Below are 144,179 nucleotides of genomic sequence, written 5' to 3' on the forward strand. Positions count from 1 at the left end.
TTCACATCCCTAAGCAGCGTCGTTATACCGACCTTAACCCGCCCCGCGGCTGACAGGAGAGCTCTCTCCTGTCGGCTTAGAGCGTCTGCACCAGAAGCGCTACAGTGCCGCCGCCGATGCAAGTTTGTAGCATAGCCCCGCCTGGAGATGGGAGCTCGTGCGGGCTCCCTGTGATCTACTGAGGATGGGGTTCCCCTGCTCCCCCTTTCCCACCCCCCCCCAAGGGTTGCTTGGGAAATCCAGGCAGGGGGTTAAGAGTTGCAACTCAGGGACAGATGCCAGACTGACAGCGCTGGAAATCGGAGGCCAGCGATAATCCAGGGGATGGGTACGGCATGGGCAGCAGCAGGTTAACCCTCGCCTGCCCTTCCACCCAGATGCTGCCCCTCTGGGGGAGGGACGCTACTCAGCTGGAAGAGCGTGAATGAGCCAGTCTCATCAGCTGAGTAAGTCCCCCTGGGGGGAGCGAGGAGGGTGAAGGGGCCTGAAAGATCAGAGAACGGAGAGAGACGCAACTCAGATCGAGCAGCAGCAAAAGCAGTTGGACCCAGTACCCTGGAGTGCCTGCCCTGAACCCTGCAGTAACAGAATCCTACGCTGTAGGTTTTGCCGAGCAGCACTGGAGAACACTGGAGTTGTTCGGTTCCTGTCCAGATCCCACCATCCGAACCCCGGCCAAACACCCAGCATGATTGGGGGCGGGGGGCGGGGGGGTGTTAACCAGACTCAGGGCCGGGTGGGGGCTCTGGGGTCGAGCCCGATTTTGAGGAGGTAGCACTTAGGAGGAGCCAGGGCTATCTGGGCACCCACCACCCCGAGCTGCATGAGTGGGAGCGAGCCCTTTCGACGGACAGGGTTGCCCAGTTCCCTTTTCTGCAGCCACAGAAGGACGGGCAGCTCCCAGCGTCAGGAGGGACAGCAAGGCCCAAAGTCTGTTGAAGCCATTCCTAAAAACCCAGGTCCCGCCCTTGGTCCGCTGGCCCAGCGGACAGATCCGGTTCTGCCTGGGGCGCGCTCCCATCTCCAGCGTGGCAGCAGGGACGCGAGGCTGTCCAGTCTTCGGGGCGTTTTGCCTTCAGGGGGATGCCACGGTGAGTCACCCTAGCAGGTCCCCTCGCCTGTCAGTCGCCCAGTCGCTCTCGAAGCCGGTCCAGCTCCTCCGTGAGCTCAGCGAGCGTGGAGGCAAAGAGGCCGCGCTGATGGGGAGAGTCAGAGACAGAGATTCAGGGCGGCTCAGGGCTGGCTGAGTCCACACCGGGAGCACAGGCCCTGGAGCTGGTGACCAGGCGAGCAAGAGACAGCACCCCAGCTAGACTCGGCTATGGCACAAGGGCTTGGGGGGACCCGACTGGCTCCCCTCACCCAAGTCAGCCCCGGCTGGAACAACCCGGGCACGTAACACGGCTCTGTTCATGCCCCTCCATCCTGTCGCAGGCTGGGTGCCCGGTGCAGACCCACCAATCCCCGTCTATCCTGACCTGCAGCAGACGCTATCCCAGGCCTGCGGTCCCCCCCCCTATACGCCCAGCTCGGCCGATGCCCCTCCAGCTGTTCCAGCCCTGGGCCTTTCCCAGACAGACTAAAAAAGTATTTTACACAAATCACCGGAGCAGCCAGGCCTGGCATGAGCCCACTGGCCAGCTGCCGGGGATTTTGAGTCTTCCGGCTCAGGCGGATTGAGATCATTAATGAGATCTAAGCCATGGCAGTGGCCAAACCAGAGCCACGTTCCTCTGCCCCCCCAGAGAACCGTGCTACGTTCTTCCTCCAACTCCTGTGCCCAGGAAACGTTTCGATGCCCTCAGGCAGGCTGTGCTGGGAGAGGAAGCACCTCAGTAGTTAGCTAACGGCCAGCGCACGGCAGTGCCTCTGGAGGCTCAGCCGGGGAAGTCTGTTTCTAATCACAATCTTTTTAAGGAAACCGAAAGTGACAGGGCATCATCGACCACTTATTTATGGGTCCCTCTGGAAAGAGGTTTCTCATGCGGGGCTCTTTGATATTTGTGTAGCTATGCCCCCCCTCAGTTGGGTCAGCTGCAGCCTCCCTGGATCTAAAAGCCTGGGCCCAGCTCTGTTCTGCAGGGACCCTCTCGATTATCTGTTCGTACAGCGCCTAGCACAACAGGGCTCTGCTCTCCAGGCGCCATCGTAACAAGAATTAATACAGGAATCAGGACTCCAGGGTTCTCTTGCAACCGACTCATTGTGCCACCTGCACTTTGCCTCAGTTTACCCCTCTGCACAAGGGGGTATTAATACTGAGCTACCTACAGGGGATACACAGAGTATCTTCATTACCATCCTCGGCCCGTCCCCACACCCAGATTCGACAGAGAGGTAATTTGCTACTAATCTGCAGTTTTTAATCGGACACCCATCACCGTGGTATCTGACCCCATGGAACCACTAATGGATTTATCCTCACAACCCCCTGCGAAGCAGGGCAGGATTATCTCCATTTTACACAGGCGAACTGAGGCACAGACAAACTAGATGACTTGCCCAAGGTGACCTAGAGAGTCAGTGGCAGAGCCAGGAACAGACCCCAGATCTCCTGAGTCCCCGGCCAGTGCTCTATCTGCTAGGCTACGCTGCTCCACCCAATAGCAATAGGAGGCACAAGGAGTCTGCGGTGGAGCAGGGAAGTGGCTCCTAGGTCCCAGCTCAGAGCCTTAACCCACAGCCACCCTGTCTGCTAATGTCCCCGCCGTGCTGGCGTTACCTGAACTTCCTGGCTCCCCCGCAGGTAACACCTTCTCCAGAGCCGGATCAGGGGGCCCGCAGAGGCAGGAAGTAGCAGCCCCTCAGGCTGCAGGGGGCAGCCGCTGGGTTTGCTCCTCAAGGACCGGTCCTGTTCGCTGAGGCTCTCTGAGGACTGAGCCCGCCACCAGCCCTTTTTGGAAAGCGAGCCGTTCTTCCAGGGGAAGAGGTGGGTCTGCGGTGAGAGGGCCCCCTTGGCAAACAGGTACATGGCCCCGTTCCCAGACAAGGCAGCTTCCAGCTGGAGAGAGAGATGGGGGCGGGGGGGAAATCCAGGACAGTAAAACCCAGCAGCAAAACGGGGTGGGAAAACGTGCTTCACCCACAGCAGGATACTTTACTGAACCTGCCTAGGAGAGAGAGTGGACTGGGGGCTGGAGGGGAGGACTGGGCTTCAGGACTCCTGGGTTCTATTGCCAGCTCCACTAATGACACAGAAAAAAGTAAACTGAGGCTCAGAAAGGCCTCGCAGCCATCAAGAAAACCCAGCTGTCCTGACTCCTACAGCCCCATGGCATGACCGCCAGGCAACACTCCCTGCCCCCAATCGCTCCTAGTGTCCCATCCAGTGTTTGCAGCCCAGCGCACTCACCTTGTTGCCCCCTAGTGGGGCAGATTTGCCATTCGGAACAGTAGGGCTGCCGCTGCCCCTGGCGTAGGCAGGATTTCTGAACTGCGCCCTCTGCTGGGTGGTGTAGCGCAGCGCCCAGTCCCAGATGGTGGGCAAATAGGGGCCCCCTCTCTCCTTCGCCAGGCGGCCACCCTTCTGCAGGATCTCCAGGGGAGGGAGTTCCCGCCAGCCATTGACGGGCGCGTAGATCTGGTTGGAGGCACGGTGCTGGGGGATGAACAGGGAGCATGAGAGGTGTCTCCGCAAGGAACAGCGAATGCACATCCGTATCCCTTTGCTCCCCCCCAGCCCCACAAGAGGCTGCACTCCATATCCCACTGAGGCTGGGCCAGGAGCGGGCCTTTTGAGGGGAATGTTATGCATTGAGGATCTCAAAGCGCTTCACAGAGGTGGAAGAGAAGCATGAGCCCCGCCCTGTTCTATGGGTGGGGAAACTGAGGCACAAAGAAGCACGTTGATTCACCTGAGGTCAGGCACTGAGCCAGGAATAGAAGAACCCAGGAGTCTTGTCTCCTAGCCTCCTGCTCTAAGCATTAGGCTGTGCTCCCTCCCAGAGCTGGGAATAGAACCCAGGAGTCCTGTCCTCCAGCTGCCTGTTCTAGGCCATACCTCACTCTCCCAGCTGGGAATAGAACCCAGGAGTCCTCACTCCCAGGCCGTGCATTAACCACGGCACCGGATTTCCCCCTTCTCCGCCCATGGTAGGATAGTGCTTGGGGCAGTGACTGCTGGACTCACCTGATTCCTGCGATCTCTCTCCCACTGGCAGTTAAACAGGAAGGTGCTGAAGAAGGGTATGTAGCTGCTGTCGTGGAGGGCCACCAGGTAGGTCTCTGTGAACTCAAAGGATGCTGGGAACTGCTGAAGCAGCTGCCACACGCAATCCAGGAAAAGCAGAAACACCGGAGACTATAAGAGACAGAAAGAAAAAAGAAAAAGTACCTCCCTGGGGAAACAGCAAAAATGCAGCCAACTCTGGGGCGGGACAGAGCAGCTCTCGAAACAACCTGCAGCAACACTGCACAGCGATCGCTCTCCCACCACTGAAAAGCAGCTGCCTCTGGGGTGGAAAGTAACAGCTGCTGACCAGCCGTGCAGCAATGCTGCAGAGATTTACCCAGAAAGGAAATACCGTCAAACTGCTCGCGGCAACACTGCGATTGACCGGGGCAGCTTGAACAACCTGCCCTGGGGATCCGAGTTCAGGCACGGCCCCCACATGGGAGCAAACGATCTGTGTTCCATCCCTGGCTCCTTAGCATCTGGGCGTCTCGCCATCTCCAGTGCATTTATCCCCACGGCTCCCCGGGAAGTGGCGCAAGGGCATTATCCCATTGGATGGATGAGGAACTGTGGTCGAGAGGGAGCCAACAGCAGAGCGGGGAATTGGACCAAGGAATCCAGCGCATCCAGGCTAGCAGGGAAGCACCAGGCCATGTTTCCTCACCAGCTCGTTTCTCCCCTGCCCACTTTGCAGCATCTCAGCCGACTTCTGCCCGGCCACAGGCCAGAGAACGTCACCCAGCGACTCCTCCACCGAGCCCATTCGCTTGTGACTGAGCTGGAGCGTGTCTTTTGGCAAGAGCCCAAACAATCCCCATTCAAAGGCTCCAAACAGCCGCTCCAATGGCTAATTGCCCCCACCGGAATCCCGCGCGGGCCGGTACCGGTGTCATTCGCAGACTGCCCAGCAGAGGTCCCCACCACAACAGTGGAACCTGAGCCAAGAAAACCAAGTCTCCCACTGGACAAAGCCTAGAGGCGTCGCTTGGGTTTGGTTCGGACTCCGGAGCTACCTCCGATCCCGACCCTGCCATCCCCGCACTTTCCCAGCTGCTGCCTCCACAGCCACTTGCTCCCACCCAGCCCCCTGGTCCCAGCCCCACCATAACAAATTCCGACAGGACTGGCGGCAGAGGGAAATCCAGAGCCCAGGGCAGATGCTGGGAATGCTTGGATCAGAGCTGCTTTCTGAGTCGGGCCCAAGGGGGAGGAGGGAAGGCAACCGTCAGTCCAGGGAACCCTCTCCGTTTTGCACGGCCGTCGAGCCACGCTCCCGGCCAGCTGTGCTCGGAGCAGAGCCCACGTGCTGGGAGATTATTCGACACCTCGGTGCCACCTGGACCAGGCTGGTAGAACTCCCATCGCTCTCGAGCACCCCCCGTCTGGCCAACGCAGCCAGGCATCAAGCCGGAGCCGCGCGTGCTCTGAGACTCACCTCCTCGCGGTCGTTGTCCCGGAGGAGGTTGAGGCGCTGGAGGAAGGGGTGCCCTGCCACCACCCACTCCTTCTGCAGCAGGCTCTGGAACCCAGACTGGGTGCGGGCGTGGGGATCCGACAGGACCTGGACGAGGGAGGCCAGCAGGCAGTTCAGATCCCGGTCGTCTGACTCTGCGAGGGGGGGGAAGGGTACAGACAGTGAGGGACCTCGGCTGGGGTCAAGAGGAGCGTCATGGCTCCACTGTCCAGAGACCTCTCTGCTGCAGCTGCCAACGCGGAGGCTGATCGCCAGTAGCTCTTGTGATGTCCCACAAGGATCTGGATTGGGACCCACCCAATGACCCTCTATCTGTCCCCGATTCCCAGAGCCAGTCAGCCCGTCCATTGGCCAGCATGGAGGCTGTAATCCAGGCACCCCTTGGTGCCAACAGGCAGAGGGCACAGGGTTGCATAAGGTTTCCCAGGGATCAGATATATGCACAATAGTTCACCCAAGGGTGACATGTGAGGTCTCTACCAAGAACCAGTAGCCCACTGGTCTTCACAGTAATTGCGACCTGGATGGATGGATAATATTTAGGGCGTTAGGGATCTGAAAATTACGTTCTTAAAGTCTTGGACTTAGGCAGGTCACCAGGAGGTAACAGAAACCTATCTCCCTGCCTGGCAGTTTGGCTACTGTGTATTGTATGCCTCACATTGGAGACCTATTTGCATATTGAGGAAATAAGAAACTGTGAAATCTACAAGAGGAAACAAACAGTGGGGGGAGGGGAGGTGTCTGACAAAGGGTGGGGCTGACATATCCTGGGGATGCAAAAAACAGCACTGGGGCCTTCACCTAGGAGCCAAGCTGGACCCTGGCTGTAAAGGGGTGAGCATTGCTCTAGGAGACAGGAGAGGACTTTGTTCATTCGGGGGCGCTCTAGAATGCCTGCTGTGAGGTGTAACCACTTGTTTCCCCACATTGCCATTTGCTACTCCTTGCAGTTCTGGGCTCGGCCATGTAAAGCTAGCCTCGGTTTCACCAGAAGCAGAGAAGTTGGGGTGCGCTGCTTCTTTGGGAGCAGCGAGTCGGTGAATGCTGCCAGTGGCCAGTGCACCGGGGCAGGACCCTCCACGGAGACCCTCGGTGGGCCAATCGCTAGCCAACAGAGCGACAGCCCGGCCCACACGACCTAGGACTAGAGGGGAGTGCTTGCATGGCCCGTGGCTGGTGGGGGCAGGGAGACAAGCCTGCCTCACGCAAAGGACAGGTAGTAGCGAGGTGCTTCCTGGGAGTACCCAGGGCTGGGAGGCATCACAGAGCCTGAACCCAGGAGCTCACCCCACACCTGGCCCAGCCTCAGGGCATCCAGCCTGTGCCTGGGCCAGAGGAGGGAACGACTTACTCTACCTTGCAGGATGATGGAGCGGGACCTCTCCACCAGCAGGGCAGCCACTTCGCTCGCTTTCCTCACACAAGCTCTGTAAGGAGAGGGGGTCATTACTGACAAAGACCCCGCAGCCAATGGGAAGCAAAGGACCCCCTTGGCCCCCAGCACCATCTGAAACTCATCCAGCCAGGCATGGTCCTGCCAGCCACTCCCCCCAGGGAGCTCCACCCCCATGGCTGGGGACAGCTCCCAACAGAGGGATGGTAGCTACGCAGCCCCAGCCACCTGCCAGATGTTCTGTAGGGCCTGTGTGGCTGGATTTAAGGTGTCAGCGTATAGGGGGGCAGCTCTCACCTGACGTGCTCCAGCCAGCGTGTCCCCTCCAGGGCAGAGAGCCACTTCTCATCGGCCACAGAGGAGTCTGAAAGGAAGCCACTCCGAATTACTACCTTGGCTGCGGAGGGGTTTATCCAGCCTCCATCCGCATCACGCCGGGTTATCGTTACTGGGTTTTAATCCTCACCACCCCCTTGGCAGGGAGCGAACGATCATCCCCGGTCAGACAGGGGAAATGAGGCACAGAGGAGGTAAAGTGACTTGACCCAGATCAGACAGAGTCTGTGGCAGAGATGGGAACAGAACCCAGGTCTCCTCAGTTCCTTTGGGCTGCCCTTTCTGTGGCAGGTCAAGAATTGTCCCAGAGAGAGGACAAGGAAGCAGACATGGAAGGAAGAGACCCTCCAGTCCTATCTGCCTCTCGTGCTCTGGCTTTAGCCAGGCCTGTTTTAGGGAGCCCTGGCTTCCTTGCGTCAAACAGCCAGCTGCTTCCAAGAGGGGAGAGACAGCCTGGGGGTTACAGTATCGGCCTAGGCAAATCATGTAATTCCCTGGGCCTCCCTTTCCCCCTATAAAGCAGGGATAATACCTCCCCACCTGCCGGGGGATTGGGAGGATATAACCCATAGCATCGAGACACTAGGACAACGGTGGGGCTAGACAAGCACCTCGAGCAAGAGAGGGGAAACTGGAAATCCAGCACAGGTGCATCAGATACAAACTAGTGATAATGGTCCCATGATTCCCAAGTGGGATCCAATCCAAAGTAACCCAGGTTCTCTCAGCTGAAGAGCTGGTTAGTTACTGCCTGGGATTCCCCAGGCATCGGCTCAGGCGAACGACTCCTATTGAGAGGGGATCTCAGCTCCGGGGCCAAGGCCGGGTCTCACCAGGAAGGCAGAGGGCCCGAAGCTTGAGGTAAGAGAACTGGATCTCTGCAGGGCTGGGCAGGTCGGCGGCGGTCTCCACTATCACGCACTGGGCGTGGCCGGCGAGCATCAGCACTTCCACAGACCTGCGGAGAAACGCAGCCGCACCGGGGAGGTGGAATCACCTCTTTGGTCGGGGTTATGGAGCCCTGCAGCACAGCGCCCCCTAATGCCGCACTGGGGCTTTGGGGTCAGCACCAGCTATGAGGGGACAGCACCCCCTATTACATCACCCACCCGGCTCCCTGCAGCACAGTGCCCCTTAGTGCTGCACTGGGGCCAGCACTGACTGTAAGGGGAGAGCGCCCCCTATTGAGGGCCCCCCCAGAGCAGCTGGGTTTTCCTTGGGAGTCTTCCACCCCAGCTCCCCTGAGCTCCCAGACTGGGGCAGCGCAGCCCCATTCCCATGTCCTCGAGGCTCGTACCTCACGTCTTCCTTCTCGGGGTCTGAATCGGCGTGAAAGCCGGCAGCTCTCAGCAGGTCGCTGCCTCCCGGGTGATGCCAGCACAGCCTCTGGGGAGGCAAAGGGAAACGGAACGAAATGAAACTCCACCGGCTGCAGGCTCTCCACTGCGCACGCCAGGGCCCCGCGCCCTGGGGCTTTGTCTCCCGCCTTCCTCCTCTCCCCCCAGCTCCAGGGACCTGCCTCCCCCTAACTGGCTCTGTGATACACCCCCACCAAACAACCTGGTGGAGACCCTCCCTCAGCCTTCCCTCCCTGGCTGGTTCCGGAGTGGCGTAGTCACCCATTGATAGCTGGCCAGCTTCATAGGGCACCAGCCGCAGGGAACACAGCCTGGTGTGTGTGTGTGTGTGGGGGGGGGGGTGTCTCACACCTTATTCCACCCTGCTGGCCAAATGCACCCCTGCCTCAGTAAGAACCCCACCCTCCCACGGCACCCCCCAGTGGTTGCCCCATCCCCAGAACCTGGTGAGGTCGTTCAGAACCGCCCTCCCCACCCCAAGGCGGCAGCTCACAGCCTGCTCCCGGGGCAGGAGACACTCACCGGGATGCGCCTCGCGTTGAAGTGGCCGAAGGCCCTCTTGAGCTCGTTGTCCAGGAGCCTGCTGGGGACCCAGAGGTACTTGGGGAGGCTGCGGGAGGAAGCGGAGTTGGAGGGGAACCGGCTCAGAGCATGTGCGGAGGGCTGCCGGCCCATCTCCCCAGCCCAGGCAGCACTCCTGCCTGGCCCCGAGCCTGTTCAGGTGCTGCACACAAACCTTACAACCAAAGCGGGATGGGGGACCCTCGAGGCCTCTCCCACTCCATTACTCCGGCACCTGCCTCCTTCGCAGAACTCCCCCTTTGAGCACTCTCAGACCTTGACAGGAATCACCTGCCCCTTCCTCACCAGGTCTGATATTCAGACAGGACTGGATGGCCCCTGGCCCTTAAAGGAGGCAGATCTCCCTGTTACAAGGCCATTCCCAAATCCCGGATTGTAGGCAGGGTGCCTGCCACCCCCACAACTCCCAAGACTTGCCCGGATCCATCCCAATTAACACACACAGACAGAGAAGAGAACTCCGGGTCTGCTGGTCCACAGCCAACGTCCCTCCCACGTGTGCTAGAAGAGAGCTCCCACCAGCTCTCCCCAGAGAGGCCTTCCACCTCCAGCTCTCGGGAATTTGACAGGCTAAGGATTTTCCCCCAGAAAGCGTCGGTTTGTTGAAACCCGGAGCTTTCCGCGGGAAAGGTGGTTAGTTTTGGCTCATTTTGTGAATCAAAATCATCTGGGGGAAAAGCTCCAAAAGCTGTCAAAATGTTTCGTTTTGATATTTGCAAGACGAGGAATTCCAGTTTTCCGGTTCAAAGCCCCGTTTGGTTTAGAAACTTGAGCGAATGAGAGTAAAACAAAAATGTCAAAGGGTCGAAATCGGAAGGAAACTAAAAAAGTTTTTCCAGTTCAAGGAAACGTTTGAGATTTTGACTTCTTGCCCCCGACCACCCTTGCCTTCGGGACCGAAACACTGTTCGAAATCGTGAACATTTTCACTGCGCTTCTCTGGCCACTCGAGGAAGCTACATGCCCATGGAGGGGACGCTCAATCCAGTAGGGGGCCATCGATACGGACCTGGGACTGTAGCCGAGGGCTGAGCACCAAAACCGCTGTAGAAAGGGGGTCCGAGGGCATTTCCGTAGCTTAGGGAGTCCCAATTACTGGAGTGCACCCGGAGAGGCTGTGACCACGGGCACCGGAACAGGGCGGGGCAGGGCCCTCCCACTTTTTACCAGCCGTAAGGGCGAGTGACGGGGGAGGGGTGGAGAAGAGCGAGCATGGGGCAGGGCCTTGAGGGAAGGGGCAGGGCCTTGGGGAGGAATTGGCAGCGTGAGGGCAGGGGAATGGGCAGGACAGCATGGGGAGGTGGGGCCACAGTTCAGGGACCTGTGGGGCCCCACACACACACTTCTAGGGTGCTTCCGCTGCCCCGGCTGTAACACGCTCCCATGCCATGGGCCGGGGTTAGAGCTGTCCACGAGGATCTAACTCGCCCCCCAACCCCGGTCCATGCTTTACCTGGTGGCCATGTCGAAGCGCTCGTTGACGGGGCTGACCCTCCAGCCAGCAGCCCCGAGCCGCCTCAGCTCCTTCTCCCAGTCGCAGGGCCTCTCGAAGAGCAGCGTCGGGGGGGACAACAACTCCTCCGTGCTCAGCCAGGCGTTCTCTGAAGCCGCACAGGAGGGATGGCTGTTAGGGACGAGCAGGGTAGCGCCTCGTGGGTCCAGCCACCCCAGGGATGGGCCCCTCAAGCTGCCAGGGCCTGGGGGATAGAGCTGCACGCCAAGCGGAGATGCCACTTACCCAGGTTCCTTATAGCGCCACTGTCGTACCACGTCCCCGCGCTGGCGCTGCTGCTCTCCTGAGCCTGCACGATGGCCAGCGTCACCTGGAAAACAGCAGCAATGTTTGGCAGGGGATCTTCACGGCGTCTGGGGCTGTGGGCAGGGTTTGGGTGCCAATGGGAGGGCAGAGGGTATGCTGCCAGGCTGGGGATCCAGGAAGGCCCCCAGCAGGGCAGCGCTTGCAGCATTGACCCACGGAGATTTGTAGCCGAGGACAAATCACCAGCGCAAGTCACTGCAGCTGCAGGCCCATCGCTGAGCCAGGCAGCCGAACAGAAGGGGCGTGACGGGACCCCGGCCAACCCCGCTGGAGCGGAAACCCCGCCCCAAGCTTTGAATCGGAACGTTGCCGCTCGGGGCTTCTCTCCGGGGCAGGGCGTGACAGGCTGGGTTTTCAAAGGCGCCGAGCTGACAACCCCCAGTGAAGTCAATGGGAGCTGCTGGCGGGTCCCAGCTAAGGCAGAGACGAGAGCTGGGGACAATGGGTGTATCAGGGTATCAGAGGATCGCTAGACGGGGTCGGGGAGGGAAGGGTGGGGTTTGCCTTGCCCAGGGTTCTGCGGCTCTGACCCCCTGTGGGAGGTAGATTCCTGAGGAAAGGGACCTCGGGAAAGAGGGAAGAAACCGAAGCATCTTGCTCCAGGTCACACAGGCTGCATCTGTCCTGCAGCTGAGCGGTGCCACTCCCGGCCCGGGGAGACCGACTCGTAAGCGTGCTGAAAACAGTAGTGTGGACGCTGTGGCCCGAGCTAGTCGCTGGAGTCCAAGCCCGCCCAGCCCCCGGCTCTGAGCCGCCCTCCGGCCGCAACGCCCTCGCTGCTGTCTTCAGCACAGGAGCTCAAGCGGGGCTAGCAGGAGTCTGCCTACCTGTGCTGAGCAGTGTGGACATCCCTGCCCGGAGTCAGCCTCCCCCCAAACAACTTCATCCCACTCCCCTCCTGGCGCTAGGAACTGAACCCAGAATTCCTGCTCCTAGTCCCATGTTAATCCACCAGATCCCACACCCAGGGGTCAAACAACCCCCTGAGGGTCCCATCCTCCCACTCAGGCGACACACAGAGCAACAACCCCCGCTGTGCCCAGCCCCTGAGTCCCAAGCGGGTCCAGCTCAGAGCCAGTCCACTGGAGGTGCCCATCCGTATCCAAGGGTCCCGAAGCCCTGAGCCGCTGGGCCCTGGGAATCACCGGCCGGGGAGGGTGCCCCTGTCTGCAATGGCAGCTGCTCACCTGACAGGCCCGGGGTTCCAAGCCGCTGTCGCGGAAGCGGAAACGCAGCACCCGGAAGTCCCGGCAGTAGAGGACCAGCTCCTCCGGGATGAACTTGAGGGTAGAGTTGGCTGTCAGCACCTTGGCCTTGGTGAAGCTGTTCACTGCCGGGGAAAACCAGGTGGAGGAAGGGGGCTTAGACCCAGGAGGCCAGGCAACAATCAGAGTCTTGGGGCAGCTGGGAAGACTCAGCCTCCAGTGTGGGGGCGACTGGGGCAGGATCGGCCCCCAGGCCAACTGCATGGAGATCACTCCTGGTGCGGGGTGGAGCTGGCAACGGCCGATCAGGATTGCCCGGGTGATGGGGAAGCCCAGGGGGAGAGCACACGGCTCACTCCAAGAGTGGCCCTGCAAACTACAGCAAGGGCAAGTCTTCCTGTGCCACCCCCCGCCAAGGCACCACGGCCCCATCCCTGCCCGCAGGTAAGGGGACAGATGGGTGGCCACAGGCCAGCCTTGGCCTCTCTGCCACTGGGACGACCCACGAGGGGCTCACAGCACCAGCCAGGGGGGTGGATGCTGGGACGGAGGCAGTGAGCCACACGGGCTGAGAGCCGCCAAACTCGTCACAGCGGCGGAGGGGATACGGCTTGATTAGGTGGACCCCTCCTGCCCCCCCTTTACCTGCCACCAGCCTCCCGATGCAGGGCAGGGCCACGTCGTGCTCACTGTGCAGGCAAGTGGAACAGCGAGGGGCCTACGGCGGGAAAGGAGCAGCGCTTAGAGATCAGGCCCATTCCCCCACCCCCGGCACGGGGAAGGAACATCCCCACTCGCCGAACCTGCCTCCTGGCTAGCACAGGGGACCCACCCCGGCACCACGGCCAAGGGGCTACGGCGGGCCAGGAGGATGGTGTCTGCCAGAGAGTGTCAGGGCTGCAATTTAAGTGGCCGCCGGCACCGTCCCGGCCCCCGCCAGCCCCCCCTCTCCCCCCCGTTGCCCGGCTGCCGACAGCACCATCCCAGCTCCCGCCAGGCCCCCCCCCCCCCCCCCCGTTGCCCGGCTGCCGACAGCACCATCCCAGCTCCCGCCAGGCCCCCTCACCCCCGTTGCCCGGCCAACGACGACACCATCCTGGCTCCCACCAGACCCCCCCCCCCACCCCCATTGCCCGGCCGACGACGACACCGTCCCGGCTCCCACCAGGCCTCCTCCAACTCACCCCCACCGTGTCACCCGGGGCCGGCTCTGGCACAAAGGCGACTCTCAGGTTGGTGCAATACAGTGTGCCCAGGATGGATCCTTCGCCATCCCTGGAGCGGACAATCTTCCTCACGCGAGCTGCCTCTTCCAGGACATGTTCCCCTGCAGGGTGGGGGGCAAGAGGAAGGGGTCAGGGCGAGCTGGGAGAACGCCGTGGTTTGGAACGACCAGTGAAACCGGCTCCTCGGGGCGCTGGAAAGGAGGGGGCCAGAGGCAGGAGCCCAGGGCTGGCTGGGGAGTGATGCTGAGCCGTGCGAGAGACTGGGCTAGGGGCGTGCAATGCCACAGGGGTGAAAAGCACACCGAGGGGCCAGATCCTTCCCTGGCGTAAACTGATGGAGCTCTGTGGGCTGCAGCGGGACCAGGTGGATTTACCCCAGAGGAGAGTCTGGACCTTTCAGGACGTGACATCCAGCCCGGCTGTAACCAGACCAGGTGGGCTTTGCGCCCACAGCTACAAGCCGGCGTAACTTTCGGTGTCTAGGTCCGAAGGCCTGATCCTCAGGGGGCTGCAGTTGGAGCGGCCGGGGCTCAGCGCTGCTGCAAAGCAGGCCCCAGATCAGGCAGCAAATCGTACCCGCAAGCGACGACAAGCAGAGCTGCGGGGAAGGGGCTTGCCCCACAGAACGCCTCCACAGGGAAAAATGGAGGCCGTGCTCAGAACAGCTGGCCCTCGGCTAGGGGGTTTCACAACGGGGGTGGGGAGGGGCTGTTTTCTCTTGACCAAGGATCCTTGCATGTGGGGAAGGTGGGCACACAGAGCCCCCGGCATGGGGCAGGGAGGGGAAGGCGGGGGCCACACAGAGCCCCTGGCCAGAGGTTGCAGTGAAGCCCTGAAATAGCGGGGGATGGGATGGTCCACACCAGGAGTGTGGCAGGGGGGGGGAATGAAAAGCCAAACAATGGATCCGCTCCCACTCGAGTTCCCCCAGCCCAGGCCTGGGGAACATGGGCCCTGCCGCTCACGCTGGGCATGAAAGGGAAGTGCCCGGGTAACAGGTGCCTTTGCTGAATTCGTGACTAGCAAAGAACAGCTACAAAGCATCTGCTCCGGCCACTGCCTGCAGCTCGTCATCCTAGCCAGAAAATGCGTTCAGACAGCTGCTGCTCGGAGCCCCGATTTAACCCTTCATGCCTCTAACACAGAGCACGAGCAAAAGGCTCTTAAGGAAGAAGGGGATCCGGATTGGGCCCAGCTTAGTGATTTTTATAAAAGTACTACTAAAGCGCCATAGTATCCAAGCACTCATCCTTCAATGTACTAGCCCTCATGCACACCCCCGGGGAGGCAGGGCAGTGCTGTTCTCCTGATTGTCCAGGTGGGAAACTGAGGCCACGGGGAGGCCAAGGGCCTTGCCCAAGGTCATCTGTGGCACAGCAGTGATTTGAACTCAGTTCTCAGTTAGTGTCCAAGCCTGTGGACCATCCTTCTTCTCTACTCTCCAATCATTGTACTCCAGGTGTCCTGCCTCCCTCCCAGAGCCAGGGAGGGAACCCAGGAGTCCTGGCACCCCACCCCCCTGGGGGAGCCTGGGCTGACAGCAGATCCAGCAGCTGTTGGACCCTGCGGCCCAGTCGCAGCAACAGCTGTGAAGGGGCTGCGGCCAGGGAAGGAAGGGCTCCTCCACCTGCTAGTCACAGGTGAGCAGTGTGTGACTAGAGTCTGTGGGGACTCTAGGTCTGGTCTAGGTTCACTCGGTCCTGCCACAGCGCAGGGGGCTTGTCGGGGGCCCTTCCAGCCCAACAGTTCTGTGATTCTGTGACATCCAGGGACAGATTCTGAGCCTTCGGGGGTGGGGGAGGGGGGTGGGAGAGACAGACACCTCATCACAGTCCCCCCCAGCCTTGCCCAGCTGTGCCCGCCTCTGTGCAGCTAAGGAACAGGGAAGAGACACCACTGCTGCCGGTCCTTTCCAGCGCTCGGCAGCAGCACGGTCTAGTGGCTAGAGCACCATGCGACGTCTCAGGACACCTGGGTTCTATACCCAGCTCTGCTGCGTGACCTGGGGCAAGTCACTGCCCTGCTCTGTGCCTCAGTGTCCCCACCTATCAAATGGGGATTGTGATACTGAGCGACTGAAATCCGCAGCTAGAAAGCGCTAAATTGGAACTAGGGATTATTCTTTAGAACCAGAGCGAAAGCTCCAAGGAAACCCAACCGGGGGTTCAAAACACAAGCCACCCACTCCCGCGTAGCCAGCGGGGATACCTGGGATACACGGGAAAGCCTGGCCGTTTCTGTTTCTCTTGCTGTTCATGTCAGAGGACTTTGGACCTCTCAGCTGTAAAGAAAGAACAGGTTGCTGTTAACTGGATGTAACCCTTTCCTTCCTGTGGGCTAATTCACAGACATTGGAGACCCAGACGCCACCTTTCAGGGTCTCTGGGGCAGGGGCTGTCTCTTTAGCCTATGTCCATATAATGGGGCCCTAACTAGAGCGCTGCAAAGCAAATAATGTTTAACCCAATCCGCTCGTCAATTATTTCCTCCCGTCTGCAGTCCTGACTTCTGACCCCATCCCCTCCAACAGCACAAGCCTCAGCCAGTCGCAAGGTTCTCAGAGTGGCCGGCCTCTGGGGTATATTTCTTAAAGCCCTAACTCCCTGGAGTCCGGAGCATCTCAGCTTTTATTTTTGAATGAAAGGAAGTTTCCTGGCCTGGTGGTTGCAGGGGGGAAAAAAAAAAAAAAAAAAAAGGCGACAAAACACAACCTCTAAAGGGTTTGAAACCAGGAGGCAAAAAACAAGGAACCAAACATTTGTTTAAAATCTCCTGATTTTTAAGCCAATCTCATGATTATTTTGGGACAGGGCTTGTGATTTTTATTTGTTTGAATGCTTGGGGTTAGCCACACTGGGATCTACAAGCAGTGGCTCTTACGTGGAAACTCCGCCCCCTTCCATTTACAATCATACGGCAGGACGGTGATGGCATGCATGAGAGATAGCGTGGTCTAGTGGATATTGCAGTGGACTGAGGCCCAGGAGAGCTGGGGGGGGATATTTCCCACTTGGCCACTAGTCTGCTGGGTGACCTTGGGCAAGTCACTTCCCCTCCCTGTGCCCCAGTTCATGAGTGGCTGTTCAGTGGTGGTGGTTGTTTAAATGGGCCCCAGGCAATAATATTTTTAAAATCTGATGCTTTTGGGTGGGGGGGTGGCCTGAGCACAGGACTAGGACCCAGGATTCCTGGGTTCTAGTCCCATCTCCAACCGTGACTCCCTTCTGGGGCCTTGGGTACATCACGTCACCTTTCTAGTTCAGTTTACCAATGGGGAAACTGAGGCACAATGAGATTAAAATGATTTTGCCCAACGTCACACAACAGAGCTGGGAATAGATCCACACACCCTATTAAACCACACTCCTCTCCCAGAGCTGGGAATAGAACCCAGGAGTCCTGGCACCATCGCTGACCATTTTTAAATCAGGGTGGGGTGTTTTTCTAAAAGATCTGGCCGAGGAATTATTCTGGGCAAGTTCTCTGGCCGGTGTTACGGGAGGCTGGACTAGATGGTCACAGTGGTCTGTCCCTTCTGAAAGCTATGATTTCTTCAGCTAGCCACATTGCTATGCTGGTTTGGCTATCCCCGAGCAAGCCAAAGTCTCCTGACCACTCGTGCCAACTGAGGGCAGCGGGCTAATGCCAGCCGAGGGCGCAGGGTAAGATCTGAGTGCCACGCTACCAGGGAACAGCTACATAGAGGAAAGATTAGCCGGAACATAACTGCCTGAAACCTAAACCACAACTGAAGGTTATCTGGCATTTTTGTTAAGCAGAGAGAGAGCAAATGAAGTGGAACTACTGCAGTATACCTTCCTCTACCCGATCAGATAGCGAGCCGGAAACCTCCTTGCAGCTGTAAACAACCTTCAGGGCCCAAAACAGCGCAAGTCAAAGTCACTGCAAATGTATAATCCAGAAACGTTTACCACTCTCAGCCCCAGGGATCTTAGAGCTGGTGAAAGGGACAAGATGACAGCCCCTAGGACCTTGGCAATCTCTGAGGAAGTTTGGTGGGCACCCAGACGCACTCCCACCCAACTCAGCCCTGTTCTGGAGAGATCCCCTATAGGGCAGAGAGGGGAGTTTAGTCTTCACTGCCCATTGGTAGCTTGCAAGGCCAGATCATCTAGTCTGACCTCACTTCTGAGGCTGCCAGAAAGAGAGGACAGTCAGTGCCGACTGGCATTTTCACGCCTGGCCACCTGGCTGCTAAGAACCAGCCTGAGGCAAACAGATCTGCTGCAACCCCTCCGTTAATGCCTGCAGCTCAACACACAGAACAGGCACACGCACCTTGTTCCCAGAACCTCTTCGCAGAAATCAAATTTTTTAAATAATTTTTCACAGGTGTGCGAAATTATGTGGCTCAGACAATGTGGGGAGGGGGGGGAGGGTCAGGCAGTAATTGTTTAATGACATCAGGGGCTAAGACCCCAAAAAGTTAAAAGCTTTATCGCCACTAAAAAAAAAAAACAAATTGTCAACAGCACATCTCAGAATATGCAAGGTAAACAGCCTTAAAATCATGCTAATAAATTCTCAAGCAACGTTGTTCTTACTTTGCTTAGCTGTCCATTTCGATTATCAGCGATGGAAAGATTTTTTCGTTGGGTGGCACGTGCGCACGGGGAAATTGGCGCTCATCAACATTTACTAGCAAAAATCTAATCCAGGCAAACCTACCTCCAGGCTCCCTTTCCTAGGATATGCTGCAACACAAAGCAGTCTGGATATTCCTGTATTGCGCCCCAGCCAGGCGAATGGAGGACTCGGATCCCTTCTCTCCTGCCCCCCCCCCTTTTTTTTTTTTAAATCTGACTTTTTAACAACATTCTTTCAGTATCCTTGGACCAGATCCCACCTTCCCCCTTGGCTGTTGGCTACCAACCTCCACCCCTGAAGTGGCTGCATTTCTCCAATGCTGCAGCCTGCATGTTATTATTTACATTACAATAGTAACGTAATAACAGCGTAAAGGTGTTTTATACCAGCATAGCTTATTCAGCTACATTACAGAGACACCTTTATAGAATAACTGCATCCTTACTAGGGGTTGTACTGCGTTAATTATACACATTGCAAACAGCTTTGGTTAAAGTTAAGAATTAGATACGTTCATGGAGGCTATGTCCATTAATAGCTATTAGCCAAGCTGGTGAGGGACGCAACCCCACGCTCTGGGTGTCCCTAAACCTCTGACTACCACAAGCTGGGACTGGATGACAGGGGATGGATCACTCACTAATTGCCCTGTTCTGTTCATTCCCTCTGAAGCACCTGGCACCAGCCACTGTCAGAAGACAGGATACTGGGCTAGATGGACCTTTCGCCTGACCCAGCATGGCAGGTATTGCGTAAAGTGCTACAAAAACTGTGTAAGAGCAGCCCTGAGTAACTGGTTTGTGACGCCACTGAGCATATGGGAGGCCCAGTGCCCTGTCAGCCCCCAGCTATGCCATGACAGCAGGGTGAGACATCCCCCAAGCACGGACCAAAATGTTAGGGGTCAGCAAGCTATTCATTCCATGCGAGGTTCTCCCTGGGGTGGGGAGAACAGCTGGCAGCAAATAGCTAAATTTCCCAACCATGAGGGCTAATGGAAGAGAGTCCAAAGAGGAGTGGCACTGAGCAACAGATGGGAGGAAGCAGGGTTAGGAAGTTTAGCTCCTAGGGTTGAATTTCCTGCGGTGCCACAGACTTGGGCAAGTCACTTGGCCTCTCCGTGCCTCTGTTTCCCCCTTGGGATAACCGTCCTGCCTTACAGGGGGCTGTGAGGGTAAATCCATGATGTGCTCAGTCAGATACGATGGGGATCGAACCTAGATCTTCAGCGAGATAGGGAACCGCCTCGTCCTAACTGATAGGTACCAGGACAGAGCGCATACTCCCTAGCTGTTTCCATGAGTAGCTCTCAAAACCCTCTCAAAGTCAGTCAGTATAATCACCGCCATTTTACCACTGAGGCACAGAACAGGGAAACTGAGGCACAGAACAGGGAAGTGCCTAGCCCAAGTTCACCCAGCAGAGCCAGGAACAAAACCCAGGCCTCCTGAGTCCCACTGCAGAGCACTGAAAAGGTCTAACCAAGACTTGGGTCCCCCGCCCACCCTTTATAAAGTGGTTTTCTCCCCCCTTGAAATCATAGCAATGATCTTCCCTCCTTATTGTCTCATTATTTCCCCCTGCTCCCCCATGCGTCTGTCTCCACCTGTCACCTCTTTGGGGCAGGGCAGGGGCTGAGTGTTGGGTTTGTCCAGCGCCTAGCACAGAAGGGGCTCCTGGGCCAAGGCTCCATGCAACACAAACAACAAATGAGGCTTGTTTGAGTCTTGAAAGACTCGCTGGCTCTCCTGCCAGGGCGCGCTTGGCTCCTCCGAAGCATATTTCTGCTCGGCGGTGGAAAACAATCGTCTCATTATGCAAGGAATGCACAGAGCCCCGCAGCCAAGGCAAACTTTCCCTGCCAGCTGACCCGTTCCAGCCCCAGGGAAGCCCTGCGCAAACTCGGGACGTGTTGGAGGTTTGGGGGGAGCAAGAAGAAAGGGGGGGTCACCCCGTTCGCAAGAGCAAGAACAAAGCCCCTTGGATAAAAGGCTCCAGTCGCCTGGTTACCAGCCCAGTGGACAGCGCAAAAACTGGTCCCAGAAGGGGGGGGGGGGGGCGGCCCTGCCCAGGCGCTGAAGCCGAGGACAGAATGTACCGCGCAAACAGCCCTGCTAAAAATGACCGAGTTTGGGGCAACCACACGCGGCGCTTGGCGTCGGAAAGACCCGAGCCCGGCCAGCCAGGCGCGTGGGGAGCGGGGCTGCTGGCTGGGAAACCCGGAGCTGGGCTGGCGTGCGCCAGGAGCACGAAACACCCCCCCGCAACCCCGGGGGCTGGACGGAACCGAAAGGAGCCGCGCCCCCTGCAGCCCCCCCCCTGCAATTTTAACACCAAGGCTACAAAACAAAGGAGGGGGGCAATGCTATCCCCCCCAAAAAATAACCACTTTGCTTCCAACAGCCAGGACCCCGGCTGGAGACACCCTCAGGACCCAGGCAGGGTGGGAGACTCCGCACATAAACTTTTTTTTTCCATCCACCCCCCCCCCCCGGCCACCCTAGGTGCTGGAATTGGGGGTGCACCAGCACCCCCTTTGATTGAAGGGTTTTTCCTTCCATCCTGGAGGGTTTCCAGTTTGGTTCAGTGGCTCTCAGCGCACCCACCCACCCACACCATGCACATGGTTGCAGCCCCCCCATGCAACCCTTCTACCCCCCCCCCCCCAGCATTTCAAACACCCCCCCCCCCCCTTCCCACTTACCGCAGGGCCCGGCGCGTGCTGCTGGATTTTAAAGGAGTTTTTGGAGCCCGATAACATGGTCACGTCTCTTGTTGCCCCATAAAAACAAACCCAGCGGGGAGAAGACGGGGGGAATGAACCCCCCAGAAGGGAAGGGAAGGGAAGGGGGGGAGCAAGGGGCCAGTCCCGGTCCCTGGCGGAGACGGCAGCGCGCTCAGTCCATGGCGAGGAAGGTGCCCGGCTGGGGCCGCGCCCGGGTTCCCGGGGCTCCGCCGCTGCTCAGCCCCGCGGCAGGGGAGGCGCCCCAGTGCGCGCTGGCGGGGGACCCTGCATGGCGAGCCGGCATGGAAGAGACTCGCCTCCCAGCCGCGGCAGGAGGCAGCCCCAGGTGGGAGGATGCAGCGGGGGCGGGGCTCGTGGTCCCTTCTAAGGTGCTGGGGGCGGGGGGGAGCCGGTTCCTTCCCGGGGGGGCGGCTCCGCTCAGCTGCGGGTCTCCCCCCCCTCGCCCGGGGAAACTGACCCGCTGGGTCCTGGGAAGAGGCTGAAAGCTGCCGCAGTCTTAAAGGAGCCCGGGCCCTTTTCTGGGCGCTGCCCCGCCAGCCCCACACACGCCCCCTCTCCGCCGCCAGCCAGTTTTTAATTTAATCCCGTTGCCACGGCTGGCCGCGGAACGGGCAAAGCGGCGAGGCAGGGGGCTGGGAACCAGGACTCCTGGGTTCTATTCCCAGCTCTGGCGAGGGACGATGGTCTAGTGGTGAGAGCTGGGGAGGCTGGCCGGGGGGGCGGTCAGGAGTCCTCAATCTATCCCCAGCTCCGGAGAGGGAGTGTGATTTTAGCAGTTAAATATGAGAGCTGGAAATCAGGGCTCCTGGAAGGGAGTGGGGGCTACTGGTTAGAGCAAGGGACTTGGGGGTCAGGACTCCTGGGTTCTATTTGCACCTTGACTGCCGCCTCGCTCCGTGAGCTTGGGCAAGTCACTTAACCTCCCCGTACTGCCAGGCCAAGCACTTTAAAAAATGTATCAGGCCTCAAACAATGGTGAGACTGCCTTAAAAATGATGTTTTTTTTTTAATTTCAATTATTTTCATTTGTCTTCTGGGCTCGGAGCATTCGGGGTCACACTCAGGTCACAGTTTCAAGCTTTTCTGTATGACCACAACAGCTAGAAAGCTGAGGTGCTTATTTAATCACATGATTCCGGGAGCTGGGGCTTTAATGAAAACACCAAATACAGTGAGCATTGGCAACTGTATGTTTTTCAGCCTCCGCAGCAGTGAATGTTTATCAAGCGCTCTAAGATCTGCAGCTGACGAGTACTTAAGGAGAGCAAAGTGCAGTTATCTGGAGGGTGTTGCCTATACCAAATGCCTCCTGCATCACTCAGAGCTCCCTACACTGGTTTCCTCATCTCCCGCCCCTTGGACCTTTGTTCCCACACTGTAGCCCACCTTTGAACCTCGGCAGCTGTTGGGGTGAGGTTGGGAGCAGGCGGGGGGAAAGGCCACACCAAGAGGGGGATAGGAAGTGAAGAGGAAGGCGCTGGCTTTGGGGGCTCTGCAGATCAGCACCCCTGAAATATTGTAGGGCCCAGCTAGCTGGAGGCTGTAGTAGAACGTGACTAGACCAAACCCTTTGCCGGTGAGTGCCTGCTGCTAGAGGGGTGCTGCTTCTGGTGGGTTAATGCTGGTTCTCGACCCACAAATGGCTCATAGAGAGGAAGGATGGTCCCGTGGTTAGGACCCTGCCCAAGAGACCTGAGACGAATTCCCTGGAGACTCCCTGGGGCAAGCCCCTTCTCGGTGTCTCCCCCATCGCATCGTTATCTGCCCCAGGATGCAAATCGATTTGCGACTGCAAGGTGCTGAGACGCTGCAGTGCCCGGGGCTGGAGAAGTACTCAGGGCTTGTCTTCACTGGGGTATTAGCTCACAGTATAACGCCCGTGTTGCCCCTAACCTGCCTCCCGTCCACACACACACACACAAATCTCTAGCTTGGGGCTCTAAGCTAGGGCTGCAGCGAGCTGGCGTGGCGCTCGCTGGTGCAGTGAAGACGAACCCTCTGAGGCTTCATGGAGTGCTCCCAAGCCTTCCGGCTCCAGCGCTTCCCCTTTGGGGGAGCTGAGTTATGAACTCACAGGGGAGCAGGTTCCCGGAGGAGCAGGTTGGAACCAAGCTCACCAGCTGAGCCATCAACGACGCGCCCGGCTCAGCAGGACCCAGAACCCAGCATCTGCCCTCTAAACCAGGCAGGAAAGGTCACAGAAACCAGAAGCCAGGCTGCGTTGGGCCCCGGTAATGCATGGAACCCGCTCTCTTGGCGGTCAGGGATGGCAGCTGGGCCCTGGCTATGGGACCACCAGGGTTGAGCCCACACCATAGTCTTCTAAGGCTAGATTCATCCCTGTGGCAGTGCAGAGCCGGGAGGGGGAGGTGGCAGCTGGCCTCTGCCCTATCCTGAGGCTGGTTTGCCCCATGCCCCCTAGCAGCCTCAAAGCCGCCAGCGCAAAGGACCACCCCAGCCACACACCCTCCGCCCCTTCTCCACCCCCTATGCGAGCGCCTGGTGGGGGGCGGATAGAGGTGGCAAAGCCGCCACTGCACCCTAGGGGGGTTCTTCCGGCTGTTGTGCAAATAGTCACAGTGTGGTCAGTGCCCTTAATCTGGGCTGGGCTGGCAGTGCCGACGTCTGGGGGGAGGGCAGCAGACGGCTGCAGAGGGAGATGGAAGGGAAGGTGCCAGACTGGAGAGTGGAACAGAACGAGCGTTGCTTTTGCAACAGTCCCACCTTTAAAACATCTTCGCTGCACGTCATGGGGCTCAGTGGCAGAACTGCCGGGTGAAACCAGCTCCTGGGTTATGCAGCAGAGGGGGGGAAGGAGGTGCCAGACTAGATGATCCAAATGGCTTTATAACCCAGAGCCCCCCCCATCTCAATCAGCTCCCACTGGCTCAGCAGAGAAGCCAAGGGGAAAACGGGCTGCGAGGACTGAGCTCCCCTCCCATCTCTCCGTGGCCGGGCACAGCGACGGGGGCAGCAGGGGCACCTGTTCAAGTCCAGTAGCCGCTGGACGTCGGTGCCAGGAGAGAGTTGTGCCGTGGGCCCCACTGTGTGTTGTGGACGGGTGTTCACATCCGTGTGGCGCTGAGTTGTGCCATAAAGCCAGAGCAAGCGCCAGAGGGGGCCCAAGCCCGGGGCCAGTAGCCCCGCAGTCGGCTGTCTCCCACAGCGGCCAGTACCACAGGAAGGGACACTGCAGCCACGGGATGATCTGCCCTCAGGGGAAATTCCCTCCTGACCTCCACTAGCTGGAGGTTGGTTTACCCCTGAAGCTTGACAGAACTAGCCTGGGGGTCAGTCCAGCTAAAGGCACATGGGGGGATAGCATGTATGTGTAACTTACGCTGCAGCTACACTGCCACTAGGCTGTCACGCTGGTATCTTTCACAGCACCAAGTTAGGTAATGTGGTCTAGCGGATAGAGGACTGTCCTGGGACTCAGGCCTGGGTTCTACTCCTGGCTCGCTGGGTGATCTTGGGCAAGTCACTGCTCCTTTCGGTGCCTCAGTTTCCGCATCTGTTAAATGGGGATAATGACACTTCGCCCCTGTTGTAAAGTGCTGTGAACTCTAGGTCTGACAAATGCTAGGGGAGAGCTAGGGATTCGTGTTATTAAATCCCCCCATCTCCTTTTGAAAGCCAGCGTGGCTTTACAGGGAAGCAGTGCCACGCATGGGTAACCCCAGGAAGCAGCAGTTTGCTATTAGAACTGTAGCACCATGCGGCGCCGGCTGAGATGATGACCTCACCCGCTGGGCGCTGCCCAGCCACAGAGCGTGAAACAGTCCCTTCCCCCAAACACCTGACAGTCTAAAGAGACAGACCAGCCACTGGAAACAAGCGCCGGGAACTGAGACGCAGAGATATTCACGACTTGATCCAATGACCATAGAGATCAAGGCAACGGGAATCAAAACAGGTCCTAAGTCATTGGCCCAGGCCGCAAGTGGCGGAGCTAGGACTAGAACCCAGGGATCCTGAGGCCCAGCCTTCCTCTGCCAGGGCTCTTCAAACCTCCTGCAGCCTGAATATGCTGAAGTCCCACCTGGCCAGGTGGAGTTTTTCACTCCGCCTAGAGGTCAAGGGTTAGAGAGAGTGGACGGATGTATCTACAGCTGGGAGAGGGAGATGCTGATTGGGAGGCTGAGTCTGGCTCGAACCCAGGTTCTCAGCCCGGGCTGACATAGCTGGGCTGATGCAAACAGGGTGAGGAGCGGTGGCGTAAACTGCACCTATGCCCGGATGCAATGGGAGTCTGGTGACGGACGTGCGCTCTCTGCCATGGCCCTGCTGGGGGATCTTGGACAAGGCAGGTCCTCTCTCTGTGCCTTTGCGTCTCCTCCTACTCCGTTGTCTGTCTGGTCTATTTAGACCGGACGTTCTGTCTATCCGTCTGTGACCGCGCCGTGCCTGGCCCAACAAAGTCCTGATCTCAGCTCGGGTGTGTAGGTGCTACCGTAATACACAACATCAGGCGTAACGTCACTAGTATTATTATTATCCATACTGCAGTATCACCTAGGTGCTCCAGGCGAGGATCAGGACCCATGGGCAATAGGCGCTGTACCAGCATAGAACAGAAAGCCAGGCCCTACCCCGAGGGGTTTACACTCTACAATTGAAACTCAGCCCCCGTCTCAACTCCAGTCTGTTGCCTGACAGTTTGTCGCTGGTGCTGTGGTTCATGGGCTGCAGGGGACTAGCCTATAGCCCCCTGCCCAGCAGAGCGCATCGCTCCCTCGTTTCAGAAACGCTACGCCGTAGCTGGGCACACGCCCCTGAGAACCCCGGGCTGCACGGGCAGCTGCTCAGTGCCACAAAGGAGCAGAGAGTCACAGCAGGGGCTTAAATCCTTGCGAAAGAAAACCACGGTGCAAGCTCCTCGGGGCCCACGTGCACAGCCGGCTCCAGGCCCCACCGAAGGAAGCAGGTGCTTGGGGCGGCCAATGGAAAGGGGCGGCACGTCCGGGTCTTCGGCGGCGGGTCCCTCAGGCCCTCTCTTCCTCTTTGAGCTGCCACCGAAGTGCCGCCGAAGAGGAAGACAGGGAGTGAAGGACCCGCCGCCGAATTGCTTTATCTTTTTTTTTTTTTCCCTCGCTTCGCTGCTTGGGGCTGCAAAAAAGCTGGAGCCCACGTGTTCCTGGGATGGGAGGGAGACACTGGGCTCACCCATGGCCTGGCGCTTTGGGCTTATTTTAAACAATGTTTGCAGGAGTGGGGCCATTTTCATCATGAGTTTTCCTGCAGGTCAGTGGCAGAGCAGGGATAGAACCCAGGACTCCCCAACCCCTGGGCCACACGGCCACCCCAACTCTAAATCCAGCTCTACAGTACAGCTCTCACGCCTAAGCACTTCCCCCTGGCTAGCAGCTGCCCCCACCACTGCAGGAGCGGGTCCTGTGGGGAGCCGGGCCTGCCCATGCAACCAGCAGAACCACTGGTTGACCCTACAGGAGCAGCGGATGCTTGACTGGCCGCTCCCTCCGGGCGGGGCTTGCGTAAGATCAGCCAAGCAGGAAGCAAGACAGCAGAAGAGGCATGCGAGCCGAAATGCAGGCTGGCCGCTCGCGGGAGCACAGGCGCTGTATCAGATAATGCCCTTATGGTTTTCGTTCATGCTCATGCAATATAGATCAGCCGGCTCCAGGGTGCCGTTCCAGGGGAAATAGAGCATGCCGTGAAATTAGATTGGAAACCGAAAGGCAGGCTCCCTGCCTCACGGGCATCTCCCCGTCTCAGTCCTGAACCCAAAGGCCCGTCATGGTACCACAGAGCCACCGGGCAGAAGGAGACGCCCCCTCCCAGCTGAGACATAAAGCCATAGGGCCTGACATCCCATAATAATTAACATCCCCTGGTACAAATAGCGAGAGTGAGGATGCAAGCCCCCGTGTCCTGGCCAAATGTCAAATCAGCTAATCTCATATGTTCCTGCCCTTCCTTGTCTGTTCCATCCCGCTCCCCTATCCTGCTAGTCTGGTCTCGGGGGCAGGAGCTGTCTCCTACTCTGTGATCGTGCAGCACCTAGCACAAGGGGGCCGTGTTTTTGACTGCTCCCTCGGCGCTACCGTAATGAACAGGGCTAATAATGGATAGCCCAGTGTCGGGGAGCTCTCGGCCTGGGCCCATGGCGACTGCATTCCAGGGCTGGGTGAGACGGGAACTTGCATTCGAGCTTGTTAAGCTGGTAACTCTGGCAGCTGCTTCTCTGGAAAAGTGCAATAAAACCGGGTCCCGACTGCCCCGGGGCAATTCACTAGGTACTCAGGGCCCACCTTTTGCCCTTGCTCTGCCCCCAGCTCCACTCCTGCTGGCTACAGCCCCACAGCAACTCCGTGGATAAAGTAACATGCCCAGAACAGCAGCGGGAGAGATCTTGGAGCAATAGCTCAGGTGTGAACAGTCCTCTTTCATCTCAGTGCGGTGGTTCCAATGTTCACATTAGCTATTTCGTTCTCTAATCCAGTACACGTGGAGGTCATTTCCACTGTCTCCTTGTGCTCACTTCAGGAGCGATTGGCCTGAAAACTAGAAGGCCACGCACCAGATTTGCTGACGGAGGAGACAGCAACATTGGCATTGTGACGCTGCAAAGCCCTGGGAACAGATAAACCCAGCTCATTTGCACAGGCTCTAGGGTGTGAATAAGCATGTAGCTCCGCTGGGGGGTTTGGTTCTGGGGCCACAGAGCAGCTGTGGTTCAAAGCCCCAGTGTAGACGCACTGCCCTGGGCTCCCCCGGCTATTCCGTTATCCCATTTCTGGCGGGCTTTACCCCAGTAGGGCTCATGCCCTTTCTGTCACACTGCACATGCACCATCCACTTCCACCAGGAGCATTTAGCTGGTTACCGCACAAAGCGAAACTTCCAAGGCTATTGTAAGTCCGTACGGACCCGTGGACAGCAGTGGACTATGCCAATTCACCCCTCCCTGAGGGCTTGGTCCACGGTGTCTGTAAACAGAGATGTTCTGGAACTTAGTTCATTAGCCAAGGGGGAGAGAGAGCACAATGGTAAAGATTTTGATCTTGTTTTGCATTAAGACTCATGCATCGAGTACGGCATGGCTAGCAGGGAACGGAGCAGACGCCATCATAGGTTATTGAGCTCACTACAGAGCTGAGTGAAATTCTCTGGCCTGGATGATCGCATGGTTCCTGCCGGCCTTAACTGAGATGAAACTCTGTGAGACGAGCATTTGTACCCAGTTAGAGGGTTCAAGTGACTTGCCCACGTCCACAGAGCAAGGCAGTGGCACAGTCAAGATTAGAACCCATAGCTCCCGGCACCTACCCCTGCAGCTCATGCCCCAAACCTGCCCCCTATCTGATGAGACCCCCGTTGAATGTAGCACGATGTTGCTGTTACAGTTCCGGCCATCTGTGCCTATACGGATTTCACTTTTCTTCCTAAAGAGCCTCCTGCGTGCTAGATCAGCCCTTGTCTTGACGGATGAAAAGGAGCTGTTCACCAAGGTGAAAATTACTGATAGCTTAAGTACAAGTAGTCATGACTTGATCACACTTATAATGTGCAAACAGAATAAAGTCCAGAGCAGTAATATATATACTTGGTGCTTTAAAAGGGCCAATTTCACAACGCTGAAAATAATTATGAGCCAGATCTGCTGGGAGGAAAAATTTAATCAGAAAACGGTTACTGATCAGTGGGAATTGTTTAAGACGACTTTAGTAGATTCCCAAAAAGCCACAATTGAGGACAATGGCCATATTGGTTAAAAAACTGATTTAGAGGGGAAGTGAAGGCAGCTATAAAAATAATATATAACAAAAGGAAGAAAGGGGAAGTTGATAGTACTGACTATAAATCAGAAGCTAGGAAGTGTAGAAGATTGATAAGGGAAACAAAGAGATACAAGGAGAAATCTTTGGCCAGCAGAGTTAAGGACAACAAGCAGTAGTTTCTAAAGTATAGTAGGAACAAAAAGAATTCTGACAATGGTATCGGTCTATTACTCGATGGAAATGATAGGATTATCAGTAATAATGCAGGAAAGGCAAATATTTCTGTTCTGTATTAGGGGGGAAAGACGTAGTCTCATCACATGATGTTGCTAACACTTGCAGGAGGATGTCAAACAGCAGCTACTGAAGTTAGCATGAAGAGGGGTTTAGCCAACTCTGCCAGGCTCTCAACCTGAGCTCGCAGGGCTTTCAAAGTTACTGCCTAGCCTGTCCATCAGTTTATTATTTCCCTACTAGATGCACTCTCCCGCTTTGCTCCATCTTGTATATTTAAAAAATAAATGCAAAGCTTAAAAGGAAACTAAAGAAAATTTCCAGCCACAAAAATGTCCCTCAGGGTGAGGTCAGAGCGGGGCAGAGTAAAGGGTAAAATAAGTTTCAGACTCGAGTTTATTTAGCTCTGCCTTTTGGAAAGGAAAATACCCACATTGTTTTCCCAGCTTACACAAATATTGTTTGCTCCAATTCTAGACAGGCAAGCTGCTGTGAAGAAGCCGGGCAGTCACTAGCGATATGTAACATCTGCTGCAAATCAGCATTCGACCGTAAATTCTAACGGCACAGAGGCGTTTGTTCCCATAGAGAAAGAAACTCCTCCAGCCCTGGGCCTGCGTTCCCTTGAAAGACAAACTTAGCTCCAAACAAAAACCCCACGAGGAACTTCTGTTCTTTTATGTTCCTCTGTTGTTGCACTGCTGGCCCCAGCAGGGACCATTTTAGACGCTGGCCAATTATGGTCTGAAACAGATTATTACGGCCGAGAGCTAAGAGGAGATGACGCTTCAGAGGCCACGCAGTGTGCGTGGAGGGGGGGCAAGCTGGTTAATGGGGAGAGTGGGAGTCACATGATGTAGGACAAAGGCAAAGGCCTAGGACACAAAGGAAGGGGTTCATTCAGCCACCTGGCTGCATGCGTTCCAGGCCACTGGAGCTCTGTTCATGGAGGGTCAACGGAGCAGCCCCCAAGCAGCCTGTGGGTTAAAAACAGTTCCTGATGTCCTAACGCAGAAGTAGCAGGCACTCTTGTTTATTATGGTAGCACTTCGAGGCTCCAAGAGAGATCAGGGCCCCACCGCGCTAGGCGCTGCATGTTCACCGACTAAGAGACCATCCTTCAGGGCAGAGTTCCTAACCTACACCGGCAGCACAGCTGTGCTGTCTACAGTGCTGCCAGCTGTGAGCGAGAGGAAAGAACTTCTAAGCCTGGGCTAGGAGCCTTATTTTAGCTCTGTTGCTGCAACGCAGTTGCAATGTCACGTGCCCCAGAGGCCAGCCCAGGGATGGTGTAGCGTTCTAGACAGGCTGCAGCAGGTTATAGCAACAGAGTAAGCACAGAGCTATAAATAGCAGAGGGCGTGGTCAGCAGGTGAGTTTCTCCAGTGAACAAGGTACCCAAGGCAGGCACTGCGGTGCTATAAAAATCACAGTGAGACGCCAGTTCTAATTATATTTTGCTTGTCTGTAATGTGGCACAGCTGGGGCTCTCCAAGCGCTTGGCAAAGGAATGAAGTAGTATTATACTGAAAAGAGAGATGGGGAAACTGAGGCACCGGGCACAGCAAGACACCATGACTCACCTGAGGTCACACAATGAGGCAGTGGCCGAGCTGACTTCCAGATCCCTGCTCTACCCAGCGGATCACATTCTCCCCGCCCCCCCAGCAGGGAACAGAACCCAGGAGTCCCGACTCCCAGGCTTCCAGCTCAGATTCCTAGAATTCAAGGGTCTCAATCTGACGTGCAACTTTAATGCGAGGTAAAGGAGAGGTAAATGCTTTCCCACTGAGCCGCAATCAGAGAAGGACCTTTGACTTGCTGGGGAGGAGTGTCCAGGGTGAACCGATGCTACAGATCCAGCAATGGCAGGGCAGGGCAGTTATCCCCATCCTTGAACAGTAAGTTAGGCCCAGCCCTTAAAGCCAGGTTAGACTGTTTGGATTCTAAGTGGAAATAGCTCCCTCTGCTCCCGCCCCAGGAGCTGGCTGTGTGTCTCCAAGACACGGCTGGTGCTAGAGCCAACACACACACACACACACACACAACCACCTGCACCCCCATTTCGATGCGGCAGTGCACATTGGAGAGGGAGCTGGAGTCCAGTCGGCCTTGCACATCCTCCACAGCCATCCACTCAGGCTACACTGCAGCCCCAGAAACTAGAAACATCCCCTGGTGAGCCCGTTGCCTGTGGGCAACACAGAAGCTCGGGGCCTTTTGCTAGAGTCACTCACTTCTGGAAGGCGGCATGGCCGAGGCACTGTTACCTGCACACATTCGGACACCCCACCTTTTCCCAGTCCGTAGGGCTCCAGGCGAAAAGCACCTGCCCTTACCCAATCCGTGGGGCTCAGGGTGCAACTAACCTGGTCAATGTAAGTACCCACCCCTTTTCCCAATCCATAGGGCTCTGGGTGTATACTTCTTCTTCAGGTGTGCAGGACCTTTTACCAGTGAAAGAGCCATACACAGTAATATCCTACATCACCTCCATTTATTAACAATCACCCAAACCAGACTGCACACGCTACACAGACAGGGCTCACCGCTCCCAATAAGACAGATGAACTTTTCTTCATGGCCAGTCAGGATCAGGTCCATCTGGGGGACTTCAGTCTCTGCACGGCGTCATTGGCAGAGTGTTGAGGTCTGGCCGCTCTGATCTTTGGGGCTGTGTCCTGGAGTTGGTTCCCAAAGAACTTCCTTTTGGACCCCAGTTTATAGAGTGAATTTAAGTCTTTTTTTAGCTGTACCTTAACCAATCCTAACATAGCGTAACAAAATTCTCTAACCAGTCCTATCCCACCACCTTAATTAATTTACGCCTAGCAACATTAATTATGTAACAGACAGAAACAATTAAAAGAACCAGAGACCATACAGATAAACAATAGGGAAGTGGGGACCAGAATGACAAAACAACAAAGAAATGAGGATTTCACAACTATTGAGAAGTGGTTTCTTGCCAGACAGATGCTATCAGACTAAGTTTTCTTTAACCATCTCAAGATCTGTTTCTTTATCTGGTGATAGTGGTGCCATTAGGACAGGATCTCCTTCTTAACAGCCTGATATTACAGTGTTTTAATGTAATTTAGATGGAATATGAGGATGGGACTTCCTGCTTCTCAGCGAATGGCTGCTGCTCGGCTGCTCTTTTAATCTGGCTGCAGACGAAGGCCTTAGGCCAGGGGTCCCCAACGCGGCGCCCGCGGGCGCCATGGCGCCCGGGTGTCTAAGTGCGCCTGCGTACTGGCCAGCGGACGAGCATCTGCCGAAATGCCGCCAACAAGCAGCGTCATCCAGAGGCGTCGCCGCCGAAATGCCGCCGAAATTTGGCGGCGACGCCTCTGGATGACGCCGCTTGTCGGCGGCATTTTGGCAGATGCTCGTCCGCCGCCACGGTCCTCCATGGCTCATCGTCTGGCACCCGCCAGACAAAAAAGGTTGGGGACAACTGCCTTAGGCTTTAGGCCTTACAATATGGCTGCAAAGGCCTTATCCTTACAGCACCAGCTTGGCATTCAGGAGACCTGCTACTGAGCTTTGGGTGACCTTGGGCAAGTCCGTTTCCCCTTCTACCCGTTGTCTATATAGGTGGTAAGTTTCTGGGGACTGGGCCCGTCTCTCGGTAGGTTGATGCAGCTGTCCCTGCTCTTGGTGCTACTGCAGTCTAAACAGCTGAGCAGGATTCCGCTGATGGGACCTGGAGCATGTTTGCAAGAGTCTTCCACTGTTTGAGATTCGACATGGGAGCAGGGACTGCAACTGGAACAGGGGGACCACAAGCTCGGCCACTGGCTGCCAGAGGGTCTGTGGCAAGGCACCTCATGCTCTGGGCCTCCAAGACCCATCTATGAAATTGGTTTAATAGTGCTGCTCCACCCAGGGAGGTGACAAGGACAAAATTCATTAGTGACACCGAGCTACTGAGGGCCGGTCTGCACTTAAATGCGAGATCGGCCCAGCTACGCTGCACGGGGGTGTGAAAAATCCACGCCCGAGCACCGTCGCTTTGCTGACCTATATTTTACACATAGATGCAGGTAGGTGGGTGGCAGAATGCTTCCATCAACCTCACTACTGTCACACGAGGAGGTGGCATTCCCACAACGATGGGGAAACCCCTTCCGCCGCTGTAATCTGCATCTACACGACGGGGTTATGGCGTAGGGCCATAGCTATTGTGGGTAGAGCCCCTGTAGTGTAGACCTGGCCAGAGATACTACAACGATGAAGGCCAGGTAGAGACAGATTTTTAGGCCCACGAGGGACCATTAGATCATCTAGTCTGGCCTCCTGCATAGCACGGGCCAGAGAAACCCTCTGTTATCTCTATATTGAACCCAATGTCTTGTATTAGGCTCAAGCATCTTCCAGAGAGGGAGTCAGTCTGGATCTGAAGCCATCAAGAGCTTGAGAATCCCCCATCTGCCCTTGACAGTTTGTTCCACTGGTTAATTGCCCTCACTGGTCAAAATGAGTGACTGGGTTCTCGTTTGAATTTGTCTGGCTTTAACTTCCACCCAGTGGTGCGTGTTCTGCTTTTCTCTGCTAGATTCAAGAGCCTTTTAGTTCCTGGTATATTCTAACCCTACTGGAACAGTGCAGAGAAGGGCAACTAGGATGACCCAAGGGATGGAAAACCTACGTTATGAGAGGAGACTCAAAGAACGTGGCTTGTTTAGCCTGACCAAAAGAAGGCTGAGGGGAGATGGGATTGCTCTCTATAAATACATCAGAGGGATAAATACCAGGGAGGGAGGGGAGTTATTTAATATAACATAATAATATGGATAGAAACCAGCCATCAACAAGTTTAGGCTTGAACTTAGATGAAGGTTTCTAACCATCAGAGGAGTGAGGCTCTGGAACAGCCTCCCAAGGGGAGCAGTGCGGAAAAAAAACAACTAGACTGAGACTGAGTTTGATAAGTTTATGGAGGGGATGGTATGAGGAGACTGCCTACGACAGTACGTAGCCGATCTGCGACTGCTAGCAGCAACTATCTCCAATGGCTGGTGATGGGACACTAGATGGGGAGGGCTCTGAGTTACTACAGAGAATTCTTTGCCAGGTGTCTGGCTGGTGGGTCTTGCCCACATGCTCAGGGTCTAACTGATCGCCAGATTTGGAGTCAGGAAGGAATTTTCCCCCAAGTCAGATTGGCAGAGACCCTGTTTTTGTTTGTTTGTTTTTTTGCCTTCCGCTGCAGCGGGGGGCACGGGTCACTTGCAAGTTTTAAGTAGCATAAATGGTGGATTCTCTAGAACTTGAAGTCTTTAAACGATGATTTGAGGACTTCAGTGACTCAGCCAGAGGCCAGGGGTCTATAACAGGAGTAGGTGGGTGAGGTTCTGTGGCCTGCAACGTGCAGGAGGTCAGATTAAATGATCACAATGGTCCCCTTAAAATCTATGAGTTTTATACTCTAATCAAGTCACCTCTTGATCTTCTTGATGATAGACAGCTGTGATACTCAGGCCTCAGGGGTTCAGGAGCCAAATTAGTGACCAACGGTAGCCAACAGAGCCACAGGATCGTGAATTCATTGTTTCATTTACTATCGTACTATCCATTCATATTGAAACAGTATGAGGAGAACTATTTAGAGAGAGAGAGAGAGAGAGAGAGAGAGAGAGAGAGAGTGTGTGTATATTATATATGTAAAATTCTCATTGCAAAATGACTGACCATGTATTATTGTATCAACTTCAACTGGTTAACACAGTCAATGCAGCCGGATTGGTTAATAATTAAACCACACCATGTTTTAATATCACGTGCTGTAACGAGTCGCATTAAAGAGCCACTCCCGGCTATTGAGCCTGGGTCGGAGTATCTCACTGATCCCCACAGTCATGGTGAGAAGAGCCACAGTTGGAACACACAGGGTAAATATTACTACCCGAAGCACAAGGATAGTTAACAGCCCCACTATCCCCACGCCCCCGCTTACAGCACTGCTCTAATCGATGGCAAGGCACATTCTATGCAAACATGGGAACAGCTTGTACCATTTAAACTGTGGGTCCATGTTGTATGTAGGAGGAGTGCTGGCAACTTGAGCCGTTCGACACGTATTAGCTTCCTCGACCTCCCCAAAGCAACATTGGAGCCTTCCGCTAACAACCCAGGGAGATCCACCCGCAGGCGTCACGCCCGGCAAATTTCCTTAGCCTGGCTTCATTTTATTGGCTGATCGGACATCTCAAGCACCCAGAAACAAGCACTGGGGACGTGGAAAGCGGCCCAGAGGAGATGGGCAAACAAGAGGGCTCAGAGCACACAGGACCCTGGAATTTTCGTTTGTGGCGGTTCTGCTCAGGGGAAGAAATGGAAGCTAGGGGGCTAAGAGAGTTGCTACCTGCACTCTGGAAGTTAAAGACCTAGGGGAATTTATTACTGTAGTGCCTAGAGGCTCCAATTGAGACTGGTGCTAGGGGCTGTACAGACAACATGATCGACAGTTCCTGCAATGAAGAACTTACAGTTTAAACAGACAAGGGAAAAGGTGGGAAGGAAACTGAGGCACGGCGCTAAGAAGTAACTTGCCCACGGTCACCAGCAGGCCGGTGGCAGAGCGGGGACTAGAACCCCCGTCCCCTGAGCTAGGTCTCTTAAACTAAGAGCCGCCATCATCTCAAAGCAGCTGGTGCTCATCAGCCATTTCGGTTTTGGAATCCAGCAGAAGTTTCTTTTCCCGTTAAGCGAAGCCAGCTCAGGCGTTCTCCAGGCAGTTATGAAAACTAAAGCCTGGACTACACTTAACAACTTAGCTCAATGTCATAAAAATTCCATCCCTCCGGGCCACGGCTCGGCCCACAACACCCAGTGTAAATACAGCTAGGCTAATGGGAGAACGCTTCCAGCAACCAAGCTACTGGCACCTGGGGGTGGGGAGTATCTAAAGGAACAAAAAAACCCATCCCTCGTTGTAGGATGTGTCTACGCTATGGTGGTGGGGGGGGTATAGGGCCATAGCCGCACCCTAGTGTAGACAAGCCCTACGCCACTGCATGCATAGCTATAAAGAGATTACTTCAAGTGAGAGGTGAGTGGAACGCGGGCCCCGATCCCTCTCCGCCTCAGCTTCAGAAACGGCTTCCTTTTCCGAATCAAAAAGGTGCGTGTCAGCCTAGGAAGCCGCCTCGGAGAGAGATTGGCCGGGGAAATCCCAAGCCTGGCTTCAATGAAAGGGGTCATTATGCAAGACACCATCTGTTGGAAATTGCAGGAAGCTTCGGTACAGCCAGTTCTCAGGCACGGCTCCCACCCAGCGCTCACAGCAAAGCCGGCTGCCAATAGCCAGGGTGGAAAAAAGCTGACTGCAGGCAAAGTCGTCTCAGCTGATGGGGAACGGCTCCCGGGGGTGTGTGTGTGGGGGGGGGGGGGGGGAGACTCCGTCCCCTCCAACTGCTGGAAGGCGTTGGGGAATCACAGCCGCCTCTCGCTCCGAATGAAGATAGAATAAAAGGAGGAATCCATTCAGCTGGAAACGGAGAGGGTTAGAAAGGTTCTGTGGCGCGCCCCGTGGAGCTGAATGTTAAAAGCAGGGCCTATTATGGACAGCGGATAAAAGGAGCCGGGGCTTTCAAAGGAGAACGGTTTGGACGGCTGTTTTCGACGCAACCCACTGTGCGATGAAGAGAACTCGAAAGGGATTAACCATGTGAAGACTAAAATACTTCGCAACACACTCGTCCCACAGCCTGGGAACGTAACCCTCGAGGCCCCAGTCCCGTCCCCGGGTCTACCCATTTCCATCCCGGAGTCAGGACTAGAACCCAGGAGCCACCCCGCTCGAACCATTAGTCCACGCACTCCCCTCCACGATTCAATAGAACCCCAGCTTCCTGATGCCCTGTGCCCTGCTCTAACCACTACACAATACACTCTCCTCCTCCAGACAGAAAGAGAACCCAGGAGTCCTGACAGCCTGTATGCTGCTCTAACCACTAGCCTGCATTCCCAGGAAAGCATTCCCAGTTTGCCAAAAAAAGGGGGGCGTGAGGCACATGCAAGTTGCAGCCCTCAGACACTAGGCCGCCTGAGCACAGAGGGAATGGTAGGAATGCAGCAGGTATTTCTCTGCACCTCCTGCTTGCTGGAGGGACAGTCTAGACTGCACTGTACCAGCATCCGACAGCAGATCAGGCATCAGTCACCACCAAATGAGCCTTTGAGACCATCACCAGATTGCAATCGCAGATCACAACCGTGAAGGCCCGGCGCTGAAATGCAGCAAGGCCTGGGGAGTCAAGGTGAAACTACAACGGCTAGCAGAGAGGCTGACCCCTTCGGCTGCAGCTCTCTCAGGAGGATGAAGGGAAACGGGTTGCTCCGGCCATGCTCCCCTTCACCAGCTGCCTGCAGGCGCACGGAGCGAGAGCTAAATTCTGGTTTAGTCAAGGACCCTTCCCTCGGGATCTCTGATTGCTAGGTTCGGAGCTCCTGGTGGTTCTCTCTCCCAGTCCTGCAAAAGGGACCATAGGCTGCTGGTACCTGCAGGGGCAGGAAGGCTATTTGGTTCTATGTTCGTGATGGAGGAAATCTCTCCCTTTCCACTCCAGGAACATCGGGGGCTCTTTCCTTTCCAAAACACCTTTAAAAGCTTTCCCCCCCCTGCACAAAGCCTTTGGGAAATCCCATTGATTTACAGGATTAATGCCACTGAATTGTTTTAACCTTGCAAGTGGCCTCATTGACACATGTTCTACTGCAGGATGCTGGCAGATCACGAGGGGCATCGGGTCCGAACCAGGAATTGAAGTACTGACAGAGAGGAAGGATGACAAGACACTGGACTAGCTCTCAAATAATCTGGTTCAGTGTTGGCTCTGCCACACGTTCTTCCCACGACCTTGGTCACATCACATCAAGCCTCAATGCCTCAGTTACCCATCTATAATATGGGTATAACCGCTCCGTTCTCTGCCCCCTTCGGCTTGTCTGTTTAAATTGGGAACGCTTCAGTGCAGGGACTGCCTCGCACTAGGGGTTTGTCTTCACTACAGAGCTGGGGTTACTCTTAACCCCACTCCTGTCCACACACCAAACCCTCTCACCCAACTTTGATTGTGCTTTCAACCCAGGCCAACTGGCACAGGTGAGTCCCCCAATGTCTTCCCAGTCCCCTCCCCTCCAATGGGCGCAGGAAGACAGAAATTCTCCCACAATTCACTGGGAGAGACTCAGCTAAGAACCAAGGGTTGTGTCCCAGAAGCCCTAGCGACACACACGGGGAAAGCGCAGTGCTAGTGAGGACAGGGTAACTCAGCCAGGGCGGTGCAGCGCGGCTGCTCACACACAGGCTAGCTTGGCGGTGAAGATGTACCCTGAACGTCTAGACAACATCCAGCACCATGGGGAGGGCCAGGTGCTACCGGAATAGCATTAGAACTAGTGTTTTAATTACCCTAGTTTATTCTGTTCCCTTCCCCTTTTAAGTCAATCAATCACGTGCAGGTTTTAAAAAGTTAAGATTCTTTCACTTAACCCTCTCCCCCACACAGCTGTTCGTTCCAACTGTGAAATCTGCCTTATTAACTTGTTTTGGGTCCTGCCTATGGGATTCCCTGTTCAAAATGCAAGCTTTACTTCCGAAATGCCACCTAATACTCTAATATATTTGGACACAAGCCTCCACCGGCTCTGGCCAGTCAGTGCAGCTTTTCACCGCTACGGGTTTTCAACAAGAATCGGAAGCCCACCCCCCCTGGGATTGGCCAGTGAACGTGCTGTGAAAGTTCACCCGAAGACCCTGCTAAACTTTATCATTCAAACTTCGTGATCGGTAAAAATTCCACAGCTAAGAGTCAAGCGAGCGTGAACTCAGCCCTGAATTGGAACTCAAGTTTGATGGACCGGCTGTAGATTTAAGTCTAGGCTAACAGATACCATAAGGGATGCAGAGTTAAGAGAGATTTTCCCCTGTAAAAATCAGAAGTGTGTGTGTGGGGGGGGGGGGGGGGTAGAAAGCAGGGGGAATTGCTGGAGATGTATGTTCTTTCACACAGGGAGGCGCATTTAGGATCATTAACTCAACAAAATGTTTTTTCCTGTAATCAAAGATGGGTAACGGAGTTTAGAGCTGAAGCAGCCACAACAGCTTTGCAGAAACTGGCCGCATTGGACCACAGATTGGTAACACAAATGTCTTTATTCACCCATCACTACCATGTCTGCCAGCACAGGCCTGAGGCCGATTGAAGCAGAAAGGCCTGGTAGACAGTTTTTGTCCCAGGATAACTATGTGGGTTAGGTGGTGATTAATTTTACCGATACAGTTATAACGGTACAACTTCAAGCGCGGATGCAATATAAGCGCCTTATAACCAGATAAGCTACACTGGTATAAACCCCTTTATCCTGATCTAACAGCATTCAAATGAAGGTGGCCGCACTGCTTTAACTGTACCAGTGTAGTTCACTGGGATGCTATGTGTGTTTAGACAAGACCTTACTGCTGGTAGATTGCGAACAGGCCACCCCCCAGCAAGGCAGCTGTAGGTTTAGGTGGGAGGTGGGATGGTTTAGTGCACAGAGTAGCAGTCTGAGAGCCAGCTCCCTTGAGTCCCAGATGCTGCTCTGGTCACTAGTCCATACCACCTCCCCTGAGATTTGCAGAGGGACATTTTGTAAGTGCACTAACATGCCTGATGCTAAGTTACTGCAACTTTTCAGCTGGCCAAGCCAGGCCCACAGCCCCGGTGATCCATCAGAACTTACAAACTCACTGCGTGTATCACAGCGTGAGGAAGCCGATCCATAGCATTCAAAGCGCAGGCGTCAATCTCAACTGGAGTCGCCAAATGGCAGCCAAGTCAGACAGAGAAGGGAAATTTTATCGGGTCGTCTCTGGCTTTGGTAGAGGAGCCGTGGCAAGATGGCACTAAGACCAAATGCAAGCAAGGACAATGAAGGAACAGCTGCTGGCGGGTGGAAGGTTTAAGATAGTTGCTCCCTTCTCCTAGCTTGCTTTTGGGGTGAAGGTTTTTCCACCAGTATCGACGGCACATATTCCTTTTATTAAGGCTTGTGCTCCCAGATGTTTGGTATGCGTTTCGACTCTCTTTCAAGCATTCAAGCAGCAGGAGATCATTAAAGCCAGGGCAGGGGACTGAAGCAAAGACCCATTAAAAAAAAAAAAAAAAGAGGAAAATTGACAGTCCAATAACTTACGCCAACTACGAACTCTCCAGTCAATTCCAGCCATTCCATTTTTTGTTAAGGGAGAACTTGGATGCTGTCTGAACTTAGCTAAGAATCTGGCACCTCGTGAAAGAGGAATTTCCTCCAGGGTTATAAAACAAAAGCATTCTTTTCGAGCGTACACGAGCTGGAGAAACCCAGCCCTCGCTCTCGCAATGGTTCAATGCCACGAGTGCAATATTGAGACCGTGGGGCTTATTCTGCACGTCAGGCTGGACTCTAATGGAAGGTCCAATATCACCGCGAATTGGGCTGTAATATTTTGGTCTCTGCCAAGTGACTGGGCTCAGTGCCAGGGTAACAGAGCATGGGTTAGTGGCAGGAGGTTAGATGACTCGGTGGCCAGTTCCGGCCTTAAATTCTATAACTCTCTGACCAATTCAGAGAGCGCACAAAGGTACAGGGTGCCCAAGGACATGTACCATAAGGCCTGTTTCTGCTCTTATTAAAGTGAGTGGTAAGACTTCCATTGGCTTCAACAGGAGCATGGAATTGCCAGACTGCCGTGGTTCTCAGCCGGGGGGGGGGGACACAACCCTGGGGGTATGCAGAGGTCTGCCAGGGGGCACGCAACTCCTCAATATTTGCCTGGTTTTACCACAGGCTACATAAAAAGGACCAAAGTCGATACAAACTAAAATTTCATACAGACTTGTTTATGCTGCTCTCTAGGCGATACCCTGAAACGTAAGTACAGTATTTATATGCCAATCGATTTATCTGATCATGCTGTGGTAAAAATGAGATCAGCACTTTTGCAGTACTAGTGCGCTGTGATGCTTGTGTATTTTTAGGTTGGATTTTGTAAGCAGGTCATTTTTAAGGGAGGTGAAATTTGGGGTACGCAAGACAGATCAGACTCCTGAAAGGGGGACAGGAGTCTGGAAAGGTTGAGAGCCACTGACACACACTGCAGCAGTCTATTATGGTAGCACCTAGAGACCCCAACTGAGATCAGGGCCCCCATTGTGCCAGGCGCTGCCTAGACCCACAGATTCTGCCCCCAAAGAACTTAACTAGACAAGCTAACTAAAGGGTGGGTTACAGATAAAGGATGGAAGGAGACAAAGGCAGAGAAGGGGGATTACTCATCCAAGGTCACTCAGCCGGAGAGGGGCAGAACCAGGAATAGAACCCGTGATCTGCTTCTCAAATCCAGTGCCCTAACCACTAGACCGCACTACCTCATCTAGTCCAGTGTCTGAGTGGCCAACACCAGCTGCTTCAGAGGAAGCTGTAAAACACCTACAGAAGGCAATTATAGGATAACCTACCCCCAAGGAAAGCTTCTTCCTAGCCCCCAATAGTTAGACACTGACATATGCCCTGACACATAAGGGTTTATTATCCCTTCCAAATATACCCCTACCAGTATATTTACCCTTGTCAATCTGGATATTCTTGTTAGCTATATAAATGTCCAGTCTTGTTTTAAATCCAGCGAAGCTCTTGGCTTCGCCGATATCTTGTGGCCAGGAGTTCCGCAGTTCCAATGAATTGCACACTGAGTAGAAAACTGGAATGTTACAGTTTGGACTATTGTATCTTAAATTCAGATGCTGAAGTTCAAAAGGATTTCACAGTAAATGCTAAACCCAGATCAGTGCAAAGTGTAATGAAAAAACAAGACAGTATTTATACATGAGCACACAGCAGATGCTGAATCTCTTTTACAGGGTCTGAATTTCTACAGCTATAATGGTATTATTGGGCGGAGGTGTTGTTTTTTTAGGCTTACTCACTTCACAGCTATGGAAAGAAACCATGCCGCGTTCCATAAAATTAATACCATCCAGTCCTCAGAAAAAGGGATCAATTCAGATTATTTTTGCACCGGAGGGTGGGGGGGACAGGAAGTGAAGTGATGCTTAAAAAAATGGTTTGTGCTGGAAAAAAAAATGAGGTGACAGTTTGCGATCCTCTCAGCTGTGCTCGAATGTCTGCATTCGGCCACTAGAAGCTGTTGAGATGCTGGATTTCAGTATGTTCCTATTGGGGGAGAATTCACACACACAAGATGCGTAAGTATGTTTCAACCTCTCCACTTTCAGGTTTGGAAAACGATGGTCACGCACAGTCACTATAGCAGCCATGCTATCCTTTACCTCACCGCCCAGAGAGAGTCAATAGCGTGGTTTGAGGAGGGTGCACACCAGTGCTTGACAACTGTTTCAGTTTGACACACAGCACAGGCTGGGACTTTTGCCCATCAAGTCAAGCTAGATGGAGGGTAACAATGGGAAGCAAGGATGACTAGCAATAATCTAGATCCTCTATTTGGGGGACTTCCCGCTTTTGGAGGCTAAGTAGAATCCAGAGAAAGAAGAGGCCACAGAGCTGAGGATGTTTAAGTTATGGTCAGATTTAGCTGGAACATATCTATTATGCCGTCATTATTCATATATATTCACTATAAGCAGTGCAGGGGAGGGTGGCTAGAGATGCATGCATGGAACAGTCAAAGAGATGTTGGGCTGGGTGGGGAAAAAAACGTTGTGGGCTCTAGAAGTTTAGTCAGGAACATATAATAGCAAGGAGTCCTTGATCCAACCAGAGCAGTGTGATGGTCAGGTAACCAGGACTCTCTCTGGCCATCTGTGTGACCACACTCGAGCGCATGAGGGCTGAGAAAGAAGCAGCCAACCAGAAGGACAGAGCAGTTAACATGAAGCTCTGACCCCACAAAGCAAGAGGATGTAGCTTTGATACATGGCAGGTTTCTGTTATGACAAATGAGTGAACGGGTGGGGGAGGAACCCATGGCAGAGTGTCTCAGAGCCCGGGTCAACTGAAAAGCAGTGTAGACATTCCTGCTTGGGCTGGAACCCACGGTCTGAGACCCTCTCCCCTCCCCAACCTTGCTGGTTCTCAGAGCCCAGGTTCCAGCAGGCGTGGGACATCTACACTGCTATGTTTAGCAGCGCAAGCCCAAGTCAACTGACCCAGGCTCTGAGACTTCCTGCCGCAGGGTTTGATTTGTTTTTTTGCAGCGTAGATGTACGCTGGGATGCTTAGGACCTTTGCTCGTGTGTCTGCAACAGGTTGAAGCCAATCCCTCTCCGGTCTTAAAGCTGGGTGAGAAAGCGACCAGTGAGAATAAAAATAAATCAATCTAGGGATAAACATCATGGGATAATCCCAAAGTGCTAATCCAGGATGAGGGGTAAGAGAACGCTGGAAAGTGGTGGCTCATTTGATACACCAACTGGAAAGCCAATATACTTTATTCATTTACTAAACTGTTAATTCATACAATGTAAAACCAATACCAGGTATGGAGGCAAAACAGGAAGTTAGGAGACACTGGCAAACAGCGAGAGATGCGCTGCTAAGCAAATGCATCTAAGCATGCTCCATGCAGGTAACATCAGCATCCGAAAAAGTGGGAGGATTTGGGCAGGAAATCTTGGCATTCCACGAAGACCTTCCATTATTCATGCTCTGTGTTTCTAATTTAACACAACTAACAGGGGGCACAATTCCAACTTGGTAGCAGATTCCAGCACAATTGTCGACAATCCTCTACAAAGAATAATAAAAAACTAAAATAGGATAAAGTGTGGATTTTCCAAACAGTCATCTGAAAGCATTTAAAGAAACTCATGGTAAACCCGAGGCCATTTACCCTGGTTACTTATTACGGGCCTGACTCAAAGCCCATTACACTGAGCAGAAATCAATTGATTTCAGTGGGCTTTGGAACACAGGAGAGAGCCAAAGGAATTAATTTTGCACCCAAGTCAACAAAGCACTTAAGCATTATTTAAAGTTAAGATGCACTTAAGTGCTTTTTATTTATTTATTTGGACTCAGAGCTTAAATCTTTATCTCATCATTAAAGCCATCCCCAGATCTTTGACACTATTTTTTTTTAAAAATTGACTCCTTTCCCAGATTTATATGGTTTACTTTCCTGCATTCCTCTCAGTTTGGATGGAGAAGTCAGTTTCACCTTCTTGTGCTTATGTGTTGGCGCCAGCGCTGCTGTGGTTAAGCTTCTAACACGTCCGGGGACAGTTTACATTCAAAAAACCCTTTTAATTCAAACAACTGCACAGAACCATTTATGTACTGGCAATTGGAAGCCTTTTCCCTGGCTTGTTTTTAGTAGAATAACCAAAATTTGTTACCCAAATAAAGGGAAACTGGACGTTTAGCACAACCCTATAGTAGCACTGCCAGCTAGTAGAAATGGGATGCTACATTACATACTTAAAAAGAGCCAACTAAAGTGAAGAAAATGGATACAAAAGCAGCGTAGCACAGACTGGTTAAGGTGGTAGTTTGAAAAGGTGCCAAGGGGAAGTGCAAGGACCAGATACACATCTAAATCCATGTCCTTCCTCTGTTCACAGAAGTTAGTGCCACGAACGGACAATCAGGAGACAATTCCACACAATTTGTACTCTGGGCACCACACTTTAGGAAAGATGTGGACAGAGTGGAGAGAGTCCAAAGCAGAGCAAGAAAAAGGACTAAAGGGTTAGAAAACTTGACCTCTGAAGAGAAGTTGGGTTCCAAAAAGAATTAGATAAATTTGTTGAGGACAGGTCAATCAACGGCTATTAGCCAAGATGGTCAGAGATTCAACTCCATTCTCCGGGTGTCCCTAAACCTCTGACTGCCAGAAGCTGGGAGTGGACGACACGTGATGGATCACTCGATAATCGCCCTTTTCTGTTCATTCCCTCTAACACTGGCCACTGTCAGAAGACAATATAGTGAGCTAGATAGACCATGGCCTTCCTTATGTTCTTATGCAAGAGGTTGACAGCCCTCCACACTGTCAGCTCTTTGAGTCAGGAGGACCATCTTTTTGCTCTGTTTGTAGAGCACCAAGCATAACTAGTATCAGAGGGGTAGCCCTGTTAGTCTGGATCTGTAAAAAGCAACAAAGAGTCCTGTGGCACGAAAGCTTATGCTCCAATACATCTGTTAGTCTATAAGGTGCCACAGGACTCTTTGAAGCATAACTAGGGCTCTCCTGCAATACCAATAAATAATCACCCACACAGGCCGTTTGGTTTGTGTAGTTGCAAAGTTGCACCCCTCAGATCTGGTTTTAGCAATCCAAGAAAGAAGCAGACAAAACAGCCATGGCTGCTTCTCAGCGGTTGTTAGTTGAACTTTTCTTTTTTATTGGTCAGTGAAATCTATGGTAGCATAAATGAAAGTATACCGTGTAATAAGACTGATTACAAAGCGCCATCTAGTGTTCATTACAGCAGTGCATTTAAACTAGAGTAAAAAGTTGCCAACCCAATATTTAAATTAAAAAAAAAAAAAATTTTTTTGTCAATAAGCAATTGAAGAATTAATTCAGGTCACTTCTCGTATGACTGGTGAAAACCAGGCTATGTGCCAAACCTTTCTATGGAGATTCTCCAGGGCTGCTAATCACATCCATGGCTCTAAAAGTTGCTCTTTAAAAATCAAATGATGCAGCAGGGCTTGTAGAATTAAAGTCTAGTAGGTGAAATATGATAAATGATGTATCCCACGGTGCTTTCCCTGCAACCGAGCTGGAGTGTAAAACAAAGGTATCGGACAGTTAAAATGCTCTTTAATGGTTCATTAAATATTTTAACCTATAAAAAAGCCTCTAGTGTCTCTCTCAGGAGCCAGGACAGTGCAGAACAAGAGACTGCACAGGGATATCCAGGTCTCGACAGCAAGCAACGTTTCTTCCAACTGCACCACTAAGTGCACTTGTTTTAAGACCAAATCAAATGGCATCCTCCCCTTTTTCCGTTTCTTATGCAAGTCCTCCAGGAGCCGGTTCTGCCTCTGGAGCGTGTGCATCCTGCCGGGCCAGCCCAGACCCGGAAAAGCCCCCTCCCGTTTGGTTCTTGGAAGAACGGAGCGTTTGGTGCTCATTGTAAAACAAAGGTGCTTTGGAGTCCACACTGCTGCTCTTCCTTCCTCCCGCCCTCCCAACCCACTCCCGTCCCCTTTAAAAAAATAAAGTACCGTAAAATACTCAGCCCCACCACAGGAGGTTTAATGCTGCGTGGGCAATTGATTCAGTATGTTTATGCAAAGGAAAACTGAGGGTTAATACTGTCTTTCAATAAATATAAAATTTATATTTAATCATCCCTTTTTCAAAACAAAAAAAAACTTTCACTATAAGGAAACATAAATGACCTGAAAAAATCCTAGCAGCTCTAAAGAAATTCAATCGATACCTCTCTAGTCAATTCATTATGACATAGCTAAGGCAGGAAAGCTTTGGAATCAGTTCTGCTCAGGGTAATAGTTGAAACTCTGTAGTTTATAGAAAAAATACTCTTCAAGTTTTTTTTTTATTGGAAACAACTTTGTTTGAAGTTCAAATTTTTCTTTTTTGATTTAAAAAAAAGCTATGAACTAGACCTAAACTGCAATAAAAAATGGCAGACAAGCAAATGCCAGAAACTGACTGCGAGGGTAAGATCCTACAGAAACCTCTGTCTAATAACGGACGACACACAGCAGCCTGTGGTCAGGGCCCCATCCTGCAGTCTCAGCTCCCAGGGGAGTTCTTCTTGTGCAAAAATTGCAGAGCTGGGTTAAATGGGAGAACAAATGTTTGAGGAAACTTGCCCTTCACCTGCTAAACTTCCACCGTCTCTTTGCCAAACTACTGAGCAATCGGATCCTGGCATATGAGAGTCTGACTTTGTGTTTCTCTTTCACGCTTTCAGACTCCGATCCACTATGTACAGATTTACATTCACACCACAGTACAGCAAGCTGGGTTCAAACAGTCTTCGGAGAGGGATGACAATACAGTCAAACTTCATTAATAAGAATATACTGTCAGTGAACGCTGCCACTGGAGAATTAAAGCACCCAGCTAAGCTGTTTTTAAAAAGAATAAAGTAAGAGCAGTGAATCTTTGTAGCAAAAGCTGAAGAGATTTCAAATGAATTTCTTTTAGAAGAGTGAATTGATTCAGTGTTTGTAGCTCGCATCTTCCTAGCTAGTCTGTTATTTTTAACTAGTATTGCGTGTGTGGATGTCAGCCTACAAGATAAGTGAAGTTGCCTTAAAACCGGTTGGTTAATTTCAATTTACTCTGTATGGCTAAGATTTTCTGAAGCAACTAGTGCTTTTGAGTCTCAAGTCTTGGGGGCCCAACTTCAGACACCTTAGAGGGGTCTGACTTTGAGAAAGTGCTTCTGAGAACGAGGCCTTGGCTTGGTGCCCAAAAATCACTAGGCACTTTTGAAAACCCTTGGCTTACATCATCCTCATGAAGCATGCTGCAGACTCGTTTACCTGATAGCAGGGAGAACAGCCATTGTTCTTTCATCAGTTTGGTCTGGATGGAACAATGCTGATAGCATATTGGAATCAGCCCAGAATGGGATACGAATCCCTGTTTAGAAAAGGATATAAGACGGAAGGCTGATGTTTTATCAGCATAGGAAATGTGGAGCTGCTGTTTTGGTTCCTGGGAAAGAAAAAGGCAGCCAGGAAACACTATGAGAATATAACACTCAAACTAAACACCTGGGGCATTATTCTGTTACACTCAGGCTCGGATATACCACTCTGGCAGTGTAAATTGGGATCTGTCAATTAGTTACCCTACTTGTACGGCCCTTTACACTGCCACAGTTGTGTACAGGGGCTTCTGATTGTCTAAACACAAAGCAGCACCAGTTTAATTAAAGGTGTGATTTAAAATCAATTTAGTGAAACCAGTGGAAGAGGCCGAGTGGACACTCATATCAATAGTCACTTGGCTTCTAGCTTCAATCAGTTAGAAAGAAGTTTAAGCTAAACAGAAATAAGGCATTCCAGCCAAAATAATATCCACAGGGGGTTAGCACCATTTTAAATAAAACCTTATCTACACAAGAAAGTTACACTGGTTTAACAAATCAGTTTAGTTACGCTAGTGCAAACTCCTGGGTGGACACTTATTTTGGTTTAAGAGCGACTTCTTTTGGTTTAGCTTAAGCGGATTCCTAATTGGAGGAGAGGCCATCCATTCTAAAAGCACACCTTGAGTTAAACTGGTACAACTTTTCCCGATCGACGAGGCATCAATCAGTCCTTTAAAACATACTTATGTTAAACTGGTGCAACTTGTGTGTTCAGACACAGCCTGTGTGTAAATGAAAATAAGGCTCGAAGGTCACTTTCCAGTACAAGTATACTTTTACCTTCTTTGCTGATCCTTCCCCTCCCCCCAAGCTAAGGACGATGAGCAGACTTAAAATGGAAAATAATTGCATAGTTACGCCTTCTTAAACCAAAAAGGGAATGTTGTAAAGCTTTTAATTTATCACTATGATTCAAATTTTATTTCAAATGTTTGACCCTGCTCTGTACAAGACTGGAATGAGGACAGCTCCAGTTTGGGTTCTACAGTTACAAATGTCTGTGCAAACTCTGCAGTGCTAAAGTTATGCCGACCCTAATGCTGCAGGGGACTCAGGGAAGGTGGGGAGGGAAAGTTGTGGACCACGTAATAAAAGTGTGTTTAAAATTATGTCATAGCTATGCTTTACTTATTACAGCTCCTTTAGCCCTGTTATCAAAAAATATCTTTATTCCCCATTGTTCAAAAGTCAGCTATGGCTCAGCAAAATAGAGCCAAATTAATGCTATTCAGCAGAACAGAGGTAGTATAGAAACAACTTGCTCAAGTAGAAAAACCAAGTTAGAGAGAGAAAGAGCGTGAGTGCGTGTGTGTGTTAAAATAGCAGCAAACTGGTATAGATTTAGCTTCCAGCGCTGCAGGGCGCTCGACACGTCCTTTCTACTTCTACTTCTCCACACTGACGGTTATTGCTGGGTGGAGACACCAACTTCATTTTCACATTGATTCTTACTAAGTAGGTTTGACTGTATCAGTAACAGAACGGTTTTGCACAGTACTTCTGTAAGAAAACGCAAACACTTGGTATTGCCGCCCTCCCACCCCCACAAAAAGTTTAAAAATGAAATTTAAAAAATATAGTCACGCCCATCTAAAGGTTAGAGTCCTGAACCTGCTGCTAAGAGGCACGCTCAGAAGACATCGGATGGAGATGGGTCTTGAGGAGAGGGCCCCCCTCAGAGCCACTACACAGAAACAGTCCATTTCCAACTTTCAATTCTTTTCAGTACCAGCAAAGAATAAAAACCATGTTAAAATCTCTTATTAAAAAGGTCCAGGATATTTCAACTAAAATTGCTGGGCTGTTTTGCTAACTCCTCTGAAAAGCGATTTTAAATTAGTTTAAGTTGGAATCCAACTAAAAGGACACAGTCATGGTATTCTCCACGTGCCTTCACTTAAAGCTTTGGTCTTGTTGATTTGATCATTTTAAGAACCTGGGGTCTTACTCCCTGCTTCACCATGTGCTCTGACCCAACCATGCCTCCTACAGGGGCCTGCTAATCTTAGTCACCCTTTGCCAGAAGAAACCTGTTTGATAGCATCCCCCTCTCTCTTTCAGAGTCTCCTGGAAGGAAAGGTTTGGTTTTTTCCCCCGCCTCCTTTTAAATGGATCCCCACTATAACACTGTAGTGGAATCACATTTGCCACCCCAGCCAGCCAGCCATCCCCACCCTCCTATGAAGAGGGAAAGAGGAGCATGGAAAAAAAGATTATTGCATTCCCCATACTTCATGGGTCCAAATGTCAGCGCGAGCCATACTCTTCAGAACCTGTGTATTAGTGCTTCTCGTTCCCTTTCTTTGCGTTTCAGTTCCTCTTTGTAACAGCAGGAGCAGAAATTCCCAGTTTCCGGATGCCCGTAAAAACTGCAGTTCGGCTGCTTGCATTTGGTCTGCTGAACGTTATAAAGTATTCGGCTTTTGCTTTTGTCCCCGTTTGCTCCCTTCGGCAAGCTGTCCTGCTCTAGGGGTTCCCTGGAGCCGTTGCTGTGGGGGGGCGCGCAAGGAGGGCCGTCACACTCGACGGGGTAATTTGGGGGTACATCCATCTCGGTTGGGGAGAACCTTCCCAGGTGGGAAGGGCTGGTTTGGTATGGGTGAGGCCGCCCCTGAGTGCAATGTCTGGGTAAGGTAGCGTAGGGAGGAAGGCTGCTGCAGGACCCACCTGCTACCTGCCTCCGGGTATCTTGATAGCTGGGGGGATGTGCGCCTTCTACACAGTTGACCACAGCGGGCCGGGGAATGGTAAAGACCCCTGAGTAGCTGGAAGGAAAAGCTGTCATTTTAGCTCCTATGGCCTGCTCCGAGGTCTGGATGCTGTAACTAGGAGGCAACTGGGGGTAGGATGGATTCAGTAGCACATCCTCGCTTTTGTGAAGATTAACCTCCGGCTCCAGCTTCTTGGCAGCGGCGCCGTTTGCAAAGGCCTTCTTCTCCACCTCCTTTTGCTTCTGCTCGGCCAAGAAGCGCTCCTCGGCATCGGAAAGGTACCTCTCGATCATCTCTTCCTGGTACTGGTGCCGGTTGCTGGTCTTGAGGTGGCCAGCGAAGATAAACTTCCGCTCGCCCTGCATGGCGGCTCGCAGGATGCTCAGGCTAAGTTTCACGTCATTGCTGTATTTATAGGGATCCGACTGCTTCTCTGCGGTCACTTGGCCTGGGCAGGTTTTCTCAGCAGAGACCGACAAATCCCCTTGGGAAGTTTCTTCTTTGCTGCCTTTCCTTGACTTTAAGGATCCTTTCTTCTTCTTCTCCAAGGTTTCCCCCTGCCCGTTGCTCACGCCTCCTTTGACGGTTTTACTGTGCATCAAGCCGCCCATGTTCTTTTTTAGCTTACTTCCCAAAGTCTTGCCAAAGCTGCCCAGCTTATTAGCAACCGAGTCGGCCCGTTTCTTCTCTTTCTCCTTGTCTTTGTCCTTCTCTCGGTCTCTCTTCGGCTTCTCTTTCTCCTTGTCCTTGCTGCTCTTACTGCCACCGTTGCTGGTGGTACTACTGCAGACAGATTCCTTGTCCGACTCCCCGGATTCCGCCGCTGAGCGGGCATCATCTCCGGCAGAAGCAGTAGGGGATTCAGGCTGGGCTAGAGGGGCCTAAGGAGAAAGGAAGCAACCATTAGAGAAAGCCAATTAGTTCAGCAGTTACGGTCTTCAGGCCAAATTCTGAGTGGATGCAGCACACAGGTGCTCACGAGAAAGGCCTAAACACGCACCGGGGGAGCCTTTTCCACACCAAAGCCGCCTCCCCCAAAAGCCACAGACAGGAGCTGCAGAGGAGCATGCTGAGCCTCAAGGCTGCACGTACATCACTGTCTGCTCCATAGCACGCCCCTACTCAGTTAAAATACAGCCCTAACATTACATTTACAAATTAGGCTCTGCAGATGCATCAACTTAGTGCAAGATTTAAATGGGGGAAAGCAAGACCTTAACTAGAAATGTCAGTGCGCTCTACCAGGGTGACCTATCTCCTGCTGGCCAGCTATTTTGGATGCGTTCTGGAAATAGCCCTCATAGGCTGCAAGGAAGGTCACCACAATGGACAAATGCAGGAATGTATGTAGCCCACCTAATAAAACAATCCGGGAGTATAGTGGGGTGGTTCTTTATAGTGTGTCTATATGGGACACAGGAGCAGCCATTTGAATGCTGGGATTCTGGAAGTAGTAACCACAATCAAGAATCACCACATGCGTCTGACGAAGTGGGTATTCACCCACGAAAGCTTATGCTCCAATACTTCTGTTAGTCTATAAGGTGCCACAGGACTCTGTCGCTTTTTACAGATCCAGACTAACACGGCTACCCCTTGATACTTGACACAATCAAGAAGCCACCACAATAAAATGTTAGATATTGCTCAAGCTCAGACCTGCGGCCCATTTCACTAGGGGGCACTATACCCCCATAGTTCACTAATGTCATTTACTTGTAATGACCTGGGGCCATCATGGCAGGTGAGGATTTAGACTCACAAGTATTGTGGACAATCTGTGGGGGAGAGGGAGGGGAGTGAAGGGGGGGGGAAATGGGGACAGAAGGAAAACCATTACTTTTAAATGCAGTCATTTGAGCTTTTTCCATACAGACCATACCATGGCAGCATCTTGTTCTTGGAAATGATCCAAATTGAAATTTAACAGTTCACACGGAATTTGGAGGAGTCATTCCAGGTCCTGAATTACCAACCCCACAACTTCCTTTTAAAAAAATATCTACGAATCTGGAAGAATCTAAGCCATGTTTTCACTGTTAATGCAGCTGTCGTGACTTGGTGAGATGACAGCATGGGGATTTCTGAAGTATGCTGAAGTATTCAGAACACTACATATGATCCCTTAAGGCTTAAGGCCCTGAAGTTATAGCTGAATCACCTTAATATCTTGTAAAAAGCAACAGAGGGTCCTGTGGCACCTTTAAGACTAACAGAAGTATTGGGAGCATAAGCTTTCGTGGGTAAGAACCTCACTTCAACATCTGAAGAAGTGAGGTTCTTACCCACGAAAGCTTATGCTCCCAATACTTCTGTTAGTCTTAAAGGTGCCACAGGACCTCTGTTGCTTTTTACAGATTCAGACTAACACGGCTACCCCTCTGATACTTAATATCTTGATTCACTTTCTGGTGGCTGGAAAGCAAGTGTCCAGATCCAGCAGTGTACAGAACATAGAATATCAGGGTTGGAAGGGACCTCAGGAGGTCATCTAGTCCAATCCCTGCTCAAAGCAGGACCAATCCCCAGACAGATTTTTGCCCCAGATCCCTAAATGGCCCCCTTAAGGATTGAACTCAACGCTGGGTTTAGCAGGCCAATGCTCAAACCACTGAGCTATTCCTGTAGTGCAGTAGGTTGAATTATCGGCTCTGTGTATTGAGAGCTTTAACATTTAACGTAAACTATTACTAAAGTGTGCACAGAATCCAAGAGGTCCATCTGCACGGCATTTCTCTGCTCTTTCTGAGCAAAACGAGGACAGCCAGGCCTTCTAATGGCAGGTTAAAGAAATATACAAGAATGAAAGCAAAAGTCCATCCCCTGTCTAGTCCTCTGTGGGAAGGAAGCATGACTGTGTTCAAAGGAGTAAAAAATATTTCCCGTTTCTTTACCTGCATTTCACAGGGCAAGGTGATCCATTTAACATTCATGTAACTGTGCAGCAAATGTAGCTTTGCTTCCAACGATAATGTCACACTGAAAAAAAAAAAAAAAGATATGAAACAAAGTAACAATCCAGGATCATTTTAGTAACTGCAGTTCTATTTTCCATATATGGAGATTTAATTACATTTTAATTGCCTTTTTCTTCTATTAAAACTTGCTTGCTAATTTTTATAATGTAATAACTGGATCAAAAGATATTTTGAAGTTCTCAAACTGGGGGTCGGGACCCCTCAGGGGGTCGTGACGTTATTACCTGGGGGGTCGCGAGCTGTCATCCTCTACCCCCAACCCTGCTTTGCCTCCAGCATTTATAATGGTGTTTAATATATAAAAAGTGTTTTTAATTTATTGGGGGGGGGGGTCGCACTCAGAGGTATGCTATGTGAAAGGGGTCACCAGCATAAAAGTTTGAGAACCACTGTTTTGGAGTGATACCTGTACTTTTTTTATATGAATTTCCTCCTTATACGACTAGCATTTATGTAAAAAGTTAACTGGACAAATCAGCTTAATTTAAACCCCATATTCAGGGTTTGTGTAAAAGGAATTTCTGAAAAACACTTCTGTTCACACTAGATTTGTAAAAGTTATTTCACTGAACTTTTTAAATTCAGATTCTTCTGCAGTTGCAGAAACTTGGACAAAACTAGTGCACGAGAACCAGAAAGGAAAACTGACCACGCACTAAAAACTTTAGTTTTATCAGCAGTTTTATCAACAAAAAAAGGCAATAATTTTCTCGTCTCTTTGGAAATCATTTACATTTTTGATTTTACATAACGTGAAACAAACAAATGCTGCATATTCTTTCCATAAAAGAAAATAGTTTAATATTGGCCACAATGATCTCAGTTAACTGAAGCTGAAAAAGTGAAGTGGTCACATACATTTGCTGCATACTGATTTCTATCGTTGGTGTCCCTTTAAGAGATAGCAGCAATACAAGAGAAATTTGAGCATCATCCAGCATTCTAACTCAACCTTAGCAGCACGCAGACATATCATGGCTCTGTTCCTGCCTACACAGAAAGGGGAGTTATGTTGTTCTTTGGCATACCAGGGGATAAATTCCTATGAAATTAACAAATCACTTAAGAGATCCTGAGGAAGCAGGGATTAGGTTACAGCAAACATGCACGTGCAAAGTCAAAGAACAAATACATCATGCCTTCAATTATTCAGGAGAGCTCTATCTTTTAACTGGCTGAAATTTACGAGACTGTAAAATGTTAAGACACTTGACCACACTTAAAGGGTCTTAAAGAGCAAAAGGTTAGTTAATTTTGTCCAGTAGAGGGGCCTTTAAAAATAAACCCATTTGAAGTTCTGGAACTGAATAAAATAAGGCTTGTTTAATCCTGTGCAAGAATACACACAAGACTGAGCTGTAGAAAGTTAACTAGTGCCACTGAGTTTTCTGTAAGCTTCCAAGGTCCTCAATGAGATTCTTAGGCCTGGTCTACACTGGGGGGGTAGTCGATCTAAGTTACGCAACTTCAGCTACGTGAATAACGTAGCTGAAGTCGACGTACTTAGCTGGACTTACCGTGGTGTCTTCACCGTAGTGAGTCGACTGCTGCCTCTCCCCCGTCAACTCTGCCTGCGCCTCTCGCCGAGCTGGAGTACAGGAGTCAACGGGAGAGCGCTCGGGGATCGATTTATCACGTCTAGACTAGACGCCATAAATCGTAGTGAAGACATACCCTTAGTATCAGAAACTGTTTTGTACTGTAATTATGTAAAATTAAATTACTGCATGTGAAATGTGGCCAAATTCAAAAATATTTTTCTGTATTCATTTGGCATACAGGATTATTTTTGTATTAATGTTAAAAGGCCAGTCATTTGTACATGATGTGCACTTATTCCTGAAGCAGGTATCACAGAAAAAATCTAAATACAGCTGGTTGGGAAATAAGCGTTTCCCTCCACAAAAATATGACTGTTTTCAGTCAAAAGCCATTTTTCACAAAAATGTCTATTTGGTCAAAAGGCAATTGGCCCTTGAAAATACATTGCTAGAAAATTTTCTACCAGCTCTAGATCTAACACTTCAGAGAGGTTACATGTTCCATATAACCTACATAAACCTGCGCCTACCTTAAGTACTTTGATCTTAAATACTTCTGCCCACACAGTCTCACGGCCTTACAATAATTGATAGCATTTGAAAAAAGGGCTGCTACATCTCTATTGATGATTTTCACACACCAAGCACAAGTTTGAAACAAGATGCTAGTAATTAAAGTTTCAGTTATTAGCTGGGGGATGCTATGCGACAGAGCCGCTGCAGTCAGGCAGATTGATTTCCAGCTGAGAACTCACCTTGCTAGTTTGACATTATCAGTGTCATCTCTGTCCCACTCCCATTCTTTCCCAGGATCCACAGCGAAGTGCACAGGAAGCAGTTTGTGTTCAGAGTCAGTCAGAGGGATCACCGCTGCGATGGAAAGAGGAATGACACAGCTTGTTTAGGGCCAGAAAGGACAAAGGCCTGGCCAACAAGGTGGAAGTGGACAGAGGTCGTGGGGAGCAGAAACGGCAAATCACCGTTTACTATTTCTACGGGGCATCGTTTTCTTTGGAAAGCGAATAGAGTGTTAGTGAAAAGCTCTGGAGGGTGAAGCCAAATGTTTATCTACACAGTAGGTACAGCACGGATAAAATAAGCTTCCTTCATATCACCCAGCCCGCCAGTGTCCAGACCCTATCCTGGGAGGGTCCCCTTTAGCAGTCAGAGTGATTCAGTGTCTCTCTGGCTCAGCCTTTGACTGACTACTGAGGGGGGTGTCAATTTTGAGGGTGGCTTGTGCAATGCCAAAACATGCCCACGGCCTGGGATCTGTAGCGTCTCTTAGACTGGCCACCAGGCAGCCTTATTGCTCATGACTTAAAGTCACCAGTCTTGTTCGATAAATAGAGATCCTGTTTTTCAGGGTTTATTAATTTAATTTGGGGATGGTGGAGGCGTGTTTTAAGCAATTTTTGAGTTCTACGTAGACATCTAAAAATTAGTTTTTTTCCAGGGCTCTTTGTATATACTGTACTGAGTAATCTGTTTGCAACATTCCCTAGTGTGCTTTAACATAATACGGTTTCAAACAGTACCACATTAAAAACGCACTAGGGAACCTTTAATGCGCACCAGCAGGGTCTACATGGACCAATTAACATGCAATACATTAGTGCTCTTTAGAAATCACCCCAACCCCATGGTCCACATGACTGTTCCATGAAGACAAGCCTTTTGACACAAGTAACCATTTCCGGTGTTTTTCCTGTGTCTACTGGATTTAAAACAAAAAACAAAAAAAAACCCAGACTTTTTTTGTATTGGGCCGTTAATTGGTGAAAACCAAAAATCAGAAACCTTATGAGGTACCTTGATCTTTTGTGGGTTCCTTCTGCTCCATGGATACTAGTGCAGAAAAATGGGCTTGATCATATGCCAATACCAAAGGAGAGCGATGACATTTGTTGGCTGGAACCTCCAGGGGCAGATAGATGCCTCCAAACGGTATAGGAGCAAATGCTGAAAAGAATTTATACTGCATTATTTTTCAGAATAGGTTATTAAGAACCATTTGTATTGAAACCTCTGACAGACCGAGCCAACTTGTTTCACCTCAACTTTCACCTTCACATTAGATCCATCTATCTAAATTATTTTACCGGGGAGGAGGTAACAGACACCACCACATTAGAAAGGATAAAAACAATCAGAGGTGCACAATTGCGGAATTAAATTTATCTACGCACCCTTCTTTTCTCTTCCACAAACACCCAAAACTTATACATACGAGATCAGTAATTGATTCATCTTTTCTGACAGGAAATGAAAAAGTCTGCTAGTGGAAAATTATGTTCACGGGGAGTGGAATTTCCCTTCTGCACAGGAGTACATGGGGGCAAAGAATTTGGAAAATAACATCACGTACATGCTGTCTCAATGCCTTCTTTGAGACCTCATATTATAAGGTGTTTGTGGTATGCCTTAGAGCTTCCATCGGAACCAAACTGGTTCACTGCGGCAGCTCTGCATAACCCAGAGCCAGCGCAATGCATTTTTTCTCCTTGTCAATTTCAAGGCACAAAAAGCCCCTGTGGAACTGAGTGAAGGGAGGAAGGAAGCATTCCACTAAATTGCACCACATACATTTGAATTAATAAAAGCAGCTTGGCAGTGGAGCGAAGGGGACTGCAGATCTGTGGGACTTACCTTCTCCCCCAGAGTCTCGCAGCATAGTGTCTGCCACTACTACAATAGGCCTCTTCAGCACATGGGCAAGAACAAAGACATGGAATTCCTCCAGGCTCTCGTACACTGGCTCTTCAGAGCTGTCAACACTTTGGAAATAATGAAGAGAAATGTGATCAGCCCTTCACCTCTTTCACCTTTAAATCGCTTGCTTTACAAACAGACTCTGAACAAAGTGTATATCAAGCATCCGCATAGCTCATATTAATATCAGATGGGGGGAGGAACAGCTCAGTGGTTTGAGCATTGGTCTGCTAAACCCAGGGTTGTGAGTTCAATCCTTGAGGGGGCCACTTAGGGATCTGGGGCAAAAATCAGTACTTGGTCCTGCTAGTGAAGGCAGGGGGCTGGACTCGATGACCTTTCGAGGTCCCTTCCAGTTCTAAGAGATAGGTATATCTCCATATATTATTATATTAGATCAGAGATGGGTGCAAGCAGGGACTAAACCGATTTGAACTTTAGGCCAGTATGGATCCAAATCCAAACGACGAGACAATGACTCATCTCCAGTACTAAGACGTGGCACTTCTAAAGGGCCTTTCATCCTAAGGATCTCAAAGGTGGCGATTATTCCTGTCTTTCAGATGGGAAATGGAGGCAGACAGCCAATCCCTAAACCAGTTAGAGGGCTGTAGTGCTGATGAACTTCCCTGCCACCTGGAGCATCAACACGTCTGGTGCTGCAGTGCTCATGCTGAAGCCCCAGTGTTCCCATGCAGAAGAAAGCTGGGACAAGGTTACACAAACACGAGTTGTGAGCCAACAAGATCTCTCTAAACTAGAGAAACACGCCTCCTTAAATGTGTGTACTGTGAAGAGAAAGCGTGCTCCACCATCAGAACATAACAAGGATTTCATGGTAGCCTTTGCAGAGACATTAATCCTTAGGAACACAAATACGTAGAAGATTAAATTTCTTTCCTCTTCTTTGTTAAACTTGGTATGTGGCTATTTTTACTTTAGTCTCTGCCATCTGGCTGAGAGGTCAGACAATAAATGAGAATTGTACAAACAGTAGAGGGCATCAACTAATTCATCTGGGCCTTACCCATGAGTGAGGATAAATAAATATTTTAGATTTAGGGCTCACCTGCATAAACAATTCGTTCATGGCAAGCTGGGGCGTGAATCTACCTGCACTAGCCTGCCGCAGCCTGTCTGTGCAGACCCTGCTGATGGGCATTAACACACCGTAGATTCATATCCCAGCTTGCTGTGGACTAAATGTTTGTACAGACAAGCCCTTCGCTAGTATTTGTGAAGTATCAGAGGGGTAGCCGTGTTAGTCTGGATCTGTAAAAAGCGACAAAGAGTCCTGTGGCACCTTATAGACTAACAGACGTGTTGGAGCATAAGCTTTCGTGGGTGAATACCCACTTCGTCAGATGCATGCGAGTAAGTTTTAGTGAGACAAAGCGCTGGCTAGAACCAGAGTACACAGGGAGGTACTGCTGGCAGTAGCACTGAAGAGGCTCCCCATCATGGACCATTGTGCTCGGCCCTGTACATACACACCATAAAAAGATGACCCCTTGCCCCAAAAGTTCACCGTTTAAGTAGGGATGCGCCTGCAGCACCTTCCGGTCCCAGTCCTGAGCTCCCCACAAGTAATTACTGCAAGTCACGCACCGATGGTGTCCAGTGAGTTTTACGAGACCACTAAACTATTTTGTTTTTGAACCGAGGGCATCTCAGGGGGAAAAGAAAAACAAAAGACGACTGAATTATCTGACTGGGCCGCCAACCCCCTGTGGCATCTGCCATCTTTACACAGCTGTCTTCTACCTACCCTCCACAGTTGCCTCCGTTTGTACCATAATGCATGCGGGGCTCACTGGATGCAAGTTTGATGAGTTCATTCCATTCCTTTTGCCACTCCTCTTCTGTGTAAACAAGGCCAGACTAAACAAAAAACAAAAAACCCACACAGAATAAGGGTTTACCAACTCGCTGAAGCAAGCTGCTTTAATTTGCCCCAGCATCGATTTCTCTACAGAATTTTGCAAAGGCTGCCGATAGATTTCATGCAAAAGAGTGTACAGTGATATGATCTGGAGGTATACCAAGTAACCAGAACACATAATATGGTTAGAATCAGAATCTACAGTTCATGTGAAAGATAATACGTTTCTGATGCACTGGAAATATGAACCAATATTTAAAGCCAGAGAATTGGAATAAAACTTAAATATCCCCAAATTACACCGAAGGCATCTTGATTCTAAGCATAAAGGATTGCATAACCTATTGATGAGAGAAGGTAGCAGGAAATTATAACTGGATTAGCAGACATGCAGGTTTTGCTTTAGAAAGCAATTTATCTTCCCTTCCTACTGAACAAGAAAGCCAGCAGCAAAGTGTCCAGAAAGGTCCCACATGATGTTCAGATATTATTGATTCTTCGAGGTGTTACAATTAAACTGAGTTTACATTTTCAGTCCCACTTTCATTTTAGTCTGCACACACTATTCTAGTGCTTTCATTTATTCATTTCAGTTCAGTTATGAGCACAGATTGGTCTCACATGATATACGGCACGATTCTGAAATATCATGGGGTCCTCCAAAAGAGATTGGTGCCCTATTGGCCAAAACACATATGAAAGCACAATCCTTGCCCTGAAAAACTGATAATCTAAAAAGATTATTGGCGAATGGCATTACACAGGTGGGTGCCATCTCTACTACATTTTCATTAGCTGTGGTTTTTAGAATTATATCATTCAGTAAGAGTTATATTTTGGGAATAAGGAATCTTCAACCTGCCCTCTTGGCTGAAGCTGGTATGTTGCTACGTTAACATCCAACATGCCCACAAAGAGGGACAATTTAAGGTAAAAAGTACCAGAAACCATCACATCGCCAAACAAAAAAAGAAGTCAGACTGATTTTGAAGTTAGACTACACAAGATGTTATGCCAAACTTACTAAATCAGATTTCAGAAATCCAATTTCCCAGGACTGGAATTGGGGACTGCATGGGAGCACAGTGTATTCACACCTCTCTGCTATCTTGTGCTCCAGAATCTGAGCTTCAGTTTTAGAAAATTAAATCACTAGTCTTATGAAATCATTCAAAATGTGAACCAAGAGTAACCAACGCAGCGATGTCTGCCCCTGCTGGTCTCAGGGAGGTGTTTACTCAGAAGTACAACGATGATATAATTTAATCGTCAACATTGTTAAGTATTTCACAGTTGATCTAAGCATGTAAAGAGGGGGAAGAGCTTAAATTGTGCAGATCGGCACAATTCACTGTGCATCTACAATGTACATCTCATTACAGTGAGCTTATTTTGGGGATAGGGGGGAGCTTGCACCACTAACCTTTTTTAATCCAAACCCCAACTTACAAGTCAACAGTTCAACTGCACCTTTAATATTTCCAACTGGATGCTCCACTTCCACTGAAATGAAGTCACTCCACTCAGAGATACCAACGCTATTTTAGTATCTTACTCTACACCCAAAGAATGTTTTTGCTTGTTGGATAACATGCTTCCCCAATTCTACTAGGGCTTTTACTCATGAACATAAGAACTGGTGGCAGCCATCACCTGAACTCTGGAATGTCAGTCAGTCACCAGGTGAACGGTCAGACAGATCTTCCAAACAAAGGGACTAGCACAACCCTGTCTTTCATAACACTAGAGGTCATTAAAGCACACAGGATAATTGTGCTTTATTGGCCGTCTACTGCTGGAGACAGCACTCAGATGCCACAGACTGATGAGGTGCTGAAACCTATGCTTTTAACATTAAATGATGAAAAGTCAATTTGTGTTTTTAAATATTCAGTTTTAACAAGGATGGCTCTCTTTCTAAAGCGGGAAATATTAATCTTAAAGTCTTATTTACTAATGACCTTTTTAAAAAAAAAAATCAAACAGCTCTAAGGAAAACGTACTGTGTTCTTTAGCACCTAAACACAATGGTATTCTATCTAGCTACTCAAGGACATCTGGTAACTTTCCACCCTGACAAACATACGTCCTTGCTTTCCTGGGCTAGTGTCACAACTGTAATGGTCTTTTAATGTGGTGAGAGTGCGAATTTCCTTTTTTGGTGGTAAAGTCCACACAGCGCTCAGACTGAGAAGTGTCTCTCTGATCTTATCACAAGAGAAGCCTACACAGAGTATGATGCATTTCTTTTCTCTGAAAGAACTGTTTTGTTGGTAGTGACAGGATGTGATCCCTAATGTAGGCACAGTAGGAATGGCTGCAGCAAATCGTAATTTAACAATACGGGAAAGTATGAGCTTTCACAGTCACGTTGTATTATCCTATTTACACTGGATCTCACTTGGGAACCTAACACATCAGGAATAACAATGTACACCAATACTGCTAACACAGCTATAAGTTAACAGAACATCCTTACCATATGAAAAGAATCTCTTTAAAAGTTTCACAACTGTAATGAAAATGGATGGCTACTTCCCTTCGGAGCGAGCCAATTCACTGTACATTATGGATTTGCCCAAAATTCACATTAAATGTTTAAAAAGCAAAGCTTTCCCCAGAAGAGGAAGCAGCTCCCAGAACCATCTAAAATTGTGCCTGGACATGCCTCCTTGAGTCATAACTAAGAACTCAGTCTTAATTCCTTCTCCTACCTCTTTGTTCTGCTGTGTTTGCTGCCATCGCCACCGCCGCTTGAGAGCTTCCCTTTCCACACCTTTATCCATTAAGGTATAAAGCGATTTGCGAAGCATGAGATCTCGATCGTGGAAACCCCACATACCTACATGGGGGGGGGGGGGGGAAGGAAAAAGTATTAATAGCTGCTGGCCTTTCTCCAGCCTCTGCCTTCTGAAGATGTGTCTCACTACAGCCTCACAACAGCCCTGTGAAGTAGGGATGTGCAGTAGAACCTCAGAGTTACGAATGCCTCGGGACTGGAGGTTGTTCGTAACTCTGAACAAAACGTGATGGTTGTTCTTTCAAAAGTTCACAACTGAATATTGACTTAATACAGCTTTGAAACTTTACTATGCAGAAGAAAAATGCTGCTTTTAACTATCTTAATTTAAATGAAACAAGCACAGAAAGTTTCCTTACCTTGTCAAGTCTTTTTTTTTAATTTTCCGTTTTAGCGGTTTACGTTTAACACAGTACTGTACTGTATTTGCTTTTTTTTTTGCGTCTCTGCTGCTGCCTGATTGCGTATTTCTGGTTCCAAAGGAGATGTGTGGTTGACCAGTCAGTTCGTAACTCTGGTGTTCATAACACTGAGGTTCTACTGTATCCCCATTTTACAGATGGGGAAACCAAGGCAGGTAGATAAAGTGACTTGCCTAAGGACATCTCAAGAGTCAGTGACAAAGTTAGGAATGGAACCCAGGAATCCTGACCCCAAGCCCCTAGCTTATCCACAACACAACAGCTGTACAGCATTTTTCTGTAGCACAGAAATATGGAAGTTCAAGTTAAAGTTGCCACTTTTAATTTAAAATACCAAAAAACTCATCAATGATAGTAAAGTACTGTGTCCATAAATTACTTGAAATCAATCAAGGGGCCAGGATAACATCTATTTACATGAGGCAGGCTGGCTTCACTACTTATGAACGGCACCAGTCCCATGTAGGAAATACTCCACTTCTGTTGACTTAACTGCAGAAACCTCAGAATATTATAGCAACACTCAGGAGATTAGATCACTGGGGACTAAAACTTGGGCTTCTAAAATGGTCCCAGTCCAGGAGGCAGCAATCCGTGTGTGGGGAAGGAATGGGTGGTTCTGCTACTTTAAATTCCCTTGGCAGATACAGTAAGCTTTGCCAGAGGGAAGGGTAGAGACAAGTATTCTCAAGCTTCTGATATCTTAGGTGCTTATCTGGCCCCTCAGCACAGCAGAATCTGAGCACCTCACAATCTTTAACGTCTTTATCCTCACAGCATTCTTGCTATTAGCTTCATCTTGCAGATGGAGAACAGAGGCATTGCGAGACTACGTGAGCTGCTCATGGCCACACAGGAAGTCTGGGACAGAGCAGGACTTGAACCTGGATCTCCAAAGGCCCAGGCTAGGTTCCTATACCACTAGACTATCCTTTTCTCTCTGCATAAAATGGATTAAAACCAGAGGATAAGCTACCCTAAAGCAGAAGAGGGTCCCCTGTTTATACAACTCCCCAGCATTGAAGTCCCTTTGGTCCGCTGAAGCCAATGCCTTGGGATGCAAGACTTTTACTGTTCTCTATTACCCATGCGCTCTCCTTCACTATTTTTATTAGCTTGTCCCACCCAAGTCTGAAAGCCCACAATTTCAAAAGCTGTCCACCACTATTAAACTGCAGCTAATTTGGCCCTATGGAGAGATCACCTATTCTCTGGAAGTTATGGAAGTCATAACCATTAACCTAGTCCAAAGAAGCCTTCAGCAGCTCGCTTTTGCAAACCTTGGTGGCAGGCATGGTTCATGCCACATATCAAGTCCATACAATCTTATCCTGAGATCTGAGTCTCACCGCAAAGGCGATAAAATATTGAACACTGATTTTTATGCAAGATTGACTATAAACCTCAAGCTACATTATTTCAACATAACATTACTATTTTCTAAACCAGGAGTGGGCAAAATTTTTGGCCCGAGGGCCAGATCTGGGTATGGAAATTGTATGGCGGGCCATGAATGCTCACGAAATTGGGGTGCGGGGGGGTGAGGCCTCTGGGGTGGGGCCAGCAATGAGGAGTTCAGGGTATGGGAGGGGATTGGGGTGCAGGAGGGGTGAAGGCTCCGGTTGGGGGTGTGGGCTCTGGGGTGGGGCTGGGGATGAGGGGCTTGGAGTGCAGAAGGGTGCTCCGGACTGCGACCGAGGGGTTTGGAGGGTGGGAGGGGGATCATGGCTGGTGAAGGAGGGGGTCAGGGGTGCAGGCTCTGGGCGGTGCTTACCTCAAGCAGCTCCCAGAAGCAGCGGCATGTCCCCCCTCCGGCTCCTATGCGGAGGCGTGGCCAGGCAGCTCTGCGCACTGCCCTGTGCGCAGGTGCCGCCCCTGCAGCTCCCTTTGGCCAGGGTTCCAGGCCAATGGGAGCTGTGGGGGAGGCGCTTGGGGCAGGGGCAGAGCACGAAGAACCCTTGGCTGCTCCTACGCTTAGGAGCCGGAGGGGGGACATGCCACTGCTTCTGGGAGCCGTGCAGAGCGAGGCAAGCCCTCGACCCCGCTCCCCAGCTGGAGCTCGAGGGCCGGATTAAAATGTCTGGAGGGCCAGATGAGGCACCCGGGCCATGGTTTGCCCACTCCCGTTCTAAACAGTGCTAAGGATATTCATTTACTACCAAAAAACTACTTTCATAGTAGGAGAACGTATTTACCCTTCATATATTTCGTTCAGAAATCCATGTCTAAAAATAGAGATGCTGCGGTGTGGGGAGAACCAGCAGTTTTAAAATAATGGGACTAGGACAAAGTGGGGAAATGCTACATACTTCGCTTTAAAAAAAAAAAAATTAAAAAGAAAAAAAAAGAAATAATCCTTCTCAAGTAGGGATGTTGGCACTATAGGAACTTTTTATTCCCTTCTGCTCTTAGTTCAGTCTTTCATGGAAACACCAGTTCAGAGAATCATCCATGACTTCCCCACAGCTGCATATCTACCTCATTACTCTGACAATACAAATCCTTTGACTGAAAAAAACCCCAAGCCCATTAAAAATGAAAGACAGGCTTAGCTTGCATCATCCTGAAAGGACTAACGCTCTTGAGGAAAGAATAAATCTCTTCTAGGGGTGGGTTCAGAAAAAGGCAGACAGGTGCACAAACCAGAAATCACTGCCCCATCCTAGGTTATTCTGGACTATGTAGGTTTTCAAGACGGGAACAACACACACACTTACACAGGGCCTTTCAAACTTTAGTCGTGTCACCCTCCTGTGAAGCAGGTGGAAAATGGAGGCACAGAGAGCTGAAGGGTGGTGCCCAAAACTACAAATCTAGGGCTAGGTCTACACTACAGCGGGGGTCCGACCTAAGATACGCAACTTCAGCTACGTGAATACCGTAGCTGAAGTTGCGTATTTTAGGTCGGCTTCCCCCGTCCTCACAGCCAGGTAAAGTCGACCGCTGCCGCGCTGCCGCCGACTCCGCTGCTGCCTCTTGCCGTGGTGGATTTCCGGAGTCGACGGCAGAGCGATCAGGGATCGATTTTATCGCGTCTTCACTAGACGCGGTAAGTCGATCCCCGATAGACCGATTGCTACCCGCCGGATCGGCGGGTAGTGAAGACAAAGCCTAGGATTGGAAGTCAAATTCCTGACTCCTACTCCTGTTCTTAGATCATCTCCCTCTCTGAAATGTAGCAAGTTTTATTTCTCTCCTTTGATGACCCCTCTTTATTTCCTTTATAACATGCTATGCTGTTAAGGGAGGAGATAAAAATTAAGTGAGCGGTTGGAAGTTGTGCCTGCAAAACTTCTCTGCATCTGTTGATACCCAAGTGTCAAAAACTGATCAGTCACGACTGTTATTCACTTCACCATGAATTGTTTTGAGGTCTTACCCAGGGAGGCAGCATGAAGCAGGCAGTTCCCGTCGCCTGTGGTCGCCAAAGGAAGTAGCCTTTGGCAGCTGGGATCAACGTTAGCCCACCAGTTCAGGCGACCTGTGGAAATATTTCAGAGACCCCCCACTGTAAGCTCATAATTGACACAGGAAGAACAATCGTTGTCTTTGCCTGTTCAAAGGCGAAAGGTGGAACGGATTGTAGCTTGGCCTGTCTCAGAGCACCCGACAAACAGGAATAAGCAGTTATGTATCCACTTTCCAGTGGGGAAGGGAGAGGGGAACAAACATATTTCATTGCATTTTCTGACCTAGATGACCCTTCCCCGCCCCCCATCTGTTTTTCAGCAGAGAACAAATCTATCCAAAGAAAAAAATAAGGAAGGAGCTCAAAGTAACAAGTAAACAGCCAGAGAAACCCTCTTACAGTAGTAGCTGAACAGCGAAAGCGTCATTATGGCTCAGATGATACCAATCATGCCTCTGAGCCAGAAGGATGTGGGACTCAAGTTATGCCTCAATAGATCGAGGTGGCCCATACTGCTGGCTGTGTCGGCTTTTGAAAGACATTAGTATTCTCTCTGGCTGGATCTGATGAGGGCCCTTGTGGAAGTTAAAGATCCCTATAGCATTTTAAACAAAAATAGCAATTGGTGTCTCCAGTATCAGAGACAAACTTCCCTGGCCACTCTGGAAAGCCAAGCCCTACCATCTGTAAACATATTAAAGATATAAAAGGGAGGAATACGAGTTGCCATAAGCAACAAGTACATTAGGCTACACTGACGGGATAATAGGGGAAGTACAGGGATGGTGGGGTTTTATCATCTTTTCCAGAAGGTGAATGGACAACCAACTACAGTCTAAACTAACATGCACGCCAAACAAATCCATTCTGCAAGACACTCAAACATTTAGTGTCTTTCATCGGATGTCAGGTTCTTTACAAGCTTTAATACAGTACATTAAACCACACAACACCCATGTGAGGTAGATTACCACATTGACCCATTTTACAGCTGAGGACACAGGCAGAGAGGGTGAAGTGACTTACTTGAGGTCACATGAACTAAGGGGCAGAGCTGGAAACAGAATCCAGGAGGCCTGGCTCCCAATCCTGAGCTTCAGCCTTGAACATCAGCAGAAAAATTGTTCAACTGCAAAATGCTATTTTTAGTTTCTCCTGGTGGTTTCATCATTCATATCTTAAGCATGCAGAGGTATACCGTACAATGTTCTTTTTCTCTGTTCGCCAGTTCAGGAACAGTACTTGGGAAAAATTCATTGATCTCACCAACTAAGCAGCTTTGAAAGTCTTTCCCCACATGATCTTAACAGCCAATATGTGAACTGTCAGATTAGTGCTTTAGACAGTTTAAAAACTGGGAATCCGAGCTCTCAGGTACTATAAAGCATTTGAATCACTGCAAATCAAGATATGGCCTCTCGGATCATCTGAAAAGCAAACTGACTTTGAAAAATTAATATTAAGAATCATGGTCATGTGTAGTGTAACTGGAAGAAGTTGAATCTTTGTTTATACGAAGAAAACAAAGTTAGTTTACAGTAGTAACCAGCGGAGAAATCTACAGAAGTGTTCCAAGCCATCTTTAAGCAGGATTCAGCTCGCCCTGTATTTTAAACCATGTCCTCTAAACAACGTGTTCCCCAGCTCCCAATGACCACTGTTAACTTCTCCACAATAGACCAACTGAATGTCAATCAGCAGGCAATAGGCTGGCGTGCCTCTATTCATACTCCAAATAAGTGGAATCAGCATGTGAACCCGTCTTTAGAAAAACTAGGTCTCTTCCCAGCACTGCAATTTAGCTGTCTAGTCCACAGAGTCCGTGAAGAGTCTCTGCTAGTTATTAGATACAGACAACACTTAAAAACTTAGGAACACACATTTCTTGTGATTTTTCTTTGCAGTTTGACCAACAGATGCAGAAGAACTAAATTAAGGAAGTTTTAACACCACAAAGGGATAAACAGAGAAAGCACAAAATGGAGCGCTAACTGCAATCTGATGCCAGTAATTTCTTTTCCTGGGACTAGAAAAGGAATCCACTCTAGATGAAAACTGTTTAGTACACAACCTCTCAAGACAATAGCTCCACTCAGAAAAGCAGGCTATTTTCAGTCAATATAGCTTCTGGCACAGCAAAGTCACAACCCTTCGCCAAGTGGAATGGTGCCAGAAGAGTAAATTGAGAAACAAAACAGCTTCTGACAAAAGCTAAACAAAATTTAACACTGCCGTAGTGACTCTTAAGCCTTTTGTCCACTTCACATGTTTTCCTGGGAATTTGTTCCCCTTTCAGCTACTAAACTTTAACGTGTACAAGGAAGTTAACTTTCCTGGCTTTTAACTGTAATGCTGGTTAGTGTCTGAATAGATTGTGCAGTCTCAGGCCTGGGCTACATATAAAATTTCGATCAACATAGCTATGCTGCTCAGAGGTGTGAAAAACCTCACATCCCTGAGAGCCAAGCCTATGCAGACCTAACCTCCAGTGTAGACACAGGTAGGTAGATGGAAGAGTGCTTCCATCAACCTAGCTACTGCCGCTCGGGGAGGTGGATTACCTACAGTGACAGTAAAACCCCTTCTGTTGCTGTAGGAAGCGTCTACACTACAGCATTACAGCGGCATAGCTTCAGCACCGTAGTTTTGCCTCTGTAGTGCCCATAGTGTAACATGGCCTCTCGCAATGCAACACCAGTTTAAAGTCAGAGGACACACTTTAGAGAGGTATTTTCTATTTGCAGCCTGTAATCAGGATGTGCTACATACACCCAAAGGGACATACGAGTAGCAATTTGTACCTATTTCCACATGTGCCAAGTTATGCAAAAGCGGGCACCTCAACTCCATTCCCTTAAAACATTTCCAAAACCCATTTCTGAATGTTTTGCTTTTTCCAAGGTGATGGAAAGACCAAGATACCTGCTAAAAGTCTTGAAAACAAGATACCCAGACACAATTAGAGAAGTCTATCTTAAGCTGTGTGCCCAGCGCTAGCCCAAAAGCAGGCCAGTTCTCTCTGCAACCTTAGCTTCAGAGATACAATTACACTACAAGTGGCTTTGGTTAGCAAGTCAAATGAATATGAGCACTGAGAAATACAGCTAACAATAACCCAGGAATAGTTTATTTTGTACTTCCAGTGAAAATCCCAGTTTGCTCTTCTTTTCCAGCCTCAGAGCTATTATGCTGCCTTACCATGGCCTAGAGATGGATTTCAGGTAATAGGTAGTTGAACACTGTGGCAGACTTAAGTGTAGGGAGAGAGTAACCACAGGAACCTAAAAGGTGCCATCACTCAAACCACCTGTCACCAGAATTGCAGTAGCTAGTGGCTTTAGAGACTAGCAGGAGATGCACATTTCAAAGGGTTCAAAGTTTGTGTCAAATGCCAACACCCAAAGTCTTAAAAGATCTGATTTTAAACACCTAACTGTCCATCCATTTTTTTTAATGTTATATAAAAAACCTCTGTAGTGACTCTTAAGCCTTTTCCCAGGAAAACATGTGAAGTGGACAATTTGTTCTCATTTCAGCTGCTAAACTTTAACATGTACAAGGAAGTTAACTTTCCTGGCTTTTAACTGTAACTCTGGTTAGTGTCTGAATAGGTTGTGCAGTCTGATTGAAACTACAGTAAATAACAGAATTATCGGACACAGATGAACACTATTTGTTGGGGTAGAGTCAACGTGGCTTTTGTAAAGGGAAATCACGCCTCACCAATCTATTAGAATTCTTTGAGAGTGTCAACAAGCATGTTGATTAGGGTGACAGTGGATATAGTGTACTTGAACTTTCAGAAAGCCTTCAACAAGCTCCCTCACCAAAGGCTCTTAAGCAAAGTAAGCAGTCATCGGATAAAGGGAAAGGTCCTCTCATGGATCAGTAACTGGTTAAAAGACTGGAAACAAAGGGTAGGAATAAATGACAGTTTTCACAGTGGAGAGGGGTAAATAGCAGGGTCCTCCAAAGCTCTGTACTGGGCCAGTGCTATTCAACCTTCAAATTTGTAAAGAACAAATCATGTCAAACCAATCTGATAGCTTTCTTTGATAGGATAACGAGTCTTGTGGATAAGGGAGAAGCTGTGGATGTGGTATACCTAGACTTTAGTAAGGCATTTGATACGGTCTCGCATGATATTCTTATCGACAAACTAGGCAAATACAATTTAGATGGGGCTACTATAAGGTGGGTGCATAACTGGCTGGATAACCGTACTCAGAGAGTAGTTATTAATGGTTCCCAATCCTGCTGGAAAGGCATAACGAGTGGGGTTCCGCAGGGGTCTGTTTTGGGACCGGCTCTGTTCAATATCTTCATTAACGACTTAGATATTGGCATAGAAAGTACGCTTATTAAGTTTGCGGATGATACCAAACTGGGAGGGATTGCAACTGCTTTGGAGGACAGGGTCATAATTCAAAATGATCTGGACAAATTGGAGAAATGGTCTGAGTTAAACAGGATGAAGTTTAACAAAGACAAATGCAAAGTGCTCCACTTAGGAAGAAAAAATCAGTTTCACACATACAGAATGGGAAGAGACTGTCTAGGAAGGAGTACGGCAGAAAGGGATCTAGGGGTTATAGTGGACCACAAGCTAAATATGAGTCAACAGTGTGATGCTGTTGCAAAAAAAGCAAACATGATTCTGGGATGTATTAACAGGTGTGTTGTGAGCAAGACACGAGAAGTCATTCTTCCGCTCTACTCTGCTCTGGTTAGGCCTCAGCTGGAGTATTGTGTCCAGTTCTGGGCACCGCATTTCAAGAAAGCTGTGGAGAAATTGGAAAGGGTCCAGAGAAGAGCAACAAGAATGATTAAAGGTCTTGAGAACATGACCTATGAAGGAAGGCTGAAAGAATTGGGTTTGTTTAGTTTGGAAAAGAGAAGACTGAGAGGGGACATGATAGCAGTTTTCATGTATCTAAAAGGGTGTCATAAGGAGGAGGGAGAAAACTTGTTCACCTTAGCCTCTGAGGATAGAACAAGAAGCAATGGGCTTAAACTGCAGCAAGGGAGGTCTAGGTTGGACATTAGGAAAAAGTTCCTAACTGTCAGGGCGGTTAAACACTGGAATAAATTGCCTAGGGAGGTTGTGGAATCTCCATCTCTGGAGATATTTAAGAGTAGGTTAGATAAATGTCTATCAGGGATGGTCTAGACAGTATTTGGTCCTGCCATGCAGGCAGGGGACTGGACTCGATGACCTCTCGAGGTCCCTTCCAGTCCTAGAATCTATGAATCTATGAAAACCTATTCATAAATGAACTGAAAAAGGGGATAAACAGTGAGGTGGCAAAGTCCGCAGATGATACAAAAAATAACTCAAAAGAGTTAACTCCAAAGCTGACTGCGAGGAGTTACAAAAGGATCTTACAAAACTGGGTGACTAGGCAACAAAACTGCAGATGAAATTCAATGTTGATAAATGCAACTCTACATACAAAATGATGGGGTCTAAATTAGCTGTTACAACTCAAGAAAGATCTTTGAGTCACTGTGGAGAGTTCTCTGAAACATCCGCTCAATGTGCAGCAACGATCAAAAAAAGCTAACAGAATGTTAGCAAGGGATAGATAATAAGACAGAAAATAATGCCGCTATATAATTCCATTGTATGCCCACACCTTGAATATTGCATGAAGTTCTGGTCGCCACAAAAGGAAGCATTTCCTCACACACAGCACAGTCAAACTGTGGAACTCATTGTCAGGAGATGTTGTGAAGGCCAAAAGTATAACTTGGTTCAGAAAAGTATGAGAAGTTCATTGAGGAAAGATCCATCAATGGCTATGAGCCAAGATGGTCAGGGACACAACCTCATGCTCTGGGTGTCCCTAAACTTCTGACAGCCACAAGCTAGGATGGGACGACAGGGGACCATCAATGATTGCCCTGTTCTGTTCATTCCCTCTGAAGCATCTGCCACCGGTGACTGTCGGAAGACAGGATTGTGGGCTAGATGGACCATTGGTTTGACCCATTATGGCCATTTTTTACTTTCTTAGTATTTGTACTACAGTAGCACTTACAGGCTCCAACTGCGGGAGCTTGCCCCGCTCCGTGAAGCTCCTGGAAGCAGCAGCACGCCCTCCTCCAGCTCCTACGTGTAGAGGCAGCCAGGGGGCTCCACACACTGCTCCTGCCCCAAGCACTGCCAATGGGAGCTGCGGGGGTGGCGCCGGTGGACGGGGCAGCGTGCAGAGCTGCTTGGCCACGCCTCCGCATAGGAGCGGAGGGGGGACATGCTGCTGCTTCTGGGAGCTCCTTGAAGTAAGCGCCGCCCGGAGCCTGCACCCTGCCCCCCTCCCGCACCCTAACCCCCTGCCCCAGCCCTGATCCCCCTCCCGCCCTCCAAACCCCTCGGTCCCAGCCCCCCTAGAGCCCGCAGGCGGAGCCCTCACCCCCAGGTGGAGCCCTCACCCCCTACCACATCCCAACCCCCAATTTTAGGAGCATTCATGGCCCGCCTTACAATTTCCATACCCAGATGTGGCCCTCGGGCCAAAAAGTTTGCCCAAGATAAAGAAAGGGTGGGGTGGAAAGAAAGTCATTGCCACTCCCAATTTACAGATGAGGATCTGAGCAACAGAGAAATCAAGGGAGCTGCTCATGGTCCAGAGAATCTGTAGCAGAGCCAGGGACTGAATGCAGAACTCGAGTCCCACTTCCTTAGCCACAAAACCATCCTTCCTCTGTAACAAGAGAGCACAGTAACTACCACGAGTTACTTGTCCTCTTGCGTCTCAGACTGACGCGACCGATTTAACATCAACGCCCACCACCACATTGCTCATTTACTGTTGAGCACATTTTTTCCTCCTACTGAATCACTGAGCATTGGGTGTGTTCGGTGGAATCAAAATTTAAAGTAGGTTAAGAGAGCAAAGAAATGAATAAAGAGGACAGCTTGGAAAGTGCAATTAAGAGAACTGGTGTCTATACTGAGGCGAGTTCTTTTAAATATTAATCATAGCTTCTGCTTTTTCATAGTTCTTGATTATATATTAAATAGTAGTTAACTCACCCCCTGATTCTCCTCATCAAAGCTAGGAAAGCCCACACAAAACGGATTTGACAGTCTGAACATTTTTACCTTTGAAATTTGACAGCTATGATGAGAGCCTATTCCCATGTACTGATGCATTTACAGTTAGCTCTCTCCTTGAACACGGGGCTTTTTCAACCTTTCAGAAAGTTACGTGAATTTAAGGCTCATATAAGATGCTGAGTGACAGCCCCAGAGACACAAGTCCTGTATCTATAGAAAACGTACAGTAGAGGAAATGGTGTAGCACAAACTTCACCGGCAACTTGACCAATGTGGCTTAACCCTTGAGGAACCATCTCTATGGAGTTAATTCCACATCAGGGCCCATTCAATCATTGGCCTCTCCACTGAGAATGCCAACAGAGGGTCCAATTAGCACAAAAGGTGGTCGGGGATAGAGGGGTGGGGTTTGCAGCATGTGCACCTGACCAGCAAGAACTGGAGAGGCTATATATTTTATTACAATTTCCGTGAGTGATCCAATCCCCAGAGAGGCATTAGAGACGCTTTTGAAACAGTATTGAACTAGCAATGAATTGGACTTAACTGTGAACCTACCTCTAGTAACAGCCAGTCTAGCCAACAACATACTAGCCAGAATATTTGCAGAACCTCTGAAAGCTGAAAATGCATGATACGTAGTGCTTTGGAGGATGGCTTGGAGAAGCGTGTATGCATTTGTTTGTATATTAAACCTAGGCAAAAGGTAACACCCTGATAGAAAAAGACCTTTATTAAGGCCAGTGTAAGTCTTGTATTGATTTCTCTTATCACCCGTTAACAAATGGGAGGTTTCCATTCCGAGCATAAGACATCTGTTTGCCATTCACTCGCTGACTCTTCATCAGCAGGGTAAATTGCGTTCAATGACAGGACATGCTTAGTTCTAACCTCATCATACAGCAATTTCGAATAGTCTGCCTACAGCTGGCGATTCACAGATGTATTACCGTAACTTATAAATAGAAGAAAGCAGAAGTTCTCTTGCCAATATGCGGTGGGGCTTTTTTAAAAAGCTACTCAGCATTGCTCAACTGATCTCTAGGGAGGACTGACGGTCGTGTGATTAAGGCCCAAGTCTGGAAGAGAAGATCTGGAGCCTATGCCCAGCTTTTCCACAGTTTTCTATGCAACCTTGAGCAAGTAACTTCACCTCTAGCTGTAAAGGAAGGAAAATACTTACAAGGTGTGTAGTAAGACTCAGTCCATTAGCGTTTATGAAGTGCTTCAGGATGCTCAGAAGGAGGAATATTAAAAGGTCTGATTCTCAGGCCTGGTCTACACTAGGAAATTAGGTCGGTATAACTACATCGCTCAGGGGTGTGAAAATCCACATGCCCTGAACAACGCAGTTAAACCAACCTAACTCCCCTAGTGTAAACAGTGCTAAGTCGATGGCCGAGTTCTCCTGTTGACCTAGCTGCTGCCTCTCAGGGAGGTGGGTTATCTGCACCAGAAGTCCCCAAACTGTGGGGTGCAGCCCTGTAGGGGGGCATGGAGGAAAATTCAGGGGGATACAGCGGGCCCAGGCCAGTCCCCATGGGGTCAGGGAGGGAGCACCATCCAGCCCCGCCCCCAGCCTCAATTCCCCTCCCCAGCCTTGGAGCAGTTCTGCATCTAGCCGGGGGCCCAACTGCCGGGTCCCACCACAGCCTGGCAACGGCTCCGTTCCCGGACCTTCCCCCAGCTACGATCCCCTTATCCTGTCCACGTCCCCTCCCCTCCTGAAGCAATGGTGCCGCTCCCGGCCCTGGTGGAGTGGGAAGGCGAGTTCAGGGTTGGTGGGGCCATGACCCTCAAAAGTTTGGGACCACTGACCTACACCACCAGGAGAACCTCTCCCGTTAGCGTCGGTAGCGTCTTCGCTGCAGCATTACAGCTCTGCATTGTTTTAAGTCTAGACAAGCCTTCAGTTACAACAAGGCCTGTTTTCACTACTCTGGCAGCGTAAAGAAGCTTTAAAGTGGTTGTCAATTACACTGCCCTTTTACACAACCAGTAGAGCAAAGGGTCCTTTATGTAACTGAAAATTAGACCTTAAGCTTATGTCATCCACTAACGATACTGCACACTAACCTCACAATAAAGGAATTAATTTAAAATCTGAGAATGAAACTCAAGTGTTGTTCTGAATTAAGTTTGAAACATTTGAAATGTTGTTTAATACACAGGATATTTCTATATTACAAACAAATACCTACAGTATTTAAGTTAAATAAACACAGAATGTAGTTGCATTTCATCTTCAAAGCGCTTTCTAGACATCTATTAATTCAGTCTATCACCTCTATCCCCCCTCCAATCTGATAGGAATTACCCTATTACAGTCAAGGGTCTGCTCCAGCTCTATTGAAGTCAATGGGAATCTTTCCACTGCCTATAACCACAGTAATTTAGGAAAGAATCCAGGAGTTCTCACTCCCAGGTCATTGGTCTAACCACTAGATATGTAACCTGCTCTAGAGTATATAAATTCTGCAAAATCATTGGAATAAAATATATTTGAGTTACGCAGTTACATTTTGAAATAAAATTCTCCTCAATCATTTGTGTGTCAACACACATTCCAGATTAAAAAAATGCGTATCTAATATCCATCTAGATATGACCCCAGGCTAGGATACATGAAATTTATTCTCATTAGAAAGAATGGCTTCACTACTGCTGAATGGCAAAGCCACAAGTAACAATATCACCCATATCAAGTGTCAATTTCCAAAACCTCAGAATATTTATTACAGAGACTCTCAAGCAGATTCGGTCTAAAATTTGACCTACCTTAAAATGTATGTTACCTACTGAGGAAAAAGTCTTTTATTTAGAAATGTGTATCGGTGGTGCAGGCAAAAAAGGATGAGGTAAAGTGCAGAGAGATTTAAAAAAAAATTCACACAGCAAGGGGGTGTTAGAATTTGGAAGACTTTATCTCCAAGTCTTCTGCTCAGATCCTTTTAAAAAGAGGATGATTTTGAAGAAATCTCAAGTTTATTAGCTTGATTCACCCAGATTGTAATAAGCTTCTAAGACATCAGAATTCACTAGTCCCCTTCTCCTACTTTATTCAGGGTTTCCCACACCCCACCTCTAATGCTTTTATTACAGGAGACGTAGGATCTACCCTGTGCGCACACATAAAGCATGCCTACACTGCTGGTGGTGATTATATTTGACACAAATTTTCTGGCTGCTGGAGTGTGGAGATCAATGTCTATCATGCTGACCAATACCGTCTCATTGTTTCCTTATACTCTCCCGTCTATTTGTATCCATCTGTTGTCTCTCGTTATCTTAGATTGTGAGCTCGAGGGCACGGACTGTCTTTGTTCTATATATGTACAGCGCCTAGCACAATGGGATCCTGGTCCACAACTAGGGCTCCTAGGTGCTTCAATATTACAAATTAATAATAATAATACACAATACATGTTGGTTTATACATTTCATGCTTTCACCCTCTAGAAAGCCCTGGTAATGTATGTGCGTCCCCTCATACACAAACCAAATCTTACTTGCAGACTGCATTGTAACCTTTCATCAATAGTGTGACAGGGAAATAGTGTGTTGAAACCATAAACAGATCTGCACACACTATGGGCTTGTCTACACTACCCGCCGGATCGGCGGGCAGCAATCGAGCCAGCGGGGGGGTCGATTTATTGCATCAGACGCGATAAATCGACCGCTGAGCGCTCTCCTGTCGACTCCAGTACTCCACCAGAACGAGAAGTGCAAGCGGAGTCGACGGGAGAGCATCAGCTGTCGACCTACTGCAGTCAAGGCTCCGCGGTAAGTAGATCTAAGTATGTCGACTTCAGCTACGCTAGTCACGTAGCTGAAGTTGCGTATCTTAGATCGACCCCGCGCGGTAGTGTAGACAAGCCCTATGAGGTACCTCCTCAGGGAAACCGAAGTTTAGCATGCAGCTCTACTTGCACTACTTATGCATCAGTTTCATGTGTATTTTCAGGTTGCTGCACTAAGGTAGTTACCATGCATCTTTTTCCAAATCGTGCATTTTAAAATGTATTGACAGGCATTAATTGTCATCTGCTATTATATATATATATATTGGGTAAAAACCTCTCCCTCCTTTCTCACATCAATCACTGAAGAAATAGTACACAGGAGAAATGAAATCTTAAGTGAGGGAGAAGTAGGGAGTACTGCTGGGCAATTGTGATGGGGCATCCACCCCACGCTGGTCTGTAAGGGGTTAATGAGCCCTAAGGAGGCTGCGCAAAAAGCAGCCAATAGGAGGGGGGTCTGTGCAGAGCAGCCAATCAGGGCCTGGCAGGCCCATATAAGAAGAGCTGCAGGGCAGAGCAGAGTCAGTAACTGCCTGAAGCTCAAGCAGGGAATATCAGGCTCCTAGCAAGAGGAAGAGGCGCCAGCACCCTGGACAGAGCAGAGCAGGGACCAGGGACGCTAGAGAGAGCACCTGGCTGGCTGCTAAGACTGGCACGCTGAGGCCCTGAGGTAAGGGTGAAGGTGCTGGGGCCGGGGCCGCAGGAAAATGGCCCAGGGAAATGTACTGTGAGGTTGGAGGGGACACAAAGTGGCTGCCATCTAGAGGGTCCCTGGGCCAGGACATGGAGTAGTGAGCGGGTCCAGGTTTCTCCCCCCCCCCCCCCCCCCCCGACGGGGTGGCTGGACAGTTGGACTGCAGTACTGGTTCCCCAGGAAGGGCGGAGAGCAGATTGTGGCATGGCCAGAGAGCTGTGGCATGAAGAAGATGCTGCGAACTTTGGAGTGACGTGGGTCCAGGAGCAGAAGTGACGGCAGGTGAGACACCACCGGGAATGGGCGTACCAACCTACGGAGCTGACCCCCAAGACGACCAGCAGGAGCCCCGTCATAGTAATATTTAGAAATAACATGAACAGATCACATACATACAGTGCCTACACACAAAAACAAAGTAGCTTTAAGCCTGTTTATGGCCTTCTCTCAACTCTATGGTTTGTTTTCATGCTTGAGAGGGGATCAAACAACTTTATCCTTCGTAGATACGGAGTGCATCATCCCTATCACATGTTCCATTCTTTACAGCCAGAAGCTTGTAAACCAGAGCATTCCAGCTGGCACTGGCACAAATTGCTACCGCTGCACCAAAACAGTGTTAAGAACAAAAATATCAGGGTAACACTTACCAGCTTGTTCCAATGCTACCAGCATCGACTGCTCGATGAGATCTCGCTCAATGAAGCTGCGAAATTCCTCTGTGTACACGGTGAGATCGGGTAACTGGAAAGTGCAAATGGGCATCTCCAGCAGATGTTCACTGCTACCATTGCTGGAGACGTGGGAGCGGGCCAAAGAGACAATGGTGGAGCTAGCATGGGAAATGCCCCGAGAGAGACGTTTCTCTGAAGCAAGAAGAGAAGAAACATTAAGATGTGAAGATACGGCCTATCCGTATTTCCTGGACCACTTTCCCTCGAAGTAAAAGCATTTTACATAGTCTTCAACTAGCATTTTAGTTTTGTGGCAAGAATCTGAAGTGCGTTAGCATATACAGGGGCGGCTCTAGCTTTTTTGCTGCCCCGAGCACAGCAGGCAGGCCGCCGTCGGCAGCTTGCCTGTGGGAGGTCCCCGGTCCTGCGGATTCGGTGTACCCACTGCCGAATTGCCGCTGAATCTGCGGGACCGGCAGATCTCCCGCAGGCAAGCCACCGAAGGCGGCCTGACTGCCGCCCTCGCAGGAACCAACAGGGCGCCCCCCACGGCTTGCCGCCCCAGGCACGCGCTTGGAGCGCTGGTGCCTGGAGCCGCCGCTGAGCATATAGAATTGACATGCACTTCTAATTCCAAATGAGAAGGAAGGAATACAAAAACTGGGTTGGGGAGAAGGACCATAACCTACTCGTTAAACCACAGGTCTCTTGACTCTGTCCTAAGTTCCACGCCCATCTCTGCCCCTACATCACCATGTGACCCTGGACAAGTCATTTCATTTCTCTAGGCCTCAATTTCCACATCCAACACTGAAGTTAAAGCCTTCATCAACCAGGAATTAAGACTTAATTCATGAAAGTGCTTTGAGATCCTCAGATGGAAAGTGCTACAAAAGTGCAAAGCAACTTCAATGAAATGATTCTCAGACCCCTCACAAATTGCCCGGACTGTACAGAGCCTCACTATCAGTTAACAGCAGCCTGGACTAGTGGCAGGTAAGGAACAGCACTATTTTAAAAGACCTAGAAGGGGTTCCAGCTTGAAGATTAAAAAGAAGAGGCAACAACTCTCTGCTCTGGATCCGGCATTCAAATACAGCTTATCATCAAATAACCACTTGAAGACTGACTAGGCCCAGTTTCCATGCTTCACTTCCAAAAAGGCAAAGCCAATGGAAATGGGCAGCAAACATGGCTTTGTGCCACCTTTTGCAATCTGTGAATTCTGGGCTGCTACAGGTGCTGAAACAGCCTCTGACAAGTCAGAATGGCCCCTGGTTGCTCAAATTCTTTGACTTTCAGTATCTCATCCTCGGCTGCCTATAGACAGCAATGCAGCCCTGAATCCAGCAGTGCACCCTATGCTGAGGATTGTAAGGAGTAGCTTAGGATCACTTCTAGTGGCCCTACAATGCATGTCTGCATCAGGGGAATTTCCCCCTTCCTAGATTCCATCCCCTATATTGCCAAAGCAGGGGACAGAATCTGTCCCACTGTATTTTAAAAAGGCTTTCATTCTCCTTTGACACATGACTGAGCGTGAATATGATCCAGTTGAAAATCCATCTAGAAATATTGCTTTACCTTGAATAATGTCATCTTGCCGCTGGAGCGGTGGCCGCACCGGTCGAGCAGCTTCTTTTTCCAAGGATTTAAAGTTGCGCCCTTCGTTGAAGGAATGCGGCAGGTTCCCAGCATGCACTTGCCTCAGCTGTTCAAAGTCACTTAGTGCTGCATTCACATCCCAGTTTTTACCTAGTTTGGAAAGTATAATGAAAACTCTCAGCATTAGAGAAAAAGAGTTAAACCACTTTTGAAACATACGCCCCAGAGGAATGCCTTAAATGCAATTTATCAACCTGTTATCAAAACACTAACTCTAACCTGGAAATAAACCATGAAGACCATGTGATGGAAACAGCCACCAAGCCTACAGTTCAATAGTACTCATTGTATATGCTTAAGAGTTAGAAGATGGAACAGGGGAAAGCCTCTTCTAACAGTTTTTAGTATTTACGTCAATTTCACACTTTGAAAGATGCCTATTGTGTCTGCACTCATCTTCAAACTTCCTTCACATTCACCAAGCACTTCCTATGCAGACCAGTTGGTCAGCTGATTGAGGTCATACTTAATATTGTTTTGTAAGCCTCTTCTACTGTATTTAAGAAACGTATTACAATGTAAGCATCAACTGCTCTCCAATAAAGCTCACAGCACACAGCTTTCCATTCATCATCCACATTAGTGCAGGGCAACACTAGGACCAAATAGTCATGCAAAGTCAAATGCAGTTCTTTTAAAAGTTGACAATTTATTTGGAATTTAAGGTTCTGATCATTCATGTCAGGGAGAGAAAAGAGATTTCTCCCAATAGTAGACGAAACCAAAGTAGGAAAGCATGAAGAGTTGCCAGCCACACTAGTTAGCTGGAACACAGAAAAAATCAGATACACTAACTGAATGAGAAACAATGTAGCTCAACAGCAAATTCAGTGGGATTGACTGTATCCTTAAAGTAAGTCCTCTTCATTTTAATACTATCCACCAATCTGAAAGGATCACAGATAAGATTTATCAATATAAAATTAAACCATGTAAATCTTTCAGTATGCAATAAATTGACCTTTTAGAAACAATTGTCATTTTAGATATAGAAAAAACAGATGCCACCAAGTGGGTTATTATGTATGTTGAACTTGCAATAGTGAGGATTTATTAATTATCTAGAATCTTAACACATTGTTTATTTACTGCTTTAAAAGAAAGCCAACACATGCAGTACATTCACTACAAAAAAAATAGTTAAATCGCTGACTGTCCATGATCTAGTATAAGCCAAATCAAAGTAAGTTTCACAATATCTAATTTCCTAAGGCAAATATGCTTCTGAAGTGTTTAACTTCTTCTGAGAGATTTAATTGATAATGTTTAGTGACTGACTCTGCACAGCAATCTGCTTGGTAAATGATCCACTTTTTTGAGTCAAGCTTTTTATTTAAAAGAACCAGCATCAGGAATTTACTGACCCATTAAATCAAAATTTAATTTGCAATCACAAGTCAAAATCTGCCTCGCTCGCAAACATACAAACCCAACAATTTCTACTGTTACATTGCTCAAACTTCTGAGCTCTTGAAGCAATACACATCTGTGAAGACTCAACTATTATCACAACTTCTGAATTTCTATATTAGCCAAACAATTCACCAAATGTCCCTCCCCCCCCCCCATTTTCACAAATAAGACATTAAGTTTATATGGAAGGATCCCATGGGGAGCCAGTTGTGAGGATTCTTAAGTATTCACAGATTTACAGTGAAGTTCTGCTTCCTAAAAGCAAAATCAATAGCTAGAGCTAGTGTGTTTTATTTTTTAGTCGACTCAGCATTGAATGACTTCATTATACTAAATGCAAGATGGAGACAGATACAGCTGTTCAGTGAAACTGCTGCCCAAACTAAGTTTTCACCAGATTTGTGTTATAAGATGCGGCTGTTGGTCAAACTTCATTTATATTTAAAACAAGTGAATAAACTGTGAAGTCAGCTAAACTAGTATTAGTTTACACAGTAACTCCCCTGCATAAAAACCCAAAATATGAGAGAGCCTAGGGGCTTGTTTTTGGCTTCAAGTAGAAGCTGCAGGAACTCAGCACCTTTAAATAAGGCCTTACACGCATGGCCTGAAGATGAAACTCTAGCTCTGTCAGACTTAGGGCTTGTCTACACTACCCGCCGGATTGGTGGGCAGCAATTGATCCAGCAGGGGTCGATTTATCGCGTCTAGTCATAGAGGTGATAAATCGACTGCTGAGCGCTCTCCCGTCGACTCCGGTACTCCACCAGAATGAGAAGCACAAGCGGAGTTGATGGGAGAGTGTCAGCTGTCGTTTTAGCACAGCGAAGACACCGCGGTAAGTAGATCTAAGTACGTCAACTTCAGCTACACTATTCACGTAGCTGAAGTTGCGTGTTTTAGATCGACCCCACATGGTAGTGTAGAGAAGCCCTTAAGGAGAAAGGCAGAGTAAAGGGCCCTGTCCACAGACATATGTCTGTAGGGACTGAGACAGACAAGGTAGGTGAGGGTAATATCTGCTATTGGAACAACTTCTGCTGGTGGAAAGGACAAGCTTTCAAGCATCACAGAGCTCTTCTTCATATCTGGGGAAGGTAACCAGAGCGTCCAAGCTAAATACAAGTTGGGATAGATTAAGCATAAGGGGATTCACACATGAAGGAGATCACTTAAAAAAAAATCTGTCCCATTTTATATTTAGCTTTGATACTCTGGTTACCATCCCCACACCTGAAAAAGCTCTGTGAAGTTCAAAGCTTGTCCCTTCCGCCAACAGAAGTTGGTCTAATAAATTACCTCACCTACTTTGTCTCTCTAATATCCTTGGACCAACACAGCTACAACACTACAAACAAATATGTAGGTATTGTCAACCCAAGTCTTCCAGCCAACGATAGCTGCTAGGTTAAAATACAAGGAGAGGAAGTTTGATATACATATAAACAAAGACTATAAAGGATTTTATAGATCAACACTAAACAGCTTAAAAACTAAGACCAGAGTATCCTCTTACAAAAAATAGCCAGTTATCCTTAAATCACTGAGATTGCCTGAAATAATGGTTCAAGTTTTCTATCTGAATCAGACTGATACTCACTGAAAATGTTATGAAAAGAAAGTCATGATGTTTCTGCTCATAAAGCCTCATCTGCAGTTCGCAACAATTAAATTGGGTTAACAGCATTCTTCAATATTGAGCCATTCTAAGTTTTAGAAATAATTACTAAGTTTTAAAAAGCAAAATTTAGAATTTAACCTGGAGGAGATAAGTGCGCTCATTTCTGTTACTACAATAATTCTGTTACCTGCTACCGCATGAACAATTTTATATTCTGCTGCTACAAACTGCATTTCTCCTTTCTAAATAAAAGCCTGCATGAGAACTGATAAAATTTAGTTCAACTACACAAGTGCCTGTTAACCACCCCCAGATATGATCAACTGCTCACGTTTTACTTTAAATTAATAGTTCAAGAACTAAAAAGTTGTCCAAATATACTGAAAAAGTCGGAGACAAAAATTTACACCAACCTTATATTCCATATGCTCACAATTGTAAGAAACTTCACATATGTAATACATCATTACCATACAAACAGATGAGAGCAGATATGCTAACTTAATAGATCCTATACAAAAAACAGGAGTACTTGTGGCACCTTAGAGACTAACAAATTTATTAGAGCATAAGCTTTCGTGGGCTACAGCCCACTTCTTCGGATGCATATAGAGTGAAACATATATTGAGGAGATATATATACACACATACAGAGAGCATGAACAGGTGGGAGTTGTCTTACCAACTCTGAGAGGCCAATTAAGTAAGAGAAAAAAACTTTTGAAGTGATAAGTGAAGTGATATACAAAAAACATTACAGCTCCTTCAGGTCATCAGCATTATACAGTACAATGAACTGTCTAATATAAATAGATTTACACAACTCTACTCCAGACAAGTTTTATTATTGAAAAAGTACATTTTATCTTATGTATAAAATATTGAACTAGACAAGGAGGGGAAGGAGCCAGATAAGGAAGCCAAGAAAAACTCTGGTTATGATATTTTATATTATCTTCAGGGTGTCCTACAAACTCTCAGACTATTTGGAAGAGAGAGTCATGCCACTAGTCTTTCAAACTGTAGCTGTCCCTAGATTAGCAATAAAGTCTTAGATTTAACCCCACCACAACACTGCCATTTTTAATCTACCACCACTAATATCAGATATTTATATAAATAAACTCTTACTATAACACATTAGCAAAGTAATTTACAGAGATAAGATGAGTGATGCAATATCTTTTATTGGACCAATTTAATAAAAGATATACCTCACACACCTTGTCTCTAATATCCTGGGCCCGAGACAGCTACAACAACACTGCATAAAGTAATTTTGGTAGACATGTAAATAAATATTGTCGAAACTAAATTTTGCATGCAGTTATTTTGGAGAAAAGGGTGCTCCACTGGGCACTACTGTTTAAATATTCTATTATAACTTAATATACATGGCTGTGAATGAGGCTAAAGTAAATTTTCATTGAAAAGTGAGCGTGGTTTAAGTAGCTCATACCCATATGGTTTCTGAAAGCAAATGGCAACATGAATTAATCCAATTTCACACAGACTGCATTGACATCTGAATAACCAGACTGAAAATAAAGGGGTATTCCAGAGGTTAGAACTTCAGTGGCGACAAAAAGGAAATTCACCATGGACAACTGAGATCTGTCAACTATTTCTGCAGAATATTTTGTTTCTGGAGGCCACAAAAAGAAAATCTAACAGTGCACATTCTAACTGGAAGACAAAAGAACTTAAAACATTAAGCATGGATGATCTTGCCAAATGACGCGTTTTCCAGATTCTTTATTTTTGTATTGAATCCTTACACCTGAAACTTAACACCAGGTCTTGCCAAGCCAAGCCATTTAGACTTAACAACATTAGTAAAATTAGATTCTAATCCAACTACAAAGCCGGTATAAAAACCTGTAGCTGTGTGTCTGGGTGTAGGAAAGGTAATAATTAAGATACAGGACAATGTGTAATCAGAGTCAGACAGCTTGAAATTCATATGTTCAGCTCCGTATAGCAGACACAAGCATATCACTCTTTATACACAAAAGGGGCCATACTGCATACTTTCAGCCTTCTTAAATTGTCAAGGTTTTGGAAATTTTAACTTTATAAAATATTCCTATTCCAAAAGAACACAGTAGAACCATAGGAATCCCCCCCCCAAATCAGCCTAGCTGCCTTGCCCCACCTCTCAAACATTGATCGGCAAATGCAATTAAATAAGATTTTGTATTAACAGACTACACACTGTGTAACATCTCACTCTAAGGTATCGCCTTTCCTATTCATCCACACAGCTACAACTCTCATCACCTCGCATCTCGATTACTGCAACATTCTTTTCCCTGGTCTTGACAAATGCAATCTTGTCCCCATCATATCCATTCACAATGCTGCCGCAAGGATAATTTTCCTACCCGGCGCTTTAACTATGTCATTTTTCTCTTTGCATCCCTCCACTGGCTCCCTGTTCTCCATCATATCAAACATAATCTACCTGTCTTCACTTGCAAGGCCCTTCCCGGCCTATTCCCAACCCTACCTATCATCTCTCATTCAATATCAAAAAGTCAACTGTCATCAGCCTCCATCACTCACTTGTTAAATATTCAAACAGGCAACCTCATGCTTTCTTCCATGCTAGTCCCCACACTTGGGAGGAGTGCCTCAAACATCCACCAAACAAACTCGTTTTCCTTCAAAAAGTCATCTCAAAACTCTCCTTTGCTGCCATGCCAACAGAAAGACTGGACAACATTTAGATGGATTGTGTGCTGAGACCACAGTCTATCATGCTGACCCACATGGTCTTACTGCTTCCCTGTACTTCCCTGCTGGTCTCTCTGTACCCCTCTGTTATTTCATCTTATACTTAGATTGTAAACTCAGGGACTATTTTTGTTCTGTGTTCGTACAGTGCCTAGCATCACTGATCCTGGGCCATGTCTGAGGCGCTTAGGCACTATGATAATGCAAATAAAAAAAACAGATAAGACTGCAGTTGTTCTGCTAGTGCATTATGAAAATTAATTAAGATTACAGCTGTCAAAATAAATAACCACACAAGTACTGGAGTGGGAGAGAGAAAAATCATAAAATACCTCTCCATCCCAAGCTCAAATATTTCCCCTGAAAGACAACATTCAAAATCCCTAAATGAAACACTAACTTAAATTAGAAACCAGAAGATATGTAAACACCACAAAACCCACACTCGACAGACTTCCTTCTAGACAATATTACCATCTGTAAACACAAAGTGAAATCCTGGCTCCAGTAAAGTAAATGGGAACTTTGCCCATCACCCAAAGTAATCTGAAGAGCAAAAGCTCTCTATATGAATATGAGCCAATCCTCAGCCCTTGAGGGGCATTATCAAGGGGGAAAATGGGAGCTAAGAGGTGAAGCAATTTGCATCTACACTGACAACTTTAGGGCCTGTACCTCATTACTGTTGTAGCTCCAAAGTGGTAGTAACCGCAGAGAAACTAGTGCAAGTTGGGTGTAGATGTTCTCTAAGTGGGCTACATGACAGCCGTAAAAATACTGGCAGCTGGTCCCTTCTTTGTTAGCACTAGTAGTAAACTGACAACATGTCCCATTAAAGAACAAAAAGCAGTTGCATCCTAGCATCATAACTTGATTATAACTTTAAAAAACCCACACTGAAGTACTACCTACCCGAAACTGGAATTTTAAAAATATCTATAGTTAAGGTTGATAGTGGTTGGGAGAAGACTTGCTCATTTTCCCCCTCAATACTCTGCTACCACGTTGAAAGTGTTTATAAATATTAGATGGGAGACTGGACTGAAGTGTGATGTCATTTTAAACAGCTAAAATTATAAACAGAGTTATTTTCATAACAAAGATAGACAATTAACCTACACCAGTGGCTCTCAACCTTTCCAGACTACTGTATCCCTTTCAGGAGTCTGATTTGTCTTTTGTACCCCAAGTTTCACCTCACTTAAAAACTACTTGCTTACAAAAATCAGACAAACATACCAAAAAAAGTGTCCCAGCACACTATTACTAAAAAACTACTTACTTTCTCATTTGTACCATATAATTATAAAATAAATCTACTGGAATATAAATACTGTGATAAACAAGTCATTGTCTGTATGAAATTTTAGTTTGTACGGACTTTGCTAGTGCTTTTTATGTAGTCTGTTGTAAAACTAGGCAAATCTCTAGATGAGTTTATGTACCCCTGGAAGACCTCTGCGTACCTGCAGGGGTTTGTGTACCCTGGTTAAGAACCACTGACCTACACTATGCTCCTATGAAAAAAACAAAAATTGCATGCTATCAGAATGCTACGTAGGCAAGAGCTAATATTAGTACACTGATAAGAAATGTAAAATTAATGTAATGAGAAATAGCTGTTCCGAACTAGATTTTACAATTCAGATTGTATTTGCTTTGGGATCTGTATGTCTAAAGCACAACACATCCCCACAGTTGTATACATTTTTGGAAGCTGCAATTTTTAGGATAAAAAGCTGTCCGATTACTAAATGCATGGAAAATTACTAATCTGAGAAATGAGACAAGTTTACTGCATTTGTATAGTCTTAATCCAAGATCAAGGTTAGGGCAAAGTAATAAGAGTAATAGCAGAAAAGTTTGCAAGTGAGTAGTTCAGAGGCAAAAAGGGTACAAGTGAAATTCACACCTTCACAACACAATCACTCACAAAAGTCTGAAATAGCCATATGGTAGAGTACATTGAAACTACACTAAAGGCTCTTTTTCCAGTACAATTTGTTCAAGCTTTAGAAAACACCTCTGAACAGATTTTTTTTTTTAGCCCTTTAGATGGTTGCTAATGGTGTGCACCATGCAAGAATAAAAGGCATATTCCAACACTATACTTTTGTTTTATGCATTCTACCCCTAGCAATCATTTGAGGTTCGTTACTGTAGTGACATGGAACATGAGATCAAGCCAAGATTTCACTAACTGTGCTATAAAGGTAATCTTAATATGTGTAGTACTACCCCCACTGACAGCCTACCTACCCCTCTCTCGACTCCTTTTTCTATCATTTATACCAATACAAAACCTACTGAAGAATTAACTGTTCCTACCCCATCACTCACTCTTTACCTTCAAGTAGGTCTCTGGCCAGTCCTGGCTCCGCCCCCGTTGAGCGAACAAAATCCGACAAGACGACATCCATATCCAGGGTCATGTGATCATGAATTCCTTGCAGGCAGTTGGAAACAGCTGGGACATAGATCAAAGCTTAGTCTTCAATCTAAGAATGAAATGTACACAGCTCATGTTACAAAGTATAAAATAATTAGCCTGGCAATGCAGGCTATGAGCAAACTGGGAAGTATCCAATAGCAGATGGTTCAGTCTCATCTTTTAAAAACTAATTTTGTTTCAGGATTAGAGGTGGCTGCTTGCCTGACTGTTCACTTATTGATAGCGAATGTGAATTATGTTGCTATTCCTGTTTCCTGAAACACAACCCTAATTGTTTCAATACACCTAAATTATGTGACAGGAACCCTAATGGTTTGTGATACCAGAACTTTTTAACTAAACCTAAATGAGATGTTATCCAAAACCAGAAACACAGTGGCAAAGAATATTCAGTGTACAGATAAGTGGCTTTACTAACTAAAGGAATATAAAAGCTGACTCACTTAAGAAAAGCCATTCCTTTAGTCAGTTGGACTTTTATTTCAAAAGAGTAGACAAGTAGTTAGCAAAATTAATTAGTTTATCTAGAGAATTTGCGGAAAGGTTTTCTTATCTCAATATCTGTACTGAGAGCAGTACATCTTTGACCTCTCATCTAGAGACATTCCTCTTCAAAGCATGTTTGTAATTCACAAGAAAAAAATTAGAACAAACCGATTTTCATTACTAGATGCAGTCTGTACAAAACAAACTACTTTTCAGGTTAAAAAATTATCCTTCCTTTGGACTAGAATAGTTTACCAATCAAACTCTGTACTAGGCAGAAATCATTTCAGCATGCACTTGCTTTAAAAAACAAACCACTAATAAAGCTATGAACTAGCCAGTGAACAGCTTTATTTGCAAAACTTTCCAGTTACAAAACCCTCCAAGTCCACCTTGTAAAGACAACGATGATGTACTTCAGCTTGGTGGAAATATGAATCAGCTTAGCAACCTTTGCAATTTTCCGTGCAAGACCTCTTTCTAACCATAGTCACTACTCTCCTCAGTGAAAGGCCTCTGGAAAGAGGTGTACCAAAAAAAGATCCTTCCAATGGCTAAATCTCTTCCTATGAATCAAACAAACAAGCCAGTCCTAAAAATTTAAGTCCAGACGCAAGATTTATGTAATTTAAATGTAAGCAGTTCCAAAGATTTGAAGTCACATGTAAGGTGTGTGCTCCTACTTATACATACAAATCCAGATTTGCTACGTTCCTCTAGGTAAAAATCAAAGTATGCATCCACAGAAGTTTGGACCAAGCAAATATCCTGGAGAGATTAAGCAGCACTGTAGCTAAGGGGCTAGATTCAAACCTTTATTTTCAGGGAATATAAACAGTTTGAAAATTTCATTCTAAACTGAAACTTGGCATACAAATCGGGGGGGGGGGGGGGGGGAAGTGCGTGTAAGGTTGATTAAGATAAGATATTTCCAGTACCCTACCAAGACAGACTAACCCATTTACCCTACCAAATGTCAAAAGTTTCTAGGCCTATGAAAGATGAGCAAAACTGCAAAATGGCATAAAGATCTCAAACTCTAACTAAAGTAAGCAAACAAGCAAACATTAACTTCGAATTTTCTGTCTTTTTTGTTATCTTAATGTAATTGTATGTTTGCTAATCACACATGGATTAACTTCACACATGGAAAAGCCACAATATTTATCATCACTTGTGCAATTTCTGGACTGTCCTCATTTGTAGGCCATAAAAACATTAGCATATGCAAGTATAAAGCAATTTTTTTGCTGGCAATATGTGGGGACCCTTGCTGTGGTTATGGTAATCAGGTATAGAAACGTCTCTACATTCTAGCTCTGGGTCACACACTCGTATCCTTTACATGCCACCTAACCTCTGACAGATGCTATATTCGGTGTTTACACAGCTTTTAGATGAGAGTTTGTGTATTGCTGGAACCAAAGATAATCTCATATTTCCTTTTGATGGTTTCAGCAATTTTTTAAAAAGTTACATAGCAAAGCACTGACCTTTGAAATGTAGAAAAAAGCAGCAAAAACAGCCTACACCCATTCACCCAGAGCATTTACAGTTGCTTAGAAAACTCCCTCATGCAAACGAATGGCAATACCTCAGAAGTGAAACAGACGGAAAACTTCAGTTCCGAAGACACAGTAATGAACTTTAAGCAGACTAATGGCCAGGGTTCAAATGAAGAAACATCCACGTCCTCATTAGTTTTCGGGTTTTGTGTTTTTATGTAACACATCTACTTGTGGTTTCACCATCACTATGGCTACCGCGAGGACAAGCTGGAGCTGCACTAGACTAGAAGTCATTATCTCATAATCCAGACAAAACTAGACCAAGGCCTCAAAACTCTGTTTAGGATAAGAGTGCTTTCTACTCACCACACCAATGCCAAATATTTTTACAACAAATACCTGAAAGAACTGAAGCACAAGCACACATGCTGGCCTTAAAAGCAATAGCTCATACAGAGATTAAGGTCAGAAGGGACTGCTGTAGTCAACTAGTCTGACATCCTGTTTAGCAAAAGGCCATCGAATTTCACCCAGTAATTCCTACATCCAGTCCAATGACTTGTAGCTGAACTACAGCACATCACTAAATCAAGCCTGGATGTCTTTCTTAAAGATGTCAAGTGAGGGAGAACCTACCATATCACTTAGTGAATTGTTTCAACAGTTAATTATCCTTACAATTAGAAATGCACACTATGATTTGAATTTGACTAGCTTCAACTTCCAGTCATTGATCTTATTTCTTTAACTGCAAAATTATCTGATTGCTTCACAAGTGTTAATATATTCATCCTCAACACCTCCTGTGAGGAAGAGAACTACCCCCACCCCCTTCTTTCCCACCCCCCAATTTAACAGATAGACAACCAAAGCACAGAGATTTGGTGGTTGATTCAAGAGGACACAGGAAGCTTGTGGCAGATCTAGGATCTCCCGATTCCCAACCAGTGTCTTAAAACACAAGAACTACCACCTCCTCATCTACACATATTGTCTAAAGCAGATTACAAATAAGATTAGCTCAACTGAGGAATGGAACCCATGAGTAGGGTTTCCTGCTTGCTGTAAAAGCAACAAACACTAATGCAAAAAAGTGTTAGGACTGGTTTTAACATACACAACATTTACAATGCTTGCAGGATACACCAGTGGACGCTAAGTCCTTTCTGTGCTCCCTGGAAGCTCATTCACAGAATCAGAGATGCTTCACAGGGAACATTTTGTTTTAATCTCTTCCCTTCGAAATCCACATGGGAATGGGTCAGCATAATCTTAAGATTCTGTTTAAAACCCGTTTTAAACAAAATTTAAGTCTTTTTTTATTTTAAATGTACTTTTCACTACGTATGCAGTTTTACCTCACACACTGCATTCATCCTGCATAATAAAAGTTAGTTCAATCAGTTTCACTTTCAAGACATGTTAGCACAATGCTGAAGTACTGACCACAACCAAAACACTGAAGTGGGTTAAACACAAATAAACATCTCACTATTGTTTTTTTTTTTTTTTTAATTCAAGGTTAAGTTATTTTCCATCATGTGTTTTTAAAAACCAAAATGTTTTACAAGGCCCACCTTTTGAAAATAAACGACCCCATCTCTCCCCTCCACCCCCATTAGTGTTTCTCTGTTAGATTCATATGACTAAATGTAAACAGGATCAGAAAAGTTTCAGATAAATCAGTATTTGAGACTTGTTTTATTATTGGCTTCAGATTTTGCTATACCCTAAATATTATCGTAATTCACTTTCTGAACCCAAATTTGCCTTGAATGAGATGGGATACCATCACTTCTGTTTAAAGTGAGCCAACACTGAAGTTAAACCAGATAGTCACAACAGAGGTTAACCTCTACCACCTCAAGTTCCTCACTAATTCCCAAGCGATTGTTTCCAGCACTATGTAAACTCGAAAGTCTCTCTCTCTTTCTCACCAACAGAAACTGGTACAATAAAAGATATTGCCTTACCGGCCTTGTCTCTTAAATATCCTGGGACCAACATGGTTACAACACTGCATGCAGAGATCAATATCAGTCTCATTCACTCATTGAGAGATAGTGCTACCACCTCTTAAAATGAAAACAAAAAACCCCCCCCATCTTTCTGATCACACACAAAATATAAGAGGAGGAATTACTGACAAGTCACAACATTTACCCACACACTCAGATTAAATGGAACTGCTGAAGGCTTTCCTACAGCCAACACATTCACACCTAAAAAAGGTTTCAGAGGGGTAGCCGTGTTAGTCCATATCAGCAAAAAGAACAAGGAGTACTTGTGGCACCTTAGAGACTAAGGCTACGTCCGCACTACGGGGGGGGGGGGGGGGGATTTAAGATATGCAAATTCGAATTCGACGTATCGGAGCCGACTTACCCCGCTGTGAGGACGGCGGCAAATCGACCTCCGCGGCTCCCCCGACGACAGCGCTTACTCCTACCTCCACTGGTGGAGGACAAGCGTCGATTCGGGGATCGATTGTCGCGTCCCGACGAGATGCGATAATTTGATCCCCGAGAGATCGATTTCTACCCGCCGATTCAGGCGGGTAGTGTAGACGTAGCCTAACAAATATATTTGGGCATAAGCTTTCATGGGCTAAAACCCACTTCATCATCATTTCGTAGCCCATGAAAGCTTATGCCCAAATAAATTTGTTAGTCTCTAAGGTGCCACAAATACTCCTCGTTCTTTACATCTAAAAAAGTTGTTACTCTTAACAAGCCATTATGGGACACCACGATTTTCTTGTCTTTCCTTGCCGTTTCACCTTTTACAATGGATACTTCGTTTATTCTACTTATGCTACAGAAAGCAGACATCTTGGGGTACCTGGTTACTACTACACTGTACACCTACTTATACACAGGTCAACCTCATTTAAGGACTGGCAAACAGACAAACCGCAACAGTTTAAAATCAGATTGAAAATGGATTCAGTGACACTGGGGCAAACCTTTATGTGGACACACATACTGATCTAAAACTGGTTAGATCTGTTTAGCTTGCACCTATAAATTTACTAAGGCTAGGTCTACACTACAGCGGGGGGTCGACCTAAGATACGCAACTTCAGCTACGTGAATAGTGTAGCTGAAGTGGCGTATTTTAGGTTGACTTACCTGGCTGTGAGGACGGCGGCAAGTCGACCGCTGCCGCGCCGCCGTCGACTCCGCTACCGCCTCTTGCCTCGGTGGATTTCCGGAGTCGACGGCAGAGCCATCAGGGATTGATTTTATCGCGTCTTCACTAGACGCGATAAGTCGATCCCCGATAGACCGATTGCTACCCGCCGATCCGGGTGAAGACGTGCCCTAATACAAGCTAAACCCACATAAACCAGGTTTAAATCCGATTAGGAGAGTCCACAGAGCCTTTTGAACCAATTTAACTGAATGGATTTTAAAAAAAAAAAAATCACACCTTTAATTAAGCCAGTGGGTAAGTTGAATTTAGACAAGGGCCTAAACTGCAACTCCAAGCTGCGCTGTAACTAGGTCCCCCGACACAGTAGCTTTTTGTATTGTGGAGGGGACCAAAGTGCCTTTGACAATGAAACAGCTGTGCCAGACTGTATAAATGCAGCAATGCTCAGATGCATTTATTTCTTGTATCAACAGTACCAATGGAAGTGCCACACACACACACACAGCACTTACAGGTCTTTCAAGGTTAATCAACTCCAGAATTCATCCTTTTCAAGATTTCCAATGCAGTGAAAATTTCAGATGCAGTAACAGAGTTGAGAATAAAGCACGGGAAACAGCATCAGACCTCTTTAGCATGCTGAGCTACATCAGCCGAGACCATTTAAAAAAAAAAAAAGCAAGCTTTTGTTAGCTTCTGAATGGCCAGAAGGATAAGCCTGCATTGTAATAGGAATAATAAAAATAAGTGAGGCTTTGTTTTTTCTTCCTGTCAAATGCAGGATAGGCAAAAACAAAAAAAAATCCTCTTATGGACACAAACGAATAGTACTGGCAAAGTGATGAATATAGCTTCCTTGATCTCCAGACAAACACATTCAATACTTCAGAAAGATGAACAAATGGTGCTGCCATATAAGTGAAGAGTGCTCGGTAAATATTAAGGGACTGGGGAATGCTTCCTCTTGTTTCTGCCACCAGTAATAGGAGTAGGTCTTCAAAACCAACCCTAAATGCAACAGCTGAACATAAACATCCTCCCGCAAAGTTCTTTATAGAACCTATTTTCCTTCTCCAGTTGACGTGTCAAGTTCTCTGAAGACCCCATGGCCTAGCAGTTTGCGCCTAAAGGCAAAGGCATTTACTCCAAGGTTTCTTTACACCACTCCGGCAGCGTAAATGGGCCTTAAAGTGAGGGTATGTCTACACTAAGGAGACTATGAGGCCACGTGTTGGCACGACGCCATAGCATAGATGCAGCCTACACCAACAGGCGTTTCCGTCAGTATAGGAACACCGCCTTCCCAAGTGAAATTAGCTATGTCAACGGAAGCCCTCTTTCGTCTACATAGATGTGTCTCTGCCGAGGCTTTTGTTACAGAGCTACATCGGTATTTTTCTTCCATACCCCTCACCAACATACCTATGCTGATATATTTTTCAGTTTAGACCAAGCCTTAGAGTAATTATACATATAGCGACAGATTCTAAGGCCAGAAGAAACCACTGTGATCATTTATTCTAGTCCTACAGCCTGTGTTATACAGGAGGTCAAACAACCCTGAAATAATTCCTGTTCGAACTATACCATCTCTTTCTTTAAAAAAATCCAATCTTGATTTAAAAGATTCCAGTGATGGAGAACTCATCACAACACTTATCTGTACACAAACCTGCATTAGTTTAATTAAATTGGCTTAAGAAAACCAGCGCGAACTCCTGTGAGGACAATCATTTCAGTATAAAAGCTCGCCTATATACAGAAATTGTATTGTTAACTACACTTGTACAGTTAAAGCAGTACAACCTCCCCTTCTCCCCCCGGCGGGATGCAGCGCCTTCTATCAGTATAGCTTTCCCTGTACAGGAAAAGGAATAAAGCTAAACCAGTCTAACTGCTTCCACACTAGATGAGCCGGTATAACTATTTTGGTAAAAAAAAAAATTTCACATCCCTGTGCAAAATATTTGTACCAGTACAAAAAACTGGGTAAAAGAGTAGTTTGTTTGGTTTAACTTAAATGTGTTCCCAACCAACTTCAGCAAATCTGAAGAAAACCAGTCTTAGGCCATGTCTACACTGGGCTCACAGCGGCACCGCTGTACCAATGCAGCTGCACCGCTGTAAGACGGCTCGTGTAGCTGCTCTATGCCGATGGGAGGCAGCTCTCCCGTAGTCTAATAAAAACACTCCACGAGTAGCAGTAGCTATGTTGACGGGAGAAGCTCTCCCACCAACATAGCATTGTGCATACTACCACTTATGCCCGCAAAACTTATGTCACTAGGGAGGTGTTTTTTCACACTCCCTGAGCTACGCAAGTTTTGCCAACGTAAGTGGTTGCGTAGACATGGCCTTACTCTATCTCAGGGATCGGCAACCTTTGGCACGCGGAAATCCACTGGCGGGCCGGGCCGGTTTGTTTACCTTCAGCATCCGCAGGTTCGGCTGATCGCAGCTCCCACTGGCCGTGGTTCACCGTTCCAAGACAATGGGGGCTGTGGGCAGCGGCGTGGGCCGAGGGATGAAGAATGAAGGAAGGAAGTATACGTGACTAAAAAGGATGTATTTCCGATTACAATCAACATTGCTTAACTTTAAGGAAAAGTCATCTTGATCTCTTTATCAATTTTTACGTCAAACAGTTGATGAAATTCAAATAGTGACTCATAGTCCGTGAACTTTTACTTTGCAGTCATCGACAGCAATACATTCGGTTGAAGAAAGAGTCACATTGATGCAGCAAATTAATTCAGTATTTGGCTTCCTATATGATGTTTACAATTTGCAAAATACAACACCAAAGCAAATTATGGAACATTGCTTGAATCTGGAGCAAGCTTTGAAACACGTTGAATCCAAAGATATTGATGCCTTTGACTTGTGCAGTGAATTGCAAGCTATTGCAAGACGAGTCCAAAAGAGTGCATCATCGCAAGATGTAGTGAACTTCATATGGGAAAATAAGCTGACAGATAGTGTCCCCAACACAGTTACTGCTCTTTGCATCCTCTTGACTCTCCCAGTTTCTGTGGCCAGTGGTGAGCGAAGCTTCTCAAAGCTCAAGTTGATAAAAACATACATGCGAACATCAATGTTGCAACAAAGACTTGTTGGGCTATCTACCTTGTCAATAAAACATGACATCGCTCGCAGCATTGACTTGGAGGAACTTGTTTCTAAATTTGCTAAACTGAAAGCGTGGAAAAATAAATTCTAAACTGTAACGTGTTACTCCGTGACAATGTATTGTGTATAATGTATGATTTATTTTAAGATCCATGCTATGTTGTGCAAAGTGAAAACAATAACAATGTCAACACTATCAGGTTATTTATTTTCATTAAATATGTAGACTAAATAATGAAATTAATAAATTTTGAAGCCGAACATGTATTAATGCTAATGAACAATGCCACATTACGCAGTATTCATTTTTGAAAGTTTATAATAAGCAATGCTATGAGGGGGAGGGGGTCGCAAGGTGGAAGTTTCGCCTAAGGTGCAAAATATCCTTGCACCGGCCCTACCAATACCCGCTCTAGCTTATAAGAGTGTCCACATAGGCATTTACATCAGTTTAGTTATACTAGTTTTAAATTCACATTCTAGGTTATACCAGTGTAACTCTGTGTAGATAAAGCTTTACACCACTTTAACAATGCCAGAACTGTGTAAAGGGGCCTTAGCGTAACTGAGAATCAAATCAATAGTCTTTAGTACCCAAGGCATAATTTGTTTCCCTGGATGCTATGACCCAAGCATGTAACTACAGAAAAATTTAAGAAATGTAAGAAAACAAGCTGTGTAAAAATTTAGGGTGAAATTTAAAAAGCACTTAAGTCACTTAGAAACAGGGTCCCATTGGGATACGCAATCACAAGTTACAAAGGCACTTTTGAAAATTCCACTCTAAATTTTTTATTTATTCTTACAATGTTTTAGTTTGCTTTATTTAGTCTGTTTTACGCACACAGAGATTAAAGCATACTGGGTTTCTGACTGGCTTTTTTTTTTTTTTTTTAAGTTTCTTCGATATTACAACAGGTTATAATTCGTCACATTTACAATTTCTGATTTGCAAAACTGACTGTATAACCGACATTCAATTGTTATATGTTATCCTTCTGAATTCTACAAATACTCAACATATTTAATAGTTAAGAAAAAAATATTTTTCTATTTGGCTACTTACATTTTAAGCCTTTTGGGGAAGAGACCATTATAGGTTTATAAACTGTGTAAACTATAGTGCTGTGTGTGTGAAAAAACAGGTTTCCGTTTTTGTGTAAAACGAAAATAATTTGAAGACGCAGTTCTCAAATTCTCCCTTAATGGGGTCCAATGCATTCACTGTCTTAAAGGCCTGTGGTAAGATTCCTAACTGATAAAATACACTTTGGCAGAAACAAGCGTCCCAATGATTTGGGCAGGTTTTTTCTACAGAATTTTTTCTTCTAGTGAACATTCGCCAAGTTCCATATTCTTTTGGGAGATCTGAACATATCCCATTGATGTTTCCCTTGAATATGTTTCTCTCTACTCATTTAATTTCACTGTTGAGCTTTCCAGGAGTAAGCAATTTATTTAAACATTAAGGGAAGCATGCTGGCTTTCCAAATTATATTTTCAGACAGCCATAAAAGGCAGTTCCTTAACGCATTTTTCCCCCTGAATCAGGATGTTTGTTATTTTGAAACACTTTGAAATGATTCCCACTAATGTAAAGGTTTAGCCTTGGAAGCTATAAGCCCATGTCTGTATTACGGACAACAATGACACTGCAGCTGCTGTAGCACCGTAACGTAGATGCTTTCTCCAGCGATGGAAGTGTTTTTTCTCATTACTGTAGGTAATTCACTACTCCAAGCAGCAGCAGCAGAATTCTTTCATTGACCTAGCTGCATATACACCTGCAATCAGGTTGGCAGAGCTCTGGGGTGTGAATTTTTCACAACACTGAGTGCTGTAGCTATGTCAACCTAACTTTTAAATATAGACGAGACCTAGGTTTGGTTTACAAAGACACCAGAATCAGTGAAGCTTCATAACTGATGACACTAGATATATTAAAGAAGTATTTCACGGAATTTCAAAATGGGCATCAAGTATATGCACCAGGTGAGAATTCCTTACAATAACCCTCCTTGCTGTGAAAAGACCCAGTGGTTCCCTCCCAACAATTCTTTGCCTAGAAGCAAAAGGCTCTTATCCACTCCTTTTTGGTACTGATTTTAAACCCTTTGCCCAAAGAATCCAGGATGAACACGCAGATAAAATAATCAAAACGGTCAAACACAATGCCCCCTGGGGGCACCTGCTTTGTAAATAGATTTCTATTTCACCCATAGGTTAGATACCTGTGGGTTTCTTGGCTCAGACTTGGTTGTAGTGCCAGATACTTTCATGTTTAAAGTTGGCCAGTCCATCTAAAAACAGGAGTGGCAACTACTTCACAGAGTAGTTGGGATACTTAATTCATTAATATTTACAGCGCTTTGAGATCCTCATTTGGACTGTATAAGAATGGTGCATTATTGATTTTCCCCTAGAGGGGGAGCCCTATATACAGAGGTTGAAGAATTTAATTCTAAACTGGACCTCACAGGAGGTGTTTACCGTCCATCTGGAAACTTGCATGGAATAAGGACTTCAGTAGTCAGATCACCTGAGAAGTAAACAGCGGCATCAGGAAGTCAGTGTGAAAATACTTCCTATGGTTTGAATGGCACAATAAATAGAAGCTTTCCAGACTGCTTTAATTGTATAGCTATATGTCCATTACTTATCCTCAGATACGGTTTTCTGAAATTATTTTAGATAATATGCTTTTTGTGGCAGGAATAGTCTTCCAGCGCGTCTGTACAGCTTCTAGCACTTAAGGTGCAACTGTCACATAAATACCACAACCAGACTTTCAGATTTGTAAGAGCTGCAAATCCAAGTGATAGTATCCTATTTCTCAATGAAAAGACATGGTGTATTGGTTTTGGGAGATCTTAGCATACATGACAGTACAATCTACACAAGTTAATGTTTCTACAGTTATTTCCACTCCTTCCTAGCCAGCTCCACCTAAATCAGCCTTTCGTTTGTAGACAATTTAAGGAAGCGCTTTGCATTCCAGACAAGCAACTTGCAGAGATCATTCTAGCAATTAAATTAAATGGGCCATTGGGCCTTCAGTTCATAAACGTTATGGGCTATTATAGTCTCCTCTGCTTTGGTCCTCTAGTCTCTATCCTCATTTTCAGCCGTTACTAGCCTGGTTCTTTCCTTCTAATGCAATTCCCCTCAAATTTGCTCTGCTCCCCTTCCAGTCTTGGGGTACATCCGCTCTAGAAACGCTGTGGCTGCACTGCTGGAGCATGGACACTTACAGCAGCGATGGAGTGGCTTCTGTCACTACAGTAAATCCTGCGAGAGGCTGTAGCTAGGTTGACAGGAGAATTCTTCCATTAACCTAGCAATGTCTACACTGGGGTTCAGGGTGGCATAAGTACATTGAACAGGGAGTAAATTTTTTTTACAGTCTTGAGCAATGTACTTTAAGCCAACCTAACTCTACTGTAGACCAGCCCTTGTTCTCCACAGGGGATCCTGTCACAACTGTATTAAAGTACAAGGGCTAGCAGCCTTGCTGCCATCCTACTTTTGTCACTGTTCTCACGTGCACTCCAGTTGACCTATTGCTCGTCAATGGCACGACACTGAGATCTATGTTCCGAGAACTCGGTCTCACGCATTTCTGTGTTCGGCACGTTAAAAACAACTGAGGTATAAACTTATGTAATGAAAACAGGAAAAATAGTTAGTCACCAGTGCATTGAAAATGCAGTAAATTATAATTAATGGAATACAGAGACCATAGTAACGCTCACTGATTGGTTACTATTGAGAACACCACATCTTTACAGCTTGCAACTTTTAAGCCACTTCATTTTCTTGACATTTTCTCTATTATCCATGGTTTATGCCAACAATAACCACCCCACTAGATCAGACATTTCATGGTAAATTGACTGGTTTGACAAAAGGCCATAGCGGAGAACCATAGAGCCCACCATAACCACTTACCAGGAAGTGCCCTCCCACTAGAATACTACATTCATCGAAGCAACTTTAAACCCTACTTCCTCTTGGTCAAACACTTCAAAACAGTAATAGTTTATTTGTCTGGACATTTCCCCTCCTCCAACATTTAAGTCTTGCTTGAGTTTATGATATTACAGACTCAAATCCTACTGTATACAACCGCACAATTTGGCAAAACAAATCTCACTAAAATTCAGTTTCAGAACCTGGCACTGGCAGGTACATCTTGCAATTATGACATTCATACAAAAGTTCTATATATGCTCACTCTAATCCTCTTGTTTTACTGTTTTTGTCTTCTTCTGTTCTGTTTCAGGCAGCCCCTGGAGCAGTCGCTCCTTGTCCCCAAACACACTATCTTCCCCCTCCTTCAAATCTCTCCTAGCAATCCCCCATAATCAATAAGCCCATCACAATACCTTTTTTCAACTGCTGTCCTGTGCTCTTCTGCTTTATCTACTTAGATTACCAGATCTTCAGGGCACAGAACATTTTACCTTTGTAAAATACTGTAAGTTATTAAGTATTTCCTCAATACAGCTTTCATACATATTTTCCTAAAATGCTGCCTAATTTCAAAATACAATAGGTCCTTCCAAGTCTAACATACCAGTTCGTATGTATTAAATTCCAGCCTTCAAAATCAAAGAGGAAAACCATGAAAAAAAAGATTTAATGCAATGAAGTTTGATTAAAAAGGTAATCCTCAGAGTCAAAAGAAGAGCTGTTTAATAAAAAAACAAGCAAAAACAAACCTCCCACAGTTGTGGCAGTAGCAATGCCACTAGCATCTCAACAACTGGAGACTTTGAGATGTAAATAACACCCCAGCCTTATTTTAGACTATTGAGAATGATGTCAATATTTTCCTCGAATGGAGCAGGACTACTCATTTTAAAACCACAATGTCCAAGACTGTTAGGAATTCTCAAAGTTCAACGCCTCTTCTGCTATGATGTAGACTCTGAAATATGCATGCAAAACATGAGGAGTGATCCGTGTAGAGTCAGGCTGATAAAATGTCTTGCACTTCTTGATTAAGAAAACCTCTCTTTGAGACAAACACTGGCAAAAACTTCCAAGTCTACAGAAGACAAACACCAAATAGCAGGAAACAGAAGGATCCACCATAACTTAAACTTAACCTAATTTTCAGACACACCAAACAAATTAGGGCATGATAAAAGACATCAAATCAGCTATAGGACTTTGCTAAATATTGAAGGAACTTGTAAGAGAATGTCTGCTAGTTCGCATAATTTTGAATTTATTTTTTTTTAATTACCTTTTTCTGGTGTTATATATATATATATATATAAATAAATAAAATTTAGATGAGCACTGCTCATCTTGACAAGATTACAACAACGTTGCTTACAAACTCTCATTTTGTTTTAAGCAGTCTGAAGTACTATTTATTAGCACCATTGCTGATTTGTTTCTGAAAGGCATGTTACGATGAATACATAGGTGCACCTTTACATCTCTGCAGATGAGAAGTGCATACAAAACACAGTATTCAGCTCTTGTCAGTACCTCAAGCTTCAGTAGCACATTACAATGAAAATTAATTTGCAAGCTACTGTATTTTTACCATCAGCCTCTTATCTTGACTGTCTACCACATGGACACCTATTATAAGCATATTAACATGACAGCTCATTGCAGTAAGTTCAACTGGCTAGTTCTTCAGGGAAGCCTATTGAAAGGATGAAGTATCTCAGGATACCTCTATGAAATCTGTACGATTTCGCTAACAATTTTTGTAAAAAACTAGAACTAAATTATGACTTAATTTTATCACTCTTCCTATTCACTACAAATGGGCAGTAAGTCAGTTCAGCCCCAGTTTGGTCTCTACTACCCAAAGCTGCTGTTAAGCTTACTAAAGTCTGGTTACATCGCAGGAGGGATGCCTTTTTATGCCTTCTCATAACTTGGCTTGTTCATAATCAGACATAAGGCATAAGGTTGCTTAGCACTGCCTTGTGCCCTTCTAGAAGGCGAAGGATAACTAAACTTTACCATAAACCTCTGAAAACCCCAAAAACATACATGTAACATGTCCCACCGCACCCCTAAATAAACTCAGAGGTGTGAAGGGGCTCAATCACATCAATGGGATGATCTCAGCAGAATGAAAGCGCAACATGGAGATGTATATAGCCTGAAACAACAGCTCTAAGATGTGTAAATTGTACCATTCATCTTAATGGGAGTTCTCCATCCCCTTCTGAATTCAGAGGTATGTGCCTGTAGCATCCACTTAGCCACTATATCTACACTCTACCCCATTGTGGACTTCAGGGGTGTGAACACAGAGTGCACCAAAATGTTGCACTCCAACAGCCCTTTGTGGATGCTGCTGCAAACTAAAGGTACCTTTAAAGGTTAACACAGTCCACGTTTTGCACGGAGAGCGCAACATTTTGGCGCACTCTACAATTTGCACCCCTGCAGTCTAAACCAGTGGTTCTCAACCAGGAGCCTGGGGCCCCCTGGGTGGCCACGAGCAGGTGTCATGGTCTCTGCCAAGCAGGGCTTGCATTAGACTTGCTGGGACCCAGGGTAGAAAGCCTAAGCCCCACCACATGGGGCTGAAGCCTGAGCAACTTAGCTTCATGGGGCCCTGGGTAATGGCCCTGTTTGCTTCCCCCTAATGCTGGTCCTGGCTTTTATATGCAAAAAAACCAAAACCAGTTGTTGTGGCACACATGGGCCGTGGAGTTTTTATAGCATGTTGCGGGGGCCTCAGAAAGGTTGAGAACCCCTGGTCTGAACTGCAGTGCAGGTAGACAAGCCCAACAGTCTCATCTCCCCTCAATACTGCATGCCTGTGGCATGCACTGAGCATGCCTGTTCTCAGCTCCCCAGCCCAATCTCAGCACTGCATGCCTGCGTCAGGCACCAAACAGCCCTGTTCTTACCTCCCTGCACAGACTCAGACTGTGGTACCCAGTGCTGCAGAGTTCAGCGAACCCCTCCTAGCACAGTTTCATCCTGTCAAGGACTCTTGGGTACCTCCCTCATCTCATTTTCAGTCTGGCAGCCTAGCCCCATGTCACTGTTCCAGGCTTCCTATCCCAGACAGTACCACCCACCCAATTCTCCCAAGGGGAGGCTCAGACAGTTAGATGGCATCGTGGGTACGCTGATAGGCTGCTGACCCTCGTCAAAATTGCACGTACAGCTGACACTATTAAGCTAAGGTGCTCAAGCTCTTGTACAGCAATACTGTGACATATTATTGAATGGGTCCTTCATTCCACTGAATAGCTGAGCCCAGGGGCAGTCCAGCAATAGGAGTTTTACAAGGGTCAAAGGTTAACTGTTTTTCCTAGCTCTGCCCCAAGAAATGTTAAAAGAACTGAAAATTCTAAAAGCCAGATCATTTTTAGGTGTAGCTTTATCTTCAGAAACCCCTTGACCAAGTGTCCCCAAACTTGCTCCACTAACCCTATTCCAGGCCCCAGCGAGGCATACCAATTCTCAAAACAATCAGAGAATGCATATGGCTCAACCTTAACTATGATGCAGCATGGGTGACCCCCATAAAATAAAAATAAATATATATATATAAAAATATATTATATATGTACTTTGCCTACACACATCTCCATGTGCTTTGCAGACATCAGTTAGTTATCCTAATAGAACAAAAATACCCACTTCATAGTGATGTCATGATGGCTCCTTAGCATTTTACAGACATTAGCTAAGCTATAAAAAGGCTAATTAGCTTCACCGTTATGACACGTTGGTAAGTATTTGTTGTCTTATTTTACAGATGAGAAACTGAGAACACAAGGGAACTGTCACACAGTGAGAGCATGAGGTACAGCCAAGAACAAACCTCAATTTCAGTACCTTGGTCAAACCTCTGGACAACATTCCATGATTCATTTTTCAAAAGTAGCGTAAACTCAAGAAAAAAGTTTGGAAAACAGAAGTCCTGTTATCTTGGTACACACAGGAATTGGTTTTATTCAATATTCAACTTCTAGTGCAAAATACGAAACAAAGAATATTTTCAAAGGCGCACACACACACACACACACAAGCTTGAACTTCTTACAGCTGACACTAAATTATAGTAGCAAATCACCTTTACAGAGGGTCTTCTCAACTTTTATCACATCCTGTTTAAGCAGTTTATGACTTTATTGTATCAGGCTGAGACTTGAATATTTAGCCAGACTTAAATCTACAGTTGTTTAAGTTAGTCAATCAGTGGGGGAATCCAGTCCTGATAAGTGTTCGGCACCTCCAAAGACCAGGTGCAAAGCGTCAGTTCAGTTCCAGTTGCTTTTCTCTGCTCCTCTAACTAAAAACTTTTTAAATCCCAGTGGACTTTCAAGAATAGAATTGTGTCCAGATAATCCTCTCTTCGTGTATTAGGTTTAAAGAATTCTGCCCCAAAATGAAGTTAAAAGAATTATTATTGGGATTGAAAGAAAAAAAATGAAATACTTCTAAAATGTAACAATAACCACAGGGTCAACAAGAATGAGGAAAAAAGTAGAATAAAGGCTATTAGTACATCTTGCACTTATCCGGTTGCGCATACGTATTTCAGCCATGGCATATCCTTATACATCACAGAACTACATGTTGAGGATTTCAGTCTGATTCATGGATCGTTCCTTTGTATTTGGATAAAAGATGATTGGATTTTTGGTTACTGGATTTTTAACTTGGTTTGTCCTACTCTGTACATACTGTCATACTGCAAGAGTGATATTCAGGCACCAATAATCTCCTTTTGAGGAAACCAGTTTCTCCAGAGTCGTACATCATTTTTTAAATAAATTGCAGTGCACTAAATAAAAGGGAGGGACAGGATGGCAGTGATGCTAAGTGAATGAATTAGGCCTGGTCTCTGATTAATCTCTGGAGGCATGTGGTCAAATCAAGATTCCCTTTAGGAGTTCAGTTTGTGACATTTTAAATGGTTGATTTTTTCCCCCTAGATGCGAGCATGATATTTTCAGCAGACATTAGAAGTTCAGCACTTTCCTCTGATACTGGCTTGTAGCTGACCACCATGTGCTGTGCTCAAGACAGGTCTCTCACAAAGCAGAGATTAGCAAACTGAGTGAGGGCTGCTGTACATTGGGAACTTACATCAGTGAAGCTACATCTCTCAGGGGTGTGAAAAATCCACACCTCTGAGACATGTAGCTATACCGACCTAACCCCTGGTGTAGACACTGCAAGGTCAATAGAAGAATTTTTCTGTCGACTTCGCTACACACAGGTGATACATCTTTCCAAGAGGCGTAGCTAGGTCGACGGAAGAATTCTTCCATTGACCTTGCACTGCTTGGGTGTGAAAAGTGCTGCATCGGCACAGGTGCAGTGCTTAGGTGAGAACACTCCTATGCCAATGGAGAGAACCACCATGCAAAGTTGTTTGCTGTTAAAACACCCCAGAAATAGCTGCATTTGAGCAGTGGGTAAAGTCACGCCTATGTATAATTTATAAAGCTTTACACACACATAACCAAGCCATTTTTATTGGTCAGAAGCGAAGTATATCTGGTATTTTACCCAAGTCTCTAACAAACACAATGCTAAATTCAGAATAGTTCTGTGGTCTCTTATGGGCCTCTGGAGAGATCAAGCCCTGATATAGGTTTATGCAAAATACTATATTGAGTTACACTACAGAACTTTTCTGCCAACAATGACAGAGTCCTTATGTCCACAGCCTACAATACTGGAGTCATTTGCCTTGTCAATACCACTTGTCAAAATAAAAAAAAAATAAAAAAGCTATACACCAAACTTTGTTTTTAAAAACCGTTCCCAGGTTTGCATTTGGCATTGAATCAGATGAATGTGCCAGATGCTATATCGGTTGTACACAAATATGAAAGCAAAACATTACAGATTCTCAAATTGGCAACTGCACTTTCAACACGACTGATAAGAGCCTCTTGCATTACAATTGTTTAAGAATTTTAATAATTCGGCTTCTATAATAAGTCGACCTTCAGAAAACTGGGCAATCTTATCAAAGCCAGTAGTACAGCATCCAATCTTGATTCTGGCACAACACTAGCAGACTGACCGGGGGGGGGGGGGGGGGGGGGAGAAGGTTTGGTATTTATTTTTGCCCAACTTTAAGTAATTACTCATGAAAAGACTGAGTGCACACATTGTTTTGTTTAAGGTTTCTCAAGGTTTAGGTTTCAAGAAAGAACATTCTTAAAGGATGCTAAAGGATTCTGAGCCTGTACACTGACGATGCAATTTTTGGGTCAAATCCAACAGCCCCGTGGAAGTCAAAGAGACTGTTCATGCAGGTAAGTGTTGCAGGAACAGGCTCTTAAAAATGCCCAAGAAAGCATTTTTGTCTTAAAATAACTATGAAACTCATAGTATGTGCACACCTGTTTGTTTACAGTACTTGGTGTCAATTTCCTATTCACTCATGATCACACAGGTGACTTATTTATACAACACCCAGCACCTCATTGGGCATCTTTGTGATTTCAGCCCAAGAAATATATTTCATTTGCCAAAGAATTTAAAGTTGTTTATCTGACTTTGCCTTTTATTTTTAAAGGTGTTTTTACTTGAAGAACAGCAGCCAAAGAAGATGTCTATCCTAACTTCAAGTACATTCAAACGTTTCCTGTGCTGTTTAAAATAAAAATATATACATTGAAATTGGGATGGGTATGTGCAGTTCCCAGCCAAGTTACAGAAGCCTGTTTTTAATAGGGCTTGGGTGTGTCAAATGTCAGAAAGACTAAGTCATAAGATGGTCTAGGCTGTGAGGTAGAATGGAGGAATTTAATGCAGATGTACTTAACATTAGTAAATGTACACCAAGGAATAGTGAGGCAGGAAGCAGACTAAGTGGGTCCTAATCCATCTCTACAGCCTATGATTCCAATTTAATTAATTACTAGTGCATTCTCTAACTTCACGATATAGGATTTTTTTTTTTTTAATATGGGGAACAGTTAGGCACAAAACCTATACCACGATATTTAAGTTATGATACAACTCTAATGCTAGCAACTTCAAAGCTAAGAGTAACCTTTAAGTTTCTCTCTTGCATTTTTACCCCTTCCTTCCCTTCACCCCAAATTGTGTGTGCAATATTTAACAAAACGATCACTACTTAAACATAGGGTTAGCAGCCATAAATTAAACTGTGGCTCAAAATGTTATTACACAGAAGCATTGGGAAAACAATATTAAGATTGCATTGTGCACTATGAGCCACACGTAGCTCTGCTGTATAATAAACCTTACATGAATAATACTCCTTGCTTGGCCACCACACCCACAGAAATACAGAAAACGAATGCCGTAAGTACTAAGTCACATTAAGAACATCCATAGTCATCACTACTAAGTTTAATTCCCTTATTCTTCTTAGCAGTGAAACAAGAGATATGTAAATGCACAGAAAAGGAGGCATCACCTTTAGCTGTAACCATACCCTGATGGAGCCATTTAAGTGAGGAGCTGGGCCAACCTATCAGGAAAACTCAGACAGGCCTAGTAGCTGCTAATCTCTGAACAGGAGGTGAAAAACAATTTGTATGAATCAGATTCAGAAAGCAGACAGCATTCAGTATGTAGTAACCATAGGGTTCCTCCCTGGACTCATAAGTAGGCAGTGCAAGAGACAAGCCCACAGGACTGCCAAATTGGGTTGAATTGTATTTCAACTTTTAGTATGAACAAGGCTATATTGATAAGGTCAAGTATTTAAGTGTACAAAATCTTTAGACTGTTCACGCAAAGCTTAAGCACACAAGATACTTACAGAAGTTAACAACCCACTTTTGCAGCCCCCAGCAAAAGTTAACCATGTTGCAAAGACAGTTATAAATGTTGTAGTGCCCCGGGATGGTTAAAAAACAAGACAGTTGAGTCTTACATACAGGACTGAAATACTGCAAAACTGTAGCATAGTAGATTGTAATCAGGCAACGTCTATACTAGACAAATTAGTAAAGCTGTACTGGCAAACCCTCCTAATGTAGAACGTCGACACGGGTTATGCCAATATAAAAAAAAGGGGTTTTGACAGCATACTGCATCTACACTATGACTTTTGCCAGTACAGAAATGTCAAAAAAATATCACACCCCTAATCAAAATTATACTAGCAAAAGTTTTTAATAAAGATCTGGCCATAGACAAGTTTAAAAAACCCAAAACGGAAAAAAAAAGCAATCCTGAACATCCATCCTTTGGGGTCCATGAGAGGAAAAAGCTGTTAATAGTTTGTATTAGGAACTTGCTGTCCTTAGGACAATCCTACCTTCAAACCAAACAAACTATTCACAAATATAGGCAACCCTTTAATCAGTGTGTTGCATATGAAGCTCATATTCCATTCGCTAATGTTTAGAGCCAGGTTTTCAGAAAGTATTGAACAGCATTCATACAAATATAAACCGAGGCTGATCTGTCAGTATCTTTCTGAGTTGCATCTGCTTTTCTGATCATTTATGAGACACATACCAGCCAAACTTTCTGAAAAAAGGAGTTATTTTCCAAACCATCAAGCTACGCAACAGAATTACAGTGTTAAGCACACATGGTATTCACTGGTTTCAGAGTAGCAGCCGTGTTAGTCTGTAGCCGCAAAAAGAACAGGAGTACTTGTGGCACCCAGATTGAATCTATTTCCCCATGTTAAGTATCCTCACACCTTGTCAACTGTCTGAAATGAGCCTTCTTGATTATCACCACAAAAGTGTTTTTTTCTCCTGCTGATAATAGCTAATCTTAATTAACTAGCTTCTAAGGCCTGGTCCACACTAACCCCCCACTTCGAACTAAGGTACGCAAATTCAGCTACGTTAATAACGTAGCTGAATTCGAAGTACCTTAGTTCGAACTTACCGCGGGTCCAGATGCGGCAGGCAGGCTCCCCCGTCAATGCCGCGTACTCCTCTCGCCGACGCGATAAATCGATCCCAGAAGATCGATTGCTTACGGCCGGACCAGGAAGTAAGTGTAGACCTGCCCTTAGAGCTGGTATGGCTACTTCCACCTTGGCATGTTCTGTGTATATATCTTCTTACTATATGTTCCATTCTATGCATCTGATGAAGTAGACTGTAGCCCACAAAAGCTTATGCTCAAATAAATTTGTTAGTCTCTAAGGTGCCACAAGTACTCCTGTTTTTTTTATGGTACAGTATCCACTGTTACCATAATGGTGGATACAAGTAGTACCTTGCAATTGTTTATGTAGCAAAGATAGTATCAGAATTTCTGAATCTAATTAGCATGCTACAATCAAAAACAAACATATGGAACCATAATTTTGCATGGCAGTTTACAGAGACTAGAGTCATGGTCCCTGCCCCAAAGATCTCAGTCTAAATTATACACACATTCAACATGAGAATAGACAAAGGAAAGAGAAAGGGGAAAGAATAAAACTGCAATTGATGAAGTATATTTATTCACTTACTGTAAGTTAAGCACATTAGATACATTCTTAAAGTCACTTGTGTCTTCCAGAGCATAATGAACGAAGTATCAAATTTTACCAAGCATCTTACCAGAACACAAGTAAAAACAACCGTATCAAAGGAACTGTTCGTGCCTGCACCCAGTACACTAGTTCTAGGATTGAGAACTTGAGAGTTTTCACAAGATCAAATATACACTTTAAAACGTAAAGAAAATGAAGTGAGATGAACAGCTGCTTTGTTAGAACTTTAAATTTTACTGGAAAGTAGTAGTTTATGATTTCATAAGGGCCACTGCCAAAGTTAAGCATTAACATTGATCTTAAATGCAACCCTGTGTTGTACATCTTAGGTAAATCCAGAAAAATATCTCCAAAGAAATACATTAGGAACATGAAACTTAAAACATATACACCCCTTCCCCAGCTTTACTGTGTGATCTTCTTGTGTGGGAGGAAGCACAGACTAGTGGATAGACCATGGGGCTGGGAGCCAGGACTTCAGGGCTGTAATCCCATTTCTGTTACGAATTCACTGTTTGTCCTCTGTGGCTCAATATCCCCCCCAACCATAAAACTTGGATGAGAGCATTTTAAACAGGGGTACTGGGACGCTTAAATGTTTGCAAAGTGTTTGGAGATCCTCAAATGACACGTGACAGAAGATGCAACTTTTTAAAAAAATAAATAAATGTGAGCTATAACAAACACACCTACAAGAACAAGACCTACAATTTGGGAGAGCTTTGGAGGCTGACCAAGTTGAAAGCGCCCATCATTTTTTAAAAAATATTCAAACATTTTTAAATTCTGAAATAGGACTTGTGTCACCCATACCACAACCCTATTAGGAAGTCCCTGAACACGAGACAACACAACATGCCATCGGAAATCAATTTCATCAGTTAAAGAGCAAGGATGCATCTGGATACGAGCACTGTGCAATGTTTTCTTCCTCCCTTATCACAATACAGTTACACAGAAGGAATCACCCCAAAGAGGTGTATTGTGTCTTGTATTGTGAAACTCCATATGTGCTGCAATGCCCTGGCATACCTAAATCTTAACTTTACTGTCAAAACCTCAAACCCAGAAACCCACTAAAAACCTGCATTAAATCAGGACTCTACCTTTAGTGCAGAGTGAAGTAGTACGTTTTCTTTTTGTTTCTCCTATAAATATGGCCTCCTTAGACTTGCACTGAAAACCTGCTTGAATGGAATATTCATGATAAAATCCTTAGGGTAGGCAGGAAAGACTGCCGTGCGTTAAGAATCCAACACCTGTATTGACCAAACCCTGCTCCTTATCAAAATAGCTATTCGCAAAGCAAACTACACAATTGGCCTTGTTCCAGATACATGAGATCCAAAACACGAAGTCTTTCAGTGGTTTCTAACTTTTGTCACAGTTAGCTTTTAGACACCTCTCTTCCTTCCCAAGCACATTGCTGATCAGACATATGGAACGCTGGTTAGGTGTCTAATGTACTCTAAAATAGCCAACACACACCAAAGCCAGACTAGTAACACAATGAGCCTGATGTGATCCAACACCTTTATTATATTTGCTAAGTGCTGACTATGTGTTTAGCATTGTATAAAAGACAACATACAAATAATTCCTGGTTATTGGGCAGCCCTGAGGAAGGATACCTATTCTCCTCCCATTGCCAAAAACCCATCAGTTGAGATAGCCCGAGTGAAGACCTGTCCCAGTCATCCAAAAAGCCAAAATGTATTAAGTTTCAACTTGAATGACGATTCTTTGTAATGAGGTGAGCTACTGCAGGATAGCAAATTGTATTCTCCCCCCAAGTGGGGTTTTCAGACACAGGAGGCAAGACATTTTTAACTGAATATCCTGGGTCCAAAAGCTGTATGCACATTACAAAAAGCAGCTGCTAAGCAAGGATAGTAATAATGCTAAAAGTAAGTAGTTTCAAAACATTTTGAAACAGAAGTGTGTCCCCTTTCTAAATTAAGGAAGTTTTAACTTTTGTAAAAAACAGCAACTACACTTTTTATAAGTTGCATCTTCCTAATTAATTGTATTTTTGTGCTAGAATTAAAATATGACCTAACCAATTTCAACATTAAGGCCGAGAGCTTAAGACGTTTCAAACCCGATTGGGTTTGAAAGAGTCTACAGGTTAAACCTCAAAGAAGTATGAAATGCAAAGAGGTCTCTAGACAGAAAGGAGGCTGTCTGAATAACACTGAGGTCTCCTACCCACTTCACCACTATCCAGTAAATGCATGACTGACTTCACCCTTCATTTTACATATTAGTTCTAAAGTGTTTCTCTCTCTCTCAGGTTAAATTAAAAACTCTAGTTTTCAGTTTCAGAGCGCCGCCAAGACAGAGTAACTGACCAAAATGCAGCAAGGGCTGAAACTTAAATAATATACATTATGTTAATATGCATTATTATTATTAAAGTACAGTGTTTCATACTAAAAGCAGTGAACTGTGTGTGTTCAGTGACTAGTTTTCAAACAATACTTGTGTCCATCTAAGTTTCAACAGTATTATTTAGCACCATTCATCCTTTAGGATAATTTCTATAGCATCAGCACTGAGATAGGTTGCCAAAGTTCTGCACAAACTATATAGATACAGTACATGTGTAATGCAGACATCTGTAGAGGAAAGGATGGCAACCAGTCGTAACAGCAGCCTACAGGAGGCTGCACAACTTAAGGGAGGAGGAATGGTTGGCCTGAGATACCCAGAGTAAACCAGGAGTCTCATGAAGACTGCCATCGGATCTTTAATATCCATGCAAAGCAGACAGAATTCTGGATTGTAAGGTTTTGTCCTAAAGACCCCTATACTGTAACATTCACAGTGTTGCATTTAACCTCCTCATGAGGGTGAAGGGCTGTGCTGGCAATGGGAAGACAATGCAGAAATGAGTGTGTGAAATGGAAGCTTTACACAATTAAGCCTTTTTTATGCTAGAACTTGACAAAGAGAAAACACTGTAAAACCATGAAAAAAAAACTTCTTTAAAAACATTAACCTTCCAAGAACAGCTTAAGCAATGTATGCTCTCATTACATTTCTAAGCATGGGTAAGTACAGACTCACACATGTTCTTACAGTGCCAGAGCCAGTTAGTTTCAAAGGCGCCAAACAATGTGTGAATGATCCCTATGCAACCGTAATACTGTTTCTTAGCCACACAGTTACATTGCAGAAATTATAATACCTAATGAATCAAGTTAGAATCTTTCCCCCACTTCAGCCAAGTACGAGGCACTTATCTAATATAAACAAACACAAGTAGTTTTCTTATTGGCTATCTGCACGGATAGAAAGTTTGAGAAAACTGCACCTGCATAAAAGTCAGGGTTTAGGCTGGAAATACTTAGTGACCTGATTCTCAAAACTACTGAGCCATCTCAGTTCTCACTGACCTCCCATAGGAGCTGAGTGCACTCAGCACCTCTGAAAATAAGGCTGTAAGAGATTTAACTACACTATTAGGCACTGATTCTTACATATACTATCTTTGATTTAGTAAACTTCTGGACAGTATAGATATTTCTTCCGTTTTCATACAGCTTACAGGACACATTAAAAAGAGTAACTTATGGTCAACCTGTTTAAAGAACTTTTACAGCTGTGACACTTGAGGAAAAAAACATTTAGGCAAAGATATTTATTTGCCTGATATTCAGCATCTCTTTTTGCAATACTGACCAAAAAAGACAGCAATGCCATTTTAGACTGCAAAAGCATCATGTCAGGGAGCAAAGATTAGATATTGCTTTATATATGGTTCTGGCACTGGGATGCCCAGAACTTTAAGTGGTCTCATCAGAAAGATAGCAAACTCTGGAGAAGAGTAACAAAAATTAAGGCGCTGGAGAGACCAAGTCCGGAGGAAAGTTTACAGAGCTAAATATAACCCACTCATACCTGCAAACACTTATATTAAGTTTGGAGGAATTTCACATGCATAAAACACAAATGGTGAAATCCTGACTCAATTTATTTCAACAAAGTTAGGATTGCATCCATTGGTGGGAAAGCAGTTTAGGAGGATGGATAGAATTACAAATAAATAGGATGAAGTTAAACAAATGAAAGTTAATTCTGAGTATCTGGAAGTTCATTAAACTATGGAGCAGTCTCCCAAAGCAAGAGGACTCGACAATGCATCAGAAAACGTATTACAGGGCTCAATCCCGTGTTGATTAGGGGATGAGCTAGATGGGACCTAAAAGGTCCTCAACCCTAATTTCTATAATTGACTCCTTGTGCTTGTATAACTCTCCCCACCATGCAGTATAGTGTTTCCGGTTGCTCCGTCCTGCAATGAAGTTATAATACTGTTTTTTGCAGCACCACAGTCTGGTGCTATGGCAATGATGGGGAAACTGTAAATAGAGTCTATGACTTCATGGCAGGATCAACCAGAAGACAGGAAGGAAGGGAACAAGCCCTTAAAGATGTGCATGCATAACAGATTTCTTCCTTGGATTTACCTTTAAAATATATCAATTTAAATACACTACCAGCTGAATTCACCCACTCCCAGTATAAGTTGACTTCTTTAGTACATAAAAATGGATAGACATTTTAAAAAAATTCTTCCAATCTAGCATTCCACAAAGGGAAATGCAAAAGGTGGCAGCTGTTCCAGCTGCCACACAACTACTTTGCCAGTACATCTTATTTTTCATTAGCAACACACTCCTTTTTCACCATCAGATATCTCCCAAGCAAAGACTGCCATTCTTGCTAACCTGTGGTAGCATTTGGTTATTAGGACACAGGAGCTCATCACCAAACAAAAGCAAAAGGAAAGGTTTCACTCCTACACCTTAACACTCAGGAATGCTTAAGTATTATTCCCATTTTACAGACAGGTAAGCTGATCATAAATTGTCACAGCAACTCAGTGGCAGACATCAGATAGAACCCAGCAGTCCTGTGTCTCTAGTGTAATCACTAGACAACACTGCCTCCTGAAACCATACAGAATACCTGTCCCGTTATTGCATTCCTTACATAGTGACTCCCACTATCGAACATCAATGCAAGGACTGTTTCCCTTAAGCATGGGTTTGTCCAAGCTGCTCAATAGTTTAAGTCGGTGAGTCATGAGCCTTCTCACCCACAGTGAAAGCACACAGAATCTCCTGTTCTGCAGTGAGGTAACCTTTAATTATCAAGGCAAGAAACTCCCTTTCCTCATCAGATTAAGACTTGTAAACTCAGGTCTTGTTTTTAAACCTGTCATTGCCTCACTACGCTCACTTCAAGGCAATGAATTTCTTCTAGCCTGTATACTCGTACGCACAAAGCGCATGCTGCACTGCAATATAAAGCCTTGCTTCCCAACATTTATCAGCAGGATGCATCTCTAGCTTGTATTTGGCACCATTAAAAATAGCAGGCACATGACAGACAATAGGCTTCTAATAAAACGAAATCCTTAGTGCGACCAGGCAGGATGATAGCATAGTCCATTCTGATTTCTATCAGAAAGTAGCATTTACATACAAAGATGGCATTTGCAAGCCATGTCGATTTCTAGTTTGTTAATATTAATCCTATTTGGTCCACATCAGAGTAGCCTAACCAGAGTAAAATGATTAGTTATTACTCCCTTGCAAGTGAAAACATTTTAATAACCTCACGATGAGGCAGGTGGCCAGAAGGAACCAGTGACATCACTGTCCTGCTTGTTTATCATTAAAAAGCAACCTTCAAACCTGAAAGTTCTGCACTACTTCCTGTCACTGCTGCCCTTATCCTCACTCACCCACCTGCATTTTATCTTAGATATGAGCTCCTTGGGGCAGGATCTAGAAGTGCAATGGGTGCCTAGCACAACGGAGAACCATCGCACCCTGTGGGTGCCACTGTCACTCAAAAGTAGTATTTATTATTCATGACAAATGAGAAATGAACAACGCTCTTGGACTTCTAATAGTGGCTTTATCCCCTCTCGATCTTTTCCTTAATATTAATATAATTGTGCAAAAATGTATTATTTCATTTCTATAGGACCATAAAACAAAATGACATCTTGTTTGACTTGGCAGCCATCTGCAGAAAATAAAAGTTGATTATTCTGTTCAAGAATCTAAACCTGCAAGGTGCTCAAGAAGCCCCAACTTCCACTGACCACCGTGGGAACTGAGATTGCTCAGCACCACTCAAGGTCAGCTCCTTAGTGCTCTTTGTTAAACTACTTTGGCCCTGATCCTGCAATAAGCTTGGCACAGGTAGACAGACCCCTCTGCCTGCCCAGAGCCCCAATGACTTCACTAGGAGTCTAGCTAAGTGGAGCTCTTTGCAAGACCAGGGTCCTAGTCAAGACCAAGTTAGAAATCACTGACTGAGCAGCAAGACTTCAGACACAGACATTTATGCAGCTATTGACTTCCATTAGGATTAACATATGCACTAGCATTTCTGGCAGGACAAAATATTATAGTAGAATCTTGGGCTATTTCAGAGCATGCCCCAATTAGGAAATATTTTGCAGAGTGCAAACATGAAGGCTTGATTTTTTTTTAAAGGTTCTCTTGGGTAGTATTTGGGAGGAAACCCATTAATTAAATTTGCTAGAAGTTTGCTCCCACTTTATCCAGGTCATCTAATATATCTTTACGAAAAATAAAGATGTTCAACTGCATACTTCTTTTCAACCTCAGGCCTTAACATAGGTAACATATCCCTGGAGTCATCATTAAAATTCTCAGGACAGGAACCTCACCTGCATCTTGGTTCGTGCAAGGCCTAGTATACTGAAGGTGCCAATAATTACTGATGCATCATAAGAGTTAGAAACTTTGATGAAGTCCAACCCCCTGCCAGGGCAGTGCAAAGTCCCCAGTTGAGCGCATGTGACAAACTCTTTACTACATTGGAATTAGTCAAAAGATCAAGAGATAAATAGGACTGAAAGTAAAAGACACTTTACATGGTGAGTAAACACTGGGAGTTAACACCCATTTTTCTTTTGAATTCAAGAGAAGAACCAATGATGCAGATATAGGTGAATGCATGATCATTCACCTATAACCCTGTGGATGCATGATAAGGTGCAGAAGACAGGGTTGGACTTGATGGTATAATATAGCTTTTCCATCTTTAACTGCTGTGAGCCACTGAGGGTAGCCAGTCTAAAAATACACAAGAGTAGTAAACAGATAGGGCTAGGAATCCCCATTATGTTCACCCCTATCCACAGTTAACCTATGAATTACAGACACAGGAAATCTAACAGCCTTACTTAGTCATCAGCATCTCCTAAAGTTTCTGTTTGCATTGCAACTTCAAGTTAACAGGTTTGTGTTACACACACACACACAGAGCTTCACCAAACTTGTATAGCATTCTAAAAACAAGAGGGCAGCTCATCACCCTTTCATACCAAGCCTGAAAGGACACTGTATTAGAAACCCAAAACAACCCTCTGAGGACACAACAACAGCACTTAAGATAAAGCTGTTTCAAAGCTAATGACATTGTGACCAGTGTAGCCTAAGGAAGATGTTACCCAATTTCAACCTCATTTATCAGAGCTGACTAGCCTAAGAGAGAAAGTTTAGTGAGACCAATTAAACAAATTAAACCTTGCACTGAGGCTTCAGACACATGGGTCCCTAACTGCTTCTCACAGGAGAGAATGAGTCCACAAAGCAAACACTGCCTGCAGCTGTTTGTCCAGCAAAGTCACCCTTAAGTGTATTGAAAAATAATAAGAGTCAAGGAGATAACACAGAAAAATAAAACTCGAGAAGGGGAAAATCATCAGCCAGAAAGGGGGCGGAGGAGAGGGAGAGTTGGCCCCTGCCTGGTGCTGAAGCAAAGGAGTAAAGAGGAAAGAGGGAGGAAGCTGTAGTGAGAGGTGCGAGGAGGAAAGGGAGAGTTGGAGCGAAGTGAGTGAGGGCGAGCAAGGACCTTTCTTAGGGCTGCATAGCCAGCTGGCCCGCTTGTGGGCACCGTGGGGAACAGCTGGGAGTGATGGGGGGGATAGGGTGACCAGATGTCCCTATTTTATAGGGACAGTCCCAATATTTAGGGCATTTTCTTCTATAGGCGCCTATTATCCCCCACCCCCGTCCCGATTTTCCACACTTGCTGTTTGGTCACCCTAAGGTGGGATATCGGGGAATAAGGCCACTGGGGCAGGGAACGGAGATAAAGGGAGCAGTGGGGGAGTGCTCTCGGGAAGGAGGGGGCCAGGGCTGGGGGTCCTGGGATGAGGGGGAAGACCGGTGAGTAGGGACTCCTGGAAGGGGCTGAGGCCAGGGGTTCGTGAAAAGGGCTATGGGAGGGGAGCGGGGAGATGAGGCAGGGGGTCGTGGGGGCAGAGTTAAGGGCGAGAAGGGGGAGGGGTTAGGGAGGGGCTGAGTCAGAGACCTGGGAGGGGTTGACGGGGGGGGGGGCTTATACATAGATCTCGGAGAGAGGGTTCGAGGGGGGACCGGGAGAAGCCATTGAGGGGGGGCTTGGCAGGGGGGACGGCAGCGGACCCGGAGGGGGTATTGGGGGGAGCTCGGCGGGGGGACCCGGAGGAGGGAGGACCGGGAGGAGCCATTGAGGGGGGGCGGCAGCGGACCCGGAGGGGGGACTGAAAGGGGGGCGCGGCAGGGGAGACTGAAGGGGGGGCGGCAGCGGACCCGGAGGGAGCATTGAGGGGGGGCTCGGCGGGGGGGGGACCGGGAGGAACCATTGGGGGGGGCGGCAGCGGACCCGGAGGGAGCATTGAGGGGGGGCTCGGCGGGGGGGGACCGGGAGGAACCATTGGGGGGGGCGGCAGCGGACCCGGAGGGGGTAAGTTACCCGTGGCCAGCTCCATCCCCGCGCTCGGGGTCCCCGGCCGGCGCTGAGGGGTCCCCGCCCGGGGGCGGGTGTCTGGCGGAGGCCGCTCCGGGACCCTCTCGCTGCGCCGCCGCCGCCTCCTGCTCGCCGCTCGACTCTCTCTCTCCCGTCTGGGGGAGGGGGGTGTGCGCCGCTCCGAACCCTCCGCCCCCCGGGTTTCCGCCCGGACGTCTTTCCCGGGGACACGGGACACTCAGGCACCGCCCACCTCCGGCCCGGGGCCAATCACAGCGCTGCGCCGCCACTCCCCCACACTGCGCCTGCGCGGCCCTTGGAGGCCGGTGTGGGCTTGATGGGGAGGGGGCGCGCGCGCGCCGCCGGCGGCCCCTGCCCTAGCGCGCGACAGCAGCCGCCACGCCTGCCCCCGCCCCGTGCACCACCTCGTGCGGCCCTTCCCCCGTGCTATCACCCTGCACCCTCGCCACGTGCCAACACGCCCCCGACTTTCATTGCAACCCTCCCCGTGCAATGCATCCCTCATCAGCCGCTGTGCAACGCCTCCCTGGCAGCCTCCCGCCCCCAGCATCCCCTATACAACACCCTACAGCCCCCATGACAACGCTGTCCAGTGCAGCACAGTAACTCAGCCGGAGGCTAGAGGTCTATTACAGGAGTGGGTGGGTGAGGCTCTGTGGCCTGCCATGCGCAGGAGGGCAGACTAGATGATCATGATGGTCCCTTCTGGCCTTAAAGTCTGGGTGTGCAAAAAGCTTTGCCGTATAATGCACCCCCCACCTCACCCCCAGAACATCCAAGTGCAGCAATTGCCAGGAGTATCGTTCTCCCACCCTGCCGACAGAAATACTTCCCCTGTCCTTTACAAGCTGCTTGTTAGATCAGCTCCCTCGCTCAAGCTGTGGAGGCCAAAAAGTATTTGTTTCCAAGGTTGCTAATTTGAGATTTTATTACAAGTCTCATGATATTTGGTGTTCTCAAAGCCCCAGCTTCTGGAAGCACGTGACTAGGTGAGAATCTCAGCTTTCATTAAAAATAAAACAAACAAACCAGTAAGTTTCTAGCCTTTATGGTTCTAGAGAAATGCTGGAAAATATGATCCCAACGGTAGCCTAAAAGTTCAGAAACCACAAAGCAAAGGGAAAGACCCAAAAGTATTAATTTAAAAGATCATTTAAAAAGTAATGCTTATTTTTAAGCCAATTTCATAGTTTGCGGGGGGGGGGGGCTGATTCATGATTTTTGAATGGTTGGGGTTGGTGCAGAGACTGCATTTCTGAAAAAAACACTTGCTGAAACAGTAGAAATGTGCAAATGAGGGGGTTTTCTTTGGGTGTAAGGGAATAATGATGTCTAGGAGTTGTGAGGAAGACACAGACAGATGCAAAATGGTAGTGAATTTTACATCCTAGCACATGTTCAGCAAAGACCTGATCACTTGCCCCATGACTCTAAGTTCTAGGCAGAGGGGTTACCTGAATATTTCAGAGTGGTAGCCGTGTTAGTCTTTATCGATTTTAGTTGAGCAAATACATTTAAAAAAAAATTAACCCCCTCTCCTCCCCCCCAAAAAAATTCCACTGTTTCACTAACTCATTAATTGCTCTGTGGATTTTGCTCCAGTGCATAGCCTCTAGGTTGAGATCAAGCATGGAAAATTTCAGCCCGAAGGGAGAATTTGAGAATGTAATTGATAAGCTGGATGGTCATGTGGGGTTACAATGCTGGGCTGGAACTCAGAAAATTTGGGTTCTGTTTCTGGCTCTGCCAAGAGCATCTCTCTGTGTGACTTCGGGGGAGTCACTTCATTTCTCAGTTCCCCATCAGTAAAAAGGGGATAAGGCTTCATTTGCCTATTTAGATTTCAAGCTTTTTGCGGCACGGATGTCTCTTGTTATGTGACTGTGCAGCACCGACCACAACGGGGCCCTGATGTTGGTTGCGGCCTCTAGGTAAGATCAAGCAATTGCTACTTTGGAGATTGTTACTTGATGGTGCCTCTGTCTGTTGCACAAACAACACAGCGCTATCCTGAAGCCCCCACCCACTACGAAGAAGCTCCTCAGTGCAACCCTCCCCACAGCAGCTACGTGGTGAGTTAGTGTGCAGCAAGCCAGGGTGTGAATGTACAGGGCCATGCACTAACGCACTGTGTGGTCACTTACCATCACTCCAGGACTTTCACTGCACAGTAGCAGTGTCCACATGGTTAGTGCGCAGCAAAGTGGCGCACTGTAGATTCACGTCCTGGCTTTCTGTGCACTAACTCACCATGTGGATGAGCCCTGAGTAAGGTCTGCGTAATGGTCACTGAGATGCTGACGTACAACAATGCAGGGAGAATGTTCCATATGGCAGGAGCTGCAGAGGAGAAGGCTCTTGCACCAGCAGCAGTGAAAATTCAGGGAAGGGGCTGGATCAAGCAGGGAAAGTGATTTGGGGCCCAATCCTGCTCCTCTTGAAATCACTGGGATTTTTGCTATGGATTTCATTGGGGGCAGGAGCAGGGCCTTAGGGACAACCCATTGCAAAGCTAATGGAAATGTCCAAGGCCCGGGGAATGTGGTTGCTCTTAAGTATGATATTGTATTATATGGATTAATAGCCTCATCCTGAGATCCTTCCTCTGGCAAGCAGTCTCACTGAAGTCAATAAGATTTGAAGGAACTCAGCACCTGACAGGATCAGACCCTTAAGCAGGACCTTCCAAAAGGTCATTGACTCATACCCAGTATCCCTTGCCCCCTCCACTCTGTCCTCTCTCCAGTCTGGAATCCTTTTAACCACCGGGGGGGGGGGGGAGTGGGATGCCTACGCCTTTGCCATGAAATCATAAAAGCTCCTTCTTCCTCCTTCTCTGCAATCGTTTTGGCCTGGGTGCCCCAGGAAGTCTGGGGCATAGAAGATGAGGGAGCAGAGGGAACAATGCTCTGTGGGCTGCCCTGGCGCTCAGACCCTGAAAGGAAAGGGACGGCTTGTACCGTATGGGCTAAGGGGCACCAAGTGCTTTGCATTCCCCCGGCCGTAGGCTGCCAGCGCTCACAGGCGAGGCATGCTGAAAATGCACCGCATCAGCTGCCATTCATTTTATTTTTAAAGGCAGGGAGGATGCATCCTCCCAAAGCCAAGCAGAGGTTCCTATAGCCACGCTGCATGGGATTCTGCCGCCGGCCCAGAGTAACTCTAGTGGCCCCTGGATTCGCACAGGCGCGACTGAGGTCAGGATCTGTCCTGCAGCGACGGGGAGTTATTCAGGGCTGAGAGAACCCTGCCAACATAGGAAGGAGACCTCACTGCAATGCATGTGTAATAGGCCCATGTTTTCCCCGAGCTCTGGTGAGCGAGGGAGGAGGCAGCGCTGAGCGACTGGCCTGCAGCTACACATCAAAGTTTAAAATCAAACCAAAGCACCGAGGGCAACAGTAGCCTGGAACCCATCACAGCATGTCAGCAGGGTGTAATCAATACATCATGTGCTAGCTGCGGTTATTCTGCATGCCAGTGGGCAGGCGCGAACAGACACCAGGGTCTAGTGGTTAGAGCAGGATGCAGGAAAGCTGATTCTCCATTGCCCTGCACCTTGGGCGGTCCTTTACATCCACGCAAAATGTTACCGTTCCCCTGGGGTAGCTTTCTGCATGCACTTTGCGCTGCCAGAAATAACTCCCCAAGGAGCAAAGGACTCGGAGTCAGGACTAGTGTGAAATTTTTTTTGTGGGTTGAAAACCATCTTTGATTGAAAATTGTCAACCAGAGGAATGAGTTGTCAATCCAGAGTCTGGCTAAAGATGTGCCTCTCTGCATTGGGGTCATTGCTAACAGCAAACACGGCAGGGAAGAGTGTTTGCAGCCATGTGACTGGCCTTCCAGCACCTACATTTATCTGATGCTCTTTTTTCTAGCCTCCGCTTCCCTAGAGCACCCACTCCCTGCTAACCAGGCCCTTTTCTGGGTGGGGGGCATGTCTCATTTTGGGTCCCTAAAAATTGAGGTGCCCCACATTGCTGGATGCCTTAATTTTTGTTGGGTAGAATAACGTCTTAAAATCTCCAAAACATTTCTATTGCCAGCATTGTTTATAACTAAACCCCTGTGCTAGGGTGCCTGTAACAATCCCAGCACAGCAACAGAGCCTGGGTCACCCCTGGTACTTTATGCTCTGACAGAGCATGACCCTGGCGCTGGCTGGGTTTCTGACTGGTTTGATCAGGCCCAAGGGACAGCACAGCAAGGCTTCACACCGCCCCCTGCAGGCGTCTGGTGGATGTGGCGCTGGGTTGGGGCTCAGGAGGGAGATTTGGTTTCTGTTCCTGGCTCCAACCTGTTGTGACTAGAGGCAAGTCCCTTTCCCTCTCCATGCGTGCGTCTGTTACCATCCACAGAGGGTGGGAGGGGAAAGAGACCTGAGGCAGGGCCTGGCACTTATTATGGAGATGTGCAGTGCACAGCAGAGTGATCATAGCTGGGGCCTCTAGAGTCCACGCATTACTAATACAAGTGATTTGCCAGGACTGATTCTCCAGGTGTCAGTTTTATTTGCTTTGGTGAGTGTGTTTGGTGGGGGTGGAGTTAGTTCTTATTTCTAGCCCCTCCATCAGCCCATAGTAATCAACATATCATTTGCATTAAGGGGCAATGTTGTGTCATGCTGAAGAGTTCCACCCCAGAAGTGGCTGCATTTCAGTAGCTATCCAGGGGTGTGATCCCATAGATGTAGTTTATTTTTACAACTCCCCCTAGGGAACATCAGTAGGATTTCAACTGCAGAGCAGACCTTCAGCCCCAAAGCACAGATCCCTCCCGCTTGAGCTAGAGGAGTAGCTGTAGTAACAGGTTGCTATCTTCTGTGCAAGATGAAGCCAAGCTTTGTACTTTGAGCCTGAATCCCACACTACCACACACACCTCCCTTTCTTCCTCTCTTTTCTAGCACCGTAGTGGGGAATAGCACCTTGGCTTCTGTCTATAATAATGCTTAGCTCTTATATCATTATTTTTATCCATAGGTTTCAAAGCATGTTACAAAAGAAAGTCAGTATCATCACCACTCTTTTACAGATGGGGAAACTGAGGCACAAGGTGACCTCCCTGTAGTCATGCAGGAGGTGAGCAGCAGAGTGAAGAATCAAACCCAGCTGTCTTGACTCCTGACGAGCCCCGTAGCCACTGGGCCTCACCGCTATGCCAATGTCAACGTTCCAGCCCAGTCATATTGCTGTAGAAAGCCAAAACTAAGCCACCAAACCCTGATGAATGGGCTTGTATTGCTCAGGGGGCTGGAAAGCCAGGATATGGAGGTCACCTAGTCCAATCCAGCTCAAGTCAGTAGTGACGAGAGGCTGGAACCAGCTAACCCCTCAGGGATGCTTTGATGGGTTTCAGTTGTATGGGCCAAAGAGCCAGCCCACAAGGCACTGATCAGCTCCCTTGCTAGCCGCCTAACTGAGGACTGAAGGGACGTTTCATAACATTAATAAAGGGGGAAAGTCATTTTTCAGACAGAAAGGTCTATCCTGCACAGTTCCATTTTCTATTATATGAGGGTATGTCTACACTGCAAGGTAAACCCACGCCCAGACTCAGGTTTGAGCCCAACCAACCCCCCTCCCATTCCCACACAAATCTGTCTGACTCCGGTCAGCCAGCGCTCAGGACCCAGGTCTTAGGACCCACCTGGAGAGAGGAGTCCAAGCCCAAGTCTCGCTGAGACTCTGATCCAAACCCTGCCATTTTGCAGCCGGGACACAGCTCAAGCCACAGCGCCCAATCAGAAGGTCTGGGTGGACGTGTTAGCACGGCTGGGAGATCTGGGTCCAGCAATTGTAAACCCAGATTTACGATGCAGTGTAGACGCTCACGCTTGAAAACACCAAGTCCTCACGGGCAGGTTCTCCCGGACCCAGCTTTGCCATGCAGCGTCGAGGTACCCTTAGGTGCCCACTCATGGACTGGAGCCCCATTGCATTAGGCACCATATGTCCATTCAGTGCCCATGAGGCTTCTGGAGCTGAGCCCTTCACCCAGGAAGAAGTGACACGATGCCCAGAACCTGGTTTGGGCCCTTTGCTTAGGGCTTCAGCTCTATTTCTTCTCATAGAACTAGCAGAGCACATTAGCCGCCCCTTCCCCAACCCAGGGCTTGCTGCAAATGACCACAAGGCCCATAGGCTTTTCCCATGATGACGCCTTTGCAGGATCGGGAGAGAAGCTTTGCGCCATATATTTCCATTTTCCATCCACACTACCCTCTCAGTCCCCTTCGGTTTCAAGCCCACCAACATGTTATCCTCCGTGAGTTTATAAGGAGCCCCACTGTATGCAGAGTGGGGCCCCCTCCTCCAATCCAAGGCTGCTCTTCTAATGAGCGGAGCTGTTGCTCTCAGGCCTGTTTCAGTGGCAACCATCCACGTCAGTCAAGGCAGGATGGGGCTCGTCATGTGGACAGCTCAGCTGACCCAGGGAATGAATCGCGGCTTTTGTTCTTGTCCAGCAACCTGGTGTTGTTTATGTCAGACACAAAAGGATTGTTTATCGTGTTGGAGGCATAGAAAAGTCCAGCAAAGAAAGGAAAGGCTGTGCCCGCAAGGCCGGCCCCTGTGAGGCCGGGCTTGATTTTCACTGCGGTGTTTAAGCAAAGGGCAGATCTTTCCGAGTGACTGTGATTTTACAGAAATCAACCGAAACCGGATTTCAGATGGTCCCAGCTCCCCATCACTAGTGTGTTGTGTGCGATTTTCCTTTCTCAGCACTTGCAGGTTTTGCTTCTTTCCAGCAGCCTGGAGCACACAGATCAACGTGAGAGGCTCAGAGTGTAAGAAAAAATAAAAAGTCTGCTTGTCCCTTTTCTGCCAGTTCTTATTTAAGGCCCTCTGATTGCATAGCCCGGGAGAAATTATTTGTCAATGAACTCACCTCCGCCAATACCACAGCGGGAGCAGAGAAACGGGGCTTCCTCCCAGTTCAGATAACATCGGCTTACATTTCCACAGCCCCTTTCATTCCAAAGAGATTGACAAACTTAAAGGGGCCACGCAGAGGGACGTCTCTACTCTGCTGCTGAAATGCAGCCACTTCTGGGCTGAAACGCAGCAGCTGTTGTGACAGCACACACATCATCATCATCAAAAAACCCCGATTCTCACTGATGGCAAGGCCATTTTACACATGGGGAACAAGCCCACCCTAGCTCAGCGTGTTGGGTCAGGTGGAATCACAAGAGGTGAGACAGCACCAGGCCAAGTGACACAGTGAATATGAGAGACCTTGAATTGGTTCCAGGAGGAGACACACAGAGAGATGCACACACTGCGGCTAAGCTTCCTCCATTTGCTTCCTAACAGCATGTGTCCCACTCTGGCGCTATCTAGCACGATGGGGCGGCAGGTCAATATTCCTGCCATATGTGGCAGCTGAAGCCAAGCTGCTGCTAACACAGCTCTCTCCAATATATATGCAGCAGGGCTGTCAGCACAAGCATGGGAACCCTGCATGAACCTGCTTTATGCTGAACTTTCACTCGGCCAGCAGAATTTTCACCTTGTCACTATCCCCGTTAGCTGATGCTTTGTAGGACTCTGGTTTTGTAGCACTGCCCGCCCCCGCCCAGTCTCTGTGTCACCAATCAAGGTTTAATAATAGCTGTTGAGAAACACGGGCAAATTCATACTCAGCTTCACTGGCCTGCACCTTGCACAGTCCTTTGCACTGGTGTAAAGGATTGTGCAACATGCAAGGCAACAGAGAATCAGGCCCATTCTGACCTGGTAGCATTTAGATCTATTTTCCCCTGGTGTAAAGGATTGTGCAACATGCAAGGCAACAGAGAATCAGGCCCTCCAGTGATTCAAATGTGAGTCTGGCTAGATGCAAACGGTGTAAAGAGCTTCAGGATTTGAACAGCTGCGTGCAACACCGTCCCCAAGAAATGTAGCTCTTTCAGATGGGCTGGCCCAAACCGCTAACCCCAATCCACTTAAATTTGGGGTGACCATGCAAACAAGCCCCTTTGTGGTTTCTCCCAGGCTGCCCCTCAAGCTCAAAAGGAGCTCCCCGTAGACACCCACAAAGTCACCTCTTTGTCCTCCTTAAAACTCTCCTTTTCCGTGATGCCTTCAAAAAACTTGACAACAGTTAGATTGCTGGTTTGCTGAAACTACAGCCCACCATGCTGGCCAATACTGTCTCATCGCTTCCTTGTGCTCCCCTGTCTGTTTCTAGCCACCTGTTGTCTCTTGTCTTCTCCTTGTCACTGTAAGCTGTTTGGGACAGAGACCATCTTTGGTCACCTAGCACACTGGGGTCCTGGTCCCTGGCTGGGGCTCCTAAACGCTACCCCAATGCAAATAACACCTGGCCCTTTTCGTCTATCGATTTAAAAGCATTTTGCACAGGAGGTCAGTATTATTGTCCCCATTTTACAGACGGGGAAACTGAGGCACCCAGCAACAGAGCCAGAACTGGAACCCAAGTCTCCTGAGTCTCTATCCACTAGACCACACTGCCTCCCATAACACAGAGTAATAATGACATGCGCACCCAGGAGCCAACTTTGCAGCTCACCTCATGTCTAGCTCTAATAATCAGACTGCAGAGCGTTCGAAGACTAAGCTCAGGACGCAAAGCCAGAAGCTGCACCCCCCCAGCAGCCGGGCACGTATTTCACCTACCTATGTGCATCTCAGTGCTGCTGCTCCAGTCAAGTGAATTTCGTCTGGAGCTCTGCAACTTTGTGGTCCTGTCACTGCAATTCAAGCCCTTCTGTGAAGTAGCCTCGTCCTGGGATCTGGGTAGACATCTAGCAATCCTAATCATTCCCGTCAGCGGCTGCTCTGGCAGTACTGAGGCCAAACCTGGAAGCAAAACGGTTCCTAAAATACATCTTGGTACCTTGGGTGGCTCGGCGGAAAAGGGGCCTGTTCGTAAATTTCAAGAGCCAGGGAACTAGTTTTTGGAATCCAAAACTAATAGGAGGCGCCAGGTGAATTGGGCTGCCTGGGCAAGCTGGGATGGCAGAGGAACAAAAGCGCCGGCACTGCAGTCCAATGTGCTGGAGGCAATATTCTCACTCGGGGCAGTCAATGCCCAGAGCCTCCAAGGAGGTATTTTCAGGTGGTTCCCCTTTCAAAAATGTGTTGGCATCAAGTCTGGGGCTGGAAACAGCTGACAAACCTGGTGACTGATTTCCATGGTTTCACCCAAGAAGCAGTGAGAGGGTGCAGTGGGACGCGGTGAGGGCAGGGCAGCACAGTAACCTGGCGTGTTGCAGTCCTGGGGTCTAGTCCTGGTTCTGTTACTAACCTGCTGCATGACTTTGGGAAAGTCACTTCCCCTCTCCCACCCTTTGTCCACTGACAGTGGAAGTTTCGTTGGGGCAGGGGGCGCAAACTTTCTTGGGGTATCTAGGTGGCAGTGCTACAGAAATATTAGTAACGATGAATAACGATGCTGTACTTACCAGACCTGCCTGTAACGTGTGCTACCAGCATCTCCCCCAATGAGAATTCAGCGAAGCAGATCAATGCCCTCATCAGTGGAGGCCAGTCTCTGACCACTGCATACATCATCCCACTATAAACCACACCCTCCCACTCAGCGTAGTGCTCTGCAAGGCTGTTGAGAGAGGCGTAAAGGGGGGACAACTGTACCGGGCCTCCCCCCCCCGACATCTCTGTAAATAAAGTGAAATGGGAGGGGTTGGGGTGCTAGCAAACATGATGTACCAGGCCCCAAATTTCTCTTGATGGGCCTGGCCCGCTGCTCCCTGCTGCTGCTCGCAGAAGTGCCACATTACAACAACCTCAAGTAACGAGACCCCTTCTTGGAGCAGCAGCAGGACCCTCTCATTAGCCAGCACAGTGGAGGCACCAACAGCGGGCGGGCTGGTGAACAGGGCTAGGCACGGTCATGCTCACAACTCTGGTGGAGTTGTGGGAGCGCCTGCTGTTGCTGCCACCAGAGATGGGAAATCGTAACAAACAAACAAAAAAGGGAGTGTTGGTGCAGCCCAATGGGTGACACTCATGAAGCACTAAACTCTCCAGGCCTGATGCTGTCACCCGTGGGCCCCTTTCTGCTCCGGCAGAATAAAGGGGCCTTGAAGTGAAAAGAGCCTTTTGAGAATCCCCCTATGAAGGTGTGGCATTAATGTAAAGGCCTTGCTCCCAGCCCCCAGCAAAAGGCTGGGTCAAGGACATGGCCAGAGAACACTATGCTATGACTATTCTCTGCTTCCTGGGGGCCATGGGGCACAAAGCATAAGTTAGAGCAGCCTCAGGGCTACCTTATCCCAGGGGCCTCCCAGAATACATGGAATGCAAATGTGTCTTAAAACCACCTTCACCCCACCCCCCACACCAATCCCGGCCCCCAGTGTCAAAACAAAGTAACTAAGACCAGGCCCTCCAGGTCAGCCCACCCCTCCGTGGACTCGAAACCAAGGTTGTGGGAAAGGACAAACGAGGCTCCATGCCTGTCTCCCTACACTCCACCTAGGCAGGGAGCTGCCTTGAAAGATTATTGATATCAGGAAGCACAATGCAGTCTCTGATGACAGGCGCTGGAGTTCTCTAAGAGCTTGCATCGGTCACTTCTTACCACACAACATGATGCCGTCAGTCGTGCCAGGCCAAATTCTGACCCGATGTAAGTAGGTGCAACTCCGTCGTCTTCAACAGTTTCGCTCACTAACACCAGCTCTGAACCGGCTGCTCCTTTCCTGCTGAGATTCTTTACGGATTTTTGTATTCAGATGAAAGCTTTTTTGGAGCTTCCTGGTTGGAAACGTCTCAGTAGCCACCGCGTGAGTTGCTCTTCAAAGGCCAAAGAGATCATAATACTTTGCATTTCTAAAGGACCTTTCATCTGAGGAGCTCGCGCACTTTACACATGTTAATGGATTAACCCTCTCAATGCTGCCTAAGTCCGTTTTATTGTATCAATTTTACAGATGCAGGGGGAGGAACCTGCAGCACAGAGAGGATAAGTGACTTACCCAAGTTTACACAGTGAGTCAGTGGCATGGCTGGGAAGAGAACCCAGGCGTCCTGATTCCCAGTGCCCTGTTCTAAGCTCTACAAATTGGAAGAGTACAACACTGATTCTCCAAATTCCACATAACCAGAGGCTGGTTGTGTCCCTTGGGTTTGCAAAGTCTGAGCATCACTCATGAAAATGAACTGTAAAGTAATCTCTGTAAGAGGAGCTCTGCATATGACATTGAGTCTCAGTCAAGAGGCAAAGAACTGGATGTGCTGGAGCTTAGAGGCTAAACGTGCCGGTGTGCTGAAAAACATGATTATTATTTGTATTATGGTAACACAGGAGTCCCAGTCACGGACCAGGACCCACAGTGCTAGGTGCTGTACAAAACACAGAACAAAAAGACTATCCTTACCCCCAAAGAGCTTACAATCTAAGTAAAAGATGAGAAACAACAGGTGGATACTGACAGATGGGGGATTACAGCGAAAGAATGAGACGATATTGGTTAGCATGATAGGCAGCCGTCTCAGCCCACCAGCTGTCCAACCGGTGTCAAGTTTTTTGCAGGCATCACAGCAAAGGAGAATTTGAGAGAGGACAATGAGCTGGTTTTGTGGCTGACCACAGGGAATTTGCTCCCGTTTCTCCCAAGCAGGGCACAAAGTACAGAAATGCTGCCTGAAGAACAGAGTGACCGCTGTTGGAAAAGGAGGCTTCAAACCCTTTGGAGAGTCGAACTAAATGAAGGAGCCAAGCAGCTGGTACTGAAAGCAATGCTCCATCTCCACTTGTCTCCAGTCCTTTGGAGTGAGATTGGACCCTTCATCTGGTTAGTTTTAACTGGATTGTCCTCACCGATTGTGACGGTGCACGACTCACCACTGCGGCGCCTCCTGCTGGTCGTCCAGGGAATCAGCGTTTCCAGCCTCCGGAGTGCCCTCTGCAGGCCGGTGTCCCACTACCACTGGTCCGTCCCTGTGTCCCTCCCAGGACCTGGTGCCCCTTGTCTTTGGGGTGCTGCCCCCTGGCAATACCCCTGCAGTCTCAAGGTCTCCCCACCCAGGGGAACCCCCAACCCTCTATCCCCACCTTGCCTCAGTCATGGGTTACTGCCAGTCACCATCTAGCCCCCGCTCACTGAGGCAGACTGCAGTGTAAAAGCCACTCATCATAGGCAAGGAGGGTTTGGACCTGTTGCCTCTGCCTGCCCGTGGGCTGCCCCCTGCAATCCCAGTACCTAATTGGCCTTCCACTAGGCCGCAGCCTGGGGGGTTTCCAGGCTAGAGCTCCCCAGCTCCCTTGGCCTTCCCTCCAGCCCTGCTCCACTCCAGGTACCTTCTCTCAGCTCCCTGCAACCAGGTCCCTCCCTCTCAAAGTTAGAGAGAGTCTATGGCCCCAGCTTCTGGCCCCAGCCCCCTTATAAGGGCCAGCTGGGCCCTCATTAAGCCAGCCTCGGCCTGATTGGGGCGTGGCCCCCAGCTGAGGCTGCTTTCCCCAATCAGCCCGCTTTTCCTTCCCTGCCACAGCCCTCTCCCTGGGCTGTTTTAAGCCTTTTAAGGCAGGAGCGGGTGACCACCCCGCTACACCGATCAAAAGAGAAAGATGGAAAATGCACGGGTGTGGCTGCCCTGGCAAATGCCAGATATACAGTTCCCCAAGGTGGCTGCTCCACCTGGGGGGAAGCCCAGGGGTGGTTTTGCCAGAGCAGGTGCACACTGGCATATGACCTTTTCTTTGCAACCCCCCTCCCCCCCCCAAAGGAGGAGCAAATATTAGACTAGAGTGGATCTATTTGGATAAATCTCGCTCACCTGTGAAGTTTAACTAGGCTACAGCTGGTGCTGTTTGTCTGGGTTTTAATGCCTTGGAAGCAAAAAAAATGAAGAACTCACAAGAACAGTATGTTCTTTGAACTAAAACACCAAGTTTGCGTTTATTTGGGTATATTGGACCTATTGTCTTCGTCTGCTATAAGCTACAGCTAGACAAAAAGAGAAGATGTGCATGCATGAAGTTAATAACTTCTTGGGTCAGATCCTCAGCTGATGTAAATCAGTATAGCTCTATGGACGTCCATTGGTTTACTCCAGTTGAGAATCTAGTCTCTTGTCTGTCTGTCTGCACATGGACTTTCCCCTTTGGGTCACTGCAGGTCTCAGGGAATTAAGGAAATAAAACTGAGAATCCCCAGTGTTCACATATGGTGCATTACATAGTGGACTTGAATTTTATAACAGCAGGTTAAAACGTTTGCCTGGATGAATTCAGGGGGTGGGTATTTGGATGTGGAGCCTTTTCATCCATGGTGCCAGTTCAACTACAACCCAGGTTAGTATTTACTAAACGTTGTTCCCATCCGATGTGAAACAAGTTGTAGATTTCAGTTAATTTCCGAGAGGGCTATATCTCTGTCCCTAAGAGGGGGTCTTTGCGGCTTTGCAGCTGAGTCAGGAGATTAAGTAACAGCGCAGTTCCAATTAGCAGAGTATTTGGGACCTTAGCCACTTTCTGGGACTTTAGGTCAGCTACGCAATATGGTTAAATTCCCATCTACACTAAACATTGTAACTGGGCCAGGGGGTAATTGTATTATTTTTTAGTAGTTCTGCAGCACTGTAGGTCTCTATGTATGGCACTAAATAAAACAGATGAATGGAATCCCTGCTCCAAATTGTTTGCAATCTATATTGAGAATAATATGGGGTGGAGAAGGAAGTGCAGGAAGCCCCGACAAGATGGTCACTTCAGAGACGAATCATAGAATCATAGACTATCAGGGCTGGAAGGGACCTCAGGAGGTATCTAGTCCAACCCCCTGCTCAAAGCAGGACCAGTTCCCAACTAAATCATCCCAGCCAGGGCCTTGTCAAGCCGGGCCTTAAAAACCTCCAAGGAAGGAGACTCCACCACCTCCCTAGGTAATGCATTCCAGTGCTTCACCACCCTCCTAGTGAAATAGTGTTTCCTAATATCCAACCTAGACCTCCCCCACTGCAACTTGAAACCATTGCTCCTTGTTCTGTCATCTGCCACCACTGAGAACAGCCGAGCTCCATCCTCTTTGGAACCCCCCCTCAGGTAGTTGAAAGCAGCTATCAAATCCCCCTTCATTCTTCTCTTCTGGAGACTAAACAATCCCAGTTCCCTCAGCCGCTCCTCATAAGTCATGTGCTCCAGACCCCTAATCATTTTTGTTGCCCTCCGCTGGACTTTTTCCAATTTTTCCACATCCTTCTTGTAGTGTGGGGCCCAAAACTGGACACAGTACTCCAGATGAGGCCTCACCAATGTCGAATAAAGGGGAACGATCACGTTCCTCGATCTGCTGGCAACGATGAATGCTGCTTGACGGTAACTATGTCTGTTTCATTTATAAGAGAGATAAATGTAGTTCATAAGGCTCCTTGAAGAAATGGGGTTTGAGAATGGACTCGAATGAGGAGTGAGTTATAAGGGATAACCAATGACAACTGAGTCAGTAGTGTAGATACAGAAGAAGCAAGGCAAATAAAGATTATTATTATATTATTATTGGTCAGTATCAGTAAAATACTTTTTGCTTATACTGTAGGGTTCAGTATTTCAAGTGACCTAGGGGATTTAGAATGACCATTCCTATTAATATTAATGAGAACTGAGGCCCAGATCCTCAAACGTATTTAGGCTCTTAACTTCCATTAAAATCAACTGCAGTTAGGGGCCTACATACCTTTGTGGATCTGGCCCTGAATATCCAAATCTCAACCCAGCCTTCCCCCTGCCACCCCCGCTATTTTTTATTAGAGTCAAGCTTTTTAGCTCGATTCTCCCAGTTACTAAGACGCTATGTAAACAGGCTGTGCTCGATAACAATATTCCATGGCTCCACAGGCAATAAAAACTCAAAGCTCAGATTCCACGGAACAGGCCCAGCATAGAGATTTTCCGCTTCCTTTGGAGCATCAGGGATTGCCCATTGGCAGAAGTACTGTACTGGTGGCTCAGTGGTCTGTTTCAGGGCTTGGTGTTTCTGCCCTTACCACCTTCACAACAGGCTGACACCAAGGCAAACAGGAACCTTTATGGAAATTTACATCAGTGATATTAAGGGAGATTAAGATGCAGGTCCTGAGTCAATGCTATGACTAGTGGGAGATCACATGGATATGTTAGGGGACATTAGTGTAAGAAGAGCACAATGAAGAGGATAAGGGATTGGAATAAAAGGGGATAAAGACACAGGAACAGATGGCCTGTGTGCCAACATACTAACGTAGGTGAGGGAAGACATTTGTTAAGCTAGGAGTGCTATTGTCTGCGCTTTGGATAGAAAATATTTCAGTGGAGAGAAAAAGATCACAACAAAGCACCGGGGTTTGGAGCATGAAGCCTTTTCAGCTTGAATTAGAATCGAGCAGTTAATACTGGACTGATTTGTGAAGGAGACAATGAGAAGTGACTTGATGATAAGGGCCTTAGCTAACCGGAAGGCACTTGGGTTAGTGAAAGCTTTTCTTGCCTTAAAACTTACTTGACTTTTTCCAAACAGCTCATAGAGTGGGTAATTAAATTGATACAATTGACATATCTATGCAGCTTCCAAAGGGCATTTGATAACGTTCTGGATAGAAAAAGACCTTTTGTTTGTTTGTTTTTCCTCTCTGTAAGAGAGGAAGCAAGAATTAGATTATGAAAAAAATAATGAAGTGATGCAGCCCATTCCAGATAATGAAGTATGCACATTTTCCAAATGACCAGCAGGAAACCATAAAACACACTTTACTGTAGGTCTGTTCAATAAATGCAGACTATCCCCAAGGCAGTTGAATACAGCTATTCATATTTACTAATGACATATAACTGGGTAGAAAAAAGACATGCATACTCATGGTACAACGGATGGATTTACTAGATAAGAAAATGAGAGGTTTAAATGGCAGATGACATCTTATATATCATATCAAGACAAATCAAGTTATGGCTTTATGGACCATCAGCTCTCCAAAGATGGGGTTTGATCTAAGTCCCATTGTAGTGAACAGGAGTCTTGTCACTGACATTAATGGGAGTTGGATCAGCCTTGTGATGAGGAGCTCAGTAGAGAAATAAGTATGGGCCGATGGTAATGGCACTACCTGAGAACTGGGTTCAAATCCTTGCTTTGCCACAGACTTCCTCTGTGACATTGGACAAATCACTTAGCCACTGTGTCTCGGTTCCCCATCTGGAAAATGGGAATAATAGTAATAGTTCTCTCCCCTGGGTGCTGTGAGGATAAATACATTAATGATTGAGAGGTGACAGACATTACACCACTGGGGGCCATGTAATAATATCTAGCACTTTTCATCAATGGATCTCGAAGCAATTTACAAGGAAGTCAGTATCATTATCCCCATTTTACAGATGGAGAAACTGCGGAATCCAGCAGCAGAGCCAGGACTAGAACCTATGTCTCCCGAGTCCCAGTCCAGTGCGCTATCCCATCGGAGTACCTTAGACAGATAGCAAAGGAAAATGAACCCATTAAATATACTAGAATGTTTCCTAGTAAATATTCCAGACAACCAGAGGAAGGAGAAATATCACAAAGAAGGGGACATAGACGCATTACCGTCGATAAGCACCTACTATATTTATGTTTTTCATGAGCTATAGCTCCATTCCACTAGCAGCTCTTTAAACAAGTTGTTACTTTTGCTGGTGATCTAATGATCCACTGTAGCTTATTACCCCTTTAGTGATATGATAGGAAAATAATTTTGTTTGTGCATTGAAAATATTAATTTACGGGACCAGATCCAGACCTGGTGTGAGTGGAATTCCAGAGCTATATCCTGTTACACCAAAGATGAATTTGGCCCAGGATGTCAAACTAAGAAGTACAAGAGAGGCAATATATTTTCTGATGACATGCAGAGACCTGCATATTTAGAATGTGGTTAGTCTCCCATGACACACACAGGCAGGCAGTAATGAGATCCAAGGAAACATTTCCAACATGCATTTCTCATCATAAGACTCCGCTGCTTTTAAAAATTATTCTATCCCTCACAGAGATGAAACTGACCTCATTTCACTCCTAACGTCTGACAAGAGGGTTAACATGCTGGGTGTGGCATGATTCTACACAGATCTGATCCTGCAATCCTTTCACATGCAGTGCTGTCATTGCTTTCAACAGAAGCTTTGCGCATGAAACAATGACAGAATGTATAGAAGGATTATCTTCTATGGCTTGATATCTGATCATGTGTCTCACTGCAGTTCTGGTACTTCCCACCCGCAGGCATGGGAGCTTTATAACTGAAATGTTGTACATTTGCTAACCAGTTCATCATGCAGAGGTGATATTAGTGGAAAACAGACACTGATGTCAGAACAACTGAGACAGCTGGTTCAAGTGGACACATCCAAATTTTTTTCTCAAAAAGAACAGGAGTACTTGTGGCACCTTAGAGACTAACAAATTTATTTCAGCATAAGCTTTCGTGGGCTACAGCCCACTTCTTCAGATGCATAGAGTGGAACACACAGACAGAAGATATTTATACATACAGAGAACATGAAAAGGTGGAAGTACGCATACCAATTGTAAGAGGCCAATCAATTGAGATGAGCTATCAGTAGCAGCAGAAGAAAAAACTTTGAAGTGATAATCGAGATGACCCATAGAAGGTGTGAGGAGAACTTAACATGGGGGGGAAAAAAATTCTATTAGTGTAATGACCCAACCATTCCCAGTCTCTGTTTAGGCCTAAGTTAATTGTGTCTAATTTGCATATTAATTCGAGTTAATTAATTAATTGCATATTAAAGGCTTGTTCACCTGCACATCTACCAATGTGATATATGCCATCATGTGCCAGCAATGCCCCTCTGCCATGTACATTGGCCAAACTGGACAGTCTCTACGCAAAAGAATAAATGGACACAAATCTGACATCAGGAAGCATAACATTCAAAAACCAGTGGGAGAACACTTCAACCTCTCTAATCACTCAGTGACAGACTTGAAGATGTCAGTTTTGCAACAAAAAAAACTTCAAAAACAGACTCCAAAGAGAGACTGCTGAACTCGAATTAATATGCAAAAGTTCTCCTCACACCTTCTATGGGTCATCTCGATTATCACTTCAAAGTTTTTTTCTTCTGCTGTTACTGATAGCTCATCTCAATTGATTGGCCTCTTACAATTGGTATGCATACTTCCACCTTTTCATGTTCTCTGTATGTATAAATATCTTCAGTTTGTGTGTTCCACTCTATGCATCTGAAGAAGTGAGCTGTAGCCCACGAAAGCTTATGCTGAAATAAATTTTTGTTAGTCTCTAAGGTGCCACAACTACTCCTGTTTTTTGCGGATACAGACTAACACGGCTGTTACTTTGTAAACTGTTTTCTAACAGTGAATCCCAGTGTTTAGAACATCTCAAGCGGCAACATGGAAACATAACATGGAAAGTTATTCCGTAACTCTGTTTTTGTTTTGTGCAGGATGGTTTCTTGTCCTCCCAGATATAGTTTGCAGTACTACTTCTTATCTTTGGGAACTCATTTATAGGTTTCTGATTAAACAAGCCAACTGGAGCAGCTATATATGAATGTCACAAGTAAAGGTATGACAGAAATCTATGGCATAAATTTTATAGCTGCAGGAAGCTACTTGATACAGGTCAAGTAAGTTACTCAAAGAGAATAAATGTCATGTAAAGAATGACTTTGTGGAGTCTCATTCTTATCAGGAGAAACCACCCCCAAGCCAATCCCTTAGGCTTTGCTGTGTCAGTATCTGGAAACTTGTTGCTCTGAATGGTTGGCATAGAAATCTGTAACCTAACGAGATGGGCCAGCTATACAAATTGGACCAGGATTATATGCTAAGGTACAACTAGTGGAAGGTGATTATTTTAAGTGAGAATTTAATAAAATTATTTTGAAGAAAATGACAGTAAACCCCCTTATCCATGCAGAATCTGCCTCGGTCATCCTTCCTTTTGAAATGAGAAAAGGAAAATCTATTTAGTTTTAAATGACAAGGGCCAGATTCTGATCAGTTTACTCACATTGAATAGCATTTTACTGCACCAGTAATCTCATTGACTTTACTGGGATTGGAGTAGGGAGCCATTCAAAATAAGGGTATACAATCTGGCTCTAAGAAATCCTTTTGTCATCAGAATGTTTTAAAAGTAACTGAACTAAAATAAAGAATCAGTGGGATTAGAATAGGTTTTTATTTTTAATATATATATTTGAATAATTTGTTCAATAAGAGTTAAATGTGAAACAATGTCAAATATGTTGTCCAGCAGCCAGACTAATTAAAGTGAAATTGTTCTTCTACCATTCAGACTCATCCTGTGAAGAGAAGGCAAGATGGTTACCATTTCCTTGAAATACAAAACAGTTGCTGGAAATGTCTTTTCTAAAAATAACATATTAACTTCCTATAAGGGTACATGAAAATTTTCACTCTGCATGTTTAATAAAAGAACCATCTGAGCTATTTTTAATTTGGACCACTTCATTTCTGGTAGCGGTGGAAAGTTTTTATCATATTCTTTATTAACTAATTTGGAAAAAATCAATTGATCAGAATAAACCAATTCCAGTTAATAAAACATGCTTCGTTTTTGTGCCGCGGAAGTCTAAGCATGACTTCAGTTTATCCCAAAAGCTAGATAATGTTTTTGTTGATTCTTCCTCAAAGCAATAATGGCATTAAGATACCAGTCTTCTGCAGTTAGAAAAATGCCACAGTGAAAAAGTATTTAAGGAAAACCCTGGGCCTGATCTTGCAATTCTTTTCTAAGAAATCTTTAGTGCCTACAGTAGGCCTGTTGGTTTCAAGGGGCCTGTATGTGAGAGCGAGTATGGGTTGCAGCACTGACCCTACCAAAGCAGCCTTGAAGTTCTGGCGATCTCAGTTCAAATCCCAGTTAAGATGGCAACGGAATCAATTTTGTGGTCTCGCTCTAGTTCCCATATGTCCACAGTTACTTTGGCCTGACTGATGCTGTCTGAACAGCACAGGGTCAGGAGTGAGGGGCATTGACAAAACTCGGTAGGAGGAAGTTTGCATAGCACCTGCCTACAGTCTGCTGGATTCAAATGAGGCAAAGCCAAGAGATCTTGATTACCTGTGCCAATGACTCTTCAACTATGCAGCTGGGTTTAGAAGAAAAACAACAAATTAAATGAGATATCAATATCTCCAGCATGAGATCTACGCCACCTTTTTATTCAACTACTAAACTCTTTTATTGAACAACTACTACACCACTCCTTTCAAAGCACTATAGTTTTTGCTACCATAACTTACATTTTTCAATAAGACTCTAATCTATAATCGATATGACTATGCATTTGTATTGCACCAAGAGGGTGCTAGATGCTTTAAAATATTTTTATTGTACTGCAGTAGCATGGAGGAGCCCCAGCGCCCCATTTACTAAGTGCTGTACAACACAGAAAACAAAAAGGCATTCCCTGACCAAAGAGCTTTCAGGACACGTAAAAAATCACAATCCTGCCACTGTTGATTTATAAGCTAGGCTCAAGGCTCAGGCCACAATTTAAAACTCATTTGGGGTGTCTCCATTTTTGAGTGCCTGACTTTAAACATATAGGGTGAAATCCTGGCTTCACTGAAGTGAATGGGAGCTTTGCCAGTGATTTCAGCAGAGCCAAGGGTTCACCCTTAGGCTTGATTTTCAGAAGTGCTGAACACCTGCAGCTCCTATTGCGTTCAAGTGGAGTTATGGATGCTTAATGCTTCTGAAAAACTGGCCCTATGTGTCTCAAGTTGGGCATCCAAACATACAAAGAGGCAGCCAAATCCTTTGATACCAATGAAGTGGTTACATAAGAACAGCCATACTGGGTCAGGTCAATGGTCCACTGAGCCCAGGATCTTGCCTTCTGACAGTGTCCAGTGTCAGATGCTTCAGAGGGAATGGACAGAACAGGGCAATTACTGAGTGATCATCCCATGTTGTCCAGCCCCAGATTATAGATACTTTAACAGCAAACACTTGAACTTGAGTTTTTGGGTGTATTTTGCATCTTTTAAATGTGAAATTAAGTAAAAACCTATGTACAATGAGCTTAGAAACAAAGTGCTTTGCTAACACCTGAAGTGCAATGTTTTTAAGAAACATTCAGTGTCATCATATGGTACCTTGAGCTATCTTCACCAGTCTGAGTTGCAACAGTCCTGTGTTGCAAAAACAAACAAAAGCAGATTAATTACATGTCTTTTGCATCCTTCTTTAGTACGATATTAGTTTTAAGATCAGAAAAATCAAATCTACTTTAAGCTTTTAAAATTCACTTTGGCAAATCCAACACAATACAAGCTGGTGAATGAACAAAAAGACATTTCTTATTCTTTCAAGGACGATTACAAAGATGAATTTCTAAAGAGGAGATAACATACTAGGCTTATTTAGTCAAAAGTAACATCACTGACATCATTACAAAAGCATTTCCACAGAAACAGAACAAATAATTAAATAAGTGCTTTCCAGACATTATCAAAGCATTTTAAACCAAAACAGACCCAGAAAACAACAAAATGCAATTAAGCCCTAATTCAAGACCTGATTTTACAATCTGATGCTACGATGAGTAGTACTTTATGCTATGTGCAGTCCCATTGACTCCTAGAGTAAGGGAATATGACTGGCAAAATTTGGTCTTTAGAAAATACCTTCTTATGGAAAAAGCTTAGATCTTTTAAAAACATACAAAACAGTACAGTATAAAGATCTCTAAGTGTGTGTAGCTTCTTGGCCTACAATAGTTCTTAGAGGAATATATCCGAGAGCTCATAAATTAGCAAAGTGAAATAAAACACAGTCACACCTGTGATCAAAAAGGCAACAAATACATATTTTACAAGATGAAGATAAGGAGAATTGCTTAATTTGAGCTGAAAGGCAGGATTTATCCATTCAAAATTATACTATAAATAGTGACATTATAATGGAGGTGCACTGGGATTGACTATGTTTAACCTCTTTTCTTAGCTCTCTCATGCTAGGAATAGCTTCTAATCCCAAATGCTATTCTTACTGAGATTAACAGGACCAAGAGCTGTTCTCTGTTCTTCAATATTAATGAATCAGAGCTGATATTCTTTAAAAGAAGTATTAGCTCCTTTCCTGTAAAAACAGAAACCTTTCTGGTACTCCAAACCAAGGGCTACAACAGTCTGATTTGCCAGGCGCTGACTTCCATGTTTAGTTCTGAGTAACAGAGACACTTGGTTCTTAGGCAGTTATAAAAGCCTGTAATACAGAAGTTACAATGCTGAACACGCCACTTCCCCATACAGAACAATCTGATCACTCAGATTTGATACAAACCGCTTTGGTGACAGTTTGAAGCCAAAGCCACTTCCCGGGGTTGGAAGGAAAATATCTCTGCAGCTGTTTGAATGCACCACTCTCAAATTAGGGGCAGAAGCAACAGAGAAGTTGGAGGAGGTGAGGAAGGGAAGCACAGAAAAGAAGCGAGTGAGAAAGCTTTTAAAAATATGAATTATAAAAAAAACAGGTGGCTTAGAAAAACAAAGTTGTAATGCCATCTTTCTTATGGTTAGTGTTATGACCAGGAACCACTGAACAGATGAGATGCAATAGGTAGCACAGGACAAAAAAAGGCATCCTTGAATACAAGAAACCGACAAAGGAAAGAAATAAGTGGACCAGTCAGTATAATACTCCCTTGCCACCTATAAAAACTGGACTTAGGCCCAGATCCTCAAAAGGTATTTAGCCACCTAACTCCCATTGATTTTAAAGTACAAGTTTCTGTTTAACAGGGATTTACTCATATAGGTTATATGCCTGATGGCCAAAAGGAAACGTCATAACTTTTTGAAACAACACTAGAATGCTCCCAGAAATCTGCTTTTTAACAACACTGAAGAGAGAAGCTGCAAGGGATTTCAGGATGTCTCTACTCTACTCAAAATACATTTGGATTTCTTCCACTCTGTTCCTTGAGAGACTCCTCCTATTACATGGTAACCAATCTTGCATATGTGCTGGCTGCCTGACCAGTTCCAGCGGTGGCGAGTTTTCCTTTGTTCCACATGTCTCAAGGCCCATCCTCCTCACACTAGGTTTAATGTTCGCTTTTGGTTTCAAGATAAGTCTCTGCTCACTGCCTCTTATGAAGAACCTTTATTCACTAGCTGAATTACTCATTAGGCATGACGTCCCAATAACTGGTTATACAAGACATCTGAGCAAATTGATAAGCCCTCTCCATCTGTGGAGTCCTATTTATTACCTGTATCCTCAGCACAGGAAATACCTAACTAGAATGGCATCTATAGCTGCTCCCACATTTACACTCTTGAAGAATTAATTAGGAAAGTAGCAGGTGGCAACCCTCAGTGCCAAATGCTTAGAGAAGGTTGCCAGCCAATGCCTTTGCCACTTGACACCCGGAGTGTGTGCTCAATGGTTACTCCCACTCCCTTCACTGATTCACATTCATTTTAAGGACAAATGTAGCTGCAAATAACTCCACTGAGACCAAGCATAGCTGTAGCAATTAGATAAAGCAAGTAATAAAAGCTAGGGATGCTTCCAAACACACTCCTTAAATAAGATCCATAGAGAAGAACAGAAATGATACCAATAGTTAGAAAAACTGAGGTCCTGAGCAACTGTGGTCATTATTTATTTATCACACATTTAACAAAGCACCCATCCCTGCTTACAAAAATGAAGAGCTATGTCTGTCTGTCATAGGTACTTACATGAGCCCCACCTGAGCACCACAGTCTTTAATGCAATATCCTTGCAATTCTCCTGAGAGGCAGGGAAGTGCTATTAACCCCATTTTACAGATGGGGAACTGAAGCACAGAGACATTAAGTGACTTGTCCAAGGTCACACAAGGAGTCTGTGGCAGAGCAGGGAATTGAACTCGAGTCTCCCAAGTCTTAAGTATTTGCAGGTATGAACCCTGCCAAAACCTGAATCTGTGTTGACAGGGAGTTTGATAACTGCAAATCAGATGTTCAGACCACTAAACCATCCCCATTTATTTAATAAAGGTCTCTCAGGTCAATGCAACTGAGATATTTTTAATTTAGATCTAATTCCGGATATACATTTTCTATTGCACATCTATGCGGAGGCAAAGAGGTTGGATGCTGATAAATCTGGATAATTCACTAGATGTCTTAGTGACAAATTAACAATAAAGACATGTATATAGCAATTTTCTTCAGAGGATCTCAAAGCACTTTAGAAAAGTGTCTTAGTATTATTCCTATTTTGTAGATAGGAAAAAATGAGGCATGAGATAGTTAAGTGTGTTGACCAGTGTCACATACTGAGTGGGTGGCAGAGTCAGGGGGAGAAATAAGAACTCCTGAATCCCAGTGCCAGGTTCTAATCTATAGACCACTCTCATACTGAGAACTGGTTGCACAAACATTTTTAGCAAGATACACAGAGATTTAGCTATGCAACTTTCAAACAGTAAAGGCAGCCGGAAGGTTGGACTCCCAACGCACCACACTGAAAGTTCACGCCTTAAGGGATCTAAAGACTACAGTTGGCTGCAGAATCCTTCACAAGTTATTGCTATTTCAATGCACACACAGATTTAGGGACCCATGTATCACAGCTATATACAAAGGACTCTGAGACTGGCTAATCCTGTCCAAACATTTCCAAAAGATGCTGTCTAGCAGATCTTCTCATTATATTTACCAACTTGTAATTCACCTTTTCTTATTATTCCCTCCTATGGATCTTCACTAAACCAGGTGCAAGGGGAGATGAAAATGACACACCCTCTCTTTCAGAAGAGATTTACCCCAAGGGAGGGGCATGGTAGTGACACTGCTTGCAGTACTTACTAGTTTTAAATCCCACTAGGAGTTCCTCACCAATCCTCCCAAAAGCTGCTAAGAGGATGCCCTGCCAGCATCATCCACACTTTGGGCAGTGCTGGCCCTTTACAGCATCCCTCCAGTCGATGGAAGACTGTGGCCACTTAATTCAACATGGAAACCATCCCAGTAGTGTAAGTACCACAAAAACCACAACATTTACATGAGTTTATATCTAATGAATTGCAATCTAATGAATTAATAGAAAGAACAGCTGTTACCTTTTCTCCGATCCAAGGGCGCCCTCTGTCTGAGTGCTGTAGAAGTTCAAATGCAAGTACAATCATTTCAAAAAGCCATCGATCATTCAGGATTAGCCCTTTAAACTGCAGCTTTTGGGTATTTATAATATTAAACCCCCCAGACTGTTTATGTTTAACTTGCTATTTGCCCTCGGCTCCTACAAATTTAATGCTAAATGTAGGTACTTCAAAATTAAAATGTATAGTTAAATAATGTTGAAGTGGAATTGCGACTTTCTTTGAAAGAGTTTCCTTTAAGACACAAAATGCATTTTACATCTGAACATTTTAAAGCCAAAGACAAAAGGTTCAACTGTGACTACCAATTTGGGGTGTTGGTCCTGAGACAGTATAGACCTGACCTACAGTGATGCTCATCTCCCAACACTTCAATTGAAGTCCATGGGAGTTGTGAGTGCTCAGCACCTCTGCAAATCAGACACGATCTATTTTCAGAAAGTTCACCTGAGCGTTATTCA

At 46.7% G+C, this 144,179-nt stretch overlaps 2 protein-coding genes across 2 annotated transcripts; both read right to left on the bottom strand.

The window, feature by feature from the left end:
* Positions 1-1,121: 1,121 nt before the first annotated feature.
* Positions 1,122-20,946, bottom strand: MTMR11 (myotubularin related protein 11). Its single transcript, XM_065420288.1, has 17 exons — positions 20,883-20,946; positions 15,779-15,851; positions 13,529-13,671; positions 12,990-13,062; positions 12,327-12,469; positions 11,059-11,143; positions 10,774-10,921; positions 9,261-9,348; positions 8,678-8,766; positions 8,214-8,338; positions 7,342-7,408; positions 7,008-7,078; positions 5,610-5,782; positions 4,130-4,300; positions 3,353-3,598; positions 2,723-3,001; positions 1,122-1,196 (listed from the first exon to the last, which is right to left on the bottom strand). The coding sequence occupies exons 1-17, from the start codon at positions 20,937-20,939 to the stop codon at positions 1,122-1,124; spliced, it is 2,106 nt and encodes a 701-aa protein (XP_065276360.1). The 5' UTR covers positions 20,940-20,946.
* Positions 20,947-34,473: 13,527 nt separating this feature from the next.
* OTUD7B (OTU deubiquitinase 7B) lies at positions 34,474-88,049 on the bottom strand. The gene is made up of 12 exons (XM_065420255.1): positions 87,965-88,049; positions 79,767-79,937; positions 78,159-78,374; positions 65,919-66,020; positions 62,032-62,159; positions 59,204-59,316; positions 57,373-57,500; positions 56,536-56,685; positions 55,479-55,593; positions 53,099-53,183; positions 49,725-51,085; positions 34,474-34,507 (listed from the first exon to the last, which is right to left on the bottom strand). The coding sequence occupies exons 1-11, from the start codon at positions 88,047-88,049 to the stop codon at positions 49,760-49,762; spliced, it is 2,619 nt and encodes an 872-aa protein (XP_065276327.1). The 3' UTR covers positions 34,474-34,507; positions 49,725-49,759.
* Between the last annotated feature and the right edge of the window lie 56,130 nt (positions 88,050-144,179).

This window comes from Emys orbicularis, chromosome 20, assembly GCF_028017835.1.
Source record: "Emys orbicularis isolate rEmyOrb1 chromosome 20, rEmyOrb1.hap1, whole genome shotgun sequence".
In the NCBI taxonomy this organism is placed as follows: domain Eukaryota; kingdom Metazoa; phylum Chordata; order Testudines; family Emydidae; genus Emys; species Emys orbicularis.

Excerpts from the sequence above, each read along its gene's own strand:
- MTMR11 (XM_065420288.1), bottom strand. The coding sequence starts at position 20,939 with ATGTTATCGGGCTCCAAAAACTCCTTTAAAATCCAGCAGCACGCGCCG. Across the intron at positions 13,672-15,778 it reads GGCTTTCCCGTGTATCCCAG|GGGAACATGTCCTGGAAGAG; the intron begins GTATCCCCGCTG and ends CCCACCCTGCAG. Across the intron at positions 3,599-4,129 it reads AGAGAGATCGCAGGAATCAG|CACCGTGCCTCCAACCAGAT; the intron begins GTGAGTCCAGCA and ends TTCATCCCCCAG.
- OTUD7B (XM_065420255.1), bottom strand. The coding sequence starts at position 88,049 with ATGACCCTGGATATGGATGTCGTCTTGTCGGATTTTGTTCGCTCAACG. Across the intron at positions 57,501-59,203 it reads AACGGAGGCAACTGTGGAGG|TGTTGACAGCTCTGAAGAGC; the intron begins GTAGGTAGAAGA and ends TTATTTCCAAAG. Across the intron at positions 53,184-55,478 it reads GATAATGTCAAACTAGCAAG|TGTGACATTATCGTTGGAAG; the intron begins GTGAGTTCTCAG and ends TTTTTTTTTCAG.